At 40.3% G+C, this 142,683-nt stretch overlaps 9 protein-coding genes across 16 annotated transcripts in view; 4 read left to right on the top strand and 5 right to left on the bottom strand.

Moving 5' to 3' along the window:
* Positions 1-2,025: 2,025 nt before the first annotated feature.
* Positions 2,026-47,827, bottom strand: LOC122771517 (collagen alpha-1(XI) chain-like). 2 transcript variants are annotated; one of them, XM_044029137.1, is made up of 66 exons: positions 47,403-47,827; positions 30,635-30,802; positions 30,446-30,537; positions 30,133-30,254; positions 29,479-29,641; positions 28,170-28,292; positions 26,749-26,865; positions 26,471-26,599; positions 26,294-26,341; positions 25,708-25,749; positions 25,477-25,539; positions 25,312-25,386; positions 24,677-24,757; positions 23,873-23,929; positions 23,165-23,218; positions 22,992-23,045; positions 22,769-22,822; positions 21,570-21,623; positions 21,427-21,480; positions 21,304-21,348; positions 20,162-20,215; positions 19,289-19,333; positions 19,155-19,208; positions 19,007-19,051; positions 18,857-18,910; positions 18,678-18,722; positions 18,516-18,569; positions 17,807-17,851; positions 17,550-17,711; positions 17,401-17,454; positions 17,248-17,301; positions 17,111-17,155; positions 15,317-15,370; positions 15,157-15,201; positions 15,018-15,071; positions 14,218-14,271; positions 13,811-13,864; positions 13,617-13,724; positions 13,432-13,521; positions 13,289-13,342; positions 12,917-13,024; positions 12,554-12,661; positions 12,402-12,455; positions 12,239-12,292; positions 11,140-11,247; positions 10,996-11,049; positions 10,861-10,914; positions 10,719-10,772; positions 10,237-10,290; positions 10,016-10,123; positions 9,736-9,789; positions 8,517-8,570; positions 8,332-8,385; positions 8,127-8,180; positions 7,937-8,044; positions 7,802-7,855; positions 7,078-7,131; positions 6,724-6,831; positions 6,536-6,589; positions 6,340-6,375; positions 6,199-6,252; positions 4,570-4,900; positions 4,255-4,367; positions 3,899-3,967; positions 3,377-3,610; positions 2,026-3,284 (listed from the first exon to the last, which is right to left on the bottom strand). In XM_044029137.1, the coding sequence occupies exons 1-66, from the start codon at positions 47,479-47,481 to the stop codon at positions 3,138-3,140; spliced, it is 5,232 nt and encodes a 1,743-aa protein (XP_043885072.1). In that variant the 5' UTR covers positions 47,482-47,827; the 3' UTR covers positions 2,026-3,137. The 2 variants fall into 2 exon arrangements, with proteins under 2 accessions (XP_043885072.1, XP_043885073.1); XM_044029138.1 differs by lacking the exon at positions 47,403-47,827 and having other exon boundaries at positions 30,129-30,254.
* A 2,593-nt stretch (positions 47,828-50,420) lies between these two features.
* LOC122770594 (retinol dehydrogenase 8-like) lies at positions 50,421-56,425 on the top strand. The gene is made up of 6 exons (XM_044027539.1): positions 50,421-50,583; positions 53,845-54,006; positions 54,114-54,293; positions 54,491-54,584; positions 55,014-55,197; positions 55,297-56,425. The coding sequence occupies exons 1-6, from the start codon at positions 50,478-50,480 to the stop codon at positions 55,522-55,524; spliced, it is 954 nt and encodes a 317-aa protein (XP_043883474.1). The 5' UTR covers positions 50,421-50,477; the 3' UTR covers positions 55,525-56,425.
* A 717-nt stretch (positions 56,426-57,142) lies between these two features.
* On the top strand, positions 57,143-66,461 carry palb2 (partner and localizer of BRCA2). Of its 2 annotated transcripts, XM_044027345.1 has the most exons (13): positions 57,143-57,539; positions 57,823-57,883; positions 58,188-58,247; positions 58,332-58,467; positions 58,585-59,919; positions 60,258-61,672; positions 62,108-62,260; positions 62,474-62,556; positions 63,503-63,652; positions 63,788-63,904; positions 63,995-64,082; positions 64,786-64,991; positions 65,075-66,461. In XM_044027345.1, the coding sequence occupies exons 2-13, from the start codon at positions 57,824-57,826 to the stop codon at positions 65,286-65,288; spliced, it is 4,017 nt and encodes a 1,338-aa protein (XP_043883280.1). In that variant the 5' UTR covers positions 57,143-57,539; position 57,823; the 3' UTR covers positions 65,289-66,461. The 2 variants fall into 2 exon arrangements, with proteins under 2 accessions (XP_043883280.1, XP_043883279.1); XM_044027344.1 differs by having other exon boundaries at positions 57,143-57,883.
* Positions 66,462-67,674: 1,213 nt separating this feature from the next.
* On the bottom strand, positions 67,675-74,552 carry plk1 (polo-like kinase 1 (Drosophila)). Of its 2 annotated transcripts, none has more exons than XM_044029414.1 (11): positions 73,865-74,552; positions 73,195-73,363; positions 72,641-72,785; positions 72,469-72,562; positions 71,347-71,572; positions 70,962-71,001; positions 70,610-70,707; positions 70,397-70,474; positions 69,517-69,671; positions 69,184-69,366; positions 67,675-68,489 (listed from the first exon to the last, which is right to left on the bottom strand). In XM_044029414.1, exons 1-11 carry the CDS (start codon positions 74,225-74,227, stop codon positions 68,295-68,297), a joined length of 1,746 nt encoding a protein of 581 aa, XP_043885349.1. In that variant the 5' UTR covers positions 74,228-74,552; the 3' UTR covers positions 67,675-68,294. The 2 variants fall into 2 exon arrangements, with proteins under 2 accessions (XP_043885349.1, XP_043885348.1); XM_044029413.1 differs by having other exon boundaries at positions 70,962-71,004.
* A 1,406-nt stretch (positions 74,553-75,958) lies between these two features.
* On the bottom strand, positions 75,959-76,854 carry rasd3 (RASD family member 3). 2 transcript variants are annotated; one of them, XM_044029002.1, is made up of 2 exons: positions 76,725-76,854; positions 75,959-76,673 (listed from the first exon to the last, which is right to left on the bottom strand). In XM_044029002.1, the coding sequence occupies exons 1-2, from the start codon at positions 76,797-76,799 to the stop codon at positions 76,119-76,121; spliced, it is 630 nt and encodes a 209-aa protein (XP_043884937.1). In that variant the 5' UTR covers positions 76,800-76,854; the 3' UTR covers positions 75,959-76,118. The 2 variants fall into 2 exon arrangements, with proteins under 2 accessions (XP_043884937.1, XP_043884936.1); XM_044029001.1 differs by having other exon boundaries at positions 75,959-76,854.
* Positions 76,855-80,647: 3,793 nt separating this feature from the next.
* On the bottom strand, positions 80,648-87,941 carry LOC122770424 (fascin-like). The gene is made up of 5 exons (XM_044027262.1): positions 87,009-87,941; positions 82,639-82,795; positions 82,402-82,523; positions 82,159-82,329; positions 80,648-81,944 (listed from the first exon to the last, which is right to left on the bottom strand). The coding sequence occupies exons 1-5, from the start codon at positions 87,838-87,840 to the stop codon at positions 81,739-81,741; spliced, it is 1,488 nt and encodes a 495-aa protein (XP_043883197.1). The 5' UTR covers positions 87,841-87,941; the 3' UTR covers positions 80,648-81,738.
* Positions 87,942-95,146: 7,205 nt separating this feature from the next.
* Positions 95,147-105,742, top strand: iqce (IQ motif containing E). 2 transcript variants are annotated; one of them, XM_044029332.1, is made up of 21 exons: positions 95,147-95,582; positions 96,372-96,413; positions 96,528-96,573; positions 96,648-96,812; positions 98,336-98,437; positions 98,566-98,636; positions 99,264-99,377; positions 99,459-99,509; positions 99,607-99,677; positions 99,750-99,822; positions 100,334-100,374; positions 100,785-100,936; positions 101,322-101,377; positions 101,468-101,697; positions 101,837-101,944; positions 102,209-102,467; positions 102,592-102,678; positions 103,178-103,308; positions 103,404-103,489; positions 104,703-104,804; positions 105,260-105,742. In XM_044029332.1, exons 1-21 carry the CDS (start codon positions 95,511-95,513, stop codon positions 105,382-105,384), a joined length of 2,184 nt encoding a protein of 727 aa, XP_043885267.1. In that variant the 5' UTR covers positions 95,147-95,510; the 3' UTR covers positions 105,385-105,742. The 2 variants fall into 2 exon arrangements, with proteins under 2 accessions (XP_043885267.1, XP_043885268.1); XM_044029333.1 differs by having other exon boundaries at positions 95,148-95,582; positions 96,663-96,812.
* A 1,770-nt stretch (positions 105,743-107,512) lies between these two features.
* ttyh3b (tweety family member 3b) lies at positions 107,513-136,869 on the top strand. 3 transcript variants are annotated; one of them, XM_044028125.1, is made up of 15 exons: positions 107,513-107,706; positions 109,467-109,656; positions 119,802-119,998; positions 123,943-124,054; positions 124,155-124,375; positions 124,691-124,786; positions 126,041-126,113; positions 126,250-126,325; positions 127,543-127,598; positions 127,732-127,824; positions 127,972-128,064; positions 128,146-128,282; positions 129,967-130,140; positions 131,720-131,795; positions 133,962-136,869. In XM_044028125.1, the coding sequence occupies exons 2-15, from the start codon at positions 109,531-109,533 to the stop codon at positions 134,094-134,096; spliced, it is 1,665 nt and encodes a 554-aa protein (XP_043884060.1). In that variant the 5' UTR covers positions 107,513-107,706; positions 109,467-109,530; the 3' UTR covers positions 134,097-136,869. The 3 variants fall into 3 exon arrangements, with proteins under 3 accessions (XP_043884060.1, XP_043884062.1, XP_043884063.1); XM_044028127.1 differs by lacking the exon at positions 107,513-107,706 and adding an exon at positions 107,794-108,081; XM_044028128.1 differs by lacking the exon at positions 107,513-107,706 and adding an exon at positions 107,794-108,077.
* A 3,265-nt stretch (positions 136,870-140,134) lies between these two features.
* LOC122771443 (beta-1,3-N-acetylglucosaminyltransferase lunatic fringe-like) overlaps positions 140,135-142,683 on the bottom strand; it is an 11,382-nt gene continuing 8,833 nt past the window's right edge. The window contains exon 8 of the mRNA XM_044029018.1: positions 140,135-142,051. Coding sequence (XP_043884953.1) covers positions 141,985-142,051 — 67 coding nt within the window. The 3' untranslated portion in view covers positions 140,135-141,984. The remainder of the gene's footprint in view (positions 142,052-142,683) is intronic.

Here is a 142,683-nt window from a genome sequence, read left to right on the forward strand (position 1 = left end):
CTTACGTCTGTGAAAACTTTACATTAACTTATACGTGTATGAAAATAAAAAAGAAAGACTTCACAAGAATAAAACAATGCACCAGGTCCAGATCAATCAAAAAAAAATATTTTAGAGAGTCAAATTAGACAGGAATAACAATATGAACAGGGTAAAGGTATTGTTTTCAGTTTTCAAGACACTTCGCCAGGTGTCATATTGAGGTCAGATTATTATATAAAAACATGATGGGGCATTGTTTAGATTTACGTGGAAAACCACACACACACATACAAGTGTTCTGACGTGAATAAAACAACGTTAGCTCCATCCTCTTAGCATCAGAGGCTAACGTTAGCATTAGCTTTCCACTCCGCTGACTGTCGAATAATAAGCTAAATTCAGTCTGTACATTTTGTAACTCTGCATGTTAGCGTGTACATTTGAACGAGTGTTGACTAACCTTTTTAACTAACTGCAACACAGGTATTTTAATCTCATTGTTACTGAGATATTTCACCGGAACAGCCAAAGCAGATCCCTTACTTAGTGCAATGTGACAAAGATATGAAACTTTTATTTTTACCTGCTTTTTTCACGGCTTTGCTCGTTTGCTCACGAGTTACAATAGATTTGCTGAGCGCTTTTTAACACTTCATTTTGTGTGACATCATTTTGACTAGTAATTTCATTGTGACTAGTATGAATTGTAGTCGTTGATATATGTGACGTCATTCTTACTAGTCAAAACCACAAATCTTGTGGCTATCTAATTTCAGTTTTAGATATACAACGTTATTATGACTTCATAATTCAAGTTGGAGATAACATCGCTATAAAATCTTTTTAGATATTGTTTCAAACTGTCAGACTTAAGTTGTAGATATCGCAAACTTGAATTGTATTTCATGTTGTAGATACTTGAAACTGGAATTTGAGCTATCTACAAGAATTGTAGATGTCCATAATAACAAACCGTTAAACTGTTAAAATCTGAATTGCAGATATCTGTGACATCAGTATTACTTGTGAAAACTAGAGATATCTGCAATTTGCAATGGTTTGTCATTATGGACAACTACTACAATTCATACCAGTCAAAATGATGTCACGGATATCTGTAATGGTAATTCCACATAGTCAAAGTACATTTGTAGATGCCACAGTGACCAGACTACCCTCACACCACATCTGCCATTTTGAACCAGGAAAATACTTCATTGAATGTCACAGCTTTCATGGATTTAAAACACAATTTAACACTTTGGAGCCCAATTTATTCAGTCAATTGTCATTTAAATAGAGCGTAAAGGGGTTTGTCTCTATTTACTTATAAATGAGATATAATGGATATGCAACATTCTCATTGCAAAACATTTAACCTGATTTCATGCCCAGTCCAATATGGCAACAGTGTTGACAGAGGAACAGCAGTATCTGCACATTGTAGGGCTGTAAACTATTTTGATAATCTTTTGGCTAATGTGATTATTCTCTGGTTTCTTTGCTCCATATAACAAAGAAATCATTAAAACTGAAACATTTTGGTTTGAGAATGAACATTTTTAGGTTTGGTAAACACAGATCAACATTTTCTGACATTTTACAGACCAAACAAGCACTCGATTAAAAGAAAAAATTATCGATTATGAAAATAATCGTTAGTTGCAGCCCTAGCACATTGTTTTATCTTAAGTAAACAAACTTAAAATCAATGTTTAACTTATAACCTGAGGCAGTGTTTCACCTTGAGGATTATAAATATGCAGATCTCTAGGCATATATGATATGACTCTTTCCATGCAATGTCATGTCATATATACATTATTTAATCAGTGAAACATAGCAGTTAAACACTCATGTATAAGCTGTGTTTGTCTCTCATTAAAGTTTCAGGGAGTAAGAAGTTGTACTGCAGATGTCAGTGTATAGCACTGGCAGGCAGAGCTGAGGGTCAGCATAAAGAAGGAAGACTAGGACAGGCAGAGAGAAATATAAATGATACATGCTCAATCTGCAGCACATGAATACCAAAGACAACCAGACTGAACACAAAAAGCCATTTATATGATATTTGAAAAACCTGGTTTCATGTCTTGGCTCTTTCACATTGTTTGTGAAGGCAGAGGATCACAAAATACATCAGCAGCCATTTGTTGGACTGTGTATATACAATAGACTAGTAGTCCTAAATATTAGAGCAAAAACTCGGGGTTATCACAAAAGTCATTATCACTGGAGACAAACATTTGTGCCAAAATTTCATTTTGCTGTTGCTATACAGGAGTCTGAACCGAGGTTGTGGGTCAAAATAAAATGGAATATTATGCATTGTATGTCAATCTGGTCAAAAAATAAAACTACATCTCGTCATGTTAACTTAAATGTACATTATGTACTTTTATTAAAATATGTTAGTCACTCCTCCACACAATGATATGATGAATCAATAAAAGATCCTGAGGCAATCACATACCACAGTTTGTTTATGTTGAAAAAATATAAAACATGGCTTCACAATATATATATATGTATAAAAAAAACAATGCACTGACCCAGTTCCCTTTAACAAAGGCAAGTACTCTGCAGGGAGTGTCATAATAGCACCGCGGTGAATTACACTCTGACATACATCACATAACAGATAATTATAACAACAAAATCACAACAACAACACAAAACAAATTGAGGTTTGATGATGACAGAACATGGTGGGTGAATGTGGCTGAAGAGTGTTAATATGTTAATATTTGTGAGCACGATTCACTGATTATAGTGTTTGGAGACTTGTGTGTGAATGGGAATTGAGTGCATAGATAATTGTGTGAACAGATGTGGATGATTCGGAGAGCACCACTCCCTCCTCCAAAGAGGAACGAGAGAAACAAAAATCTGTGTCATAAAGGTTACTGAGAAGTTAGCATTCAAAAATGTAACAAACTGTATATGAGTCAGCTATGACAAGGCCAGTGAGCAATGTGTGAATTCATGTGCATCTGAATCGAACTTGAGAAGGAATACTGTTGTAGGTAAATCAACTTATAAATATATGACATCATGTATGTCTTGTAAGTAGTTTTCTCCCTGCATGTAAAAAGTGTCCACAGCTATTTTTTTTTACTATTAAATTATTCTTGCTGCAAACTCCCCCGGCTCAGTTAACCGTTGTAGCAGACCGGGCCAACTTGGAAACCGAATTTCTGATTCCCATTTCCAAAGTCGGACACTGCCACGTCGATGATGGGGAGCGTACTGGACAGTGGCGCGTCAAATTCCAACACAGTCCTCTCCTGCCCTGAGCGTGTCTGCAGGGAGAGAAAAACAGTAGCACTGTCAGAAAATACGTGAAGGTGTATGTGCTCATACTCTTTTTGTGATTCACGTCTGCGTCACTCACTTGACACCCGTCGTACAGTGCACTGATGTAATGTGTGTTCTCATGCGTCAACTCCTCCCCGCTGCTGCCTCTGAAGCGCAGTGCATGTTCGTGGCCATAGGTGGCGGTGTGCAGCCATGCGGCAGAGTTGAGACAGTGGTAGGTGAATGTCTGCTTTGCTGTGGCACTCAGCAGCTTCAGGAACGTCATCTGGACGGTGTGGATCGGAATGCCATCTGATCCAGAGTAGGAAAACTGCAAGAAAACACCAGAACACAACCTACGCATCAGTGTAATTCCACACAAAATAAAGCACACTAAATGTGGACACGATGTTTGCACCAATTGTTAATGACAAAATTTCACTACAGACAATAACTGTCCACAATAACCTCATGCCTGTGCAGGAGGAAAGGTCAAAAACGTATGAATTAATATGAATTATCCTGTGGGTATGATGAGATATTTCACATTCTATGTACCTTGTCTTGTAAAACAAACACTGTTAGCATATGGAGAGCATGCAGAATCATCACACTATACCTCTTTTCCTTTCCTGAATTTACTGTACCATGTGTCATGTTTTTCCCCTTTCCAGGCAGCCAACTTCACCTGATGGCAAACAAACAAACAAACAAATCGTTTTCAACAACTAGATTTTAACCCAACACTGTAATCATGGTTATCTCTCTGTTGTAACCAGTTCTGCACTGAAGACACCTCTGGAATGAGAGGTAATAGGTCTTCAGACTGAACTTAAAGTTTAGTTGCCTTTAGTTTAACTACTCCCCTAAATGAGTCACACTGGACCTTTAGGGTCATTCATCAAAATCAAAATCCTTTTGACCTCAAACTGTTAAAATGTGTAAATGTTTTTGTGTTTCTGCATGTAAACTTACCGACTGAAACTTCTTATCAGGGTACAGACATGTCTCTCCCTGTGCAGTGAAGTTACAAAACACTTTGAAGGAGTCTCGATGGCAGCCCTGGTTGGGATCTATCCAGTACTCACCTGGAGAGAGAGAGACAGAAGGAGAAGAGGAGGAGGAGGGTGGGCAGAGAGGACAAAAACTCAAATTCAGGACAAATTGGACAGGTTTCAAAAGAACAGAAAAACTACAGCCATAAAATGGGGAGAGAAAATGAGTTTTAACATGCAGACAGCTGTTGCAATCAAAACTCTAGAAATGCAAAAGCGATTGAGTGATGAGTACCGTTGGGGAGCTCTGGGTGGAGGAGCCACAGCTCCTTGCAAGTGCGTGCTGGGCTGTGGTAAGTTCCCTGTGGGTTACGTAGACCCTCCACGTCCACTTTCATAGATGACAGAGATGCAAACACCTCCTGCATGTCTTGGCCATCATTCTTTGCCCAACCGTCCTGCTCCGCCTGGTCACCCTGCATCCATTCCTCCTCTCCTCCATCTATTGCATCCTCCCCCTCCCCCTCCTCCTCCTCTTGTTCAAGTGCAGCACCATCAACCAAAGTGTGTGTCCTCCTTCTTCTTCCTCGCTCTGGCAGAGGGTCCATTCCAACTGCTGCCAGTCCCTGATGAGAGGAGAGGGCGAGAAAAAAGGGTATGAGTGTGGTCAAATGTAGATGAATGTGAATTAATGAGGTGTGTGAAGTTGCTGAATATACCCCTGACGATCAGCCAATGACAAAGAGCGACAACCGACCACAACAGTGCCTCAGTTGTTATGTGTTAGGGAAAAAAGTTGCACTCACACACACGGCATCGACTATAGCTAACAAGAAAATAGAAAATATGATTCACTGCATCTGCATAATAGGAAACTCTTCTTCTCAGTAGGTGTATAAAAATTGAAGTAGTCTAGTGTCACATCAGTTTATGAAATGAGTTATTTAAAGGCTTTACCCGCAACTAGGCACCTATTATTGCATCTAAGTGAGAAGCAAAGAAGTGATGGAAAACCACAGGCAATGGATTCCACTAGTGATGACTTCAAATCAGGAATATGAATATGAATATCTTGTTTATTTTACACACATTTCACACACTTGCGATGTGTAAGCCTTCACAAGGGAAAGTTTATCAGAAAGTTAGAGATGTCGGGTTACTGCAGGTCTAGAATAATATTATTCTGGCAGCATTATAAGTGTCCGTTATGTTCAGTTTGATTATTACTCAATCTCAGTGGGGTTAAAGTGCCCAGTGAGCTCTGATGGCTCCAAAATGACCACTGGCACCATTCATTTTTGCAGCTTTTCCTGCCAACATGGCAGTGTAATCAAACAGAGTCTTGTGGTGTCTGGAGCTCGATTGAAAAAGAGACTGAGACCATTAAATCCTCAGAAAGTTTTCTGACATTATAAATCAAGTTTGAAGCAGGCTCATTTTCTCGTAGACTTGCATTCAAGCATTCTGCTATTTCTATCCTACTTCCTGGGTTTCACAGTTCAAACCAAAAGACTACGACCATTTTTATATACAGTCTATGATGTGTCATTAAAAAGGGTAACTAGATGAATTGTTTGGCAGCAGGTGGCACATATTCAGCATTATGTTTGGTCATCACACAGATAGATGGACGTGTGATGGCACAGTCACTTAATGTCCTTGTATTTATTTACGTCCAAATTAAATTGGGGAACTTATTGAAGAGGGTCGATGTGTATGAGCTTGTTGTTGTGTGCCTTCTTGGCGTGGAGACATTTGCTTGCTTTGCCATTTCCCCTTTCAGATTGGCTGAGACTGAACAGCCAATCACAGTGATCTCTCTCATCTACCGATGCTGAATCAGCCATAAATCCATCTTTGCCTATAAGAGTCAACGGCTGTCAAACACACTGGCTGACCATCATAGATTTTAAACAGAACTCACTGGTGGACCTGGAGGCCCGGCAGGTCCAATGTCTCCTCTGGGACCAATAGGACCCTTAACACACAGATAGACACACAGTTAGGGTTTGGAGAGAGACTTAATGTTAAAGCATTCAATGATCAAAATGAGCATCACAATTACCTGGTTTCCTTTAGAGCCTTTTAGCCCAATGGTACCCTGAGAGACAGAGAGATACAGAGAGAGAGAGAGAGAGAGAGAAAGAGAGAGACAGGAGACAACAGAGACCGTAAGAAAGCAATCTCAGCACACTCCATGCTTCCAGGTGGTGCTGTATATTTGTAGATCATGTAGTGTCAACAGAATCCTGTGTGCTTACAGAGAGACCCGTGGGACCAGGGGGACCGAAGGGACCTGCTGGACCAACTGGACCCTGATATTAAATATACACACACACACACACACACAAAATCCGTCAGATAATGACAATCAAAGCTGAAGCAAAACTGCTTTCAAGTGACAGGTTTGCCTGATTATTGCTTCAGTGCGTGTGGATGTTTGTCACACCTCATCTCCTTTTGGACCCGGCAGTCCTTGAGTTCCTGGCAGTCCTCTGTCACCTTTCTCTCCAATGTCTCCTGGTGGCCCTATCAGACCAATGAGACCGCCATGACCCTGCAACAATGTCACAAATAGTCAATGGTAGCTTCTGCGGCAGGCCGCGCACGGCAGAGATTTATCATCACCAGGTGATCTCAATCTCTGGTGATCTCAATGACTTCCTGTTTATCCAAAATAGTTTCTGTGTGCGCTGCTGTTCATTGAAGAGTATATTGTGATTTGACATAAACTGCTCCTTAATAGAAAAAAATGCTGGTAATTCATGGGTAAACGTTTAAGTGTGAACAGAATTGTGTGTACCTTGTCTCCCTTTCTGCCGGGGTCTCCCTTCAATCCTGGTAACCCTGGCGGACCCTGAGAGGACGAAGTTATGATGAGGTTAAACAAAAATTGTGCACATAAAACCACTTAGAGACATGCACCTGATGATGTCTCGACTCAAAAAATCACAGACAAACCCCCGGATGTCTTTCATTGTTACATGTTTTTAATGGACTACAAATATAGTTGCATTTCTTGTTATTGCTATTATGTGCAATAATACATTAAAAACATAAATAGAGGGTATTCCTCTTTTATTCTTATGGCAAAAGAAACCCAACTTCTGTCATACCTTAAATAAACTCGCCCTTTGGCTCTTCTCTCAAAGAAATAGTCTGAAATGTTGGTAAATATATACATATATATATGCTTACTTGCTGAGAAAAAAGCAAGCATACAGTGTTTCCCCATGTCACCATAAACCTGTTGTATAGAGAACCTCTCCCCCGTCCACTCTGTACAACTGTGATTTTCTAAATTGTGTCTAAATTGGAAAAAAGCCGGGTTGTGTTTTCTGCACTTTTGTGGTTTAAACTTTGCACTTCCGTATTTATGAACTCACTTTATCCACTTTATTGTTGTTGCTGATTGTATATAAAAGAATTCTTATATAATAACAATACCAGTTGGAAAATGTTGCCATTTCTTCTCTGTGATGTCCTTGAAAAGACTTCAAAGACTGATATTTGATGTGTTATCTTACCATGGGACCTGGTGGTCCTGTCTGACCAGGTGGTCCGTTTAAACCCTGCTCGCCCTGAGAGAAAGACAAAATGACAGAGATTAACTTTTTTTGTACTTCTATGATTTGTAATGCAAATTCATTACAATAACTTACTGCAGGGCCAGGAATCCCTCTTAGACCCTGGGGACCAGGTTTCCCAAGATGCCCCTGTGCACCAACAGGTCCTGTTTTCCCGATGGGACCCTCCAAGCCAGGTGCACCCTGATTCAAAGAGAGAACAGGGTGACTGTCAGAAACTATTAGGATTCAAAAGTTATAATTTAAAAAGTTGTTACTTACTGACCTTTACTCCTCTTATGCCTGCTTTTCCTTCCTTTCCTGGTTTACCCAAATGTCCCTGAAGAACATTTTAAAACATTTTAAACATAATCTCTCAAACATACGCACACACACACACACACATATGCATGTAAAGACACAGTAAGAGAAAAACTTCCAAATATAATCGTACTTTACTTTTTTTTTTATTTTTATTTTAAATCACACACCCTTCGCCCAGGAGCTCCAGATGGTCCGGGTTCCCCTGTTGCTCCTGGTGGTCCCTAAGAAGATAGAACACGGTCAGTCATAACAAAATGCTGTTTATGCTGCAGCATATTTCATTCTTGTGAATTCAGAGGAATATCATGGATGCCCTAGTGTGTGGAATATAATGTAGAAGAGAGGATCGCACATGTTTTCCAGGATCTCCAGTGTCTCCTTTAGACCCAGGCAGACCATCCACACCCTGGTGAGAGAAACAAAAAAGTTGTCAGGACAAAGCTATGCAGATTTTGAACTGTATGTTAGATTAGACATCTTAAATATAAAATGAGAACTTCAAACCATTGTCTAACGCTTTATTCTACACATGAGGGTCGCGGGGCTGCTGGTGCCAAAACAGAAAGCGGGCAAAACACAGGGCAGGGCGAACATAGAGATAAACAACCATTTACTCTCACATTTGGTCAAATGGTCAATTTAGATTGTTCAGTTAACCTCTGCACGTATTTGGACTGTGGCAGGAGGCTGGAGAACTCTGGAGAATTCACTCACACAAGGGGAGACGATAACCACACAAGAAACTAAAAAAGAAACTTGAAGGGAGCAAGAGATTAAGTGACTGATCTACTTTAAGCATTTCCACTACATGTAGCTCAGTGTTTATGGGCTTACAAGACACCAGATAATGAGAACAACCTAGACATTAATGCAGAAATGCAATGTTCAACATGGCACTGTGTGTGTAGCCCCCAGGATTCATGCACACAGTAAATATTTTCATGTCCAAAACACAAAGACTTGTCTCAAAATGGTGTAAAATATCTCTGTGTATTAATATATAAGGCACTACAATATAGAAAATACATTACATTACATTTCATTACATTACATGTAGTACAATTTTCCAACCATTGTTTCCAATAAATGACTCTTTGGTCACCCTTTGCTCTGACCACTGGGAGAGACAGTTCTACAACTCTCCAAGGAATGAGAATGAAAATGAGAAGAATAATAAGATGAGAAAGATAAAAAAAAAGACAATGAAGATGACGTCAAACAATATGGCGGCACAAACAGCCTCTCCTTACAAATACAAAAATTATGCAAGTCACACTTGCATAATTTGCACTTCAAACACTTAAAGACAATGCACTTATGAATAACATTTTATAGACATGCACTTGGGAACATTTGACTACTTTTAAATAATCAACACTACTTTTAAATTATGACTTTTGTTTGCTTGCTATCTGATTTTAATTGGCCATATTATTTCATGTCTTTTAAGGAGGACAGACATTTGTTTTCTTATGTATTGATGTACACAATAGGAATATTACAATAAAGGAATCTTGATTATTGAAGGGGAGCAAGAAATGGAGGACACAGTAGAGGGACTAGTTACTCACATTGGGTCCAGCTTCTCCTTGCTGTCCAAGGTCTCCAGTGAGGCCAATAGGACCCTGAGGGTAGAGGGAGAGTTCAAGCTATTGATGCTGTTTCAGCCATAAATGTCTTTTGAATCATGTGCTGCCCTACAAATACAAATGTTGATTATTTGTTGAATGCAATATGAGTGCTTCCAGTGTTGTGGTTGTTCATCCTCTTTGTGTTGCATTGTATTATACAGCATAGTATAAGAGTAGTGTATTGAAGACTGTAATGAGTTTTTGTGGGCATGTTTCTCACAGCATTGCCCTTGGCTCCATCCTGCCCTGTAGGACCTCTGGCTCCTGGAGGACCAGGTGCTCCTGAAGCACCTGTATCTCCTTTCTCCCCCTGGTCTCCTTTTAATCCCTGATGTAAAACATTGACACAGAGGAGAGCAGTTAAAAAAAAGGATTGAAGTAAGATTGAGAAAGCTAAGTTGAAGATCATACATCAAAGAGAGGCATAAAAAACCGACTCACAACTCTTCCTGGGGTACCAACTGGTCCCGGGTCACCTGCCTCACCATCCTCCCCCTAACAAAGAAACACAATGAGTGCATTATTTTGGAATCAATATTGTTAAATGTATCTAAAATGTATTACTATATTATATAGAGTTTAGGGTTTGGCAATATGACCATGAACATCACAATAAAATGATTTAGTTAGTTGACATCAATGATTATCACAATAAATGCTTTGCTCTTGAAGATTTACAAGTTGAAGAAACTTGTAAATTGTGCTTTTAAAATTCTTCATCAGCAAAAAAACAATAAACTCTTGCCAAACTGAAAAATCTGAGGTTAAACATTCAAATTCATTATCTCAAAGTGTGTTTGTGCAGTGCATAAACATCATACTGATATTTATTTAACTTTGTCTACAGCCATTGCACAAAATTATAATGCAATATTTATAATGTTATAGACTTATTGCTCAGCCATAAGAGAGTTATTTTTTACCTTCTCTCCAACAACTCCTGGCTGTCCCACCATTCCAACGCGACCATTTGGACCCTACCCAGCACAAAAATCAATATGTATTCCAAAATCAAAACAGGCAATTGACTAAATAAGGAAGGTTAGATGTATCTGTGAGACCTACCTGTCCCCCAACAGGTCCTTGTGGGCCAGTGGGTCCTTGTTGCCCGGGTGGACCCTAAATCCAACAATCATTCATTAATTTGTGATAAATTAAGGAAAAATATGACTTGGATCTTTAACCAGTAAGTGAGCTCACCATTAGTCCTACATGTCCACTCTCACCCTTTTCTCCTGGAAGGCCTGGCATACCCTTGAAAGACACACATGATTAGAGGATTAACGTCTAGCTCCAAGGTCAAATTCATTGGTTTAAAAGCCTGACTTGTGAACAAAATCTCACCTGTAATCCTAATGGTCCTGTAGAGCCCTTGAATCCACGGAGTCCCTCGTCTCCTTTCGGACCATACATGCCCTGCTGACCCCGAGGACCTGGCTGTCCATCCAAACCCTATGAGACAGAGGAGAATGACATGGACTACAGAGCTAAAAAGGTCTTCTGTAACACTGAAAGCAGCACACAGCCAACAACACAAGGACACAAGGGAAAACAGATTTTAGCTATATAACAAAAGCCTCACCTGATAAAATCTATGACAGCTAAAATCTTTGATATCTTAAGAATAAGTTAGCCACCTTTCCCTGCTGTTAGGCAGCTTTTTTTCACGACGTAAACCGCTCACTCCCCTGCACCAAAGTCCAAAAGAGAAAACCATCAATTTTACATCAAGGCACACAGGAGTTGTTGTTCCACTCCTGCCTCCATGATTAAGTTCATATTTTGTGACTTCTGTGTTTGAAATTCTTTGTTCAGATTTACCAGTAGACCAGCAGCTCCTGTGTTACCATGACTTAAAAATGCAGATTTTCTCAATCGACTTTGGTGTGGGAGAGGGCACTCTCCACAGACTTCAATTTCCAGCCAGAAAAGGCTGCCTTTGGTGAGAATATTTGGCAGGCGTTCTAAAGATATCATAGACCTAAGCATTGTAGATTTTTTTTTTGGCAAGCTTTTTATTTTATGGCTAAAATCTGCATTGTTTATCTAGTAACAGTAACAGTTTCTACAGAACTGAGTGGACAAATGAGATTTCACTTATTGACTGACAGAAATTATGATTACAGGCACTCTGCAGGTCTTACATTGGGATGTAAAACAAAAAAATTATAATGTTACTCAGTAATTCTGTGTTTAATGAGTAATATCTTTTGAACTACACTACAGAAAGCAGACTGCAAGCTGTGGCCACACTGACACAGCTGTCGCCTATAAGTAGACCAGATGTGAGGCAAAAGCCCATCTGTGTCTCTATAAAATGGCTCTATTTTCACAGCGCTGATTTTTTAAGATACCCCGTAGGTGATGTCTGAGGGTTTGGGGGGTTGGGGGACTCATTTCCTTTCTTCTTCTATTCAAAATACCAAATGAAGAGCAAACTCACTGGGAGACCTGACTGACCGATGGGCCCTTGGGTACCAGTGGGGCCTGAGGGACCCTGTGAAGAGTGGGAGAGGAAGAGAAAAAGAAAGAGTTTAAGATCTGATGAAATCCATTGATTATGGAGTGCAATCCACATAGATGTACTTCTCCAGTGGTATACTCACTGCTTCTCCTTTGTCTCCTTTGCTGCCTTTCTGTCCTGGACCTCCCTGCTCTCCCTAAAGACAAACATCCACAGAGGACACATGCTTAATTACCGCATCACAAACACAATCTCTGACTTTGCCTCTCACACTCACAGAGAGACATAGATTACCTTATCCCCATCATCTCCTGGAGGACCAGCAGGACCAGTAGCTCCAAGCATCCCACCAGGTCCCTGCTCTCCATCCTCACCTGATGGTCCAATAGGACCCTTCTCTCCCTGAGACACAAATGTAAAAAAAATAAAAAATATTTAATAATTTTTTTTCTTTCAATCCATACTGAAATACACTCATCAAACACAAAGAAATCTTTATTAAACAACAGATGTAATTTAAAGTCTTTCAGCCCTTCGACGACAGTGAATAGCGACCTATGCACAGCTGATAAATTGGTTTAACTCTGCTAAAATCAAATTAAATTTAGTGAGAAGACGTAATTAAAAAGCATTTTAAAAAATGTCAGATGTATTTACAGGTTCCCCCTTCTCTCCCATTGGTCCAGCTGGTCCAATTGCACCGGCTCGGCCCGGCTGACCAATGGCACCAGCTGCTCCTGGAGGACCCCTCTCGCCTGTTGAACCCTGTGGACACAAAGTAAATGTCTATTCTTGTACTTCTAGGCAAATACAAGCACTGAGACATTTAAGGCAGTCAAGGAGTTTGGGTTTCAAAAAAGACACAGGTTTTAAATCATGCTTCAAAAGACCTGAGTTGATCATTGTCCAATTAAGCTTAATATGAAGGTAACAAAATTGACACTGAAAATACTAATATTTCCCATTGCAAATTAAAAACAGGTTAATGCATACTCAAAATATGTGTTTAAACACAGGAATGTAACATACTATGGCTCCTGACGTTCCTGTGGGTCCTGATCCTCCTTTCAGACCAGGAGGCCCCTGCAAAGATTATTTATATTATTTAGAATATGCAGAAAAATAATAATCTTCATTTCTTCATTGTGCACTTCATTGGTTTTGTGAGTTACCATAACTCCAGGTGCTCCTCGGCTCCCCCTGAACCCCTTTAGTCCTGTAGGTCCACTCTTCCCCGATATCCCGGGTAAACCTGGGTCACCCTGTGGAAAGGAAGAAGATACATTTAGAACTCCAGCCTCCATATTATATAATGCCACCAACCAGTCAAATTACAGGGAATATTTTCACAACCTACCTTTCCACCTTCCTTCCCAGCAGCCCCAGGCAAACCATGCTCTCCAGGTACTCCTGGTGCCCCTGGGTGACCTCGGTCCCCTGTTGGGCCAGATTCTCCTGATTTTCCCTAAAGGCAAACGACACAAATACAGACATTAACATAAGAAAAGAGATGTAATATAGTGCATGAGTGATTCTAATTGAGGACCTCACCTGTGGGCCCACAACACCTGAGGGTCCAGGAGGTCCCGTCTTCCCTTGGAATCCCTGTACTCACAGAAAATATGTGTATAAAGCATTTTCAGTGTGTGTGTATTTACTTGGATTTGTTAAAGAATCTTCACTGGCATAAACACTGACCTTGTCACTGACCAAAACCTGGTCCTACTGAGGCAGAACCTCATTTCTGAGGAACTGGTTATACGTTTAGGGCTAAGGTTTCGAATTGTGGTGAGGTTAAATTGAGCTTAAGCATTAACTGGTTAAGTTTAAGGTTAAGGATAACGCTTTGTTTAGGCTGTCCAAATGAATGAAATTGAATGCAGTGTCCTCGGAGGAAGAGTTGCCTGAAGAACCGTGTGTGTGTGTGTGTGTGTGAGACCTCTTATGGATTCACTCACCGGTTCTCCTCTTTGACCTGGGTGACCTGGTAGTCCATCCTTCCCACCTGGACCCTACAAACACAAAAGCACACACACATACACACACACATATTGATGAAACTGTACATTGAAACAAACAGGGGACACATCGCTCTCTATCCCAGGTGTGTCAGGGAACTACTTTGCATTCCAGAAATTTTTCATTTGTGTGATAAGCTTCAAAATGCAAAATGCCGGCTAAGGCTGGATTTATGTTGCTGGAGAAACATGACGGCGCAAGATGACGTTCTCTGTAAAGCCTTATGTACATCTAAGAAGCTTATTCCAAGGGTATTTTAAAACAATTTAAAGTAATACAAACATAGTTGGGGTTGTATGTTCAATTTCTACTAATAAACCCCACTAAAACTTACACAGTGGAAATTTAAGTTAAAGGTGATGGGGTTAAAACAGCTTCTGAACAATTAGAAGTTCACCCTTATTTTTATTTCCTGAGCTGTCAGCCATTAAAATATAAAAGCAAGAAATGTCACTGACGGTGATTTATAGCAATGTTTCTGAAAGACTGGATGGGGACATGCATATTAATATTTTTAATCTTGGATTCTTTTAATCTTGGCAGCTATTATATATATATACCTATTTTTAAATAAAACCTAATTTAAAATGAATTAATTTTACTACTTCAATTATACTTCCAATAATCAAAATCAAAAATAATATTACATGTTTGTTTTTTCTTTTATAAAATGACTGATCAGTGAAGTCAATAAATTTGTGGTGTGTAATTTTGTGAAGGTGAATGTTTTGTCACGCACCACTGATCCTTTAGGTCCTGGCTCTCCATTCCTTCCTTGAGGCCCTTGGGGTCCCTGAAATAATAAGTGCATTCATGTAACATCGATCAGACTAATCAATTCATCAATCCATATCATAAATCAACAGTGTTTAACTCACCCTCTCTCCAGGAGATCCTGGGGGTCCATCTTGTCCAGAGGAGCCCTACAAGAATGTAGGCAAGACAGAAAAGACGTAGAGAGTAAAAGTGTTAAGTGTAATCATCCATTGATAATGTATGACTGAGTGTTACTATTGGCTGCCAGGAGCATCAGCTGACCTTTTCTCCTGATTTGCCTGTCGGTCCTCTCGCCCCTCTGGCACCTCGTGCACCCTGACAAAGATGAAACATGACTGAGACCAAATCCTAGATGTCCAGGAACTTTTACTAACCCCAGAGAGAAGGTGTAGTTCAAACCAGTTCAATGAAATTTAGCATTTAGGTTATTGATTTAATTAACAAAATGAAATGAAGGGGAAAACTATGATCTGCCACAATTCCTGTCTAAAGTATGTCAATATCAACATCCAATGTCACCCATCCAATAATTCAGAAGTCATTTTACTCAAAAACAAAAATCATGCTTGCATGCATGTGTGTCTATAGTGTGAGCTGTTGTGGTCTCAGTTAGGCCTTGGCAATATGGCCAAAATGTTATTGCAAAAAGAAGGTTGAGTTACACCGATATCAATAATTATTACAATAAAATGATAGATAATTGAAGATTAGATTTTGATTCAAACTTTCGTTTCTTTATGGACAGAAAACAACAAACACTTGCAAAACTGAAATAACAGTTTTGGGTTGTGTCTGAACAGTGTTTAGACACATTGATTGGTATCATATTATATTGATACTGAATTATATTGCAATATAGAGTGTTATTGAATTATTGCCTACCAAGCCTTAATCTTGAAGCAGGGTATGGACAAAGGAACTCAAACCTTACAAAGAATGAGAATTTGAGTGTCTTGGTATAATCCGTTTGTCTAAGAGAATGGGGACTGAGCAGATTACTGCTAATTTGACAAGATACTGTAAAAAACATCAAAAGAAATGTCCAGTTGTTGAAATGACTAGTATAGCAAATGCCATCCAACTGGCCCTTTTTATGCATGGGCGTACTGCCAGGTTTGATGAGGGAGGAGTTGTTGACTTTGAGTCTTGCATGCTGTGGCAAGTACAACTACAAAGGGCTAAGATTGTGCATTTTCATACTTTGCAAGAACAAAAGCTATGACATCTAAATATGCTGGTGAGATTGTGAAAACTCCTTCAGGCATTTGAGGGGAGGTTTCGGGACTGAGAATATTTGTGAAAACCCTTTAATGTGGAAGCAGCTAATGTTTCCGACAACCTACAGCATGAAGTCATTGAGGTGGATGGCAACGAGCTCAAAGCTCAGTGCAACAAACTCCTGTATGAGTTTTCTTTTCTGAGGAGACATGCACTGAAGTGTGCGTCTGTTTGGGACAGCTTACAACTCTTCTGCTCTATTAATTACATGGGATATTCAGAATTTTGATAATTGATAATAATTGAATTGACTTTATTCCTCCCCCAGGGGGGAAACACACGTGACTGTGCCATCATGTTTCTCTTGTTTCTGTTCCAAAGTGTCCTGTGTCTGCTCTGTCTGTTAAAACACTTTGCAATCTGGTGTTAAATACTCTATATGAATAACATTTTCATATGATTACTGCTGTAAGCAGACTCTGTTCTAATCGAGACTGGTTTACCAAAACCTTTATCATCGCCACCATCTATGCTGAGACTTGTCACCAAAAAGATGTGATTCCAACATTGCATTGCAGAGGTTAGTGTAATGTGTCTTTAGTATGATCTCCAAATAAAGAAGAGAACACGCATCTCCAGTAAAGCAGAAGATTCCCAAATTTCAAAGCTTGTCCTCAGACTATGGGACGGACAAACAGAAAACATAATGACTTTTCAGTCCTCAATTCCATGTCAGTACTCTGACCTGCCATTAAAAGCGGAAATGGTGTCAGGAAATGAACCTGACTTGTATCAAGGCCTAGTGACCTGGGGAATGTTTTGAGACACAGCACTCACATTTGGACCTCTCTGGCCAACACCGCCTGGTTGTCCTGCAGGACCCTGGATAGTAGCATAACAGACAAGACACAAATTGAAAAAAAAAGTCTCACTTCCTGAAATAAGATCATCATGATTTCAAGTCCTCCACTCACCTTTTTTCCTTTCTCTCCTACACCTCCCAGTACACCAGGGAAACCATCTGAACCCTGGAGGAAGAGAAATCCACAAACATGAACGTTACCGCTGCATCTATCCCTCACCAAATGATCAATTCAATGAAGTACCACTGATCAGATTTATTTTACCTTTGGCCCCAGTCGCCCTGGATATCCTGGTAGCCCAGGAACTCCCAGTTTCCCCTTAAGAAAAAGACAATCTTACTTATATTGTGCAAAATGAGGGAGTTTTATTTTTTTCATAAATTAGCCTTTTACATGCTAGTATTGCTTTATACCTTCTCTCCAGAAGTACCAGAAGGGCCAGCTTCTCCTTGAGGACCCAACTGTCCTTTGGGTCCCTCAGGTCCATCTTCTCCTCGTCCACCTGTGGCTCCATTGTCTCCGGTGTCTCCCTTTGCTCCCATCTCCCCCTTGGCTCCTGGGAAACCGTCCTCACCCTGCAGAGACAGCAGGAAAGACAGTTAATACAGATATAACATATTAAGGTGAAAAAAAACTGATCCTGACTGTGGCACTTTTCTGACTTTCTCACCTTTTCGCCTTTGCTTCCCTTTAATCCTCTGACTCCATCAGCTCCCTGTCAAACAAGAGGAGACACACAACACTGGAATCAAAAACAAAACACATCATACAGCATTAGTGGTTAATTATAACAAGAGTATGAGGTTACTAACTACTAACTTACTAACTGACTCACTAACCAACCCTCCACGGTCATCTAATTGGAGGTCAAACACGTGGGTCAGACCTTATACAGACTCAGTTGATACATTTGCAGTCAGCAAATGAATGTTACAGCTAATAAAACATGATGATTTAAATGTGGGTACATTTGTTTGATAGATACCATCTGCTCCATTTTAAACAATGGCATGCTTTTTAGATTTCTAGAGTTCAAATATGTTTGGTGTTACTGAGCAATAACTCCCAGATAACCTTTAAGTGTAATGCCAATCCAGTAATGGAGATCAAGTTTTCTGCTCCTCTTTGGCTCTGTTTCAAGCCTTTGGGGAAATTTGGCCCATGACAGGAGATTTTGACCAATCACAGGTCACTTCAGGCAGAGTGTGCCCCGCGTCCCTTTAGGGGATAGGTCGGAGAGACAAATTGATGAAAAATGTATTACCTTTCATAGTGTGTCCTGTGAGATAGTCTGCAATATTTACAAGTAATGGGTAAAAAGCCTTAATCCCAAAATCCCTGATAAGCAGTGTTCCATGTCACAGATAAACATTTTTTACCTTAACTCCTCGTTGTCCAGGATATCCAACAGGCCCCTGGACTCCTGAAGGACCCTATAAATGAAAACAAGTACACATTGTGATGACTACTCAACTACTTAAACAAGAGCAGCAAACTGTTTACACTGCAGCAAACACAGACACAATGATACACTGACTTACCGGCAGTCCTTTTTCACCTGGGGTGCCTTCCCTTCCAGGATGACCCTGTTGACAAAAAGGAATTAAAGCAGTGAGGAATAAAGTTGTGATTTTAAGGGTAGAGATTAGGAGGCTACAGAGTGCACTAAGTCAACAGGGGTCGCTGCAAAAATGAGGAAATGCAAATAAAAAGTGCTTACAGAGGGCCCATCGTTTCCAGGTAAGCCCTGCACGCCTTTCTTCCCTTGAGGCCCCTGGCAGACAAAAACAAAACAAAACACAAAAAAACAGTCAATTATCACCGCTGCACCTCTTCCTGCTTGAGGAAATATAAACAAAAGGTGTCTTACCTTGTCTCCTGGCAGCCCCACTAAACCCTGGGGACCAGGAAAGCCCTGAGGGAAGAGTACAACATTAGTTTGACTCTGTATTCACTTATATAATGTAATATAATGTGCAGTTGGTTTATTTTTGTGAGTATCTGTGCTCTGCTCGAACCACAATTCCAGGGTTGCCTTGCTGCCCAGGTGCTCCGATGTCTCCGGCTGGTCCCTGTGGAAAAAATAGGAATTTACATCATGTTGTTTGATTTGTCATCAGGCTTAACTGTCTCCTTCCTTTATTATACTCACTATGTTTCCCTTTGAGCCTTGGACCCCATCAATTCCTCGAATCCCCTGTGAGGAGACAGAGGAAGGCAGTTAATGAAAGGGATTCATTTTCTTTCTTCTGCGTCCTTGAGTGCACTTATGTGGCCTCCATTTATGTGGCTTTTCAATGTGACCATTAAAAGGACACTGGTAAAACACAAAAGCATGTATTCTTTTCTCAATGTGGATTTTGTTTTCTGTCTGTTTTCCTTGTTGGACTAAAGAGAAAATACATTAGAAGGAGATTCGCTGCCTTCCATCTTTAACAGATATTTCCCCGAGGCTTGTTATAAGAGCCAGCTGGAACTATAAATGAGCGAAAACAAAAATGATCAGCCTCCACACTCATTTGGCTGTAATCCTTACTTTAGCTGTTTAATGAGTGATTAACCAGCAGCAAGCATAAATGTGTAATTTAAACAAATAAAAAAGCAACCCTTTTCCTCATTGTGTTAACAAGTGCAAACTTGCGTTGCTGCAAGTGCAAACGTAAATGATACAAACAAGAAGGAATCCGCTTGAGGTGTTTGTAGATGTTTGTGTGTATTTGGCATTTTGTCAGTGGAGATAAGAATTACTATGTTTGACAAAGGGTGAAATAAAATAAGATTTGTGATTAAGCGTTATCAGGTGGAGTTATCAAATCCTGACACCACATGTTGAGGTTGAGAAGAGCTTTGTTTTTGCTCCATGGATAAACACAAAGACAAGACAGATGGATAATTATCTGATGTCTTTCATTGCTGCTACTTGTTGAGATTTATGTTTGTGTGACTGTGAATGTTGTGTGTGTGTGTGTGTGTCCAAGTGTGTGCAGAGGTGGTATGTATACAGAAGTGTAAAGTTCACACTCACGGGCTGGCCTGGGGGACCGGGACGACCTCTGGGACCAGTCAGACCTCTGGAGCCCTAAAACACACATCATAGTTACTATACAATAACATATAATAAAACGTTAGTGTGTGTGTGTGCTCTCATACTCTTCTTTGTGTAAACCAATTTGAGTAACAGATCCTAGTAGTGTAACATTGTTGGAAATCAAAATAACTTAATCAGGCTTACTGGAAGATGGAGATTTGTTTTTGGGATTATGATTAAAAATTGGGTTAGTGGCCTGGTTCTGGTTTCCGGAACGGTTCAGTTTGGTACAATACGGTCCGTATTTTTGGATTAGTACCAAAATAACCAGCCCCTACCTTTCCATTTTATGGCACCCTTCCCTTGGGAAAGGTCAGATGATTGGGTGACAGAAAAAAGGTCACTCTCCTACGACCGATGTAAATATTGCATGTAAGTCAAGGTTATTTCAAATAGCACAAACTGAGCAGGAAAAAAAGAGCTGCTGATGTCCTCCATTGTTGTCTGTTGTGTTGCATTCGATGTTGCCGTCACACCGGTATGGCGTCACGCTACGTATCTCACTGACTCAGCCATCGGACACAGCCCACACCCCGCCCACCAATTAAAAATAATGTTCTCAGTCGAAACGCAAGTCATACCCAGGGTTTTACCATTCCAAACCATACCGTACTGTACCAAATTCGACCCAATCATGATGGAAACACAGCAAATGGTAGTTAGAGAGACCTTATAAGTATAGAGGCACTTGGTATATTGAAGGCAAAGGGAGCTATAAAATATGAACTGTTTTTTACAATAACACACTTGGCGCCTGGAGTTGATTAATCATGAAATTAAAGTGGTAGTTAATTTAATACTGCACTTCCACATAGTTGGGTGAGAGAAAGAAGCGAGTGCAGTGTTTTCCTGATGTGATGGATCGCACCTACAAAACATTTGACCTGACATTTCTTGTTATGCAACTTAAATGCCAACATCTCTCAAAAACCATGACCCAATTTCATAATCCAGACTGTTGTACCCTGACAGCAACATCAAGGTTGTTTTCTCAGACTTTAAAAAACTCCTCTATAACCAGACTTGTCACACATTTTCCACATGTGTCTGTGGGTGTGTCTGTGGGTGCAAACACTCACAGCATCACCTGGCTGTCCTCTTGGTCCAGATGGCCCCTCAGAACCCTTTAATTAAAAAAACACAAAACATTAGATACAGGATCATCATCCTGGATAAATAGGAATACTTAACACCATTGTGACCTTTTCTCCTGGTTCTCCCGAAGGACCTGAAGGACCTGGTTTTCCCCTGTCCCCCTAGAAAAGAAACACACACAAAATTTAGCACCTGGTTTCATCATCTTAACACCCCTCACCAATTTAAAAGGCTTACTTTCATTACTTACTTTATGTCCTTTGTCTCCGGGGAGACCAGGCAAGCCGTCAAAACCTCGATCCCCCTGATTATTTGGATAAATAGAAGGATGTGTTAACATTTAACACGATGGGAACACTTTACATGACAGTGCATTAACACAATGGTAATAGTATGGTAAATAAAATAATAAAACTCTAATGGTAATTGTGTAGTAATGAAGAGATAATATTACAGCAATAACGTGTTATTTCAAATGTCATATTCAGCCAATAACTTGGTGATGAGAATTATTATCAGTGCTATCAATGTAATACCTGCACATGAAAAATCAATAATTACCATATTATAAAGATAAAATTCATCCTCCATTATGTCCAACACACATTTTGCATTCTTACTACTAATTTTTACTTGATTACAATAAAAATTATACACTATTACCACTAATATAACACTATTACCATAACTGCCATACCAGCACCATGCTTATGACATATTGTTACTGTACTGCGATGTAAAGTGAGCCAGTAAGCAAACTGTGACAGTGTTTACTAATAAAATATTCCATCCATATTTCTGTTTTTCATTTACAGAGCAAAGTTCGATGACGACTCACGTCGACATCACATCCACTGCTGTGAAAAGTCCAATGGGATTTAACAATCACTGACAAGACCCATAGTGACCATAGAGCTATTCACCATTGTATGCTTTGAATGGAAGTGGTTATTGCTGGTTGTACAATATGTGATAATAAAGAAACCATGGACCATGACAACTCAGTCATTGTGTAACACTCAGGAGTGTTTATTGGCAGAAATGTAATAAACTACCAATTGGTTTGTTTATATTTGTACAAAATCATTTTAAAATAATAAATGATTTGTTTCTTCTCCCAAAAAGACAAACCAGAGTATGTGTTTTGCTTTTTGAAACAGAAGCTTACTGTGCAAACATAAGGATATGTGAAGGCCACCGTAGTTTCCTGATTATCCCGTGTGTGAGCAGAAGAGTCCTTTTGTTGTTTAAATCTACAGTCTTGGTATTATATCACTAATTCTTACACACCACACCTTTAATATCTACATAATGTGACTGAGATCGGAATATTTCTCCTGTCCTAATCTGATTAGTGCTCACGTAATGTCACTGTATTATTCTATTTATTTAATCAGGAACATATTTGTCAGTGTAAACATAGTCAGTGTGACATCAGTTTTTCTTCACCTTTGCTCCAGTTTCTCCTATTGCACCACGGCCCCCATCTGTACCTGCCCGGCCCTAATAAACACATACACACAAACGCATGGTTACACACAGTAGATTTCACACTTGCATAGTATTAATCTTGATGAGGAAACACTATATATCCATGGTCATTCTGTTTCATGAGAACAGATTGAAGATTAGAAGATGATTTTTATTTTGGAAAATTAAAAAAAAAGCTCACCCGTTTCCCAGGTCGCCCGTTCTGTCCTGGAATACCTGACAGTCCCGAAGGACCCTGTAGGAAGAAAAATGACCGTGAGGAAGCAGATGACAGTCCAGCTGGTTTAGTGAGTTCCAGCGTTATACAAGAAGGTGAAGTGCTCAGTGTGTTAACACTACAAGCAGCAAACTTACCGGTGGCCCCATTTCTCCACTGCTCCCCTTCAGCCCAGTAGGACCTGGTTCACCCTGAGAAAAATATTCACAACATTTACTTTTCCAAACATGTCAGAACAACTGTCTATACACGTGTGAATGAACAGCTTTTGTTTCCACAGCACTCCACCTGTTTTTAGGGTAATTTCTGAACCAAAAATATGAAACGGCACAGTATGTGTGTTGAACTAACCATTACAAACAGGTGTGTTGGAGCAGGTGACTCTTAACTGTACGTTGTTTTCATAGTGTTAGAGAGTTTAATTATATTATCCAGTAAGATTAGGGTTGCATGGGAATTCTATCACATCACATCATCACACTTTACTGAACCAACCCTTAGAAATGATTGATGACCCGGAACCTATCATGGCTTATTCTTTTACCGGTTTCCATGTGTCTTCGGTGGTATTTTGTTGTTTTTGTCTGTTATTTTAATTGTATCATCCAGATGGCTCTCAAAAACATTTGGCCACAGGATTCACTAGACATCAAAACATCGTTCCATAGCTGAAATTAGCCAGCTGACCAATGTTGGCATATTTACTAAAACACTGAGTACCATGTGTTGTCCGTATAAATAAATAAATCAAGACGATAAAATGAAATAAAAGCTTTTAGGAGAAAATCAGGCTGTAGGCGTGTACTGTACACACCAAAAGGACAAAATGATGTGATCCCACCCACCAGTGGTCCAGGTCTTCCTCTGAGGCCGAGAGGTCCTGGAGGTCCCTTCATGGCTAGCTGGAAGAGGGCAAAGAAAGACACAAAAAAGTGTTTTATCAAGTGTGTTAGAGTCTGTTTATGTTGTGTATCTGTGTCAGTTTGCTTGTGTTTTTGGCCTTTCTGATTTTATGTTCTATACTTGAATCTGTTTGAGATTAGAGTTTAGGCGGAGGGTGGACTGTTGCTGAGGACTGAAGGTAAAGCAGCTGATGATGATAATGTGTAATAACGTGTTAATAATGTGATGTAGCAACAGGGACTTAGTTGAGCCTCCATGCGGCTTATCTTACTTAGTTACATTATTTTATTACTAACAATACTCATTCCAATGAGATGATGTTTTCACATGTGATATGTAACGTTAGCTGACAATATCGTGGAGTCTCTGACTGCTTATTTGAATGTGTTACCAACAGGCGACAGTTTGGAGGACAGTTTACACATCAACATTTACTCTGCAATAACAAGTATGACAGAGATTTTCATTGCTGCTGTAAATGTATATAAGTCCCAAATATTAGTTATCGTCTCATTAACTACGGTTAATGATTATGGTTATTGGCCCTGAAAAAACAATATTGGTTGACACCTTAGTTCACATGTTTAAGTTATATTTTTGTGGAGCACTTTGTGAGATTCATCTGTGGTAAAGATATACTAAATAATTTATTATTATTAGTAGTAGTAGTATGACAATTATTATTATTATTATCATCATTATTGTTGTTGTTGTAATAATAATAACATTCTGCAGAAGGTGAATACCTTGGTCTGCTGCAGGATGGCCTGGGCCTGGGCCTCCTGAGCAGAAACCACAGTGCCCATCTTATCCCCACCTGACTGGAACTGTGAACACACACAGGCACACCCACACACACACACACACACACACACTGGTTAGAAGTCAAACTCAATACTCCACCCAGTGGCCAAAAAGTAGCACTGCTAATGAAATCGTGCATAAGACATTGAGGACGACTGAAATTTTATGAAAATGTAAACAGAAAAAACAAACAAAATAAATGACTAAAGAACCGTAGCATGTAGATTCATCAGCAATGATAAAGATACGTCAGTGACTGGCAGGAGAATCAAGTAAATCATAAGCTGTTGTCTTTGCGTTAAATCAACACCTAAGAAAAGGAATATCAGCAAACAAAAAGATTTTTCCAACTTGGTTTTAAAATGACACAGGATTTGAATGACAGCCATGGCTCCTGGGGGGGTTTAGCAAAGAGCAGGAGACATTTATGTAACAATCCTGAGCCATCACATTTTTCTGTTGCATCACTCATTTACCCTGAGGCTCCGTTAAAGGTTAACAGGACCAAATAACCACCACAGCAATATAACTACAGCCTGTACAGCCTCAGGCAATCACAGAAGTATCATCATGTTACCGGTAGGAGCATGACATTGCCCGGGGGACCTGGTATCCCATCAGCTCCGTTAAGGCCTGGCCGCCCTGGAGGGCCCTGAGAGGAGACAGAGGAGGAGAGTTACATAAAGACGCCAAAATGTGGTGGTCTCAGTCACTCACACATTCAACACAGGACAGTCCTCACCGGTTCCCCGGGGTCTCCTCGGGGTCCCACTGGTCCCGTGATTCCAGGAGGCCCTGTCTCTCCCTGTAAACACACAAACAAAAAGCACATACAGTCAGCTGTGATCAATAAAAAATACTTCAGTCATTAAAGCTCTATTTATTTCCACCACAATGCAAAAAAGCTCCTCTTTCATAAAGATTCAAGTCAAGTGTATATCAAGGTAGTTTTCATCCGACAAAACTCACTAACCTCAGGTCCTGGAGGTCCATGTGGTCCTGTGATCTGCGTCCCCTGCAGAAATTTCACAAAAATCTTTCAAAAAATGCTGATCCTCTGTGGTTTGAAGTTGGGTATTGTTAGGGCACTGTGGTACCAGTCTCAAATTAATATCAGACAAGGTCTATTTTACTTTAATATATTAAATAAGGGTCTTTTAAACAATGATTTTACCTTGTAATGTATTATTTTAAGAATTTGAACCAACATGTGCAGATAAGAATAAGTAACAAATGATCAATAAACTGTACTCACAGATAAACAGAATATGTTACTGCTTCTGTGTTTATCTCACACACTCTATGTTTCTAATGCAGTTTCTAATGCAGATTCAACTGACAAGTATCAGCAATACTCAACAACTGCATGTTCATTTATCAGTATTTATGGGGCAAAACCTGAACTCTGATGTCATTTTTGTTATGGATTACAAATCATTTAACCAGCGTTTCTCCTGTACTGATCAGAAAAGACGGTGATGGGGTGGATTTGTTGGTAGAGTTGTCTTTTTTGTCTACTGTGCAGTCGTGTGTTTTTAAACAAGTGCAGTTTTCCTCACCTCTCCCAAATAGCCTGGTTCTCCTTTCTGTCCTTTCTCTGGCATGTCCTAATGAGAGGAAACAGACAGACAGATACAGCTTTACACCATGTCTACAGCAGATTAATAGGACACACAGGCGACACACTCGTCCTCTCATTTAAGAGGGAAAACAATTTGTGATTGTTTGCGCTATACCTGTGTGTTAAGAGAATATTCCCGTTCTTTCTGAGCCGGTCCATAACGCTCATCGTACTCTTCCACATATTCATACTCGTTCACTTGCTCGTAATCGGTGGTGTTGTCATAGTCCTCGTACTCTACAATCTGAAAGACAAGCGGATGAAGAAAAAGACAAAAAACACACACACAGAGTTATTGTTGCTCTATTATATTGTCTATTTATAAGTAGTTGTAATTCTGTTCTATTCTTATTCTATTGTATTCTATTCTATTCTATTCTATCTGACTCTCACCTCATACTCTGTGACATTAGGGCCGACAGCCACTGTGGAGGTTGAGACGTCGTCATAGAGATCGCTGTAGTCAAACTCCTCAAACTCTTCCACCACATGTTTCTTAGGTGCCCTCTCCTGAAAACCACAAAAGTCAACACGTGTAATTATAACACAGTGCGATTGAAATTGCATAGCCTTTAGTGCATCATGGGTGGCAAAGGAAATATTGTTTTTGTTGAAGTTTCATTCCCCTATGGTTATATTGATGTTTAACTCGGCCTTCTAAAGTGACACCTATAAATGAAATGTTTTATTGTTGTTATTTGCTTTGTTTTCTTTATCAGAAACACTTCCTCTGCCCGACTGTGTGGCTGAGAGACAGAAATGGAGAAACATCCATGATAAGTGTGGCATAGTCCATCATGGCATTGCTACATCTATATCAACGTCTGGGCTGAAATATTGGAACAAAATACTCCTATGATGGATTGTTTTGAGCTGTAAGCCAGGCAATAAATCCAACAACAGCAGCAGGAGAAGATTTGAAACCTTTGCCAGGAGTGTTGAACACTGGCACACTGGAGCTGGCACAGGATACTGGACTATTAAACTAATAATACATGTGCTGTCTTTTAATACAAAATGTGGAAGTATTAAAATCAAGTGCTAATAAGCAGCTGCAGGCTTCTGGGTGATGCCGACACTGCAATTAGTGAAGATAATGATGTGTGTGTGCTTGTATCTATTTGAAGAAATAAATTATACTGATGAGGGAGACAATATTGATACTGTATGCAAAAATATCCGTGTCCTGAATTGTTGATATGATTATTGAAACGCTGACACCAAATATTGACATATTCATTTTAAAAAATATGGTACTAAACAGATTTCCTTGCCAGTTTGACTCACCAGCATCACCAGCATTTATGAATCCTCCGCCAAAATTGGCTTCAAAATGCATTAGTACATAATCAGCAAGATTCCCTAAAATGACTCATGACTCATATATTAGGATGAATAGCCTGCTACAACCTTGACTTTTATGCTGGTGCCTTCTACAGCTATTACTCTTTTTGTGCTTATTTATTTTTAGTTTATCTATAACTGCGGCGACATTACTATGCAAAATATGACATGATCATTTCACAATAGATAAGACTAAATGTCCATACATACCTGTTATAGTTCTCCCCTCACATCTGAAACCTTGGGGCTCCTTTACTTTCTGAATGACAGCCTAGATTTACAACTCCAAAACCCAAAATGCCTCCCAGTGTGTGTTATGTAAGGAGCAGTCCAGGCAGGCTGAATGACAGCATCACATGTGACTGATATGATTTCTGACTATATGCTGTTCACGTTTTTTTCAACTGACATGTGGTTCCCATCTGTCTCTGTCTATGCTGTCTCTTCTTCCCTGTAAAAGTGGAGCTTACCTCTTCAGCCTCTAGTAATACGCTGTCATAGGGCAAAGGTGCTTCGCAGTCTGGGATGTAGTCCTGACAGTACGTCTCTGCTGCTCTGTGGTCATCAACAATAAGCAGCTGCTGGATGTCTCCCTGTGACACAATACAACACACAAACAATCAAACTGAGTTTTGAGAGATTAGTGAAACCATATGAACATAAATAATGCCCATAAACATTATGGACGTCATTACTGGTCCTTGTTGAACAATATGTCATTAATTCTATAAATGGCATGTCGGATCCATATGCCCCTCATGTCATCTCCGTGTTCATATGGTCAGATCAAAGTGACATAATAGTTAAAATAATGTGATTTATAGTTGCTGTGCAGTTAACTGTCTCCAGAGCTTCAGACTGAAGTTCCACCGCCACATGAGGTCCACACACACACAGACACACAGACACATAGTCTTTGTGTGGACACTCATGGACATAATACATTCCCTAGCCCCTAAATTTAACCTAATCCAGAACTTAATCCTCAAAAAGCCTGTTAAAGTTGTGTGGACCAGCCAAAATGTCCTCACAAAGATAGGTATGTTTGACAATTGGTTCACACAGCCTATTTAAGACACACACACACACACACATTAAAGGAGGGACTCCAAGCCAAACACCGGCTGGGAGTTGTCCAGTTCAGCAGATGGACCACCTGACACTACAATGAAAACAAAGGTCAGGGTTCACACTTGCAACCCGCCAAAATGACCTCACACTGCTGAGGACACAGCAGAAATAGACCTCATAAAAATCTACAAAGATTTCAAACAGCTAAAGATTTTTTTCCAGAGCTTGTTTGGAGGATTTCTCAAATTAAAGCAATTCTGTGTTTTGTTTTGTTTTGAGGTTTTTTTTGCAAATAAATCTTATTATACTTTCAAGCATATCTGTAACAACTTTTCTGCAACAAAAGGTTTACTGGAGTAGTGAAATTGCAGTACAGGCACACAACCACTGGAGGGCAGTCAAGGGAGATCAATTTTAGATATGTCACAGATTGGTGGATAAATTAAAACAAGCAGCAACCAGAAGAGACATTTCCTTAACACACAAGGAACTTATTGTGGGCTCTTATCCTTTGTGTCTGCCAAGTTTTTTTTTTTTTTTCTCAAAGGCAAATTAGTTCACACTTAAGGCAAATGATAAGGAGGAGATGAGCTCAGCTTACAACCGTGCGAAGCATTAAACTCCACTGAGTTAAATCTCTGCCTGCTGTCATATTAAAACACGTACAGAAACACACAAAGAGAAAAATGCACACATCGATATTCCTACTTCAAACACAAATTCGTCTAGCAGGCGAGTTCCAAACACAGTAACTCCCTCTGTGCTGATGTGGGGCTCATGTGCTCTGAGCAGGTCCAGGGTCTCCAGCTTCTGACAGTCCAGATAGAGAGTCACAGACTGGCCCTCCACACTGTAGGCTACTCTGTGCCACCTGGCAGGAGAAAAAAGTAGCAGAAGAGACACATTTAATAATAATAATAATAATAATAATAATAATAATTATTATTATTATTATTAAATGTGACTGTTTTACAGATGATCTCCTAGCAAGAAGAATTTTCTTTATGGACTTTGGTGCAGGAGAATGACATATTAAACTTCAGTTTCCAGTCAGAAATATCCTCAAGATAGACTTGAGGAAGCATTGCTTTTATTAGCCTTATTTATGTGGCCACTATGTCTTTTTTTCTTGTGTCCCCACAGGCCGCCATGTTTTCAGTGAGAGTTACCGCCCGCTGGTTCTTGGCGATGGCGGCGTGCTTCGTTAAGTCAGTAGTAACAATGTGTCAGCACCTCATACAGACTCACTCCAGATAACTTGAATGGTCTCTTTTTGCCTTCATATAAACAACCTCAGTCATTTTTTCTTACAGAAGTCAAACTAAAGTATGTGTTTTTCTGTTTGCGTGTGTAGTTACCTACTTGCCATCAGCCAGGTTGACCTTTTTAAAGGTGGGGTAAAGTTCGGGAGTTGGCTGACCCTCATGGTCCTCGTACAGGAAGACGGGAGACCGGCCAATCTCTATACCCAGCTGCTGTGTGCCCTAAGAGTCACAGAGTATAGAAGAAAGAGGATGGCATAACGTGTTAGAGGCATGGTTAGAATGAATGGTGGATGCTATTTATACATTTAAAATATATGATTTAACAAAGAGGTGTTGGAGTCCAAAGAGAGATGCAGCTGTGAAATGAGCATTTAGCCTGATGTAGTATGTAAGCATGCGTGCGTGCGTACCTGTGGGTCATACACGGAAAGCAGAAAGACTTGGGAGCCTTTCGCAGCTCGAACTGTTGTCATCACTGTAAAATTCACAGGGAATGGCGAATCTGGTGGGAATATGCACAAATACGTATTAGGACAAAGGCCCTCAATGAACTTTGTTAATTTTAGTGTCAAATAAACTTAGACAACATTAAAACTTGCCTGGGAAGAGCTGCTTGGTGGGCGCACTCAGTTGAATTTTCTTGTCAATTTTAAAGGAGAGATCTGTCTCTTCCCTGCCTTTCCTGCTGGTGCACAGACCTGCCTCCAGCGAAACACCTTCCATGGCCTCTGAGAACTCCAGGAGCTTCAGCACATCAATGGAGTTGGCTACAAAAAACAAGACAAACAACGATGGGTGAGTTAGATGATTCAGCTTCACAGCACCTTCATTCATGACTCATTTAGATGTTGACTTTAAATAAGTTTCCACAGGCAACAGAACAGAGTAGTATGGTAAGCAGTATGTAAAAGCCCGAGGTGAACAGGCAATGGACTATTGCTTGTGGATGAGAGATCACATGGTTTTTACAGATCAGTCTCGGGGTCAGTTCGTCAGTTTAAAGCTACAGTTTGTTTTGTTGTAAACAAAGCCTGCATCTACAGATGTGTTCTTCTCGGTTCTTACTGAGGAAAAATAGGACGTGCAAGTATATTTAAAAGGCACTAGGGGTGACTTCAACTGTAGCAAAACGAATAGATTTAACCATTTTCCTGACTATAGTTGTAGGTCTCCCTCAATAGACCATGATGTCAATTTTGTAAATGATGTTTCCATTTAGAAGCAAAAACAGTGTGATTGACAGCTGGTATCGTCCAACAGGCGCCTGGAAGTGCCAGCCAAATCTGAATTCTGGAGGCATATGGATGATGTCACGTCCATTTGCGACTTGTGGAAACCTAATCTTAAGCTTACAGACAACAAACTTTGAGGCTCCTGAGCACCCAGCCAAATGACTACAGGTGATTTGGCTGGGTGTTGGCAGGCACGTCAGGAGAGTCACTGCAACCTTCATTTAAGGTTTAGGCAACGAAAGAGAGGAAGACCTTGGTTTGATCATGTTACGGGGGTAACCGAGCAGCTACTTCACAGTATGAAGAGACTTTTATTACTGCTGAACATAAACACTTTTCACACCTTGCATAGAAAATATACAAAGAGCAAAGATAATATTATATGTCATCTCTTTAGGTTAATCCTACAACATGATGATGTAAGGAACAAAAATGTTTTGATGACATCAACCGAGGATTAAAAGAAACATAAAAACAATTGTCTTGACACTAAAATTAATATAATGTTACAAAGTTTGCCAGTGTATGATTTTAAGTGTCCATCATTTAGATAAGACATGGTTGGAGTCTTTGTGAAGACAAGTGAATCTGAGGTGCACCTCTGCCCTGATGCTTTATTTTAACAGCACTGACCATTTAGTTTGCAATTCATCTGAAGACATTTGAACATGAGTTGCAACAGCCAAGACATGAATGGCACAAAGGCATGAGTAATATTGATTTGATTGGTTTTAAAAACTCTATAAAACTATTGTTTCAATTAACAATGAATCAAACACCGTAACAGATATTTGTTTCACTTTTTTTCCTAACTGAAAACTTCCTTGTGGCAACAGGTGCAGCAGACCGACACTATTAGTCCCCTGCACATTTCTTAACCAGAAAAACAAAGCTATCGAACATGATCGAAATGAACAAAATGAAACCCCTCTGTAAATGTACAAAACTGTTTGTTGTTTTATCACATAGCATCTGAGACGTGTGGGTGATGCTGCAGGGCCCTGTAATTAAACAACCTTTTAAACAAACAAATGAAATATACTATGTGGTCTGAGTCTCTCTCTCTTTCTCTTGCTGTGATTCTCATTGCAGAAGCTTGGTTTAATCACATGATAGTCCTCATCTGGGCACTGACACAGGCAACCGGCTGCATGACACAGTAAAAATCAATACCAGAGAGCAATAAAGGATGCATGTGTTCTGACAATGACTCAGGCCAGCACAACACAAAGGAAACAGCAAAAAGCAAAACAGACATTGGAATTCAACATATGCAACTACAGTTTGTATTTTAGACAGGAACATATGCACCGCACACATGGGATCTTCTGAGGACCGACACAATGGCCACAGCTCAGACAAGGCAGAAAAAAGGATGGGATGTAACACATTAAACTGTGGGAAGGGACAGGAGACAAAATGCACAACAAATTGATCTGAAAGTGAAAAGTAAGAGACAGGGGTAAGGAGGGAAAACAACCGGGATAACGGATTGTATGAGAGAGGAGAGGAGAGGAGAGGAGAGGAGAGGAGAGGAGGGCATATGGGCAAGTCTTGACTGGTGTGGCTCCTTTTCACACGTATTTCTGAGGCTTACGTCAACTCCTTAATCTGCCTCTCACCTTTCAACACACACATGCACACACATACACACACGTGTACACATGACGTGCGTGCATATGCACGGAGAGGCTGGCGTAATGTCGGAGCCTGTACAGCAGATGTATTCGTTACCAACTTTTTGTTTTTTTATCCATGTGTCTTGTGTGTTTGCCTGCCTACCGTTACTGTCAACATGTAATTCTGTCTTTCACGAGCTTGCCATTATATGAGTCCCTGATACAGCTATTACCATGTTATTAAAACCTCCAGTGTTATTCTGACCTGCTGTAAAAAGTTAACATTAAGTCGATTAGTTGCTCAAAATGGATTTGACAACTGATTTGTCACAGAACTTTTGAGACAAATGGAGATACCTGAACAAACAGTAAATAATAACCATAAAGTAAAGAGTAAAAGGATAATATGAGCTCACCAAATCATATACAGATACAGTGGTAATACACAATTAACATAACCAGCACAAAGGTATAGTATATGACATTTTGGGAACGTGCATATTTGCAGAGAAATATGTAAGAAGACTGATACCACTCCTGCATGTGTCACTTACAATATGAAGCTTAGACAAACACAAGCACAAAAAAAGAGCAAACAGTCAAATTAATTTTGTCCGAACTTCAAACGGATCAAAAATCCGATTACCAGCCTCTCTGACACTCAGCAACTAACATGTTTTATAGCTCGCGTTTCGTTTTTAGAGTTTGTACTGGTTGCCAAGGAAAAGTCTGGCATTCAACCCCCGTGAACACACAAATAGACCCCACACACACACACACACACACACACACATATGTTAATCTAACAACCTTCTTGTTGTAAATCCATGTTGCGCATATGGATATTGAAATGGTGGCAATCTACTTGCTCAGCCCATTCTTAATGAATGGAGTAATGTTTTTATATCTGCATCCAGTTTAGCAATGCACATGCAAAGATTTTCTACGGTACAGTTTTCAGCTCAGTGCCCCTCAGGGCCGAGCTCTGTATGGTGGTTAAATTTTTTTTTTATTGAGGGTTTGCATGAGAAGCTGCTAACATGCTTTTGCCACAAGTCGGCTCACACAGTAGAGTCAAGACGTGCATATGATTGGCAGCACTTACATCTGAATGCAGCAGAGGACAAGACAAGACATGGAAACTGTATATGCCTTTGAACACATAAGGCAACCTTTTGCTAAGCTGCTGCTGTGTGAGTGAGTGTGTGTGGGTATGTACAACACAACCGCAATACAAGATCCACATCATGTTGACATGAGCATGCACACACCAAATGTACACACAGTATACTAAGTCATACACACACAAGAGGGTGTGCTGCTCTCAATCGATTCCTGATGCTCTAAACTTGGATGTGAGGGGGAACGATCAACATGCACACACATGCAGAGTATGTTAGCCCTCGACACAGAGCAGAGTGTCTGCAGTTTGAACTGCAGGATCAACAAGAGTGAACTTCTCAACTGTACACAAATACAGAATATTGATTTATTCATAATTCACCTTTGAGGGAAACAGGTTGTGGAGATGAAGGAAAGGTGAAAAGTAAATTTATGACCCAAAATGTCAATTGGAAACATCCTTCACAGTTTACTTTGAGGCTTCCTGGTTCAGTATTCACTTTTATCACTTATATTTTTGGTTACAGTAACATTCTGCTTTTACCTTTAATCATAAAAACTGGCTATTGTTGTTGACATGCCTTAGTCTTTCTGTTTGACTGCTTCTGTTTCTCTTTTGTTGGTGCCAAATTTTGACATCTCTGCAATTACTTTGCTAATCCAGGGTTATTCTAACTGGAAAAAATAAAAAACTGTAACAATAAATGGGATAGAGGATAGAGAATTTTTTTTTTTTTAAACAAATGTCACAACAAATAGCTGCTCAGTGTTCCTAATCATATCCAGCAAGGCAAACAGAATTATAACCCAAAAAAGGAGTTTTGTGAGTGGACTGCATATTGTTTAAATTTGTCAACTGAATTTATCATGTCTTTCACCTTCAACAGAACCAGACTGACAACAAATCCCTTGAAACAACAAGGAAATGAGAACAGTTTCAGTGTAGACCCAAAACAGCACTATGAGGGAACATTCACATCAGCTAAGTGATACAGTTTAGTTCAGTATTATTATTATTGTTATTGTTATTATTAGTATTACCATTATCATTATTATTATTATTATTGTTATTATTATTATTATTATTATTATCAATAAAGGGTGCCAAAATACACAACCCCGTCTGTTGGGTTACCTACTATAGGATAAAGCCGGGCACACTGCAAAGTTGACGACTGAGTTGAATGGGAAAAAAACTAAATACACATTAAAAAAAAAAAAAGTATATTGATCATTATGACAAAGACCATTTGTATTAATGTTTCCATGACTGTCAGCGTTCAGCAGTGTTCACTGTGCCAATTTAAACACTCAGCTATTAACGTAGCTGATAAAGTTGACCTTCACACGATGAAACCCGAAGCTTACCTTTGCAAACTGGACAGTACTATGGCAAACAGAACTACACCGTACTCTACTGCTTTGTGAAAATGCAACTATGCAGTGGCCCCGTTCAGACCTGTTATTTACATCCGCCCTCAGTGATCTGATCACATGCGGACAGTTTTAAGTACCACTGTTCACACCTGACATTTACATGCGTCCTGGTGCACCTGTGACCACATATGAATGGATCTCCCTGTCCTTTATGTGTGTGTGCGTGTGTCTGTGTGAATATCAAAGCTCTACTCATGCTAGTTTAACATAAAATATGTTTTAAACATTAGAAAAAGGAAAAGATAAGGGTTAATATTGTGGCAGTGGCTGCAAATAAATGAATGTAAGAGTGCTGATTAGTGTAAGAAACCTGAAAAATGAGGATGCGGTCTCTAGTCTAATGTACTGAGGATGGACTGCATTCATGGAAGGCCAGGAATGTGGCCACACGCAGTCTAAAACCACCTAGGAATGTGATTTTTGTGATCAGATCTGAGGACACATTGACATTAGATCTTGCAAGTGGGTCCATTTCTAATTTTAGAATGGAAATAACTTTGTTGAAACAGAACCTATGCAACTATACTACCCTGTCATTTCCCAAATGTTTGTGTTCTCTCCTGGGTATTTCCATGCAAAGTGGCAATAGCGCTCATATTGACCCAGTGTATTATAGAGTGTTTATCATGCCTATTTCTCTCCTGACCCCACCCCTGAAGCACATCACTGTTACTCTCATTTCTAGTTATTTTATTTATGCAAATGCACAGCTTGAACTTAAAACTAGTTTTAAGTTCAAGCTACAAAAAAAATCAGAAGGAATAAATAGCATAGAAATGGTAATGGTAGGCGGAATGAATGAGTCTTTGGCTTTGCTTCAGAGACTGAAGTGGGGGCAGGTTCAGACAGAAACCATTGCCGGTGTGTTGAAGGATTGTCTGACAGTGATTCAGAGAGAGATTCAGCGATCCCCGCACCCCGACAGGACCTTCATGGTTCTGTATCTGTAACATTTTGTGTCCTGTTTATTTTACATTATATATTGCTGCAGTGGCGGTTGCTGATCTTTGAAACAGGGGAAGCTCATTTCAGGTCCAGTTATTTATACATAAATTCTTACATAAATTCTGCAAACGAACAACTGGAATTAGAAGAAACACTAAACTGAAATGCTATAATAGTGTTTTTATTTACAGTGTATATGTACAGGTGTAAAAGGGCTATATTGCCAAGAACGGCCAGCTATTTTTCTATAGACTTGCCTCAAAATCCACACAGGACTGAGGCAATAAAGACTCCGCTGTTGTGTATGTTTCTGCAACGCTGTCGATCAAAAACTGGTTCCGCCTTTCAGACAGTTCCTCCAATCATCATGCAGAAGCCCAGCACCACCCACCCCCCATCCACTATTGTGGAAGCCCAGCTTCCCTTGAAGTGACAAGTGTGCCGCATTTGTTCACCACAGGTGAAAAAAAAAAAGAACAGTTGAAGCTGAGCTTCGAGTGGTTTTATTGCGGAGGCTGCTACGGGAATATGAAATATGAAAACCACGTAAGACTATCCGTCAACAGTGATAAAAAGCCGATTCTGAACAAACAAGCAGTGACACGTTCTAGTGCACGTTTAATATTAAAATGTAGAGCTATGTCTTAGAGCGGTTACCACTGCATTGCAGATCTATTTCTTTTTAGATTTTACATAAATGATTGAAACTATATACAAATAATAACGGTCAGAATAATCGTTGTGATCTCTTATGGAGATACAGTGGTAACACACAATTCAATTCTCGGAACCCTTGTACATGATCAGATCACTCTGGACAGATGATAATACCACGTGTGAATGGGGTCAATATGCAACTCTAAGTCTGAATGGATGTCAATTCAATTCATGTCCGGAACTGAATACATCCATTAACAAATTGCCAGCTGGCAAAAATATGAAGCAGTGAAGTGGAAGTCCCTGTCTTTAATCAGAGATCCATCTCTCATTATGGTTTCACACATGACACACTGAGCACTGAATCTGATTCAGATGCAAACAACACATGGACACACAAATAGACAAAGTTAATGAATGCCATGTTGTTAACACTATAGATAAATGCACTCTGGAAACCAGATGTGTGTCTGTGTTTGTGTGTGTGGTTTTTTTTGTTATGTGTATGTCTAAAAACTGGTTAAGGGCATTTTCTGTGTGTTTGCGTGTGTTTGTGATTAGTCTGTCATTATCTCAGTAATGGCAAAGAATGCAATAACATGCCTTCTGCAGAAACAAGAACAAATGTTTAGGCGAGCCTCCCACAAAACTGCACCAAAATACACACAAAAAAAACAGACACCACACAGGGGTACAAATCCCCCAGGAGTCTGCCATTCCACTCATTTAGCTCTTTCACCCAGCTCACCCTTATTTTGCAGCATCCCTCTCTGTAACACATCTAAAATGGATCTCCTCAAAGAGTGAACCAGATGATCAATATAACGAGGTGATGAAAACCACAGAGATGAAGAGATGAGAAGGACAGAGAAGGAGGCAAGAATAGGATGGAGGGACCACATGTTTTCTTTCCTCTTACTTAGTTCAGCTGGCTCTCATCAAAGAGTCACACTGGATAATCTACCCTGCTGTCTGTCTGTGCGTACAGTGCACATGCATACACACATGCATTTACTTATATATCCAACTAAAGACAAAAGGGAATAAGAATCCTGCAGACAGACAGTCAGACATGTGCTTCTTATCTCGTTCAAGGAACCTGTGTGACTTGTGGCACTTCTCACCTTGAGATCCAAATGGACAACGAAGGGTTTCCCACACATTCACCCCCACAACCCTTTCCTCTTCAACACAGATCAAAGCCTGCATCAATATTTGTCAGTCACAGGAATCCAGCCCTTCTCAGACAGCTACACTTTGCTTTATGTGGCTCTGTGCTCTATTATTTTTGGATGTTGCATCATACAGAGACTTTGATTCTGGAGAACAAAGAGAGTGCCTAATTTGTGCATAAGAAAATTTATGGCCACAGACACTCTATGCCAAAGTGCAAAATAGGATTATATGTGATAAAAAAAGAAACAACAACTATCATCTAAGTTTTATTTATGTACTTTCTTTGAATATTTTGTGGTCTGCATGACATTTTTAAAACATAATTCGCAAACTGAAGCATGAATTTGAAAACTTCCATGGACTATCAGTTAACTGATCATCTTTGATTTATACATGCTTTTATACATATTCAAGTCTGTTATTTAAACCTGACTCTACTCATTCTAGGCTTAGTGGTGGGTCTTGGTTTAATTTCAAACAAATTAAGGTGGCTTTTGACTGGTACTGAAAAGGGATGAACAACACAGCAGAGTCAGCAGTATTTGCTGCAAACTAGGACAAATCTGACTTCAATTTTTAGGAAAGCATAATACAGAAAAAAATGCTTTGAAAATTGTGCTAACTGCTGTTTCGAATGTATCAAGTCTAACAGTCTTCACATCCATGATGGCAGCTCTGTGAGCATGAATGTCAACACAGCAGTATTGCACTGGGATGATATGTTAAGAAGATATATTGTTAAACATAATTACTTTGTACAGACTGTCAACATTTAGCTAATTCACACTAATTAGAAGCAGCTGAGGCTCACTGAAATATCATTAGTTTTGATAGTGTCTGGTTATTAAAGGGCATCTCAACTCCCTTTTCTGAAAATAACTCTGTCGATTGCCTGATTTTGTAAAATGCCAAGACGTTGGCTGAGTGAGGGAGAGCAGCGACAAAACAGCAGTTCCAGCATTTATAAAATGGGGGAAAGTGTGAGCCAACAAGCCTCATGCTAGTTGGACAAGAGGGTGATGAAATGGTCTGTATTTAAATAACACTTTTCTAGTCTCAATGACCACACAAAGCTGCTTTATACACTGCTTTAAAGTTTTGCCATTCACAAATTGTTTCTTGCCCCAGGAACGGAAGACAAACCTTCAAGTTAAATGACGACTTACTCACTACAACTGAGCTACAGTCGCTCCATACCAGCTTATACCAGTCAGTATGTTTACATGCACAGTTTAATCACACTAAGGCTCTGTATCTCTCTATAAGCTAGTTTCCTGTTGACCTATGTCGCAGAAAAACACAGAATGGCAAGATGGACAGTAAGATGGATCGTGCTGTGGTTCTGTACGTTTTGTACCTGCTGTACATGTTAATCACGATACAAATTAGATTGAACATGGCTCTTGCGGTTGCTGTGTTGTCCGAACTGCAGTTTATACGTCGTCTTCTACTTCTGGGCTGACGAGGGAATTTTGGTGCATGCGCAGAACACGACAAGTAAGTTGGACTAACGTGTTTACATGACATTAAGAAAACTTAATTATTGTCTTAGTCTGACTAAAATTGGAACAAGCGTAGACTAGGAAGCCCAAAGCCCATTGCGAAATTAAAATGAAATAGCTGGTGTTTGACCAAAAAGGCTGTAGGTGTAATCTGATTTTTATCACAATATGTATAATTTCAATAGGTTACACAAAACATCAGCATTAACAAAGAACATTGCAAAATACTCCTGATTTTCAACTGAAAACAAATGGGTTTAAGGGTTTAGTTGCACTTTAAGCAAAGTATTAAACAATTTTTCAATTGAAGAAACCGTTCAATAATTAAGTTGTAGCAACGAAGAATTAAAAACTACAAATTATGATTGTGGCGCCATTAGAGAAAGCATCAGAAGGTTCTTAAAGAACTGGAGCTGGAGCTACATTCTCATGGGAAGCAATGTCTGTACATAATCCCACGGTAAGGAAACAACTGCTGTTGAGATCTTCACTAGAAAAAACACATAATGGAGGGAGATACAGGTGAGGTGAGGCACTGTCAGAGCAATAAATGCCATTGCCAAATGTTGGCATTCAACCCAAAACCAAAAATGTGAACCTCATGGTGGAACGAGGAGAAAAGTCAGGGGATTACAGTACAGTTCAATCAATCAAATCATCCAAATGTCCCCACAGGGAACTCTGTCTTAGGCAAAAGTGCTACAACAGCTGCAGAAAATTACACAGCGAGACAGAGACAACAAACAGCCAACAAAACATAAATTCACAGTATATAAATAACAATAAAAAGATGAACATTGCACCTGCCCAAAAAACAAGTATAGCCTCTGCCCTGAAAACACATGAGGGTGTGGCTGCGGCAATCTCAGCTGACATAGGGCGATAGGCGGGGTAAACTCTGGGCAGTTCACCAGTCCATCACAGGGACACATAGAGACAAACAACCATTCACTCTTACAGAGTGTCCAATTTACCCAATCCCCATATTGCATTTTCTTGGACTGTCAGAGGAGGCCGGAGAACATGGCGAAAACTCACACACACAGGGGGAACAGAACATGCAAACTCCATGCAGAAAGGCCCTTGTTTCGACTGCGTCTTGAACCGGGGCCTTCTTGCTGCAAAGAGTGCTAACCACTACACCAACCGTCTGTCAGTCATCATCTAACCGCTTTATCCTCCACCAGAGGGTCGCGGGGGGTGCTGTGCCAATCTCAGCTACATCGGGCGATAGGCGGGGTACACCCTGGACAGTTCGCCAGTCCATCGCAGGGCCACACACAACTAGAGACAAACAAACATTCACTCTCACACTCACTCCTATGGTCAATTTAGAGTGTCCAATTCACCTAATCCCCACATTGCATGTTTTTGGACTGTGGGAGGAAGCCGGAGTACCCGGAGAGAACCCACGCACACACGGGGAGAACATGCAAACTCCATGCAGAAAGGCCCTTGTTCCAACCGGGGCTCGAACCCGGGTCTTCTCGCTGCAAGGCGAGAGTGCTAACCACTACACCAACCGTGTGGCCCTAAAATGACTTTATGTTTAAATAAAGAAAAAAACATGGCAGGTCATTTGACAAAGTTTATTATTGTTAGTTGCACTTGCAGCACTCTTATCGTATCTGAGCTCAAATATGCTGTTTGTGTTATTGGTTACAAACTGTTACTAAGGCCACACAAAGTCTTGTCCACCATTCATGTCACCACAATAACACAAATGTCATACTGCCCCAATGTAAACATGCTACTGGAACTCAAATGTCTAAATTTCAGTCGTGGTTTTGTCACTTGTGTTGCCTTCAGACATTCTACTCTAATCAGCATAAAAAACTTCTGCTCAAACTTTCAATTACCTATCATTTGACTCTACACACTGTTTAGGTAAGAGTATGGAACCATTATCCAAATTTGCTAAAGTGCAACCTACAAAAACTTCAATTTAAACAGCAGACTTTGTGTGGTCTTTCCAAAGCACACAAAACTGACACGACTGACTATCACAGTGCTTCTAGACTGGCAGGAATGCATTTATGAACAGACACAAACTGATCACTGTGAAAAAAATTATTCATTCATTCAACAGTCAACCTTGGACTTGGACTCTTGCTTAAAAGAATCACTGCTTCACATTCTTGCCTCATTGTGTCCTTGTAGCTGTTAACAGAATCCATTATCCAACATATCCTGGGGGGGATTTATCAGGAACTTGAGACAGCTGTGGCTTGGCTTCGTCTCTGGTAAATATGGCTTGTTGGAAAACAGTAAAAGAACCAACTCCTCCAAAACAAATGCACAATCAACACTCTCTCCTTGCAGATATGCTGTTTCTTTAACGTCTATCATCTTGCAAGAAACAGATGTACTTAAATCCAAGCACAGGTAGACATTATTATCACAGATTAAGTTTGTGATTGTCATTGGGGGGCCAAGCAAGAAAGAGAATGACAAACTTAAAAAATTATTTAAATTCATAAGACCCAGGTTCATTCAAACCTTTAGTGTGATTAGTTTGGCTACCTGAATAGAAACACCTAAACACAGACTTTAAGTTGAAGAACCACTGCACCACCATGCATCCATTCCTCAAATGTCTAGATACATGATTATTTATAGAAACAAACTCATCATCCACTGGATTGAATGACATGGATTCAAAGTTACTTGTGTAAACAATGCGATGAATGTTACTGAAAACTAAAGATGGACTAACTTATAAATGAAAACCAGGCTGAAATATCAGTGCTGTTTAAACAGCTTTCCATTCATCATGAACCTGGCAACAGTGCAGAGGCTGCAGCTCTGAAACATTGCAGTTTTGGGACATCCTGTTGTGTATTAGTGCGAACGTCACTTTGACCTATCTGGCTGTCACAGGAAATCCTCCTCCAGACCCTAGAGCACAACAACAACACTGAAAATAAAGTCAAACGTGAGTGAAAATAACTAAGCATTTGATTTGCACACGGGTCCACATGGTACACAGCTCCACCTGGGTTGAAAAATTCAACTATGTTGCACCTCTGGCCATATCCCAAAATGTGATGTCACGGCACGTTTTTTCAATCATGCCTCAAATCAAGAACACCTGCTGAAACATCAATGACTGGGGCGGAGCCAGAAGAGTGTGATTTCTCATCTGATGCAGACCTCTGCAGTCGTTTAAATCTTTCATGTTGTGCTACGGTTTAAATCAGGGGTGTCAAACATATGGCCCACAAGCCAGAAACGCCCCAACCAGTCATCCTGGTGGATCATTGTATGATTACAATATAATCATAATGTGAAAAACTATATTTTTCAATTCCAAATACCTGTGGCTAAATGTTTTGCACCTTTGTACATTCACTGTGATCTGAAAGTTGTAATGCACATGTATAAAATTTGGTAAACTTCGGCATAATATTGTTGAAATTGCATTGCTTTTTTAAAGAATTGTGAGGTTGTTCATGATATGTTTTATGAAAAGATACTTCATTAAATGTAAAACAAAGGGAAACCTTTACAGTCCTTATTTTAGGTTATTATGCTATCATTTTACTGCTCCAGCCGCTTGAGATCAAATGGCACTGTATGTGGTGTCAAACTAAAATGAGTTTGACACCCCTGGTTTTAACTTTACTGATAATAAATAATATAAGCAGTACACACTGGAAAGATGATGTAGTAACACAAATCAAAACATCAAAACAGTGACATTACTGTTTATTCTATTTAATTTAACATACAAAATCATATAACTAAGTAGAGCTGCAACTAACGATTCTTTTCATAATCGATTAATCTGTCGATTATTTTCTCGATTAAAAATTTGGTCTATAAAATATCAGAAAACCTTTAAAAATGTTGATTGGTGTTCATCACACCTGGAAATGATGATGTTCTCAAATGTCTTGTTTTGTCCACAAACCAAAATGATTAACTTTGAATGATTTCTTTGTTATCCAGAGCAAATAAATGAAGAAAATACTCACATTTAAGAAGCTTAAACAATCGGAAATCTCATTTTAATCATGAAAAAAAGCTTTGAACTGATTAATCGATTATCAAAATAGTTTCCGATTCATTTAGTAATCGATGAATAATCGATTCATCGATTAATAATCGCTCTATAACTAACCATCAAGCCATTTACTGAACTAGCATACTACACACAACACAAAGCGTATGTCGTCTTACTCAGGTGATCCTGGTGAATTCAAAATCTAATTTCGAGCACAAATACTTGCTATATGTAATGCTTAGGTCAGCTGAGTGCACAAGTTACATAAAAACACTGACTCTGAAACACCTAAGGCCAGACAATGGCAGGGAAGGCTTGACCGTAACTTGACCACATTGCTCGGATGACTCTGATCATAACTCACGATGAGCTACTGACAACTTGTTGACAGCCAGGTGTGTGACTACACTTGACAAGGAGCTAAAAACAGTTAGGCGTTACTCTTAACTGACAGACAATTTAGAGTGGAGTGAAAGTGTGTGTACAGGTGCTCAAGAGTAACAGGATACATGAGGAATTATGCATATGTGTATTGTTGCTGTTTGGGCTGGACGTGACAGGCCCAAATCCGGTAAAGTTTCATACTGTGCCTCAAGTATGAGCTGTTTTTAATGACTCGTCAAAAAACACAGTGCAGAAATCACTCAGGTTGTGTGCGGCACTGAGTACCATGACTCCTCCCCCTCATGGTTAGTGTGATTAGTCAGTCAGCTTTGTGTTTTGCTGGTATGATATGAGGTGACACTTCAGAGCTACAATCGCAATACTGTGATACCATGATTATTTGCTCAAGGCTATCACAGTCAGAATCCCAAAATTACAGTCATTACAACTGTAAGATATGTATATCGCAAAGACAAATTGAAGAGCAATAAACATAGATTGTGCTAGTTTTGTTTGGTTAAGAACATACCATTAAGCTAGATAATTGTTTTGCAAGGTTTGCTATATTGCAAGCTAGCAGATTTTTTTGTTTTTAAACCCCCTGTCATACTGCAATATCCTTCACAGCCCAACTACTTGGGAGCAGAGATAGGAGGAAATAATTGGTTAGACTATTGCAATGCTACTGAAATTTACTTAAAATTCAACTTTTAAGATCTTTATTTCAACAAACTATGTGGTAAGGGATGTTTTTTAAAGTTAATATTTTAAGGGGGCATCAAGATGTTCAGTTTTTACTATGTTGCAGGAAACGAAAAATAAAAAATATTATTTAGTTATTTATTTTCAGTGTTAGCAAGGGCTTCTTACTGTCTGGGTCTATGTTAGCAGTAAACCAAACCAAGTACTTATTATATGCATAATATGAATTTGTTGGCGTATCCCAATTGCAATATTCCAAGTTATAGTATATTGAATTTACGTTTTTGTCATATCCTGCAGCCCTAGTTGCTGCTTGTCTTTCTCTTTACCTGGAGGGTGATTTAGAAATAAATCTTATTTACAAGAATGTGTTCTCTGGCCACCAGGTGTGGGGATGCTACAGGGTTCATACACACTGACCTGGGTTGACCCGAGATGACATTACAGGTCTGGAAGTCACATTAGTCACTTCAGTAATGACCTTCACAGACAGTGAGGTTTGACCCAGATGTTTGTGTTAGTACTGTCCATATAGACAGGTACTAGTTAATATTGGGTACTTAAACAAGTGAAAGCAACATGGTGGAGTCACTGCCAAGTCACCTGCTCGCTGACTCAGTGAATTACTGGTGTAGTCCTGCCTAAAGCAAGTGGATGTAGACTTGTAAAATCAACAGACATCAAATGAGGAAAACAACAGATGTTTAGTTAAGTTAAGGTGAAGGATGTGTTGTCGGGCAATGTGATTCTTTAAAGACATTTTTTATTTGTTAGATTGGGTTTTTATCATATGTGACAAACAAAATAAACATTGTTCTGAACCTTTTAATATTCTGGATATGTCTATGATCTTAATGCTAAGTTAAAATAATTAGCACTTCTTTTGGCTAATGAGAAAAGAAAACGCAAATTTAAATAACTATGAGAACTGCTAAACTTCAGCTCTTAATGAAATTCTTGTTATAGACCATAGACACTTAATAAAAAAGTTGCAGTTCCATTTCTCCTGAGGACGTCAACAAAATATATTAAATAGCCACCAGGGGGACAGCGCGAGGGATTATTTATATCCCTCAATAGGAGCCTGGTTGCAAGTGAAATCTCTCAACTTCCTTTTGCAAAAACATCAACATGGCACTGATCAAATATAAATGAATGTCTGTTGTATTTGAGCCATTGCCAAATGAGTTCACACAATGCTGATGGATCCAATCAGCTCCAAGTGACTCTGTATTTATCAGTATAATGGTGTTTTGTTCTAGTGTTGCCTGGTGACAAAGAGGGAGGGATTTGTTGACAGAAGCAAAAATAAATGTTTTTTTTTAATATTGTTGTTAAAAACAAATGCATACCACCAAGTAAAAAAAAAAGTCTTACTCTGATCTGTCCATGTGGTTAAAGTCTGGGCCAACTGGAGAAGGCAGGCTTCATTACACTGACACTTTGAGCAATACTTCTTTAATCAGTCTTTAAAACCACAAAACAAGACATCACAGACCTTAAGCAAAGGATACTGATGCACACAAGCTCTTATCTTGATATACATCTGTGACACCATGCTCTAAAAGCCCATAAAGTCTCCACATATAATTGAAGTGTAGCTTTGTGGGATACTGTACCTACAGTATGTGAAACCAGTAGAGCTGAGCACAGCTCATTTTAATTTACCGCAGCCTGCTCTCCATTAGCCAACTGTTAGTGTTAAATATCCTGTACTCTGCTGTAACAGAGCAGAGAGATGCAGTAGGTATGGCAGAACAAGTCTAGACATATAGGCCTATGTCTTTCCACTATCTAGCAAATGTGCAGTGGGTTCAGGGAACCCAGAAGGAACGAGGCAGCTCAGTTCAACAAGCATGACCTGGCATGACAAATTCAGATGTCAAAAAAGAGACTTAAGCCTGTTTTTTTCTGGATGTTGTGTAGAAAATGGCAAGAGATGTTTGAAGGATGTGTGTGTATGTGTTTGTGTGTGTGTGTGTGGGGTGTCTTGGTGTATTGACCTGTGATTCATAACAGCAACAGAAAAAGATGCTCAAATGATCTACAGTGAGTGTGTTTGCTATCATGGATTGAAATGATATCATAGATGCAAAGCTGGCCCAAGGCATATGTGAACTAAGTGGCTGCCCCTTGCCCCAACAATTTTGCATGTTAAAGAAATCTAGATATATTTAGATATTTAAATAGTGTCTAATAAGTTAGTATCTTAACTTATTTGGTTTTATCTTGAAATTTAATTGAAATTGCTTTAGTACACTTGTTTAATTCTAGTGCTTCACTTTTTGTGATTTTACAAAAGTGACACTAGTTTGGTGTAAATAACTAAAATCAATGCAATGTATAGTGTTTGTACCAATAACAGTCAAGCACTGGCTAATCTGGGGGGACATGGAAGACTTTCAAACTTGGCTTTCATCAGCTGAGGAAAGCCTGGAGGGCAGGTGGTGATAACTGGTAGGAACCATGTTACAATAACTTTTAACTTAACTACTTTTACAGCGAACATAATAATACAAAAAAACATGAATATTTATGATTGAATCCAGGGAGTTATCTACAAACTAACAAAGAAAGCAGCCTACCTGCCCATGAGGTGTGAATCACCGCCACAAGCGCCAACAGCAGCCACGTCTCGCGCACTGGGCTCCATTGACCCATCATGTGGCATCTACAGTTGTCGATGCCGCGGTCAGTACTGCGCACACCTGCGGTCACAGGAGCGTCGGCTGTGCACGAGTCAGCGTTAACGACGTAGCAACAGTCTCGCGCCCTGGCGTCTTTGACGTGCACTCCCCCAGCTGCCAATTAGGAGCGCGCATATGCACATTTAATTGAATGATGGGCGATGATGATGTGCAGCAGACCTGGACTCCTCTCTGCGCTGCTTTTCTTCACGCTGGACGGATTAAGAAGGGAGACTAGCGGAGGGGAGAAAAAAAAACCTTAATCTTGGATGGTCTTCCCTTCTTCACCAGCAGAGAACTTTCCTCACTTTCTTTTTCTCCTCCCTCACTCCCTGCCTCCCCTCTCCTCCTCCTCCCCTGGATGACCCCTCCCTTCACAGAGGGAGCTGCACAGTAACATCATTACTGCGTGGGTAATTATTTACAACAATGTTGTTTGAGTGATTTAAGGAACTTAATTACTCTCTCTCTCTCTCTCTGTATGTATGTGCAAGGGCACGAATTTGCAGGCACACATACCTGTGCACGTGTGCATGGTGTTTGTTATAATGGATATAGGGATCAGTATCGGTCTGATACTGGTTAAAATCACCAGAAGGGGAATTTAAAGAAAGACAGAAACAAAAGGGGCGAAGCAGGTAAACCATGTATGACATGAAAACCTGTAATATAATTTAAATATAGGACTGCGACTTGTTTTCATAAAATGTCATAATTCAATGAATTTATTACTTCCATCCATCCATCTTCTACCGCTTTATTCTCCACGAGAGGGTCGTGGGGTCAATTACATGCTGGTCCATAAAATAAAACAAATAAAAAATTAAGGTTCAGTTTTCAGTGTCTCCCAAACCTTGAAATGATAATGTTCTCGAATGTCCACAAACCAAAATTATTTAGAAACCAGAAAATATTCACATTTAAGGAGCTGAAAAATCTTGTTTTACCCAATTAAGCAATTTTCAAAATAGCAATCTTTGCAGCCCTAAATGATTTGCCATCAGGCCAGCACCTGGATTATTGTTTATTTGGATCCCCATTAGCTTCCACAATGGTGGTTGCTAATCTTCCTGGGGTCCACATTAAATACAAATAAAATTAAATGTTTGTAGAATTCTTCAGCTTCATCAGCACGTTGATATCACAACAGCATCAGAAACAGCATCAACAAGCCTTTAGACAATAAGAAACTGAAGGAGTCGGTCATTACATCAACAAATAAATATAATTGCTCATGTGAGAGTGGCTCTTTAATGAATATAAATAAAATCTCAGCATGTTTGATATGAGTAAGCAACATTTTCCGTGTTCCAACTAATCTTATATATTCAATATGAACAATGAACGCTTGTGCTTCATTAATTTACTGCGTTCTCTCTCTCTCTCTCACATAAACACACAAAGCGTGCTAGGACAGGACAACGGTGCTGCCCAACTAATAAAAATATGCTGCTGCAGATTCCAAATTCCAGTGCCTGTCTGTCTTTGCCCACCACAGTCTCTCTTCAAACACACCACATTTGTCCTATAGGCTGTTTTTTTTTGTTTTTTTTGTGTGTTTTTTTAAGAAAAGAAAAGAAAAAAGAGTGTAATCTCTGCTTTTTTAACTTTATTCTCTCTGATCATTTGTTATCTCTAATGTGGAAAAGTCAGGATAGGCCAGCAGCTGGATGTGTCAGAGACGTTTCAAGCGAAGTTTATGGCTGAAAAAAGGCTGAGAGCCTGACCTCAGCACATGCACACACATGTATACATCCACACATGAATACCTAAATTCATGTGGAGCCTCAGGTCTCCCCTGTTCTGCTTCAGCTTCCATTTACATTACTCTGTACTGACACTTTGATCACTCAGGCTAAATTATGACCCATACTGGGAATAACATGAGCAGGAATGAAATCACTACATCTAGTCAATTCTTAATATATCTAGAGTATGCAACTAAATGCACAGAGGAAATCTGAGTGCAACAATACTTGGTCTATAAAAATATAACTACTACATTATACCCACAGCAAAAACTGTATTTAAAAACAACTTCTCAATATGAACTGTGTAGGCTACATTAAGAAAAGGGTTAGTGATGCTTAATAAAGGGGAAAAACTGGAAAACAAAATAATCACAGATGAGTTTTGGGTGAGCAGCAAAAGGGTTTCCATCTGCATCCAACAAACTATGCAGTTTTTAGATAAAAATATGAGAAATACATTGTAGTGTATAGTAATGAGTCTCACAGTCTTAAGACTGAATGAGGAAGCCAAAAGGAAAATAGATTCCAAACATATTTCCACTGTTCCTTCCTCCAGTGTCAGGTAGGTTGCCTTAAACATCATGACTGGCAGGTTTACTGGTACTTTCAAGTGTGTGTTTATGTGTGTGTGTGTGTGTGTGTGCGTGCATGAGAGAAAGTGTGTGTGTTTGTCAGTCCTTATTATTAGTCAGTCTCTCTGACTCTCTCTCTGACAAACGACAGGCAAAAAAACATCCTCAAGCACCATGCGTGATGTAGGCAGGTTTGTAATGAACTAACTTGAAGTAGTGCAATTCAGTGTTCTCATTTGTAGCAATAACAATGTTGACCACTGGGTGGCGCCAAACCTCTTTGCAGCGGATGACAGGTTGGTATGTAACTTCATTACATACCAACATACATACCTCATTGGTTCTTTACAGTTTATATTTCTCTGTTCATTAGAAAACAGAACTCATACAGAGTAACTGGATGATCAAAATTGTGTAGTTATAATTCTATGTGTTGGTTATTGACTGAAATATGAGTTGACTGTTGTAAGACCCAGTGGATAATCCCGTGTGTAGTCAGTGGACGTGTGCCCTGTGCATGTGACCCTATCCTCCTCTTTCTTATCCTCTTACAGTGGTCTAACCTCAAATCGCCTCTCATCCCACAGAGCTGAGCTTGTCTGCTGGTGCCTTAGTTTGCCAGCAGAGCAGTGGTGAGAGGAAGCAGAGCCATGGCGAGTCCCGGACAGAAAGTGGTGCTGATTACAGGCTGCTCCTCCGGTATTGGCCTAAGGATGGCTGTGATGCTGGCAAATGATGAACAGAAGCGTTATCACGGTAAGTGCACTCTGTGTGTGTGCATGAACATGAACATGGTTTGAATATGTATCTTGTCAAAGCATACAGGGCAGAGCAATAATTTAATTGCAGACAGCTTAAAATTAAAATTACTGTTTATTTTTATTTGCTTTATTAAGACTATCAATCCTACTCCTTTATCCGTAGAATCTATAGCCTACTGTTTACATAAAGACTGGAGAACAGCTTGCATAACAGTATTACAGTATATGACTTCATGCATTAAAGCAATACTATGTAACTTTTGCTAGTCCTGCTGTCACTGTAGCAATCATGCCACAAATGTCTTGTCATCTTGACCTGACCACAGCTTTTCATTACTCTATTACTCTATTATTCTGAATGACTCTTCTGGCAGTTTGATTTTATTTCATTATCATTTATGCCGGTGTCAGGCTACATAAAATGACACCGCTTTTCAAGCGATTTGGTCTTGACCAACACGTTTCCAGTATGGACTATAAATAATACATAATACATGGCGAAAAGGAAGAGGGGGATGCTGCTGCTGTTAGGTGGAATAGTGACCCCGGAAAACATTTCTTTGAGCTTTAGAACAGTACCCCGCCTCTCTTAAGTCTCCTCAAAGGACTGACACAAGAAAGTTCCATCCATCCAACTTCTACAACTTTATTCTCCATCATGAGGGTCGCAGGGGGCACTGGTGCTATTCCCAGTTGACATAGGGTGAAAGACAGGGTCCATCACAGGGCCACATAGAGACAAACAACCATCCACTCTCAGCTATGGTCAATATAGAGTGTCCAATTTGCCAAATCTGCATGCTTTTGGACTGTGGGAGGAAACTGGAGAACCCAAAGAAAACCCATGTAAAACTCCATGCAGAAAGGCCCTTGTTCCGACCAGGTCGGGGAGCAGCCACAAGAGTGCTAACCGCTACACATGTAAAGTGTTATGTAAAAAACACATTTCATAGTGTCCCTTAAAAGCCAGCGTTTCTGTAAACTGATGACTGAATTGCAGTAGCTAAAATCTTAAAATAAACATGGATCATCTAGGTTCAATACGAAGGAGGAAGGTCTGAGGTCACAGTTCACTTTAAAGAATCATCAGAAGGGTCTACATCAAACATTTTGCAGGGAACTCAGGCCACATGTGTGTTCAATAAAGAGGCTTCATGAATGATAACATTTACTATTTCTTTAATGTTGTTTAGTCTGAAATAGTTTCAAGACACCTGCCTTTTTAAAAACAAATCAGATTCTGTAACTGCAGCCATTACTCAGAACAATAAGGTGTGGATTTATCACATACAAATAAAAAATTTCTTGGACACTAATGGAGTTACAAAACTTTCAGTCTACTGCAGTCACTTACACTAATCAGATTGTGTCACTGGTTGAAGAATATCTGAGGTCTGGAAAACAGATTATGTAGAACCAGATGCTTTATGACAGAAATGTGGCAGGAAAACATGAAGCAGCTTTCATCACTCACAATTAGAGCTAATATTAGGGGGAAAACAGCTTGCTAAGTGTTACCATGGAAACTGCTTTCTCCCACAATGTATCTGTTATTAATAACAACTTTTTAAAGCAAACTAGAGGTGCACAGTGTATTTTTAATACAACACACATAGCACAACAGCACTTTTACATGCTTGTGTTTCCCAGTGTAAAGATAAAAATAAAAAGGTTAATTTACTTTTACTGCAATCTCTTAATTTGTCCTCCTTTCACATTATTTACTCAGTTCCTTCCATTGCTGGTGTTCCGCAGGAGTCTCATCTGTTTGCTAACTGACTCATCTGCAGTGTGGAAACTGATGTGAAACTATTGCTTCCCCGTCAGTCAGAGAAATTCATTAAAACCCTCATGTTACATAATGTAATCATGTCAATAGAATGTTGACCTTTGGAAAACGGTCAGTGGAAATGATTTATTTAAGGGGCTTTAGCTTGTAAAGATGCAGCTGGAGGATCCACAGGAGGAAGACATGGTTGTTATGCTCAAACCGCGGGGTGTTGTAGTATCACCGAGGTTTGAACTGACCTGTTAAGCTCCAACCTCACTATACACTATGTCCCTGATCCAAACTTAAAACCATAAGTCACTCTTAGGACACTAGACCACAGCTAAAGCCACAAAGTAGACCTGGTTAGGACTATTATAACCTGGCTTGTAGAGTTTTATTGTGGAGGACAAGCACGATGTTAATGCTCATGTGTAAACAGCTTTCAGGCTGTTTATAACCTAAGAGTCTATGTTTAGGCTACTTCAGGTTATCTTCAGTGCTGCCGTGTACTTAATTTACTCTCAGAACTTCAAGAACTAGAATTACCAAACAGTAGTTGTATGCCTCTGCTGACTAATTAAGTTTCAGTCTCATATTTTACAGATTTATATAACATTCTAGAGGTGGGAAAGAAAATATAAAAAAAATATATATATATTTTTCTCTTTTTTACTGAAAATTGTAAAAGGTTTTTACCACAAGCTTCATTAACAGATAAAGGTTAAAGTATCAGTTACCAATTTCCCTTAAAAAGTATTGCCTGTTCTTTGACCCTCACAATCTTATGAGTTCATCTTTTAGGCCAACTGCAAAATTTGCACCAAATTTGAAGAGATTCCCTCAAGGTATTCTTGATTTATCATGTTTAAAAGAATGGGACACCTTAGTGTGTGTGTGTGTGTGTGTGTGTGTGTGTGTTCACCCACCTTTCTTTGGCTCATTGACTTCACATTTGTCAATCCTCCCTCACTCTTCTCCATGACCTTTACACCTTTCACTTAAACGTTTGTTCCTATGACAAGATGACAAAATTTGACCAAAATAATACATGTACAACAATAAATAATTTACAGCACTGACATTGTGTTCTAGTGGGGAAGAGCTGAAACTTGCAATTGTGACCATTACACTACAAAAGTAGACTAATTTTCCTATAGACTTGCAACCAGCAGAGTCGCCCCCTGGTGGCGAACTGCACTTCCTAAGCTTTACCTTTCAGACCAGAAGGCTTTGTTAACATAACACATGTATATATGCGTATGTACATTTAGGGTTAGGGTTAAACACATTTAGCACCTTTAGCTCAACATTGATGTAAAAAAAGAACTTGTTCAATGAACAACATTAATTGAATGTTCATGTTCATGCAACGCTGCCTACCAAATCACAAAAATCACAATATACTGTATGTCAAGACAATTGTTTAAAATTGAAATGATCTCTTTTAAACACCTCAGTTGTTTCTCTTGTCATCCTACTGTGCAGTCATTGCCACGATGCGTGATCTGAAACGTAAAGATAAGCTGGTAGAGGCTGCAGGGGAAGCCTATGGCAAAACTCTCTCTCTGGCTGTACTCGATGTCTGCAGCGATGAGTCTGTCAAACAGTGTATTAATGGCATCAAAGACCGACACGTGGATGTCCTCAGTAAGTAAACGTGAATGAAACATGCTGTTCTTATGATTGCTGCTATAACTGAGAGTGAGCCTGATAACGGTCCATCTTCTTTGTTTCCCTCCTCTTCTCCTAACCAGTCAATAATGCAGGTATTGGCCTGGTGGGTCCTGTGGAGAGCATCCCCATTGAAGAGATGAAGAATGTGTTTGAGACCAATGTCTTTGGAGTGATCCGCATGATAAAGGAGGTGATGCCTGATATGAAGAAAAGAAGAGGAGGACACATCATTGTGGTCAGCAGCGTGATGGGACTGCAAGGTGAGCAGAGAGGGAGGTGTGATGAGAGGAATGAAGGGAGAGGAGGCAAGGAGGGGCAAGGACAAAATTACAGGGTTGTCTACTGCAGTTTGATGGATGAATTGGTGGGTGATGGACAGGGAGAAGGTGAGGGGGGCTAATGGGGTTCTCCTGCAGGTCTTTTTTCATGTTGCCTGATGATCATTCTGTCTGTGCAGGTGTGGTGTTTAATGACGTGTATGCAGCCTCCAAGTTTGCCATAGAGGGCTTCTGTGAGAGTATGGCTGTGCAGCTCTTGAAGTTTAATGTCACGTGAGTTCCACTTGTGTCATTTCCATCGTTGTCACCACAGCAATACCATGTCATAAAACTACGCTGACACTTAATCTCTTTTATCTGATTCAATAGTTGCAGAGCCAAAAATACCATCTGCAGCTTGTTTTGACTTAACGCTTCAATATGCAACTTGTTAACTCAAAAATAACAGCTTCAGAATAATTTTGGCATTGTTAGAATGGAGCCTCTGTCATTCCTGTCTGCAAGTAAACCTCTGTCCTTGCACTATTAGCAGGTTGTGACAAATGTGTAACTTAATGACAATTGGAGACACAAGTCAAAAATAATTAAATTAATTAAAAAAAAGGTTTCTATAAAGTGACGCCTGAATTACAGTGGTTCAAATCTTCAGACAAAAAATGTTTATGTGCTGCTGAGTTGAGCTCAATTGTCTCTTTCCTCAAGACTGTCGTTGATTGAGCCGGGTCCAGTTCACACAGAATTCGAGGCAAAAATGATTCAGGAGGTGAAACAGAGGGAGTGTCCTGGTGCTGATCCTGACACAGTGCATTACTTCAAGAATGTCTACCTTCCTTCTTCCATTGACATCTTTGAGGTTATGGGACAAACACCTGACGACATCGCCAGAGTAAGTTTCGAGCCGCAGACTCAGCCTCACTGTGTCTTATCTGATAATGTGAGTTTGAGTGCAATTTTTGCTTTCTTTTTTTCTGCCCATCCTCTGTAGTGCACCAAGAAAGTGATCGAAGCAAGCAGCCCACGTTTTCGTAATCTGACCAACCGTATGTACACACCCATCGTAGCACTGAAATATGCTGATGAAACTGGAGGTCTATCTGTCCATGCCTTCTACCACATGCTCTTCAATATGGGGACACTCATGCATATCAGCATGAATGCCATGAAGTACCTCACCTGTGGATGTCTGAGGAGCAGAACAGTTTCACCAAACTAAAACGCGCATGTTTCACACTGGCAGACTGGCAGTTTGTCGACCTGAATAAAGATCACATGCTACCTCACCTTAGGTGTTTTCTTTAGAGGATCACACAAAATGTAAGAGACTAACATACTGTACTTGCCCAGGCTCATATATTGAAATATAGTCACAAATGCACAAACCCATTCAACACTTTTTGTGACCTACCATATTTCATTCCACATATATATACAGTCTGTTTTATAATTAATGTCTCTTTTTCTTATGTATGCACAGCTACGAAAATACATATATCAAAGGTAAACATAGAAAACACTAGAATGATTTTAATATTCATTTTCAGCCCACAGAGTGCCAAATGTGTAATTATAAAATTATAATGTATCAAGATATCATTATTTTATCCACCTCAGTTTAAGATAACTTCACATTTTGAACTGTTACAGTAACACTTTTTTTTCCAAATGCTGTCAATGTAATGTCTGCCAACTGCTTCGGCATTCAAAGGATGGGGGGTCAAAGGATTCAATAATGGAACAGAAACCTGCTTAAATGTTTATCCAATAAAATTCCCCAAATGCCCCACCACCTTTTAACACTAAATGAATACTTGCCAATTGTCATCATCATAATCAAACATTGTACTTGCATGTTGCTGTTACTGTTACATGTTGATGTTACTTACTTGCTGCGAGCTTGATGAGTGAGTGGTGTTGATGAGTGGGCAGCAACAATGACCGTGACAACTGCACATACCTGTAAGAGGCCAAAAAACATATTAAATACTATTTTTGTTATGTTTATGGCAAAATGTGAGGACACCAAAAAGTTGTGGAGTTGTGGACACCAAAATGTTCAGGCTAAACAAGCTCTGTTTGTCTGGGTTGAAATAAGCTACGAGAATAAATGTTAAAAACACAAGTAGCTCTTGGCCATTTTCAATTTGTCAAAGTAGTTCTCAGACGAATAAAAGGTTGGAGACCCCTGTATTAGGAATTATTAATTAAACTGTCCAGGAGTAGTTCTTATTCTCATTTGATACATTAAAGCAGTGTGAGCATTAAAGCCGGATAATTAGAAAACAATGTTTAAAGTTTCAATAAGATAATTAAAAATAATTATTAAATGGAAAAATAAATAAATAGCATACAGTATTATTGAAGTGATGTGTATTATTTTGATATGAAGGGATTCAAATAAGGAAAAATATGCTTTTTTCAGGAAATTACAAATTGCTTATGTTGTATATACACTGCACACAGATTGTATTGATAAAAATTACAAAAGTGGGTTCTGATTTGTATAAAACTGTTTAAAGTGCTAAAGTTGTGTGACATTTGCTTTATGACATGGAGCACTATCATGGCAGAAGTAGGCCACCAGCTGAGAATATCTTCTTCTATGTTTTCTTGCTGACAAATTTTAGAAGAACCTGTGTGTCTGGCTCAGACAAAACTGTTTTTGACAAAGAGCAGATGGATTCCAACATAGCCCTCTGGGGTCTTCAGCTCATTATTTTCTGATAGAATAAAGTCAAGTACATCATATATTCAATATAGCTGAAGCAAAGCACTTTATTTACCCTTTATTTATTTACCCTTTTTTTCTTTTTTCTATAATTTCAACTCTGACCTAAGATGTTGTTTTGGTAAACGGTCAGTATTTTATGATGTCATATTGCCCAAGTTAATAAAGTTAATACAGCTAATGCTAGCTTGAATTCCTGCAACAGATTTTTAATTTAAAGTTACAATTAATCATATATTTTTTTATATTTTGTCCATTCAAACCACACAAATGTTTTTTTGAATTAGTATAGAAGTGATGTAAGATTATGTAATGATTACGAAATGACATTTAAGGAAAAAAAAAGTAGTTGTGACGACTTTACCTGCTTCCTCCTTCTGATCGAACTCTCTGATATCGATTGCCCAAGTCTGCTGTGTGAGTCGCGGGAAATTAGAACTAAATCGATGCCTGTGCCATCGATCATCAAAATAAACTCTCATGGACAAGCTAGCGGAGTGAGTGTAAGTCGCACTTAACAAATAACCTCATCATGACCAGTGTTATCATTACAACAGTGAGACACAATATGTGAACACCCTACTCAGCCTTGCCTGTTGTTAACGTGTCACGCTGTTTTACTTAACTTTCGTCAAACCGTAGCTCTCTGGTGACGGCAAGCCACGGTGTTTTACAAAGCGAATTACACAGTCAATCAAATTCAGTAACGTTTTCGTATAATTTAACTAATGTCAGGCTTAAACTCTAAATTAGTGCTATAGCTTTTACTGTTGTGTATATGAGCAGGATGGAGAGCAATGTGGAGGAGCAGCTGAAGACAACACTGCACTATGATGACAAGGAAAAGGTAGGTATTACACGTTTAGTATTAGTTTTGTTAAATAGCGATCCTTAACTGAAGAAAAATGACCATTAATACAGTTTCAGGGTGCACTGTTTTACGAGTAAATGTACTGAATTAGTACTGTAGCTGATTTGTTGTGGATTAGTTGTATGAAGTAGCAGAGAATAAATAGTGACTTAAGAAAAGTAGTTATTCATTTACGTTAATTACTATTTTCTTAGGTTTATCTACACACAGTAGCTACTTGAAGTGCTTCAATGGAATAGAATAGAATATCTCTTCTAAGACATTAGCATTTCCCTTTCAGCTCCGTAAGAAGTTGGAACTCTTACAAAGGGAATATCTCAAAACAGCCCAGAGACTCCAGGTGAGACATAATACACTTTCTCTCTGCTTTTATTAGTCACATGCAGAAAATCTCTGTCTCACACACATGTTGATATGTTCACAGCGAGCTGAGCGTTTGGATGCCGTGCGTCGGCATGTGAAGAGCAGGATCTCACAGCAGAACCACCAAGACCAGAGTGACCCAGAGGTCAAACCTCATATCAAACCGTCATCACTGACACTGAACTCAGCGTCACAAGGTATGCTTTTAAGAATGTTCATCCAAAAACAGTCATATGTTTGAGGTCAGACAATCGTTTCCAGGAAGAAGACAGAAGATCAAAATGAAAGTCACTGATTTGCCCATGTTTTGCCAGTTCCAGCAGATCCTGATAACTCGAGAAGTAGCCAGGAGATCAGGTTCCTATTCCCCTCTGATGCTGCTTGCCAGAACACCCCAGATCCCAGTCATGATGCAGATGGAGGGCACAGACCCAGTTCTGCCCTGCGCCTCAGGTCTTGGCGCAGCCGTCTACGTTGGGAAAGGAAGAGTGCAGAGGCCTCCATGCTCACAGACAACAGTGGGGATGGTAAAGGGCAGAGTGAAAAGATGGAGTATGCCAAAGAAGAGGGAGAAGAGGATAAAGTCAAGTCTGAAAGAGAAGAGGTTGTGAATGAAAGTGAAAAGTTATTTTCTGCTTCAGAGACACAGTCGTCCTCTCTGCTGCTTTCACACTGGAAAACACATGCACACACTGGAATAGGAGATATGCAAGGGAGTAATGAACTAGGGGAAATGGAGGTATCAGCTGATGAGAAAAAAGGATCAGAATTGGTCAAATTTTGGAATGCTGCTGAAGAAAGTATTAAAGGTTGCACACTGAATGGAAAAATAAAGGAGAGAGAAGGAGATGTGGACCAAAATACAGCGGATAAAGTAGGACATGAGAAAAGTGACAATAACATCATTGAAATAAAGGAAGAAAAGATTGGGAATGAAAAGGATGAGATGAGTGTTGGTCTCCTGGACTCCTGTACCCTCGTGGAAGGACTACTTTTCCCAGCAGAGTACTATGTTCGAACTACAAGACGTATGACATCGTCACAGAGTCAGCCTGACATACAGGCTGTCATTCTCTCCCAGCTGAGCGCAGGCCGACATCGCAGGAGCCGTGGCCGTGGCAGAGGAGTCAACAGACACACACATAGCAGTGAATGTTCGGATCAACACATACAGACTGAAATCTCCCCTCTGACAATTGCACCTGTACATACACCATCACAAGTGAGTACTGTTGATGCGTTGGCTGAGCTCACTGGTAACAGTCCTAACTTCAGCGAGATTTCAAATGAAATCCCTCATAGTGCTACTCCAAGAAGAGGCGGAAAGAGAAAAAGAGGCAGGGGAAGAGGAAGGACTCCGACCCCACGATCCTCTCTCATCCATCAAGCAGCTTATGTAAAGACCTCAGAGGATCTCCAACCCACCACCATCCCTGTCTCCTCTTCACAATCTCTCCATGCACCTGGTAAACCAAAGCCACGTCACCCTCTTGGAGAGCCTGTTCCTGTGGCAGATGATAGTCAACCTGCGTCCACTGCTGCAGTTAATGAAACTCAGAGCAGCCCGGCCTCTGGAGAGCTGCAGAAGCTCTTTCCCATCTTTCTGAAGAGCAGCAGCAGGACAAACACAACCGCACAGATAATTCAGAGTGAGTGGTGACAAGTATAAGTATATAAGTATATAATCGTAAAAATTGAAATCAGAATTTGAAAACTCATTTAGATCGATAGATGTCCAAGTCAGTCGATATCAAACGATGCGTTTCAGATGATTAAAGGCTGGTTTCTGCTAAGTTAATGAGACTGGTAAATAATGGTTTAAACTTTTTAATGGACAAAAAATAACAAACATTAGTTTAACACAGAGATATTTCACAATTGATTGTATGTGTGCACAGTCCTACTTTATATCCAACAGTTAAGTAAGTTTCTCCTGAAGTGTTTCCATTATCTCACATTATTTTTTTCCATCCTGTGACTCCTGTAGGTACACCGAGCTGTAGATCTCTGCTCTTGCCTTCCTCTCCTTCTGCCCACACTTCTCTTCTTCCTCTGTCATGGCTGACCTCTGGCTCGCTGCTCAGAAACATGAGGAATCTTGACATCCACCAAGATTTTCATCTCCCTGATGACCAGTTTGCCTCTCTGAAGCTGCACAAGCTCCGCAAAGTTGCCATGGAATTAGAACATTTCACACCTCCCTCTTATAACACTCGGAGTAGCAACCGCTACGCTCACCTCTGCCCCAGCCCCAGTGACCCTGTGATGTCACTTCCCCTCCCACTCAGCCTCACGCCCATGATTGCAAATTCACAAAAACAGGCTGCTACACAGTCTGGAGATGAACAAAACCTGTCAGTAGGATACTGTAAACTTGCAAATCCATCTTTAGCTAAAGAGCCATCCAACCAAGAAAATACAGAGACTCATAGAGAAGAAAAGACTGAAAACACCTCAACAGAATCTGTGATAGTGGTTCATGATTTTGCTGCTGGTTGTTTACATCAAACTTCAGAGCAAGACACTGAAATTCTGAATGTCTCAACCAGCAACACACAAACACCTAGTGACCGGAATGACAAACCTCAGCTTCATGTCAGTTTTGTAGACATGTGTGTAGATAATGTGAATGATTATGAAGTCACACTTTGTGCTGGGGATGTATCGTCTTTGGAGGATCAGAGTACTTCATATCACCAAGGAGAAGACAGAGCTGTCATCAAGACTCTTTACTTTGATTGCACGCATCAGGAAATGCCTGGGGAGCCTTTTAACAGCTGCACTGCTGCACAGACATGTAATGACAGTGAAGCTTCAGGAGAGTCTCCTGCGAAACATCCTTATGTGAAAACTCCTGACAAAGGCCTAAATGAGACAATTGAAGCCGCCACACATCCTCCTAGAGACAGTGCAGAGGAAAATCAGTGTTTACCACACCAAAGTGTCCACTCTCAGCTCCTGCTGAGCCCCACACTTGCCTCAGCACCTTACCCTTTCACAACCACATACCTGCCCCCCTCAGCTCTCATCTCCAGCCCTACACTTCCTTCTGTAGGACTCACCCCCCACCGTGTTTCCACTGGGCTCCCCCTGACCTCTTCTCCCTCTGCGCCAGCTCTCACTCTGCCTCCTCCCCACAGTCCGGCATCTTTAACCCCCTCCCCACCCACTCTCTCTCCCTGTCAGTCCATCACTTCCCTCCCACCTAGCCAGTCTCTCATCTGCAGTCACAACCAGGCTTCGTTAGAACCACCAGATACAGGCAATCAGTGTCAGGTGGTGGAACCGACTTCCTGTCCAACTGAATCCTGCATCCAGTCACAAGGTTCGAGTGGTCAGGCGGGTCAGAAAACCGAGGAGACTGCAGAACAACACGTGATGAGATGCATGGACACACTGAAGGTAGAACGTTTTTCTTTTCTTTTCTTCAGGATCCATTTTTGAATATATATATATATATATATATAATATGTGTGTATATGTGTGTGTGTATATATATATATATATATATATATATATATATATATATATATATAGACATCCTTAACTTGGATTAAGTTAAGGATATATATATATATGAATATATATATGTATAGACATTCTTAACTTGGATTAAGCTAAGGATTAAGGTGATGTATCTGTCGTGTATCTCTGATGTATCTCTGTTACACAGAGATGTGTTTGAATCATGATTTGAACCTAACACTTTTTTAATTATTCAATTTTGACAAGTGGTTACACATTTTCCTGTTGGCTGACAAATTGAGAAGAGATTTAGTTTATTGCTTTACATGTACTTTATGGTAAGAAAAGTGTGTCTGTGTGTGCTTTGTTCAGGCTCCAGCAGGTGGCTGTCTGGTGGACACGTGCTGTCTGCTTGGACCCTCAGGCGAGTTGTGTGTTGCAGCAGCAGGGAAGTGGGCAGTGTGTGTGTGGAGTCAGACCCCAGCTTCTGACTGGACCTTAATACACACCTGGACCTTCAATGATGTGAGTGTTTTCTCTAAAACCTTTTTTGTTGAGGATTTTATTGCATTTAATATGTTAATATTAATATAATTAATAATATTTAATATGTATTATATAAAAAAAAATTTATGAGAAATATTTCTAATGGAAATATAGATTCTGTAAAAAGAAAATACCAGGTAGCTTTAATGAATGTTTTAATGTTATGTTTTATTTGTTTATGTTTGTTTACAGCCTGTGATAAATGTGTCTCCCATCCCTGATGCTGCTGGACTGATGATTGTGACTTTGGGTCAACTGGAAATCAGAGAAGTGAGGTGAATACAGCACAGTCAATGAGGTCTCTTTTAACGTTGATTTGCTCTCATGACCATCATGATATTCAGGCTGCCTGGATTTATTTTGATGTTATGGCTGTAGAATTGTCCAAGAAAATTCAGTGTGAGTTCTTCTCCCCCTTTTTTCGTAATAACTCCACCTTTTAATATCTGGCAAACGTTTAGGAATTACAGTACTGACGTGGCGGTAACAGAAGGGTTAAAGCTGGGGTAGGCAATATATTTGTGGCATCATTGAACAATAATTGGTTCTAACTTTCAGCGTAATGTAAATAAACCTTATCTGACAGAGAACGAGACTTCTGCACCTTCTCCAGACTGTTTGCAGCCTTGGGCAAATCTGGCCAGTGACTGGAAACATTCACCAATTACAGGGCAGTTCACAGAGAGAGTGTGCTCCTATTAGCTGTTCTACTAAAGAGCCTCATGTATTTGTAGTGTAAATATTGCTGTTATAGCGATAGCAACAACTGCATACGCTGAACATTTATTGCATACAGGATGTAAACCTGTAAACAGTATGTAAACCTTTGTAAGACCTAGAGGTTCACAATTTCTTGTTCTTTTGAAGAAGACATGAAACATGCGAATGAGAACGTTACCTCCACAGGAAAATGTTAACTAATAAACAGTAAATGTTTACAGATGAAGAAATAGGCAATTCAAACTGAGATATTTTTGCAACCAGCCCCCTGGTGGCTAACTGCTGCTTGTTTCTTTTATTTTCTAGTCTTTGCTTTTCAAACCAGAAGTCAAATTATTATGTAATAATTGGTCCTTTTTTTTCTTGTTCAATAAAGGTTAAATTGTTATTATCTCATATCACAAATCACAATGTCAGTCAAAATAACCGCAATTAGATTAGATTAGATATTAATTCATCCCTACTATGCATGTGTGTGTGTGTGTCCGTCCCTGTGCACAGGTTGCTGTCGTGCTCCAGCCTCATGCAAGTGCTGCTGTGTGAGGGGGTTGTCCAGGCTGCTGTGGGTGTGTCCAAGTCCAGGGTGGTGACCTCCTCCCACTCAACAACCGGTTCAACCCTGCAGGTGTTTAGCATATCAGACCACGACAGGTAACGTAAAGCTGTTGTATTTATTCTTTATTTTCACATCTGCTGAGGTTATTCAATCACTAATTCCTCTCTCACTCTCTCTCTTTCTCTCTCTCTCTCTCTCTCTCTCTCTCTCTCTCTCTCTTTCTCTCCCAGCACACCAAGCTCTCAGCCTCTTGTGTCTCCTGGAGTTTGTATCGGGGCCCTCGCTCCAGTGGAGGGACTCTCTGATGCTGTGCTTGGCACAGACGAGGGGGGGCGTGTCTTTGTCTGGTAAGCATGATAAAATCAGGATGTGAATTGGATTACAACAAGTCACATTAACTGACTAAAGCGTTACGTTTCATATTTGGTTTGTTACAGGAATTTAGAGACGGGACAGCTGCTGCGTAAAATCGTCTTCGGTGACGGTTTATCACACACAGTCTGTCTGAGAGGATTCTCGTCCCGTGTAAGTCTGCTTTTTCATGCGCATGGTACCATTTCTACCTTGGGGTGTCCCAATCCTAAGTGTCAAGTGTAAGATTGGGGGACATCTGGGCATTTTTTAACTGATTGTTACTAAACTTACTAACAAGCTATGGCTCCTTTATTAAAAGTGAGATTCAAATTATATTGACAGTGACCATTTTTCTGTTACCGATGCAAATATTGGATGAGAGTATCAGATTGTCACTCACCAGGCAGATACTTAATACTAAAGATACATTCCCAGCTAGAGGTTGACAATTAATTGTTGATATTTGCCATTTATTTAATAATCGACATTGGCCAATTATCTATCATGAATTGTCCATTCATTATATGATGCATTTTTGTTCTCAGAAACTTGATAAATGTTGCTACATCACAAAAACTTCATTTTTTATCCAAATGTTTCTCTTTTGATGAACTGTTTTATGTTTTTTAATATATAGATTATACATAATTTATATTGAAATTATTGTTGACACTGCACTGCAGTGCAGACATAAAATGTACATTGGAGTGACAGATCATTACTGTTGTTCAATAACTGTTTACTTTTTTTGTATGAATTGGTATCATTATTGTGGATGATTGGCCATCAGCTGCCCTGATTTCTAAAAACTGGCACAGAAAAGAAAAGCCCATCTCGGTCACTGTCTTACGCCGATGTTTATGTTTGTGCTCAGGGAGTGTTATTCGTCCTGCTGCAGCATCAGTCGCTCAGCTCCCTGGATGAACAAGAAAAAGAGGCCAAAGGAAAAGATGGAATCTTTTCAGAGGAGGAAGAGGAAACTAAGAAAACCGCCTTGTTCTCCTTGCTCGCCGTTAACCCGCTGAACAGCAAATCTGTGGTGGCTACTCGACTGTATCCACCCAAAGCCTGGTCTGGCAGGTGAGATGATAACAGGTGAGGAGTGTGTGGACCTGTTCTCATACACTTGTGTACCTAACACTGTGTGTCTGTGTGTTCTGCAGACTGTGTGAGGCCGATGTCAGCAGCTCCAGAGTGGTCGGTCTGAGTCAGAGCGGCTGTGTGTGCGTGTGGGAGCTTGGGCGACAACAGGCCTCCAGGATGGTGTGGGCTCCTGAGGGCGAAGGGTGGCAGGTGGCTCGCTGGGGGGGACGAGACACGCTGGTGACCGGTCATCTCAACGGAGATGTCACTCTGCACTGCTACAGAAAACTATAATAGACTCTTAGGTTCCTTTCCTGCCACTGTATGAATGTTTCTATAGATTTTAACATGGGACCTTTAAAGTTTTAACCTGAATTTGTTGTAAAAAGGTTCTAGGTTGCTCAAGAATAGGAATTCCACTACTGTAAACTGAGTACGTTTGCGCCCCACTGTTAAAATTTTATTTTGAAAAGATTGAACGATGCTACAAACTTGCTTGTTTTCCTCCCACTGGTGTTGCCTTTAAACACTGGATGTCTCGAAACTGAACTATTTCTACTTGATGGTGAGATTTCACTTTTTTACATCCCTGAAGCCTCACCCTAAAAAAACAAGTTTGTGTTTTATTACTGTTGCTTATTTGATACTGTATGTTATCATATATTTAAAGAAAAAGAAGTGTTGCCAAAGGTTTGTTGTTTTTTTTACATTACATTAAACATAAATGTGAACTCAGTATTTTTATACGTGTCTGTTTTTTATCTGTATTTACACGACTGTGAATACTGATCAAAATTTACAGACTTTCTGAACTGGGTTATCACAGGTTTGACACAAGCCCACACTTATTTTGGAAGACTTCATTAAAAAATAGGGATGAGAATTGGTATAAGTCAGTCTCAGTATCTGCATGGGATATCGGCCAGATTGTACAAATATAACTAAATATCAGCAAAACCATTTTAGCTGAGTGGGAAAACAATATTTGTTACACATGGGGAGAATTATGTCTTTGAAATGACTGAGCACAAACGTGTTGTTAGCAGCTTCATAGTACATAAATGGTCTAAAATGACTGTATAGAATAATATCGGCATCAGGTTTTCGGTATCGGTATCAGACACAAAAATGTGGTATCGGGACAAATATGGATTTGTCTGAAGAGGACAATGATAAGTGAGTGTATATAAATATAGAGACAAAAGTAAAGCTGTTAATCTGTTTTATTCATTTATTTTTTTACATTTTTGCTGATTGTGTTTTTGTTGTCTTTGTTGTATGTTGAGTATAATTTTTGTATAAAAGATGGAAAATACAATAACGGTATTGTTGAAAAACAACAACCAGACAAATTAAAAACTACTAAAAGCAACACATTTTTATCAGTATTGATCTATGTTTTGCAGTAAAAGATGACATTGAGCAGACATCCACTGTGCCGGGTCAGCTCACCTGAATGGAATGCACCACGACATGTGTTCAGTTCCTGTTATGACAAGTCAAAATGTCTGCTGTAGTAAAGAAATGCCATTCACACTCACACTGTGCTACAAATCATCTTATTTTTTAAAACTGTTACATTTGAACTAACACATGTTAGTAAATGAAGCCACATTTATTGGTAAGGTTTACGCTTCATAATGCTGCCTTCACGTGCAATCCGAAAGATGCTACTTTCCATTTGTGAAATGCGAAATGTTACATTCAAGTGCTTTGGTTGTTGGGAATAAAACAAATGTCTGACACACGGTTCACCCTTACCTGCTCCTTAGGTAACAACCAAACAGTAACAGCATTTTCTTTGTATAACATGTTGAGTGTAAATAGATAAAATATTAACATTTCGTACACAATCAACAATGAATTATCTCCCAAATTTCCCGCTGGGAATCACGACGTTTATGTGCATTTTGTGTAATTATGTGTAATTTACCATAATTTTACCATAATTCCGATAGCACGTGAAGGCAGCACATAAACAAAATCCATAAATATCTACTTTATTATTTATTATTATTATTATTGTTATGATTAATTTATATTTTTTAGCAACCTTTTCTTTGACTTCACTACATTTCAGAGACATATTTGAAAGATTTATATTGATCTATTTAATTTATTTATATATACACATATACACACGTACACACACGTATATACACGTCTGTCTAATACATTGGTTTAGCATTGTATACAAACAAGTACCGAAGAAGTATTTCTTACATAAACCCAAATTGTATACACAAGACACATTTTGTAATATTTGCATCTGACAAATTAGTCTCACCACTCCTGAATACCATTTAAGATAAGACAAGTAACTGGACATATGACTATTTCTAGCAAAGACTACATTTTGGATGTTAAAATATCATGGTAATTGCTCTTAGTGTTCACTAGGAGGCGCCAACAGACTGACTTACCCTTCAGACTTAGCTGCCTTGGCAGGGAACAAGAAACCAATTAGGGAGAGACAAAATATTAAAAATTATAAAAGCATGTTGCAAGTGGAAAACAAATTAATAAAAATTAGTTAAAAGTATAAATGTGAATTTTAATATCAGAAACTCAGACATGTATAGGAGAGGTTATGATGCAAATTACAAAAACAGATATTGCGTTGGCATTTTAAAAAAACATGTTCAAAAAGAAATAAAATCAGGAAGACACTATTTTGGTCTTACTCAAAAGAATCTTTATTTAAATTTGGGAAAGAACATTTTTTAAAACCATCTTTACAACATGTATGCATATCCAGCAGTATGTACAGGTTTGTACAACTTGTTGAAAGAGACCTCTAAAATAGACAAAAACAAGAGTAAAACTACACAGGGAGAATGTACATGATGAAGACATGACAGGGTCCATTTCTCTTCATAAAACACAGATAAAAAAAAAAGACAGACAGACCAGAGAAGCTTTCTCTATCCACATATCATGAGCTGTGCTGCGAGTGATCCCGTGCGATCCTGCCATCTTAGATTACATCAGCAGCAGACCGCGTTTGTCAAGAGTAAGCTTCACCAGGAAAGTTAAGATGACAAGAGTGAGTGAGTTTCTATCAAGAGCAGAAGAGAAGGCTAACCACTGGCTGACAGACTGAAAGTCAACATGTATTTACAACACAGGAGGTTTAATGTCTTAGGACAGGTCAAAGCCTCAAACATGAATAAAAACCCTTTACATTGCAGCCATTAATAAAACACAGGAGTCAGCCCTGTTCGCCAAGAGGCAGGAGGAGGTGGCCAGTGATTTAAGACAGACACGTGATTGAAAGTTGGGGAGGGACAAACGCGTGTTCTAATGTGCGGCGGCAGTGGGTTTGCTGTCCAGCAGTTTCTCCACCATCAGCTTGGCGTAGCGAATGCGACTCGCCAGCTCCTTACTGCAGCCGAACTCCTCCAGCAGAGACAGCTTGTAGGTGCGGAACTCTCTTTTCTCGTCGATGTAGGTCACCGCGCCCATCAGCGGACACAGGATCAGCTTGGTGTGGTCCTGGCAGGGGAGGGTCAGTGAAAACGTTGTGCATTAGATGTCAATGTGTGCCCATTTTCTTGTGTTTGTGAGGATGTCTGTGACAGACATTCCTTGCATCTATTATCCACACAAGTCTAAATCAGCACGGTACACCAACCGTTAATCACAGATATGTGATTAAAACCTGCCCCACACCAGAGGATAACTGGCCCAATCTGACAACTGTGGCAATTTCAGGCTGATCTGAACAGATTATGCCATAGTGTGAGGGATTAACAGCCGCAATTTTAACGTCATTAGACGCATCAGTCTTCCCAATTTCAAATAATAACTATTAAACATGTTTGACATTTACGTCTGGAAAGCGATTGTGGCGTGAGCAGAACCTTGTAAAATAACCAATGAGAGCGAGTTCAACAGGATTTGAATGTGTACTTTTGTTTACAACAGTAACTTGTTGTTTCTGTCTTCTCAGCGAAGAAACGTAAAACTATTTAAAAAGAAATTATCTATCAGACGTATAAGGAGGAAGAATTTTTTGCAAATCTTTTGTAAAAAGGATGTATATTTTTAAAGAAAATAGGTATAGTACATTAAAAGATGAATGAATGAAGCTAAAATAGGGTTAAAAATGTAAATTCTGAGTTGTGGAAAGGGGGTGGGAATAAATAAGTTCATACTTTGAACATGTAAATTGTGGTGCGTGTCTCACCTGGAAAAAGTTGATCTGCACTGTGCCGTTTGTGAGATGCAGGACGATGGCGCTCTTTGTCCTGAACCACAGTGAGAGGTAGGGCAGCCTTGCCAGCTCATCTCCCTCCCGCCGAGCGATGTTGGCCCCGGCCTTCAACAGGTGCTCGCTCATGTAGTTGCGGAAATATTTCAGCAACGTTATCTACAAGAACGAGAACATGACAATCAGGGCCTTAGTCGTGACATGGTGAACATGCGAGACTGTAGCATTGGTGGCATTACACTCACAGAAATTAAAACACAGCATAAAAAAAAAATACTATCTTTTGAGACATAAGAGTCAACCGCTGACCTTCTTGTTAAGCGCAGTGGGGAAGGAGCGCACGCTCAGGTAGGACTCGGCCGCTGTCTTGTCGATGTACTGCAGACTGTCTCCGTCGGTGTACATGATCAAACGTGTGTAGTCATTGAACAGCACGCCCACGCTGTTGTCACAGAGCTGATAGCCTGAAACACAAGTGATGAGTGAGTACGTCCCTGAAGTAGGGGAAACCATTGGAGGACAGATAATTAAAATCTAACCAAATTGTTGCTTTTCTTTTTCCAAATGAATTTCTATAGTAGCACATGGTCATGTCTACATGGATGGAGCCTTCCAGTTTCCTTGGTTAACTCAATTAGGAAGTAAAAATACATAAAATAGCCACCAGGGGTTGACTGCCAGTTGAAAAATTTAACGGAAGTCCAAGGAAAACCTATCCTACTTCTCATATGATTAATAAGTAAACTTCTCCTTTTCCTGAGGAGCTATAGCATCAATCACCGGTTTCAGCTTTCCTTTAAAAGAACATGACAGCGGATATGAAGGGACTTTGTTACAAACAAACACGGTACCTGCCAAATCACAATTCTGGTGGCTTCAGAACTGGAGTTCTGGTTCTTATGGGTAACCACTTGATCTACTTGGGCACTTTGACCCGAACGGAGCATAAGCAGCCTGTGACACTTCCCTATTGGACCTGCTCTGTACACAGTTAAAACTAAAATCTGTGACTGCTGTTGGTGTAAAACTTCACTCAATTAATCCAGAACATATAAGCCTGATGCGATCAACTTGCATAAAACAAAATGTTGTATTTTAACTTGTTCACGATCACGTCGGTTTTTCTACACTACAGGACCAATTCTATTTTCCAAGTTATTGTTTACGGAATGTTGATGTGAACTCTTACCTAATCCATACTTGTCCGAGTAGTCGACCCATTTGCTGATCCAGAAGATGGGGATACATGCGGGGTCTTCTGCCTCTTCTGTAAACACATCAATAGTACAAAAGCTTTGTATGCAGCAATGACGTGGGTGAAAAAGATCAGGCAAACCACTAAAATGTGCAACAAGGAAACAAATAAAAAAAGAACATATCGTTAGAAGTGCCGTGCACTCACCTTGTCGCACGAGTGGCCTTTCAGAAGGTTTCGCAGCAATGATAGTGTTGAGCTGCTGCAGCATGTCTTTCAGGTGGCATTCTGAAGGCTCAGGCTCCCTGTACACACAAAACAAATACATCATTATCTACATGAGAAAGTTCTGTAGCGTATTGACTTTTTATCCACATGGAACTGGCATTTTTTTAAACAATGCCATGTGTAGAGAACAAAAAAGAAAAATTGTTTAGGGAGAGTTCTGTCAAAGTGTCTATTTAGTTAGTTTAAATAATTGGAAGACAACATTAACCAAAAAAAGCACAATTAACATTATCAGAAAGAAAATATCAAACATTGGACAAACATTTCTAACCTTTGCACAGCTTCATCCTTAGCTTCCACCTTCTCTGTCCCTGCTGGAAAGAGAACAAATGTCATTACATGCAGAGGCCTGAAACATAAAAATCCAGTTGCAACAGGAACCCCAACGTGGATTTCCAAGACGGCTCCTTTTACTGTCACTTACACTTCTGTAATATTGCATTATTTTCAAATAAACATGTACACATGTTAAATTTTTGCCCATGGAAATGTTGCTTCACCATTTGTATACAAAATCCCATGTAGAGCATTATGGTCAGCTGGTATCGCTAATAGCTAGTCTGAGATGCATTTGCATCCATGGTTGGACGTATTGTCACTCGCACTTCCATCCTTCATTGTAGATGGAACGACGCCATGAACAGTTGGGACATTACCTTTGTTGTTAATAGCGGTCAGGGGGCGTCTCTGGCTGAGCTCCATCGCTGTAGACGGGGCGATGGAAAATCGTGGGGGAACAGTGAGGCAAGTGGTGGGCAGGCGCAGGGGAATGTAGCCCGATGTGAAGAACTCGTCGGCCTGCACCTCAGCGACAGTTGGCCTCTGGGAAGGATCGGCGTGCAGCATCCGCTTGATGAGAGTAGACGCAACTGGGTTGATGTGCTGCAGGGTTAGAATTGGAAAGTGAGGTTTTACATATATTCACCTGCCATTTTATTAGATACACGGTACTCATTATAAAGTCATTGGTCTTCTGCTGCAGCAGCACATCTGTTTCAATGTGTTGTGCAAACCTTGGTTGTAATGAGTGCTAATTTAAGTGACTGTCATTGTGAACCAGTCTGGCCACGATATTTTCACCCAGAGAACTACTGCTCACTGGATATTTTGTCTTTTTCAGACCACTCTCTGTAAAAACTAGAGACAGTCGATCTGCAGTTTCTTAAATAGTCTGGCACCAGCAACCATGACACATTCAAAGTCACCTAAAATCATCTTTCTCCCCCATGCTGATGCTCTATTTGAATTTCAGCAGGTTGTCTTGACTGAAGCTGAATTAATTGACTGGAGAAAATGAAACCAATGAAAAAATAAATAAATTACACAATAATTAGTCATCTTATCAGTCACTCTGTCTTAATCCAAGTTCACTATACCAGTGTGTGAAGTATGTGAGAAAGAGGATGATGAGAAAAAATGATCTTACTGGGAATAAATCTGCCTCCTGTGAAAGGTCTGTAGCTGACTTTGCTCGATCTATTCACACCACAGTATTTTAACATAGGTGATGATAGCGTTACTTTGAGAGCTCAATATTTTTTCCACTGGTACAGGTATATTTTTGGTGGATTCAATAAAATTGGTATCTAAAGATTGATATCATAACATTTTTAATCAGTACCTAACCCTAGCTGCTACCATGTGATTGGATGATTGATTTTATGTTAAGAAGCAGTTGAAAAGGCTGCTTCTAATGACTAGCTGGTTAGCATATGTACTGTATGCATTACATTTTGATGAAATAATAGACTTTTAGTTGTACTTTCAGTCCAGCTTACCCATGGGATTGTGTAATTGTTTTTCTTGATGCGGTTGTAGGTCTCCTTCAGACAGGACGTCTCAAATGGAGGCTTCCCCACCAGCAAAGTGTACCTGAGAGAGTGCAAACATAAGCATGACTCGTGTGGGAACAGTGCGTCGTCAAAGTGTGCTTGAATTTGCACAACTTACAATATACATCCCAGTGACCAGACATCCACTTCATAGCTGTGGCCTTTCTTACAAAGCACTTCTGGTGCGATGTAGTTGGGCGTTCCACACAGGGTCTTCTTCCTCTCGCCGTCAAACTCGATCTTAGCGGCCAGGCCAAAGTCACCTGGAGAAGACAAACAAATGAGTCTTTACGGGACTCAACAGGGGTGCAACAATTATACTGATAATTAAAATTAAACTAGATTTCTAAGATATGTAATTATTGACTTGGATGCACAATCAATAAACTAACTGACAGATTACCCAAGAACAAAAATAAGCTTAAACTGAAGCCATTAACAACATTTCCTCTGATTAAAATCCTTTTTGTTTGTCAATGCACTAAAGCCTTTTCTCACGACTCATCCAGGACACTCGACAGGTGTCTTAGTGTGTAGGCTGGGGTGTGTCCTACCTATTATTACAAAACTCAGGAATGTTTGCGAGTGTCCGTGTCATTGTTACTGATCTTCACCATCGCCACCGTAACAATTTATAGAGAGTGGGTACAGAGTTACATTGGTGGAAATTACCAATCTTGGCCTCCATGTCATCATTGAGGAAGATGTTGCCCAGTTTCAAGTCTCTGTGGATCACCCTGTTGCTGTGCAGGTACTGGACGCCCTTCAGCACCTGTGTCATGTAGTAGCGAGCCTCTGGCTCCGTCACAGCCTTACGACGCTTGTGCAGCTCCAACAGGGACTGAAATGATAAAAGGAGACATTTGGATTAGCTGACTTGAGATAAGGAAATATGCCTTTGACACACCTACCAACACCACATATTTGAAAGTATACTTGTGATAAATCTTGCATAGTTCAAATAACGTGGAGCAATGTTGGAGGTGTTTAAGGATTCTGCACTTTCACTTGCTTTAAGTCTGAAAAGATCATGAGAGACATTAGTATGACTTTAAAAAAACAAAATGGTGGCCAGGGCTGGACTATAAAAGCAGATGTTCTGTGACAGGGGCAGCACAAATATTAAGAGATTATTCATGGTTTTTAATCAGTGTGAGGGGCTTTAATCGACTGTAACGCACATACTTTACAGAAATATATCGCCATACTCAACATTTGCTTTCGGTTTCCTATAATATAAGCTTCTTCCAGTGGGACAGAGGACAACGCTGTGCTAACCGTTGGTTCTGTGGAATGTGTTCACTGGAACAAAAAGCACACACTTTCCTCCATCAACACTCACCCTTCTCCTGCAGATTTCCAGGACAACAAAAACGAAGTCGTCGTCTTCGAAGAAACCGTGGAAGCCGACGACGTTCGAGTGGTCGAGGCTTTTGTGGATGGCAATTTCCGATGTCATCTTCTCCCTCTGGTGCTGCTTCAGGATCAGCGACTTTGGCACGATTTTTCCGGCGAAAACCTGCTTCGTCTCCATGTCTGTGATTTCATAGCACTTGGCGAAACCACCTTTTCCGAGGAATCGTCCCCTCGCGTATTTCCTCATGGTGCGTGTGTCCACCAGAATATCGGGGATTTCTTTGAGAGGAGCTGATTTTGGGTCGACATATGCCGACGGATTCGCCGGCTTCGGGTTTCCCGCACTCATTTTGGACTAACGTTTTCTTCGGCGTTTTTTAAATGATTGATTAAAACTGTTCAGCGGTCCAAGTGTCGATTCTTGCTCAACCGATGTTAGGTTTAGTCCTGGAAGCTAGCTTTCACCCAAACACGTACAAAACTAACCTTAACCCCTTTAAAAGCGAACGTTACTCAAACATTTGATTCAATAACAATCATTTAACACTTTAAATAATCTAAATACTTAAAAAAAGACCTGATGTGGAGCTGAATTGAATCGTCAAACGCGTCCCACGATTGCTGTAGCGTCAGCCCCGTCCTGCCTTTTGACAACAGTCTCCGCTACAAGTTTAAAATGCTGCCTCGGTCTTTATGGCGCTCTCTGATTGGTCCACCCGATTTGAATTCCAGGGCGGTGCAGCAAAGCATCGTGGGAAGACCAGTGCAAAAATAGCCAATCATAAGCCGAGAAATACAAATTCCGCGATGTGATTGGTCGAACGTCTGTCGCTTGTTCATTTGTTGCTTCCTAAAATACGGTGCTGTCGGGAAATGTAGTTCTAGTGGGATTTAATCGGTCGTTGAGTTCAAACAGAAATACAATTTTTTTGGATTCTGTGGACATTTAATGTGTCAGACGTGAAATGTTTTTAAATTATGTGACGAATTACGTTGCATATTTTAAAGATAGCTTTGACTGAAACAACCACATTAGACCTTTATGTCAAGAGAAAGTCAAAATGATTGAAAATGTGTGAGCAACTCCATGGGCTTCAAATGTCAATGTATTGACAATGTATTGTTTCTAATTGTTTTTCTATGATAGCAGATGCAATACGAGATCTCACAGACAATCACTTGTCCAGACACAGAGCATGTTGCAAGTCAATAAAAGTGGACGCCATGGGCGGAGCAGCTCTTACAAGTTGCCCTCCTATGCATCTTAAGCTGTGTCAGCAGTATTCCGTCCTTGAATTTGAGGGAATTGGTCCTGGAAAGTTCTTGCATTTAATGCCAACCAAGGTGTGGACTAACAGGCTGAGTTCCATTTATTCTTGATACATCAACAGAACAAAGCCAGTGATGACTTAATGTGATCACTTACACCTAAAAAATGCTTTGTTACAGAAGGAAAGCACAGGTGTATTATAGTATTCATGAGGGTTCCATTTAGCTGCTTCAGTTTCAGTGTATATGTGGCTCTGTTCGTGACTGCTTGAACCTATATATAAATAATATTAACTTTTCCTCCTGCACCATGTAAAAACAAATGCTGTGGGAAATTAATTTTCCCATTACAGCTAAATGTGGCAACTATTCATTAAAACCTTTATATACTTCATATGTATCTGGAGCGGGGCTTCTCCTCATATTGGACCACCATATTTTTAATCGACAAACTAAAAATTTATAATTCACAAATTCTCTCACTAGACAGAATGAACTATCACAATGAGCTTGTAGCTGCAGTGTGGAAATAACTTATTAAAGAAATCTAGATTACTTAATATATCTAAATAATGTTGAGATTAAGTTACTTGGTTTTATTTTAGAGTTGCACTCATTTGCTCATCTGTTCACACATTTTAAAAACCAAAGTCATGAAACTGGTTATGATAGGCCACTTTTGTGGTTTTACTGTCTTCTACAGTTAATAATAATAATAATACTACATCCAGCTTAGGGCCCCATAAAGGCTTGGGCCGGCCCTGAAAGTGATCATTGAAAATGCAGTGACATTAAAACGTGGATCAGCAGAAAAAGTCACAAAAGTTATTTTATTGATATTCATGTAAAAATGGAAATAAACACGTAGTAAAGTGCATCACATTAAAGCTTACATATAAAGTGACAGTGAAGTTTCATCCACCACCATCCTCCTCCTCCTCATCATCATCTTCATCACCAAACTGATGAAGCTATGACAGGATGCAGCTCTTGTTCTTCTTCAGTAGTGGCCTCCTCTTCACTGCGGCTCTGGGCACCGTGTCTCTGCGCCTGCACACGGTGGGACTCAGCCGCTGCGGCAGCTCCACCTGTTGCAGCAGCGCACGGAAAACTCCCACCGCGTTACCACCTGTGCGCGCGGACGCTTCAACGAAGTTGACGTCCCACTCTCCCTCCACAGTGGCCATGGTGTCACTTGCCAATAGGACGCGGCCCTCGGCCTCGGTGAGATCCGACTTGCTGCCCACCACGGTGATGTGCGCGCTCTTGCCGCACCTCAGTTCCAGGATCTCGTCGCGCAGCCGCCGCACCTCCGCGAAGGAGCCCGGCTCGTCCACAGCGTACACCAGAGCGAAGGCGTCGCTGTGTCGGATGCAGAGCTCCCGCATGGCCGGGAAGGAGTAGCTGCCGCTCGTGTCCAAAATCTCCAGACGCGTCTTCCCTGATCCACCTGCGGCGTCGTACTCCAGCACGTGAAGCTCCTCCACTGTGCGCGTGTACTTGGGATCAAAGCGGTCGTGGAGGAAGCGGCGGATGATAGCACTCTTCCCGACACCCGCCGCTCCCAGGAAGACCAACCGCACCGTGTTGGCACATCCGGACAGAGGCATGCTGGTGTGATCTGTGCGCACCGGAGAAACTGAAGGCGGCATAGTGGCACCTGATGCTGATGCTGCTGCTGTGGGACGTTCAACACCCGTGGGTTTTTATAGGCTGACTTACCACGCTCTCCACCAATGACATCCTTATCCCTCTTCTTCACTGGACCAGTGGCGGAATAAGCATCGGCCGGCCCCATGATTTCTTGGGGGGGGCTCCCTAGGAAAATTGTTCATTCTAAATTGACCATAGTGAATGAGTGGATGGTTGTTTGTCTATATGTGGTCCTGTGATGGACTGACAAACCTTCCAGGTTGTACTCCACCTATCAAATCTCATCATTTAAACACACAGAGTCTGGTGTGTTTAGTGACAGCACTGCTGAAAGTGGCAATCGCGAGAAGATGAGTAGGTGAGTGACTGTGATGATCCTGAACTTGTATTAAATAAGTAAACAAGTAATGACTTTGGTTTTTGACAGTCCAAAATCAAACCATATAACTTAACCTCAACATTATTTAGAAATCTAAATATATCTAGATTTTTTTTAATAAGTTTATTTTCTATTAGTGTGGAGCAGCCACTCACTTTGCTTATGCCTTGGGCCGACTCTGCACTGGGCTAAACAGGATTGAGGTCAGGTTGAGAGCAAACACCTCGGCAGCAAACAAATATGAATTCAATGCCCTTTTACTGATCTGTCAACAGTCATATAGTTTTATATTGGAGGAGTGAGTCACACCTAAGTCAGAGTCTAACATCAGCCACTGGGCTTCCTAGAAACCTGGAAATCATAAGCAAACATCATATTCTTTGTAGGTGTGATTCCATATTATACTTAAGACCAACATGTTTGCCAGCAATTATCTGACTATTTATTCTTTTATATAAAACCAACTTCTGATGGTGTAATTAGTTTAATTAATTAATAATTGGTGTCGTGCAGGTGTCGTGGCTCTCTCTGTGAACGACCCTGTGATTGGTCAAAGCCTCCTGAGAGGCTGCAGATTTATTTATGACATGCAGAAAAAAATCACTTGATTTACATAACGCCAAAAAAAACAAAACCTTGACACTATTCCATCCTACTGTACCTTTAAGATTTAGTGACATTATTGATCCCTGTGTGTTTGAAGATTCATCATCCTCCGGCTCCATTCTTGCCATTACCTGTTACCATGGCAACACGTCCTGCAGGAGCAGGAATGTCTGTTCCTGCCTGTGTTTCATAACGCATACGTTTTGTTCTTCTAAAGAAGAGACAGGTTGAGTTTTTGCTGCAGAAGGACAGACAGAGAAAGTCTTCCCTCACCGTCATGTAAAATCTCAGGAGGACACAGTTCATGCACTCTCATCCTCCTCCCACACGCACACACAAAAGCCTGAGCTGAAAAAGTGTTGTTTTATTTTGCATAATGGTGATAACCCTTATATCTTGACTCCCAGCAGAGATTCAGGGGACAAAGAGACTTATTTGCGCGCACACTATTCAGTGATGGTGAATTTGACCTCTGAATATTTGAAAGATTATTTGATTAATTGATTGTTCGATTAATCGATTGCTAAATTAATCGTCAACTATTTTCATAAGCAATTGTTTCGGTTTGAGTGTTTTTGTAATAATAAAAACAAGCTCTTGGATCTTTTCAGCTTCTTAAATGTGGATATGTTCTGGTTTCTTTGCTCCATATGACAAAGAAATCATTTAAACGGAATCATTTTGGTTTGTGGACAAAGCAAAGCAAGACATTTGAAAACATAATTTCCAGGTTTTGTGAACACTGATCAAACAAGTATTCGATTGATTGAGAAAATAATGGACCGATTAATTGATTATGAAAATAAAACATTGTGAACACACACAAACTGCACCCGGGGAGGAATGGTGATCAGCCCTTGACCTGTCCGGGGATTTGAACCGGCGACACTACAGCTACAAGCCGAATTCCCTTCCACTGGGCTTTGTCTCCAAAAATAATACAAGTAAATATTATACTTTAAAATGATGATTATATTCTTTGGAAAAGAAAGGCTTAGTATTGTAGGAGTGCAGATATTAAAAATATTGGAGCAATTAGGATTATGGTGCTCATTGAAAAGTTACAGGATCACCAAAGTTTGTACACTTTCACTGGATATAAATTGAATTATGTTGAATAAGTAAATTGACCATAGGTGTATGTGTGAGAGTGAATGGCTGTTTGTCTCTATGTGTGTCCCTGTGATGGACTGGTGACCTAAGATTGGCACAGCAGCCCCTGTGACCCTCATGTGGAGGATAAAGCGGTAGAAGATGGATGGATGCATAGTTTTGGCCCTGCGATGAACTGGTGACCTGTCCAGGGAGTAACCCGCCGCCTTTCACCCTGTGTCACCTGGGATTGGCTCCAGTGACCCGCGACTCTCATGAGGAGGATAAAGGGGCAGACAATTGATGGATGAATTTGATTTCAGATGATTTCTCCTTGATTTATCATGTTTCTGGAAAATATTAATTTCCAAAAAGAGTGGATCCTGTTTCATTAATATAATTCACAGAAAGATGTTAACTAGGGGTCTTCAATGTTTTTCAGGCAAAGGACCCCTGAACTGATAGAGGGATGGAGCAGGGACCCCCTACTATATATATTTATATATTGTATAAAATGTGTTTTATATTGGGAATAATACACAACTCCTTATATGGACATCCTTGGGGTGTGTGTTTACAGTATAGGTCACATATTCAGGCTTTAAAGAAATGAATTTTTTTCATCTTCTTATCTTCTTAAGTTATGATTCATTTTATATCACATTTTTTTTTAGTAGTGATATAAAGTGGCGATAATTGTGTCACAAAATAGACGGTTTCTATTTTATTTTTGTTCATCAAAACAAGACACGTGAACTTAGAAGAGTGATGTATTTCTAAATTTCACAAATTCAATCCAATTAAGAAAACAACTTTTTTCTCAGGTGTGTTTACATAGTTGGTGGAAATGATTATGTTTTTATCAGATTGTCTAGGTTGTGCTGAAAAAAAGGATATATAAAGTGACATATGTATGTATACAGTGACATATATATGTCATATATATACTGTGTGTTTGTGTATTAAGTGGTCAGCAATTTTTTTTATTATTTTATATCAAATTCAGGGCTCTTATTTTGAAAAAATAGAATTGACAGTTAACCTAAACTAAATGTTTGGTTTGAAATATAAAAATAAAAACACTGCTGTTGTCATGGAGACAGCTAGGTTTGGGGAGCAAGTATATGTTAGGTTCAAAGAATAACTGTAATTCTTGAATTTAAATGATGCACAATAAACAGTACGAGTATAGAGCGCACACACATTTGTCTTTGTAACAAGCTGGCAATTGTTAGTTTAAGGTTTTTTTTTTGTTTCTGACTGAAGACTATTAAAGGCACTTTTACCTGATTATGGATATTTTGGACCAATAAGCCCAAATGCTTACAAAAACATTTACTTGCTGATCCCTGCTGTATGTTCTGTGTTCTAAGGGTTAAACTGGATTTATTGCCATGTATAAACATACCTTGTTATTGTGCATACAATAATAAGCTATTCAAATAATACACAGGTTCATATATTCATGTTTTTATACAGAATAGGCCCTCAGCCAATCAAAGGGAACCTGACATAGCCAGCATGTTACATGCAGCTGATGGGGGCGGGTCCTCCTTGTGTACAGGAGGCTTGGAGGAACGGGTCTACGCAAGGTTCGTGCTGTGAGTGAAATGGTTATGGTAAAACAGCTAGAGTGAGTTCCTGAAAGTGTCTTCTGCTTCCATTTATGCATTCCCTACAATCTGTTGAATTTAACGTGTGTTTAAAGACATTTTAATTTGTGCCATCTTCTCGAGTGAAACACCACTTAGGTAAGAAAATGAGACGGTCCGCTGTCAAGAGGTGAAACTTTATTGGAGGTTTTACTCAGTTCACTTCAAATGTAAGAACATGAAAAAAGGATGGAGTGAAATGCTCAATGGAAGGCACACAAATCCACAATAAAGTCCAGAGAGACGACTGACTCTGTCCTTGTGTGGACACACCAGCAGCAGCAGCAGCAGCGACACTCAAACTAACCCAAACTAAGACAAACACTTCATCATAACATGATAACATGACACTATTGTGCAGATTCTTGGCTCAAAATCATGTGGAATTATCGTGTCGGTTACTTGTATTGTAATATATATATATATGTATGTCATGTGCATTTGTGTGTGCAGTTACCGCTCTTTCTTTTTTTCTTTTCTTTGTTTACTGAAACTAACTACAGGAGGGCTCCTTCAGAATCTTCTTTCACTCAGACTCATCTGAAGAACTAGAAAGCTGATGTAGGGGAAAACATGTTGTAAGCCACATCTCATTTCTGTCTTTACAGCATCATGACACGCCGATGATTTCATGTTTTTGTTGCGCTCAGTGCCACAGAAAGCCTTATTTACAGCAGTAACATGTCAGTCGGTTACATCCCTCTATCTGATGTGTGTTGTTCTTCATAGTTTTAAAAGGGAACGGGAGATTAAAAGCAGTGAAGCTTAGCCAGCAGGACAGTTAACAGTGGGAAAGTTAGATATTGTGAATCGTGAGTTATAGCATTCTGCACCAGCAGTTACAGAGAGGCACGGCTAATACACTGGCATTTATCAGGTACACCTTGTGTAACAATTAATGTACAACCACACAATGATTTATTTACCAAACATGTCAGAACAGCAAGTATTCAATCCAAATCTCCAGTAAAAAACCCAGTAATAAGAGATGATTAAGAAGAAGAAAAACCCCTCTGTGCTTTTGTCCCACAAATTCCAGTTTATCAGCTTCAGTTTCAGCCACACGTCCATTCAGACAAAGTCACAACTACACACACACACACACACGCGCACAGACCTTTGCACACGCATGCAAAAGAAAGCTACCTACAGTTTCTATCAATGGTTGTGAAGCGTTGCGTCTGATAGTGGAAGTCCAGCTGTGCTTTCTCAGTACTCCCAGAGAGTGGCGCTGTCCAGGGAGTCTGCACTTGCCTTTAGCCCACCAGCGTGGTCTCCTTTCAGGTACTTCCCCCCCAGCACACGGATGGCCATCTTGTTGACGTCACAGAACTCAAACAGGAACTGGACAGGTGTGGGGCTGCTGCACGCCACCGCGGTGTCGTCTCCAACGCACCAGTATTTCCCCTGGGAGTCTGGATGAACAGCAAACACATCGCTTCATGATACACAGCACCTACAGCATTTATACTGTTTGTTTATGTGCGTAGAATCTCTGTGTTTTTAGCTTCAAAGTGGCGCTGAGTCATACACTGGGATGCTAAAACACCTTTTATGCACACTGCAATCACGTGAACTCTTTGACTGGTCGTAAAACATGCAGTTGTGTACGTTAACATGACTGCCCACCTTTAAGGGAGTACGCTCCGTTGTGGAACTCGAGCTGGAAAACATCATAGGATGCTCGGTTAGAGTCCAAGGTCGCCAATCCCGCTTTACGAGCCCCGATGAATCCGTGCTCGCCGCGAAGGACGATGAGTGGACGGTTGATCAGCTTCATCAGGAACAGTTCGGTCGCACCTGAAGATTAGAGCTGTGTTAAACTGTGACATTATACAAATATCCGGACTTATCATCACCGTCGACACTGACCTGCGCTGTCCACAGCAGCAGCCAGCTGCCCGTTCTTCTTGGCGGTCACGTACTTGCCGTTAGCCGCGCGCAAGCACACGCGACCATCACGCCACTCCAGTTCAAAGTAGCTGTTGGCTGATCTGTGACACACACACACACACACACACACAGAGTAACAATCTCAGTGAACTGTGTGTGGAATGTTTGTGATGCACTGTGCAGCGTATGTGTGTGTGTGTGTGTGTGTGCGTTTACTTAGTGGACGCAGTGCACTGCAGTCCTCCAGTTGATGTCAGCGTCCAGTATTTTCCAGCAGCCGTTCTGAAGGCACACTTCCTGTCCTCACGGCTCATCTCCAGCTGGAAAACTTCCTGGTCCCCTTCCTCGTCCTGATTGGCTGACAGGTCCATACCTAGAAAAGTAGGACAATCAGATGCCAGCCTTCATTTGTCTCTGGAGTCCAAAACTCTGTGTTCTTCATGAAGTTCCTCTAATAGACCTGTGAAAGGGTGGGACACCTTGTTCTATAATGGCAACTAGAAGGTAGAGGTGGGTCAAAATGATTGATTTGGTGATATATCGTTATCCTTCCTCAGGCAATATGATAATCGATACGCAAGGGCTAATACTGATATTTTAATGAACAAATTAAATCAAAATTTCACTCGCCGGGCGTTGCTACTTGATGTCTCCTCTCCTCACATTGGCGCTGCTCAAATGAATGAGGGAAACTTGGGAGGAAGTCACATGGCTAAAGAAGAGGGAGTTTACAGTGGGATAATGGTGGAGAAAGCTACGTTAAGAGATGCTCAATCCATGTTCAATACATAGACTTTATGCATAATTATACTTTATTATGTTGTGAATAAATAGAGAAATCCTGCACTTTTATGAACACTTCAGACAACCCCTCGGTTACATTGGTGGAAGAACAGCGGAAGTCCGCCAACCATACAACTTTACGTCATTTCAGAGAGATGAGAGAACATCTGTTAAAATTGTGCACTGTTATGTGTTTGTCCTGGTCTGCTCAGAGGAGGAAACAACATGGTGATGGTTGAAGGATAAGCAAGAAGGAAGCTACGATGCAAAATATGAGAGATGAATTGATTAGTCAAGGGGGTAGAACAGAATGCTGCATTGCCTGCATTGGATTCTGGGCTGATAAGTATACAGTGAATAAATTCTGCTTCTTCTATGAGTTTTTATGATGAATTTTTAATGCTGTGCATGCGAGACTCAAGACTCATGCTTGGCAAGTCCTAGTGGGGTGTGTTCAAAATGTGGAGCATTCAAAATAAATTCCACACAGCGTTTCAAAGTCACACACTTAAAATTATTGATTTTTATGTCAAACAAATTGTTAATTAAATACATAAATTAATTCAGCTTTAACGTAACTTTAAAATGAAGATATTTAAGCAGGAGAAGAAAAGTTGATGTGCACTCTGGTGCTTTATAAATGACTGACACCAAAACCTACTTTCACCATCATCCTCAGGCTGAGTCAAATGCACACAGGGTCTTTAGGAGAAAAAAAATTTTTTTTAAAGGTTCATTGCTCTCTACAAACCATCAGTCTAACATTAGGATAATGACATCAACAGAAGTATGTGTTAAAAGTCAGTGCCTTCATTCAAATAAAGTTTCTTTTGTCGTCTGTTTCTGCACATGTTCAACCATGTTCTTGTCTCTCTGTGGTTGTGAGGACATGCGCAGAGATAATACATTGTCCAGCCTATTAACTCAACGCCTAACCTTTCCCCCTTAACCCTAAAACCAGGTCTTAATTGTCTCGGCTCGGCCATTACAATGATGGTACTGCACCAAAACTGGTCCTTGTAGCTATAGAGAAACAAGCTCACACACACACACACACACACGGTTTCTAGGCCAATGTATGCTGGCTGCATTAAAAGGCTACTGTTAATGATATAATCAGTCCTATGTGCATGACAGCACAGATCGAGAGTGAGTGGTGACAAGACAAAGAGGATCCACATTCAGCAGGACTGTCTGAGTCACACCTCCCTCACACGTAGCCTCTTTTCTCTGCTCCTGTCTCATCTCTGTCCTCCATTTCCATTTCCGTCGATTCTAAGTCTATTCTGAGATAAAGAGTGATGAACAACTGCAGACCGAAGCTGACCCCGAACCAGTGGCCACAAAGCAGGGATAGAATTACTGCAGAAAAATGTGGAGCCGAGGCAGAGACTGGCCAAAAAACAGGGAGGGAACAAGGGAGGGGGAGAGGGGAGAAAGTGAGCGCATGATAATGAAAAACACATGGTGTGAGGAGTTTGTGCAGCGTTCGTAGAGGACACTCATAGACGTAATGCATTCCCTAAACCCTTACCTCAACATTAACCTAAACCCAATTCTAAAACTAAGTCTTAATTCACAAAAAGTCAATTTAGGAGGGTATGGAATGTGAGGACCAGCCAAAATGTCCTCACTCCCAGTGGTTTATACGGTTTTTGGTATAAAGATACCCATACAAGAAAACACACACACTCACAGGCTTGTGTAGCTATTCTTGTTAGGACCAAACCAAACCAAAGTGTTTGGCTTTGGTTAGGCACTGGAAGTCAGTGTTCAATGCAGCATTCTGTTCTACTCCCTTGACTAATCAATTAATCTCTCATATTTTGCATAGTAGCTTCCTTCTTGCTTATCCTTCAACTTCACCATGTTGTTTCCTCCTCTGAGCAGACCAGGACAAACACATAACAGTACAGTAACAGATGTTCTCTCATCTCTCTGAAATGATGTAAAGTTGTTTGGTTGGTGGACTTCCGCTATTCTTCCACCCTAACCTTAACCATAACCAGGTTAATGCCTAAGCTAACCTAACCAAACCAAACCAAATCATAATCCACATCATAAGCCACTTTCTTCAATTCTAACTCAATTCTGATTTACTAGAGATCAGGTTTGACGGTTCACGTCTGACCTAAGGCCATATACTGAGAGATGTGACACACGTCTGATTTCAAAATCGGAAATTGACAATCAAAAATCAGTCACATGAACTTAATCAATGACTTTTATGTTTACATTTAGAATATTTAGTGCTAGTCTTTGGGAAAAAGAAATCTTAATTGTTGTACCCTAGTTCAAACAGAATGTTTGGATTACCGTTCTGTTCTGTTTCAATAAGACCAAACCACACACCACAAAGCCTGGCCCAAAAAAAAGCATAAGAGTTTGATGTAGACGAACTTGAGTGGAATCAGAGGAGTTAATTTTAGGGCTGCAACTAACAAATATGTCCATGTTGATTATTTTCTTGTCAAGTTAATGTTGTTGATTTTCTTTGCTGTACAGAGCAAAGAAAACAGACAATACTCACATTTAAGAAGCTGAAAGGAGAGTTTGTTTTAATTATTTATTAAAAAAAACCACTCATTAACACCAATTAATCCATTATCAAAATACTTGCCAATTAATTTAGGAATCGATGCATTTTTGAAGCCTTATGTAATTTTGTACTGGCACGCAGTCACCTCTGACTGCTGTACGTCAGTGGAAACAAACCAGATATGAGTCACTTTGGCTGGGTAATGTGAACATAATCTATGGGTCTTGACATGGTCCGTGGTTAGCTATTCAATGCACAACCAGAGCCTTGGAAGTGAGGTTCTGCCTCATTAGTCCTGACAAGGTTTGGTTTAATACCAGAAAAAGTCCTACAGAACAAAAATGGGTACGCACACACACTCATAGGACACTATGAGAACCTCATAGACGTAAAGTGTTCCTTGATCCCTTACCCTAACCTTAACCATCACAACTACATGTCTAACCATAACCCTTAATCTAACACTCATAGAGATAATGCATTCCCTATAGCCCCTTTCCTAGTCTTGTATAAAGTACCTCAAAGTGAAACTTGAGTAAAAGAACAAGTATGATAGCATAAAATGACTTTGGTAGAAGTTGAAGTCACAGAGACTTTAAGTATGACATTTACTGTACTTTAGTATCAAAATAAATTTTCTGATATAAAATGTACTTAAGTTTTCTTTGCTAGTCTGTATGTGTCCTAGATCAAGGCACTTAACCCATGTTGAAGTGAGTGAATGTCAAAACTATAGTGTAAAGCAGCTGATCAAGACTAGAAAAGCTCTATATAAATACAGACCATAATACCAACTCTTCTTCTGATTTTATTTGGTAGTAAGGAGTAACAAAGATAGTTAGAGAACATGTAGTGGAGTAAAAGTGAAAGTTGCTAGAAATATAAATAACAAAGTAAACTACAGATGTGTGAATTTGTACTTAAGTACAGTAACAAAGTATTATGGTATTACCTTACTGTAACCTTAACCATCACAACTAAATGCCTAACCCTAACCCTAATGCTAATTCTAATTCTAAAACCTAATCTTCAAAAAGCCAGTTGGTCCACTGTCCATACAAGGTCAACATGTCCATTTGTTTGACAATTGGTCCATACAGCTTATTTAAGGCACGTACACACACACACACATACTCATGCAACAGCTGCTGGTGGTGTGTGCCCAGTCATGCAGTGACTTAATCGGTGTGGTGAAATGTGATTTCCCCTCTTTAACCAACCCCCCCATACACACACACACACACACATTCTCTCTCACTCTCACCTTGTCTCGTGGAGACGTTCCTCTCGTTGCCCGCAGTCATCACCACCTGCGCGTGGCTGCGCTCCAGGCCAAACAGTTCATCCTTCCCAACACGGCCGCTCTTGCCGCTCTTCATGGTGCCGGTGGGGCCCCCGGGTGCCAGGTATCGAGCGTTGCAGTCGCGGAACGCCACTTTCCCGGAGCGGAACTCCAGCATGTAGCCGGTGTCCTTGTCCGTCTTGGTGGCCAGGCCGCCGTCGTTGCGCAGGAAGCGGTTATCGCAGGTCTCGAGGTGGTAGCGTTGGTCGCGGTAGACCAGTGTCACCAGAGAATCCACACCCCATGGGACATCCCGGTCTATAGACACCTCCTGCCGCTCCCCCTGCGCGCTCAGGTGGGCGAAGCGTTTGCGCGCAAAGCTGTACAGGTTGACCTGCGGGTGTACAGCCAGGTGCACGCTCCATCTCTCCGCCGGCGAGGCCGTTTGCGCAAAGCACGTGATCCGGTCTTCAGTGCCGCTGAGGAAGCGGCCGTGAGGCTCGGACTGCAGCGACCACCGCCCGTCCTCGTGCGCGGTGATAACGAAGCGGCAGTCGCGGCCGCGCGTCTCGCTGTCCGCGGTGACGTTGCCGTCTTTGTCCGTGGCGAGGTAGCGGCCCAGGTGGGAGAGCAGGAACACGACGCTGCCGTCCGCCCCGGTCTGCTCCAGCGTCCAGGTCTGCTTCTTCTTCAGGCTGCTGGCCGAGGCGTTGATTTTGAAGCCGAAGGTCTCCGCCGTCAGATACTTCCCGCCGCTGTTGATGAGCCCCAGCGGAATCCGCAGCAGGTCCCCGTCTGCGCCGTTTGCTGACATGACTGTCGTGCGTCAAGGAGAGGAGAGAAAACAAGATGCTGGGTTTCAGGAGGACAGAGAGAAGAACAGAGAGAGTGGGTGTGGGGGTGTCCGTGGGAGGGACAGAGAGAGGAGAGGGCTGTGCTGACTGATGATGGATGTCCACACACACACACACGCGCTGAAGATCCCCACACTGTGTGTGTCTGTGTGTGTGGAGCTGCAGGAGTTGCAGGAGTGGGACTTTTTTTTTTTTTCCTCTAACGTCAGAACACGCCCCACAGACAGAGGCAGATTATCTGGTATGGGACAAACCATCCCAACCACTGTCTTCAACCACACATTACACCCACACCACTAATAACAATATGTCATCAATAAAAAACAATGTTCTCCCTCTACTTTAGGTCCCCTTAATTACACATGGATAGAGCCATTCACCCTCTCACAGACCACTGTTCATCCTCAGGGCCTCTCTCTTTCTCTGTGTGTGTTCTTGTGTATTTGTTGTCTCTATAAAGAATAAACACTGGCGTTGTCAGGACCAGTCATGCAAATCTGTTCCTAATGAGGAACAGATTTGGAGTTCTTGTTGTTTATATGCTATTATTTGAATGGTCCGGCCCACTTCATATTCCACTGTACAGCATGTGGCCGCTGAACTAAAATGAAAAAAGGTTTTGACTGTCCGAATGAATGGAAGTGAAAGAGGGAATAAGTAGGAATAAAGAAAGCTGTTTTGTTCGCATGTGTGATTTTCTGGCAACAAAATATAAATGATCAGATGATGAGTGAAGAACCTTGAAGGCGCATCGATGTGTGGAGCCAAAGGCAGGCTGTTCAAATTTACCATGAGTTTGGAACTAATTGCAAAGTTTTGTGATTTGGACCGTTAAGGTTTTAGCAAAGGGACATCTTAATGCAGGACAATAACCTTGTATGATGTTTGGATTAAGGCCCTTTTCCGTTTCAGTATGTTGATATCACACATTAGTAAGTCTGGCCTACAAAAAAGACAACAATAGTTGGTTGTAGAATAACTTGACTGGAATCCTATTAACGACAACTATAAGTTAGTTGAGGTTTTTGGTGCTTCTTGTGCTGAGGACCAGCTTGAGACACAAATGCCCTTATTAGTATCACAGGGCTCAACTAATAAGCTGAAATCTGAAGAATTTCTTTACCATTTTATCTCACCGTTAGAAGAGTTTAATCTCCTCACTCTCGCACACCAGTGTCCACAGAGAAAATCAGTGTTTTTAGCTCATGAAGACACATAATCTACTGGTCTACTGCTGACTTGTCTGGTCAGGTTAGGTCACTTTGGTAAATCTGGACAAAAGATTTCAAACACCGAAGTCACAAAATAAAACATTTAAACTTTATGGTGAATGCAGCAGTGGATCAACATCTCCTGTGTGCCGTGAAATCATTGATTCTCTCCATGGACTTTGGTGCAAAGAGTTCCCTGTTTACAAAGCGACATAAAGGGTGTCTTACAGAGAGTGGCACAGTCAGTGCATCATGCAAACCCCTTAAGAAAACACTTAATGATACCTTTTAGTGCTTGCTGCCTCAGGCAGTGAGCCTCTTGTCTGTCCCCCCTGCTTCAGGTGACCTCTTGTCACGTGTCTTGGGTAAAAGGTCATGTCTGTTATAATGTTGTCGACCTGACCTCTTTAGCTTCTCTCCGTGTCACACACACACTGGTATACAAGCGTACGACACATGCGGCGCACTGACAAACAGAAAGTGCTCTATTGTAGAGCAGCAGTTCACAAATGGAGGTCAGTGTCAATCCCATTATGCTCGAGGGGGGAATCAGTGAAACGTTTCTAGATTCCTCCAACAATGTGTCATTGTACGTACTGTACATGCTGAAAAGAATAGGCCTATAATGTTTGAATGATAAATAAATTGTCATTTTGTAATCACAGATACAGCTGTTCACGTTTTAACTGATCAATTTATCTTCAAATTATTCTCAGGGAATATAATCTTCTTCTTTCAGCTTGTCCCTTGGGGGTCGTCACAGCAGATCATCTGCCCCCATCTTGTCCTCTCCCTTGTGTCCTCTTCTGTTGCGCCAACTGTCCTCATGTCCTCCTTCACAATAACTATGAAACTTCTCTATCTTCCTCTTTCCTTCCTGCCCGGCAGCTTCATCTTCAACAACCTTTGTCCACTATAATCGCTGCCCCTCCTTTTATATGAGACCCAACCATCTCAACCTCACCTCTCTTACTTTACCTCCAAACTGTTTAACCTGGAGCTGTCCCTTGAATATGCTCATTCCTAAACCTGTCCATCACTACAAGAAATCTGAGCATCTTTAGTTCCTCCACCTCCAGCTCCTCCGCTTTCAGACAATACATCATAAAATAAGTGTGTCAGGACCTCTGGCTTAGAGCTGTCGGCAGCAGTGGGTGCGATGACAAACCAAATGTGTTTTGGAATATTGAAGTGGAAATCAGAAATCAGATGCCCAGAGTGTGGATTTCTGTTTTCAGCTCCACTTGTTTCCTGCATGACCTCGTCCTCTTCCTCATGGTTCCACCCGTTTCCGGTCAGCCCTGTCTGCCTCTTCCGTCCTCCTCCCCTGGGCTCTGTCATGACTCCTGTCCGCACATCCACCTTTATTTATACTGGAGCGACTGTTCACGGGCGTGTGTGCTTATCTTTTCCTCACGCCTACTACAATAACAAGAGCAGGGCAATAAAAAGCGGATTTACTGGATACAGTTCAGCCACGACGTGGTTTTGTTTTGTCTAACAAGTATTTTTAAAGTTCAATATCTGTGCAATAACAAATCTCCACTCCCTTATTTTAAATTAATGTAGGACTTTGCACTACAAATTCCATTGTCTTGTACAATGACAATAAAGGCTTTCTATTCTATTCTATTCTATTCTATTATTGTTGTCCTTTAGTGTCCATCCTCCACACCCTCCTTAATGGAGATTTCTCACTGTGGTCAACATGTCTTTGTAAACCTGAAATAAGACAGTTAAACATGAGATAAGGAAACACTGTCTCTCTCCGTTTTCAGTTAGTGGAAAAGCGTTAAAGTTCATAGTTCACAGCTGCCTAATTTGCATAAACGTTATCTGGCATAAACACGGTCCTTGTCATGACCAGTCATCCTCATGGAGACCAAAACATGGGCCTAGTGAGGTAGAACATAATCTCTGAGGAACTATAGTCCTAAAATTTGAATTGTGGTTAGGTTAGCATTAACTTAAGCATTAACTGGTTATGGTTAATGCTAGGCTGCTCAAATGCATTGGAAGTCAATGCAGTGTCCTCAGAAGAATCGTTGTGTGAACCTGTGTGAGTCTAGTACTCACTCAAGGACAATTGTGATCATTAATAATCAGCATTTTTTAAATAAAGTAAATAAGTATTCACCAAAAATCAGTCAGCATTCCTTCTGCTGTATAAAGTCCATGTTCTGTATTCTTTTGTGCAAAAAAAAAGGTCATATACAAGCATATAAAGTGCATATACGTGTATACATACTTGCATGCACATATGTATGTATACATATACACATACATATGCATATTGCTAAGGAAATGGATAAAGAAGGGAAAAAAATATGTTAAAATACAATTAAATAAAACACACAGACCATTTGTTACATTGCATGAGCAGAATATGTGAGTATGTTTTACATATTTTGCTTTTCAAATCAATTTTATTTTAGTTTATTTTAAAATATAAGATATTTTCATAAATGTTTAATTTTTACTGATAAAATGGTCAATTAATCACATTCGGCAAATGCCTGACATGTTGAGTTCAGAGTCTCTTGCTTATCATTTATTATCATTAGCGACATTTATTTCTTGCTGCCTATGTGAAACATTGCAAATTTATTACCACAATATGTCACCCAGTGGTTCTGTAAGAAGCAGATAAATTTAAAGAATAAATAAATAATGTGAGCAGTGGATGATTTATTGCTTTGAAACCTGGCTGATCTTCTTCATGCTGGATACAACTCAGCTCAGACCTCATTGCCCCCATCTGGACATTCTGAGAACAACAGCAGAGGACACACATCCAGATGTTAAACAGACAGAGTCAGCTGAGTTCATTCATTCACATCAAGGTCACATCAGCCACTGGAGCCAAGCCCAGCTGATACAGGGCAGAAGGAAGGTGAGGTCCACCCAGGACAGGTCACCAGTCCCTCAGAGGGATTTGGTTAAGGTGTGAACTTAACCTCTGTACGTTTTGGACTGTGGGAGGAAACCCGAACTTGGGTCTTTTTGTCAGGCAACAGTGTTAGCCACTATTCCACCATGTGGCCTCAGCTGAGTTCAAGAACATAAATTGACTCTATGTGTGCAGCATATGTTACATTCATTTCAACATTCAGTTCCACAGACGTTATGTCATTGTCTAATCACACTATCAGTTCCATCTACCTTCTCTATGTGAACACAGAGCAACTTTTCTATTCAGTTTATCCAGTATTATGTTCAATTATTACATTGATTGGATTTTCTATAACATCAATTTGAAGAGTTTTGTATTCTGGGGAAACTGCCTCTGTTACATTTAAATCAAAGCAAACAAAACCAATGCAGAGAATGAAATAAAGAAAGACACATCAGTGTTTTTTATCTATAGGGATGCGATCAAGATGGATTTTGTCCTAAAAAGTAAGACGAGTAAGTAGATGCTGGTTAAGGTTCAGTGAGTTTATTTGCCTTGAAGTAAAATGTGCTGGTCTGTGGCTAGTCTGCAGGGGTCCAGCAGCTGTGTAAACAATGTGAATGAGAAGATGATTCAATAACAAGAGGTCAGTCTTTTGCACAGAAGAGGGAGAGGGTTTTCTGTTCATCTGTACATTTACATTTAAGCATTTAGCAGACGCTGGACCATCCGTAGTGGTTTCACAGCACAGGTCAGAAGGCAGGGCATTGCAGTAGTCAAGGTGGGAGATGACCAAAGCCTGTACTAGGAGCTGGGTAGCCTGTTGAGTTAAGGAAGGCTCTGATTTTTCTTTTACTGAATAGTGCAAAGCGACATGACTGGGCGACATGAAGGTCAACTGGTCATCGATCATGACACCCAAGGTTCTTGCTATCTTGGAAGGGGGAGAGATAGGGATTCGATAGTCTTACATAGTAAAAATAACCACATTTATTCAGCAATGCAGAGCTCATACATGCTGATATATCGCCCACAGGTTTAGGTGCATCTTAGGCTGTGGGTGTCAGCATGCATACAGTCTGTGAAATTTACATTTTTGTGTGTTGTGTGACTAATTGGAATGTCCAGCTTGAAGAAGAAGAGAAAGAATGTCTCTTTTGCTCCATATTTTTAAATGACTGAAAATGAAATAAAAAAGCATGTCTTTCTTCATCCTGTTAAAAATGCATTCCACCAATCAGCATTCTTCAACACACAGCCCCGCCCCTCCAAAGTCCGTAATCACAAGAAGGTACTTCTTTTAGGTCATTTTTCCCCAGGTAATATCAGTGGAAACACGCCATGGTTTTTCAATGAGAAACGTTCTAGTCTGCAGCGAACTTTGTTGCACAGCCCAGTTTTTCTTGCAGTATTTTACAAATCAGATGTTGCATTTCCTATTTATTTCACTTTTTGTAAAAAAATAAGACAAGAAATGGATCAGAAATATGTATTGAAACACTTCAGTTTAGAATAAAAAAAGGTTTTCCTTTCTAAATTGTCATGCCCCTTTCATGGTAACCCCATAACTACCCCCTGTGACCCCTGAACTTCCTGGGAAGAAATATTCTCTTTGTCATCACTTGGGCAATAATTCAGTAACTGTATATGTACATCACAATAGAGTTTTCCCCAATAAAGGTTCAATAATATGTATCAGTATAATGTTTATGCACTATGAAAACTCACATCATTGTCATTATGTGTTTTCCCTCAGACTTCTGCTAGTTTTCTACAATGAATTGGTTTCTTCAGCTTTCACTCAGGAGCAAAAATCCTGTAATCATCTGATTTTTTTTATCTTGATGATATTTTGGCCATATCACTCTGCCCTGCTCATTACAAATATAATCTTCAGTGGAGTCACATCACACTCCCCTCTGATCTTTGTTCATTTGCCTGTGCATGAACTTCATGCTGCTTATGACCAAGTCCAAAGACCAAGTGGTGCCTCAATTAGAACCACAGTATACACAGAATTAGCTATTTTTTTAATATCAAAACAGTTTAAATATGAAATATTTTATTACGGGTCTCCCATGTTGATTTGTTGTGGTCACTGAAGTGGGAACACTGGGTTAGTCTCAGATGTCTTTCTTTAACTCCTCTGCTTCTCGCCTCCTTCTCTCCTGCCATTGGAGGAAAGTAGTTGACTCCACGTCTCCACCAATGGCAAACCCGTGTTTTCCCCACCTGTGGTGACGGACAGGTGAAAAAAAAGGAAAAGGTATGAGCATGTAGCCATGGGCTGTGGTTCAGTTACAAACTCTGTCAAGGAAAACAAGGCTACAAAGTACAACCGGCTTAAACCTTCAAAATAAAAGTGTTATCTAAAAATGTGTTCAAATATTCTTTTGATATTGTGTAACATATTAAGAAAAATAAAATAAACAGGTGTGTATGGATAAAAACTGTTCTGTGCTTCCACAAAATCAACACCAAGATAACTCTTGCGATTCTGCCTTGTTTTCTTTTTTGATACCGGTGAGTCTTTGGTACTTTGTTTCTCCGATATGATATTTTGTTGTACAGATGTTGACAACAGGAATTGGCAGAGCCACTATCTGACTTCATGAGTCACACAGGTGACTTGTTGGGCGATGTATTTGGGTGATACCAAGTTCTGATTAACCAATAGAGTGCATGACCTAGGGTCGGTGAACTTCTAGTCTGGTCAGGAAGTGGCCGGTCAAGTGAAAAAAGTCCAGCAGTTCAGAAAAAATGAACTGTTTCCTGTGACTCTCATATGGAGGATATAGCTGTAGAAGATGGATGGAAGGATGGATGGACTTGGTTAGGATGGGATGATATTGCACACCATTTCAAGTGAAATTCTTTCGATACACATATTTATGGTGCAAAAATAATCTGTAAACAACAAAACAGACAGAAATAAAACAGAATCAAAAACATTAAATCAAAATAACATGTAGACAATTTGTAATTAAAAACACTATACAACCTTAATCAAATTGTGAATTTAATAATGCGATTAATATAACCATATGTGTTTTTGTTGTTGTCGATAATTTAGTAAAAAATAAGTAGTGTAAGTAGTTTTATTTTGAAAGACTACACATGGTGTTTCTGGTTCCGCTCTGACTTTTTCCAGCTAGCTTAACGTAGCTTGTTGAGAGCAGCTGCCTGGTTGCTAGACGACTCATATCTCCAACACTGATGTGAAAACAGCAACGCTGCGTGGAAACAGGACAACGTTTGTGCGGATTTCGGGACGTTACGACGTTTGTCACTGACACCAGCCGCGTAAAGAGGAAGAGTCGCAGTTTAGTGGACGAACATTTCGCGTTGTAGCATAGCCAGCGTCTCTTTTGTTGCCCCATGTTTTTACTACTGCTAGCAGCAGCAAGAGGGGGGGACATAAAGTGAGCTGCCTGTCCCTGATTTAGATTAAAAAATGAGAGGTTACACACGGAGAAAGTCAAGGACAAGTTTTCCGACTTAATGTGACGTTTGTTTTGCTGCAGTAATGTTGAGTGCAGCTGCTAAATTGTCTCTGGAGGCGAGTGATGTTCAAACGGATGAGGACTGTGAAGAGCTGGTGAGTCTCACTTTCTGCTCTGTTTTCAAACGAAGTATGATGATTTAACTTATTATAATGTATATTTTCAACGTGTGTTGATATTCATATGTTTTATTAAGAAGTTGAATAACTGTGAGACATTGATACGAAGTTTATAGACACTGAGTGTGCGTCACCTGTGACACGTATAACACACACATAAATACCAACAGGTCAACGAACAAACTGATGTAGTTATTAAAGCAAATAAGACAAAAAGAAATGAACACACACACTCAAAATAAGGCAAAATAAACCAATAACTGTAATAATATTAATAATTATTATCAATCACCATCATAAAACATGTAAATAAAATGTCAAAATAACACCTTCAATTAATAAAAAAAAGGCTACATTTTTCATACTTTGTTGGACCAAATAATTGATTACATTACTCTGGGCTGACCCAGGCCTTTATGGGGCCCTAAGCAAAATCTGATACGCCCCCCCACCTCATAGTCAACTGTACTTGACTATTGTTGATAGAAATGTAACCCTATATATTTTTCATTAATTATAATTGTGTAATTTACTCCAAACCAGGATCAAATTTGTTTTTATTTCTTACTTTTATTTCTAGAGGGCAGTAAAATCAGTAAAGTGGCCTGGTTTTAATTTTCTAGTTCAAAAGCGTGGTGATATTCAGATTTGCTGTAAACACATGAACCAGATTAATGGATTCTGTTTTTACAAGTTGGAATAGGGATTATAGGTTTAATTAAGTCTGGTAAATTTAACACATTTAATCTCTTCTGTCCTGTCTAGGTCGAGGACCGCTTTTCTTTCTCGGCTGATGTTTCAGAAAAGGTAACACAAGTCAAACATTCCTGTATAACAATGTCTCTAGATGTTTTGTTAGTGCTTTTATGTTCCTTCCCAGAGTGTTTCTCTTACCGCTGGTTTGTTTTTGCTGTCCAACAGAGAACACGGAGGAAAAGATCCTCTGTGAAGCCTCCACCTTCTCCAAGTAAGACCTGCTCAGCTGCTCTGTGGGGAGGTTTTGCTGACACTGTAACAAGTTCTGTGATTGTTAATGTACAGTTGGTGTACATTCAGGGTCTCCATACCTCTCCAGCCTGAATGTGAACCCCAGAAGAGCAGCAGTGGCTGCCTGGAGACTACCGAGGGCATCCCTGGGGGACAACGGAGGTGAAGCTACTGGGGAGGTTGGCTCAGCTCGTCTCTCATCCCTCAGCAACGGCCATGGTGGGTAACATAGAAACACAGCTTTAGCCCTTTGAGGAGTGGCTGATGAGCCTCACGTGGAAAGAGAAATTTTATGCTCATACTGTTTGTTCAGCTGATTGTTCACTTGTTTGCTGACATTTTAGGTGATCCTCTTGGATTTCAGTATGACAGTCAGTACGTTTACATTCATGGTTTAATCAAGCGAAGGCCACAGTCTGACTAAGACAAACAATCAAGACAACTTGCTGAGTTGGAGTATACATGCGAAGGAGTCTGTCTCGCTTCATAGGTGGCGCTGTATCTCTCTATAAGTTAGTGTGTGTTCAATCAGTTTCCTGTTGACCTTTACAAACAGCAAACGGCGAGATTGGACGGTGAGATGGATGGTGCCTGTAGTTCTGTATGTTTCGTACCTGCTGTACATGTTAATTGTGATACAAATTAGATGGAGATACATGCAGGAGTAATCAGACTATGTATTGCATTATCCAGGTATGTTAGTCCAATTAAGATTAGCTTGATTTTAGTCAGACTAACGTGTTTACGTGACATTAAGAAAAACAAATTATTGTCTTGGTCTGACTAAAATCTGACATTTAGTGACACCAACATGTCATCTCTTTATTTACTTATTAAACACACGGTATGTAATTTCTGCTGATATCAGGAAGCAGCTTGTGTTTTTGGGAGTTTATATTCTGTATTTTTGATTAGGTATTATTTGCTTTACTCCACATTACTAAAATAAATGTCTAATATTTAATCATTTCATGTCACATATACAACAGCAGGTACATGAGAATGACCTGCTTTTCTGTTGCAACGTCATGAAGTTGGCTCCACATAGCTGATGTCATGGCTGAAAACCACAGCCATGTTGGATCAACCACACAATCATCTTTTCTACTAGTTGAAACTTTGATGTCGCTGATCAAATTTCTCTTGAGTCAAACACAGCGTAAAGCCATGCTGCAGCTTTTCTTAACTGTAGGAAGCAAATGTTTGATTTCCCCCCTCTGGTGCGCAGATTGGAAGTGAACAGAAGCTGAAGGTTCCCCACTGCTACATTCACACATGTGTGATTGTTCTAAGATTTCTAAATGTACTAATATATTTCCTTTCCTGTCAGGCATTGGGTGGAGGACAGATTTAGTATGCGGGAAAACAAATGAAAAAGCTTAGTAAAGTTACATTATTCTTATTAGTCGTTTGATCAATTGTTATAAAGAAAGAACATAGATATTTAGCTTGCAGATACACTGTTAATCACACTGTGTTGGAGGGTATTTGTCCCATGACGGACGATTGTTTTCAGCAGCTCATCATCTGTGTCAAACATACACCTACAATAGAGAGGAATAACAAGCACAACACACCAGAAAAGTTCTAAACATGTGTGTGTATGTGGAAGTTATTGCTATTATTAAACATGTGTAATTGTCTGTTATTTTAAACGCTGTTTGAAAGGCACACATGCAGTAAAGAGATTGTACAGATGCACAAACAAGTATCTTGAGATCCTTCTGTTTCTCTGTTTTCAGATCTGTCGCAAACGCTGAGATCAGTGTGTGATGTCACCCCAGAGCTTCTCAAACAGACCATGAGTGTGAGGAAACACAAACATCTCAACTCTGCATCCAATGGTGAGAGAAAGTGTTGGTGTGACAGTGACAGTGGAGAATATAAAGGAACAGAGCAGTCTGTTGTTTCATTTACTGCAGTTTGACGTTGTTATTCAGGTACAGTAATGTGACCGTCTTGTGTGTTGCAGGCTTCACCTTGGCCACAGGCGACCACAGAGAGAAAGAGGACATGTATGATGAGATAATTCGCCTCAAGAAGGTAAAGTTGATGTTGCCTAATCAGAAAAATGTGACATTGATAGAAAAAATCAGGATGATTTTTCTACTGTCAAGAGAGTTGTGTTCCACCATAGCTCTGGTCTGCTGAGATGCCCTTGGTTCAGCTTACTTACTTTATTTACCTGCAGAATTGTTTATAATAACAATATAAGCTATAGTTTATATTTTTTAAGGATTATTTTATTGATTCAAATATTTGTCTGTATAGAAAAAAATATTCAACTTATTCTGGAAAGACTGTTTGATTATAGAATGTCTAAAGAAGGAACTTTACTGAGCTAACTGACCTGATCTGTTTGGTAAGATTATTCCAGAGTCTTGGGAACACATAGCAAACCTAATATTAATTAAGGAGACAGTCCAAGAAGAGATTTAAAATCAATTCAACAGGACACTTGAAGCCAGTGTTAAGAGGCAAAAACAGAAGCAATGTGATCATGTTGTCTCTCAGTTCTAGTGATTAGCCTGGCAGCTGTGTTTTATGGTCAGTTAGACAGATGACATTAAGATTTTTGTGAGTGTATTTCAATATTCCATATTCTTTACAATAAATATTGACTGTTTGCTTTCATATTGTGAGATTTATCTCTTGTCTTATTCTCAACAGAGTCTCCAGGCGCAGAAAACTGACAATCAGCAAATGAGGGTGAAACTGCGCCGTCTAGAGGAAGATAATGCAAAACGAGAGAAACAGATCGAGGAACTGTTGGATCCCACTAAAGTATGGTTTAATTAAATTCTTTCTAATTCTTATCGCAGAAACCTTAAAACTTCAGAAACTGAGAATGATATTTCTCTTTAGTGTTCCGAGTACACTCGTAGTTTGGTGGATAAGAAAAAGGAAGGGAGCGTGGTAAGTAACTCCAGTCTGTTTTTTTTTTAAAAATACCAGATTTTTTTTTAAAGGATACACACAAAACATGTAAATGAAACTGATTCTGTCTGTCCAGGTTCTCAATGGCCTGAAGCAGAGAATCCTGAAGTTGGAGCAGCAGTGTAGAGAGAAAGAAAATGCACTGAGGTAAACATTTCTATACATCATTCCCATTTGGTCCATTTATGAAGCATTTATGAATTTCCTCCTCTTCTCCAGCAAACTGCAAAGTGAGCTGAGGACCACCAGCCTGGAGGAGCTGAAGATCACAGTAGAGACCTACTTCGAGGAGGTAACATAAACACATATAGAACTAGAGAAAGTTTGCAGAGAGTGAGATCTCTGCCAAGGCCTCTCAGTTTCCCACAGTGTCAATAAAACAATTGCTGATTCCAGTTTTTTAGTCTGGATCACCTTCAAAAATCCAATCATTTGTTCTTTGGGTCAAGACCTACACCCCCACAAAATGCCATCAAAATCAAGCCTTAACTTTTTGAGATGCTGCTCACGGTGAGACAAAAAAAACAGAGAAAGTGAAAAACAAGGCCAGAAACCTCCTTTTTGGAAGAGTTTGCTTTTCATTATTTTCTCAACATGAATGTTACAGCTTACATATTTTCTTAAACAGAAAACAATGAACAACTGCTAAAGAATGACAGAAAGAAACTTAAGTATTTATTTGAAGGAAATGTTCCTTCACTGCTGTGGTTTTGTTTTCACAACCGCTCATTTACCTTGGTCTCGGTGTGTGAGCTTAGCTGTGGGAATAAAATAGTCTCACCTAATGTGCCTCCCTTTTTCAGATCCAGAGACTGAAGATGCTTCTAGAAGCTGCAGAGAAAAGGTATATGTGGTGAGCGAGGGCACTAAGATCATGCTGAAGTATCATTTGTGTGTTTGTGAGTGGACGATTACCGGCCCCCTTACGAAACCTTTATTTGTGTCGATCTGAAAGGGTAAAAGTGGGCCATTTGACATGGGTAAGATGATGAATTACTATATAGTCACTTGCAGATAATTACTATTAATGGCAAATAGGCGAAATAGGTTTTGACTTGTATACAAATATACTAAAAGCTCAGTGTCTTTAAATAAATGTACATTTATCATGTAAAATTTGACATTTTCCGAAATTTTTAGTCATTTTCTTTAACCCATATTAACATTTGATAAGGTAGCGTGGTGAGACAGATGTATTTCATTTAAAACATAAAATCGTAAAATGTCCCTCCCTCTGTCTCTTTCTGGCTGCAGTAGCCGAGCAGAGAGCAAATGCTCCCAGAGGCAGCAGAGAGCTTTAAACTCCACAGTTCATCGTCTGTCAGAGAACCTGAAGCAGCTTCAACAAGAGAACGCAGCACTCCGCGAGGAGCTCAACACAGACAGCCCAGCTGGAGGAATCAAAGGTCTGTTCTTACACATAAAACCTCCACAACCTCCCAACTGAAGAAGTCACTCTTTATCTTCTCTTTATCAGTTTCTAGTTTTAATTTTGCTCTTTTAAATGCAACAAACTTTTACTCAGTTCTCATCAGCTCTGGTGTTTTGTTTCCTTCCATTTTCTGCTGATGAAAATTGAATTAATTGTAAAGCTAAAGTAATTTGGCAAATCATTTATTGGGTGTTCGATACAACACAATTGTACCTTTGGCCTTTAGTATTTATAATAGTTGAAGTTATTCTTTTGCTGGTAAAAGTCTGATAAATAAATCTAACATGTGCCTAAAATATCAAAGTCAGTTTTGTAGACACAACAAGAAATCTGAGGATTTGTGTGATTGTTTTGCCTAGGTTACAGGGAGTGGAGTAAACAGAGACTATTGCGAAGGTTGTTGGAAGTAGAGAAGGTGAGATGAAACTGTAGTTATTCATGTAAACACTCGGCTTCAATGAGATTGCACACACTTCACTGACGGACTCTTCTCTCCTCCTATCAGAGACGGGAAGATGGCAGAAGACCCACCCAATCAGCAAGGAGTAGCAGCCTATTGGATCAGGAGGTCCAGGTTACACCCACTGATATTCTGGGGTTTGCCATAGCAACAGAGGCAGTGGTCTCCGTGGGAACAGTCACTGAAGAAGAGGAGGAGGTCTCAGAGTTGAGAGAATGTCTCAGCCATTTGGAGAAGGAGAGGGTGGAGCTGCGAGAAACACTGACGAGTAAAGAGTGAGTAAGCATCAGCCTGGTCTTAGCAAGCAGATAAATGTCAATGAATGGACAAAACATACCAGTGGTAGAAAAGTGTTTACCATCAGCAGCAGTGGCTAACAAATGAAAGCTACTGATTTGTGTTTGTATTTTTCAGTGATGAACTGAGACGATTAAGGACAGAAAGGGATGAACTGGAGAAAGAAACAGAAAGATGGAGGGAAGAGCAAACTAATGAACGGGACAAAGAGAGAGAGCAGCATAAGTATGTTTGACAGTCTAAATTTAACAAGCTCCTGTATGTGCTTATGGTCAAGGTCATTCTTATATTCATAATCTTTCAATGCTTTATGGCCCGATTTTATCAAATCCTTTTGACATGTTCCCAAAAATAATATCTGGACACCTACTTATTGCAAATGTTGGTTAATCATATAACATCAAGGCAATACAATTTAATGACTAAAAGAGGTGTAGTGGTTATATTGTCAATATAAAAGTCCTGTGTGTGTGTGTTTCTTTCTTTCAGGCAGGAGCTGGAGCAATTGTTGGAAAGGATCCGAACACTGGAGGATGACAAAATTAAACCTGCACAAGCTGAGCTTTCTTCTCTCTCTGCCACAATGACGGCGAACCACGAGGACATTCAGGGCAGGTCAGGTCTGAGGGAGGGAGACGAGTCAGACACTGCAGGTAGAGAGGAGGAAGGGGAAAGAAATGAAGACTTTAAAGAAAGAGAGAAAGCGGCAAGGATCATCCAGTCCAACTGGAGGGAGCACAGAAATAGGGTAGGTGGCACACTGGAGTTAGGAGGAAAAGGTTATTTGTTTATGTGAGAGATATTACATAAATATCCAGACACTGTGTCCCAGATTCCTCTTTTGTCTCCAACTCTTTGCTTTCTATCTGTAGGACACTGTGATGTTGCAGTCAGCAATAAGAGGCCATCTCCTCAGAGAGTCGCAGCTCATGGACTTGCTGAGAGACACTCAGAACAAGGTTTCTCACACCCACACACACACACACACGCACGCAGGCACTTCCACACAGTCACTGTGTCACAGCAGAGCAGAGAAATTCTGTTGAACACAGATATGTAGAGAAATTTACATATCTGTAAATGTTACATATGTTTACATTTAAACATATGTACCCAAATGTTTAAATGCACTTTTGTAAGTCGCTTTGGATAAAAGCTTCTGCTAAATGACATGTAATGTAATGTAATGTAAAGAAATTAAGAGATAGATGGACATGCTGTATAGGTCCCTGTATATCAGCTCATCACTGATATATTAGGACATACAGAGAATAGGGCATCACATATTGAATATGTACATAGTGTGAGGGGGCCTTGTACAGAAAATGTGCTAGAACAAGTCAGACGTGCATAGGTCAGTATCTCTTCTCTGAGCCGACTGTAAACTCTCATTTTCTCTTGTCTCTCACACACTGAACCTCCCTCCTCTCTAATGCCCATGCTCTGTCTCCTGCTCAGGCCGCAGCAGTGACAACAAACCAAGAGAGTGTCCCTTCACCTGTATGTGCAGAAGTTGATATGGCTGCCCTGACGATGATACAGTCTGCGTTCAGGGGACACCTGGCTCGCTGTAGTCTTGCAATAAAGAGGTGACTTGTTTTCACAGAACTACCCAAACATATTCATTTGTTCACTGTTGCAGAACATAATGCAGTATTGTGTGTGTGTGTTTTTCCTGCATCAGCTCTGGGTTCCCCATGCCTTCTCCAACGGGAACCATGTTGCCTGCACTGGTACCAAGAAAAGCTCATTCAATAGCCAACAAAACCAGTAAGGATCATACATACACACACAACACACATACTGTCTATAGGCGCTTTTCCACTACACAGTCCCGGCATGCCTTGCCTCGGCACCTTGGAACTTGGAACCTTGCTCGAGCAGGTGCTAAAAAAAAGTACCAGCTACAAGAAATATCGCTAATGGAAAAAAACAACGAAAAAACATGCTAAATCGCGCCATGCCCATATGAGCCTTGCCGGGACTGTGTAGTGGAAAAGCGCCATATGCCTCCATCCCACTCTCAGTAGCATCTCAAGAACACTATAAGAAAAATATTTATGTAAAAATACAGGGAATTAAAAACTGCCCAGATTAAAAAGATAGCAATAAATACGTGAAATAAGTTCAACAGATCAATAAATAGAGCCCATGGGTGTATCGCTCATAACCCTTGGCACTGCATTGAGTAACGTGGCAGCAGAATCGGTTCGTCTTCCTGAGAGGTTGCACATTAAGTTGTCCTGATGGCATTAGTGTAAATTCACTGCCAAGTATATAGTCATAAGTAATTGTACTTTTGGCCTTTTTGACGACACGTTGCTCCCAGATTGAATTCAAATAATGTATTTTAGTCCTGATGACTTTTACAATGTGATTTAGGCTGTTCCTGTCCTTTACTGTCAGACTGTTAAACCAGATAAATAGAATTGAACTAAAATAAATGGAAACCTAAGAATACACACACATAATGATATATAAACAAACATTAACAAAACATTGTACCTCACACTACCACTCAAATCAATCATCAGTGTTTTGTTTTATTATGTGCAATTTTTGTGTTGTAAATGTCACAAAAGTGATGAGGACGCTCAGCCGTTACCTCGCATGACCCCTAACAATCGAAAGTTTCCTGCTGAACAGTCCCGTCCGGAGCTTCACTCTGACTTCATTTACCCATCCAAAATTTATTGCACCCCCCGGACTCACTAGTTGAGCACATAGAGCATTGTCAGCTGTTTTTTTTTCTTCTCCTTGTGTTTATAGACTCTCATTTAATGTGCTATGGGATTCACAGAGAGATATTTTGGACCACACCATCTTCGCTTGTCCCCTGAATAAACTTTTTGTCCTCTTACTGTTATAGTTTTGTTCCATTTTGGTTAACCATGTATGTTTACAGGTTGTAAAGAAGCTGTGGTGTTGCCATGATGTATGGAGGTCCAGATTATCTGTATATCATTTATATTTTGCTGTCAAGATGCTGCAAGGTCCCTTTATAACGAAGAAACAAAGCAGGGTGACGAAGATGAGCCATGGCCTGTCTCTGGCACTCACACCTCCAGGGTGACACCCACAACTGGTAAGACATACTGTAGGACAAGCCACACGTCTTGTAATCGCTTTACATTTTTTCTTGTTTATTAAAAAGAAACAAACATCCAAGCGATCAGACGCCGTGTTAACTTTTTCATCAGGACTGTACATCAACAACAACAACACTGGATTTGTGTGAAAATTGCTTGGGAAAATAAAAGTCGCAATTTTGCATTCTGCGCATTCACATGTTATATGTGAAATATTTCAAACGTGCAAATAATTAGCATAAAACGCGCCTGGTGTGCAAAGGCCTTTACTGTTAAAAGCCCATAAAATCACTGGCTTATTGCCGAAGGGGAAATATGCTAAAAACGACACAAGTATTCATGTAGAAATGTGCATATTGTAAATTGCAAACGTAAACATTCTGTTGACTTTGCCCGCTGGACATAATTGAAAAGATGCTCCAGGTTAATTAAGCATGTGTGTGTCCTGCAGAGCAAACAGAGCTCCATCGCCCAGCTGAGTCCGGAGGAACCGCTGAAGTCGACTCTGATGATTCCGATGACATCATCGTGTCTCCATCACGGCCTCTGAGAAGCAGAGAAGTCTTGATCTTGTAGAGCTCCTGACTTTTGTGTGTGTCTGTGTGTGTGTGTGTGTGAGAGAGAGAGAGAGAGTTACGTGTAGAATTACTTCTCTCATGGCCATGTTTTTGTCCAGGTTTTTCCTGACCTGAATAATGATAGCTGGGATATTCTATTATTCAGGATAAATGCAGACTCTGTAAGAGCTTCTCAAAGTAATAAACTGAAATCTGGGAAGTCAGGCACATGCTCTTTTCATAATACAAATAACCGCACATCAACACCTCACTTTGATCATGCACTTATTTAGGAATCCACTTGTTGATGCGCCCAGGGCTGCAATGAATGATTATTTTTATAATCGATTCATCTGTCGATTTGTTTGGTTGTTTGATCTGTGTTTCCCAAACCTGGAAACGATGAATGTACTGTTTTGTCCACAAACGATTCCAAAATGATTCAGTTTTAGTGATTTATTTGTTAATGTAGCAAAAAAACACTCGAATAATAGTTGCTAGTCAAGAGTCACCGCTGCATGATCACATATGGCGTAAAAAGCACTCGTATGAACACAAGATGAAGATGATCCACATCTTCAGTGAGGTTTTGATTACTCACACAAAAACACTACTGCACTAACATGATACTGATAAAAGTTTGGTCGATCAAAATGATAAGGCTTCTTTTTGTTGCTTTGGCAGAGGTATGTGCTCTGCTGAATGCCATTCTAGATTTGATCCATTAATATTGTTTATCATTCGAGCCAAATATTCTCAGTGGCTGTACAATTCTGCCAAAGTGCCTACTGTATATGTACTGTATGTTCAAATCAAGATGAATTTTCTTTCAGCCTGACAGTCACAGTCACTCTCTCTCGACATGCTGGATCCGTACCATGTAAATGTCCTTACAATAATGATGTGTAATAAATTATGGCTGATTCCAATGTATGATTGAAAGATGATTGTCAACCAATGCACTCTTGAGCCAAACTGTGAATGAATTATAGATATGCTGCAATAGTAAGCATAGACACAGTCAGTACAGTGAGAGACACATGGTGTGTGGAACAGGAGGAGGCGCAGTTTCCACTTGATTTTATGTAACTTAATTTTCTGAGACACTCAATAAAAGGCTTTTTTTGTAATAAAATCTCTTGTGATGTGATGTTGCGAGTGATGTCCTTGAGCTTAACTTTTAAATGTTCTTAACATACAAATATATACGTTAAAGGTAGGGTTGGGGATCCTGGAAAAACTGTTTTCGAGCAAGCTACATTTTGTTTTCAAAAGTCCAAGCCCCTCTCTTCATACTTCCCTATGAAACCACGCCTCCAGAGCACAGGAACACGCAATGTTTATTCACAAAGGGCTTTGCATAGCATCGGTAACTTTATGGTGATGCTAACTTTTTTGGATACTTGTTCAAATGACAACATGATGCTGGAAAACAACAAATACTCTCAAAAAATGTTTTTCACTTTTGTATGTGTTTTTCTTTTTAAATGTGGCATTTTTGTTTGGTTTTGTTGGGTTTTCTCCATTTTACAAATGTGATTTGAGTTGTATGTCTTCAAAATGTCTTTCGGGTTGTATTTTTTGTGTAGTCTAAATTGCATTTTTGTTGTGTTTGGGCTGCATTTTTTTCATGTTTTATGTTTTAATTTTTGGTTTTTGTGTTGTAAAATTATTTTTTTGTGTTTTCTAACAGGTGTTATTGGCTGTTCTTTTTTATTCATGGGTTGTATTTTTGTGTAGCCAAAATGTTGCATCTTTGGTTTTTGTGTTGTCATAAAATGCTGTTTTGTGTGTTTTATTAAATGTTTTATGAGTTGTCACAGTTAATGTGTTTTAGATTGCATTTTTTTTATTTTATTTTCCCTAGAAATGTCATTTTAGTTGTGTGTCTTGTAAATGTTATACGGATTGTATTTTCTTTTGTGCGTGTTCTAATTTTTCTTTTATTTTTTCGTGTGTTTTCATGTTCTTTGCTTTGTCAACGCTTTATTGTGCTTTCTGTAATATCTGTCTTGTGAAAAGTTTCCCTGCTGTAACATGTAATACCACGATTTCAACGTGAGAGGGCGACCTCTGCGCGTGTGCGTCCAGTGGGTTATGGCGCTCTCTCTCTGACACGCACGAACACGCACAAACATGCAGCACGCACGCACGCAGCGCTGAAGCTGCCGCAAAGCCCCGTCCTCCAGCGCTGTTAACCACCGCGTTTGCTTCACTCCCCAACAATATCCTCCTATCGAAGAACCGCAGAGTGAACGGAACAGCGCAGAACCAACGACCACCGTGGGAACAGCGCAGATTAGAGCACCGCCGGCCATGGTGTAGGAAAAAGAAAACAACGGTATTGTCTCTCGTAAAAGGGGAAACATAGATTAAATACTGGGTTGCGGGTCAACGACTTTAACCCTTGATCCTCCGCAGTGTTGTTGCTGTCGGGGACCGTGTGAACGCGACGTTGTCTCGGTGTAATGTGAGCGGAGCGGCTTCACGGTGGACGATGTTCCGTTATTTTAAAAACAGTTCAAAGCGAAACAGCGGCACACTCGCTTGTTGCGGTTTACTCGGCACGACACGGCCGCGTTAACGTAGCGCACAGCGCTCGGCTGTCGTGTTCAAATCCGCCACCGGAGCAGGGAGGACAATAGGTGAGATAAACGCCGGCCTGCTGGAGTCCAAGACTGCGGTAAACCAGACTGAACCGGGCTTCACTTGGTAGGTATGTCCCGCTCGGACACGGAGACGGCACTGTTGCCTTGGCGACTCGTTGAGAAGAGGACTGCGGTAGTTCTGGGGGGACAAAGCGGACTGAAGAAACTAGCTAACCCGGGTTTGGGGACGTTTTATTGACTCGACGTTTGAAAGCGTGAATAGACGAGAAAACCGGCGAGCAAGTTGACCTACATGTGTCCGTGCCTTCAATTAATTTTAATAGACAGAGAACAGAGACAGTTTGTGTGTATGTATGTGTGCGTGTGTGTGTGCGCGCGCGGGGTGATTTAACAACCATTTAACCGCCCACTACACGTTTTTACATCACGAATCGTGTGTTTTGCAGCATTGGCGTAAATTGGTTGCAGGGTTGTTTTGTCTGTCGTGCTATTGTCATGTCATAATTCATGCACAGCATGTAGTCTTGCTTACAGTATCCATGGACTGCGATATAAAAGATGACATCATCCTTCTTCCATATACCTCGAACGGGATATTTAAAAAAAATATAAGGCAAAGATTTCATCTATGCTGCATTTAGTGTTTACTGTAGAATAGGTAAAACATATAAGCGGTTTATGATAGTATTATAGTTATCATGATACACTTGCAATACATAACAATGCACCACAGACTGCAAAGGGAATCTAAAATTTTTATTTTATTTTATTCTTTTAAATGTAGAAGATTAAGTAATATGTCATATTGCAGTGTTCTAGCCCTGTTAAGTGCAAGCACGCGCGTGCGCGCACACACACAGGTTTGCACAGCTATCCTTGTTAGGACACTGCATTGATTTCCATTAATTTGGTCTGCCTAACCAAAGCATTATTTCTGACTAATAACTGCCTACCTCTAACTTTAACGTAACCACATGTCACACCTTACCTTTTGCTGTAGTTTAACTTTTACGGTTCTGCCACATCAGGACCAGGTTTTGGTCCCTATGAGGACTAGTGGTCCTGACAAGGTCCTAAAGAGACTAAAAAAATAGTTACACACACCTACACCAACATAATAGATATGTCACCGATCAGTAAGGACATGCTGCTCATAAAAAGCTTCTGCTATGTGATATTTATTGGTTATTAATTAGTGATGTTTTATTAGCATATTTACAATGAATCAGAATTTATACACTTGTTCCACCCTATTTGGTCACTACTGTCTTATAACTCATCATGTAGTCCTTGTATTACTGTATGTCAGTCATCAGTAGTCTCTGCACTTTATGGATGCAGGACTTTTGAGGTTTTAGTGGTCAGCAGTGTAGGCTTGCACATATTGTAACCTCATCTTCATTATTTTATGTGGTAAATCAGTCATGACAGGAGGTGAGATTTGTGCAGGAAAGACCTGTCAAACTTACAGCGTTGGTGTATTTCATTGCAGTGTCTGCGTGAGGAATTGGGCTTTCAGAGCGAAGTGACAGCCGGCGTCAGGTAGCTGCGTCAGGATGGCAGCTGTAGTGAACTACTCCCCACCTTGGTGGGTGAATCTGCTTCACCGGTTGCCTCATTTCAACCTCGAATTCCAGCTGGTGAGCAGTGACTTCAGACCAGAGGATTCTGAGTACCAGAAGGTAAGACAAGTACAAAGAGAATCATTACCTCCCATTTAGAATACATCATCTCCTTCATCATGCAGCGTCACCTTATTCTCCTACCTCCTGCCACCTTCCCACATTGTAATTTCACAGCAGAGTAGCCAAGTAGTGACTGATGCTGCTTTGCCACCAAAGAGTTGTGGGTTCCCTCTGTGCATCAATCAATTCTGTGTGTGTGTGAGAGAGAGAGAGACATATCCTTGACTGAGGCACTGACCCCCACTAGTTTTATCATTGTTATTAATTGATTAGACAGGACCTTTAATGGTTGCAATATAAATCTAGGTTGTTTTGAGATTAATATCATGATAGGTTAGAAAAAGCCAAATCACACAATGCTGACGAAGCCTATCAGCCCTTAACGACTCTGTGATTCTCACTCGGTACGTTTACAGGCACACTTTCATCGACTAAGACAGGCAACTGTACAACTTGCAGAGTCCGAGTATACATGCAGAGGAGAAATTCGATTTATTGGCCGTGTTGGGCTCTGTCTTTATGTCACTGATCATTCTGCATTACAATTGCATGTTGTGCATGTGCTGCATGTGACACTGTGGTCTTTTTCGCTGTATCTCTTTATAAGCTAGTGCGTATTCAATCTGTTTATTGTTGACGTTTACGTCACAGAAAAACAAAGAGTGAACGGCGAGATTGACAGTGAGATGGATCAGGCTGTGGTTCTGTGTTCAAAAGTGGGTCTTCTCCGCAGCATTCGCTCTCGCCAACTCCATCGTGTTATTTGTTATTTTGTTATTACTGCAGATCATACATTGTTTCCTTCTACTTCTGGGTCAAAGACTGTGGTGGAAATTTGATGCATGCGCAGAACACCAAGTCCAACTCCAGTCTGACTCAGCGTATACATGCAGTGGAGTAATCAGACTATGAATCACAGTATCCTGGTATGTTAGTCTGACTATGACTAGCTAGATTTTAGTTGGACTACTGTAAGCATGATAACAAATAGTAAATAGACATAACTTGAAACTTCTGGGAAAGTCAGTTAATCAATGGCCCAAAAAAAAAGCTAAGAAAGCCTTTCCTGAATTTCTCTCAGGATGTTGTTGTGGATTGTGGATGTTGTTGGGCTTTGGAAACCTGTGATTGACATTTATCACATAAAAATAAAATGCTGAATTGAAAAAAATTATCCAGAAGCTCTAAAAAAATAATAGTCAGCACAAGTTAAATGTGTAAATCTAATTGCAGTCTTTCTTTGATAAAACACCCGGAGTCTGCCGCGCTGCCTTCAAGAGCAGCTCCATCCTTCAGGGGCTTTGACCCACTTTTGCTGCATTTCATTAGAAGTCTGAAACAAGGTATCTTCCAGGTCTCTGCAGCTGAAAACACAGTCTCTGTGACCCTCATGAAGCTGAGGTGTGTTGAGTCCCACATTGCATGCACTGCTGTAATCGGCCCACAGTATAGTTTGCAGACATGGGAAGGGAGGGCGTGCAAGTTCAAGATGCAAGCGTGGGAAGGAACCCACGGCTATGAACAAAGAGGGGAGAGGAGAACTAGTGAGAGAGAGACTGGGAGGGAGAGAGAAAGAGGAGGAGAAGTGAGGAAGATAAAAAGAGACTGATTCGAGGCAAGAAGGGGGAGAAAGGGTTCGATGAACCATGGGAGGTGCTTCTAAATTGCCAAATAACCACTTCCTGCAGGCTATTCAGTATTTAACTAAGGGTCTTTGTGTGTATGTGTGTTAGTGTGTGTCACCAGTGGAATTTTAAGGACCCCTTTTTAGACTGATTACATCCTGACATATTTTAGCAGACAGCTCTGTCTCTATGTCACGGATCATTCTGCGCTACGATCAAGTTGTTGTTTTTTTTGCATGTCATTTGTAAGCACAGTAGTTATGCATGTGCTGCATGTGCACACTATACGTCACTGTGGTCTTTTTCTGTGTCAGTGCATGTTGAGCACTTAGTGTTGTTTGTGGAGGTGAGGTCCCAGATATCCCTCAGGGGTTGTGTGTGTGTTTGTGTTTGTGAATATATGGGTTCTATTCAGGGGGAAATCATTAATTCAGGCACGATGGGGGGAGGTAGAGGTGGAGGGTGAGAAGAAGATGAAGAAGAAGGAGGTTGGTTGGATGGTGGGGAGGTGGGGGGGTGAGAAGGGAGAGAGAGTAGGAAGGGGAGGGCTGTAGTCGCTTGTGAAAGAATGGTCTCTTTCTTTCTTTCACTCTTTCACTGAAGCCCGTCTTTAGATTGGCCCAGTATATCTGTCTCAAAGGCTTTTATGCATCCACTCATCCAGCTGAGAAGTGCGCGCGCACACACACTCACACACGAAAACAAGGTCCTTACTCAGTGCAGTGAGATTGTCACCATACCACAACGTCACACACTCTCTCACAGACATATGTGCATGCACAAACACACTCACACAATAGAGAGAGATTCTTCTGTTTTCTGCTGTGATTTGGCTCAGGTTCATTTGTATTCAGCCCTTGAACTCTGAAGCTGTTTAAAACTTTCTTCTCACACCATGCCCCTCACTGATCACTCACTCTCTTAGTTTTCCATCTTATGCAGGAGTTTTTTTAAAAAAAACTAACAAATCTGTTATGTATTCACTCACCACCGCTTGTGGTCCCTGATGACTTTGACTTTATTTGGGATGCTGTGGCTTTTTAGAGCTGAAAGGCATTTAAATAGCATGTGTGTCGAACCATGTGTGTGTTTTTGTGTGTGTTCATCTGTTGGTACTACGGTAGAATCGCAGTGTCAGCTAGCAGCCACAGTTTAACAGCTGCAGAACATTACAGAGGAATCATGTGACCTGTAATGACACACACACACTCCCAGCTGTGGAAAAGTAAGCCAGTATATTGATGTTTTTGAATCTTATACTACAGTTTGCACAAAGAAGAAATCAGACGGTATCAAAGACAAAAGGTGCAAAAAATAGCCAGTCTAAACAAGTTAAATTGATATTTAGCTAAATGTCTCTTGCCACTGATGTGGCCTTGTTGTTACGACACCACCTACTGTTTCATGCACTGCATTGCTTGATGTAAGTAGACTAAGCCTACGCAGAACAAACAAGTCATAATTGCGGTTGACGTGAGTTTCCATGCATAAAAATGAGTGAGTAACTGTAAGCAAGAGAGAGCAAATGATGTGATGCTTGGGAAATGCAAATTCCAAGATCTGGCTTGACCAAGATCCCAAGGACAATCACTTGTCCAGATGCAGAGCGTGATGCAAATCAATAAATGCCGTGGGTGAAGCAGCTCTTACAAGTTGTCCTCCCATCTTAAGCTGTGTCAGCACATTTGGTCCTTGAATTTGAGGGAGTTTCAGAAGTCAATTTAACAGCTCAAAAAACCTGCTATTTCAGCAGTTTAATGGGATAAATGCTTGCCTCTGTGCTGCTGCTGTATACACAAACCCTCCCTCAGTCAGGTCGGATAGTTTTGCTTGACAGAGCCCATTTTCAGATGAAGGGACATGCAACAGAGGCAGAATAATAACATCAACAACAACAGAAATCACATAAAGTTACCAACTGCAGCTTTAAATCTGCTTTTATTTTCAGCCTGATTAAGCCTGTTTTGCAGTTAGTATTTAAGTTGCACCACTGGTGAGGTGAATATAAGCAGAATGAACTTGAGGTCAGTGACAGCCTGGGGAGAGAAGTCGAGAGGCCAGACTACAGAGGAGCACACAGGCACAGGGCAAGGACAACTCACTGAAGTGGAAGTGATTGAGCCTGTCAGCTCAATCACAGAGAGAGAGAGAGAGAGAGATAAACAAACACAGTTAAATGGACAGACTGAAAGTAGATCACTGTGCTTGGGTGTTTAATGTTTTTAGCCCCTCCTCCAGCCTGCAAGCTGATCTGTAGTAGCATCAACTCTCACACACAGACACACACACACACATGCACAGCCAAGCTCACCATGCTTATTAGTAGCTAATTGATCCACCCTTAATCTGCTGTGATGGCTTGTCAGACCGTCAGTTAATCTTACAGCCACCATGGGGGGGTGATTTAAGAGTGTGGGACATTTCTACAGTTTCTTTACCACTTAGTAGTACTGAGTTAAAAAGGTTTACATTGTAACATCCTATATCCATCAGTATTTACACTTACATACCATTTACATCAGAGGTCTCAAACCTGTGGCCCCTTTTTTAAATTGTGATTTGGACAAGTAACACTTACTCCAATAATGAAAACAACATTTTAAAAGATTAAAAACATTAAGGGCCTGCTACAGATTTGCTTCCAGATACTCTTCCAAAATTTTGGAAATGTAATTAAATGTAGTTTCTTTTATTGCTCAAGGTTACACACTGTATTTAGATTGTTTTAGCAAATCCCCACATTTGAGAGGCTGAATAAGCGAATTATATGCGAAATATGTACAACAGTGATCTTTAGTGTTTAAAACTGGGTTCCTGCAATCCAAGTTGAAAACATTGTAGGGGTGTGGGCGCCAGATTTTTTGAAAATGCAGAAATAAGATGCTGTATTTTGTGTTCATACATTTACATACATAATGGTCCCTCCCATTGGCTTTATTTTTGTAACCATTTGGTTGAATTTAGCATATCGGCAACAGGGATTGAAAGAGGAAGTGTGCTTGCTTGAGAGCAACAATGACAAAGTGAAAGCAGAAGATGGAGAGAGAGTGTGTTCAGTAACCTTGAAATTCCTCGTGTCGCTTCTCTGTCTGGGAGAAAAGTATTCACATCAAGCATTTCTGTTGCAGCCCATCATCAACTTCCTCTCAATTTTCGACTGTACATAGCGCAAATTCTACTGTTGACCATCAGAGGCTACAAGGCTTTTAAGGTCCGGTGTTGGGTAGTATTTCTGAAGCTTAGCAGCTAGCTGCTCTCTGCATGATTTGCTGGCGCCCCGTGTGTTGAAGCGCTCTTATGGTGCATTTCCACCAGCTCTACTCGCCTCGCCTCACCACGGCACGGTTTAAGTAGCGTTTCCACTAGCCTAGTACCTGGTACCAGGTACTATTTTTACCGGTTCCAAGCGTGCTTAAAAGCAGGTACTATGCAATGATTGGTCAGACTGCCGGCTGCTAGTCCCATCACAGGAAGAGATCTCCCACACAGAAATCAAGCCGAACAGCGCCCAACTGTAGATCACTTAAAACTACTTAACAATCCTAACAATGTGGGTTAATCTCCAACAACTACCAGGGAAACCTCTATCTTAATTGACTAATTTGTTAACCTCCTCAGTTCAATCCATAATATAATATTACACTTTGTTTCCTGGTGTTTCACTCATTTCTCTATAGCCCCCTTTTCAGCTGGCATTTGAATGATGATCAAATATCGTTTCCCGAAGTGGTTTTGCCGATTGGATAACAATCTGTCCTCGGGTAAGTTCCTGCACTTACAAGTGGTCAGGCGCTATCCGTTTCCATTCTGATCACTGAAAACACATTTTAATGCCACGTGTATCACAGTAGCTGTGTCATTGTCATTCCTGTAGCATGATTTAAAATGATGCCATGAAAACACCCAGCATTATTTACTGTCGCGTGAGCTTTTATTCTCAATCTGCTAAGCTTAATGTGTTTAATGGTATATGGTGAAAAGTCAAGGGCTCAACAATACATTAGAGGAGCACAGTCACTAGCAAAGCCTTGGAGATAATAACAGAGGATAATACCAGAGAGGAGGGATCTGCAGAGCTTATCTTGCTCTCCTCTCCCACCAGGATCTCCTCCTCCCTTCCTTCAATCATCTTCTTTAACCTGGAAAAAACAATCAAGTACTTTCCTCTGGCTCATCTCGGGCTTACCAAGTGCTCTCCCACAAGGAAGTAATCATGAGCAGTAATAAATATACACATAAATTCACTGAATTATCTCATAAGTGTGCAAGTTAAAACGTCAAAGCTGTTACAGTATAGTAGAGCCACAATTCATGTTAAATATACAAACTCATATTGTCACTGCCATCCAGTGATTATTTTAAGTGGAATATAAATCACTTATATTATACATATATATATATATCTCCTAGCCTTGGACCCAGAAGTAGATACTTCCAAAAACAGAGGTGTATGGATGCTTTTAGTACTGAGTACTGCTCTGTCACTTGTCAGATAAACATAAGGTCATATCCCACGATGTGCTGTGTCTTATCTGCTGTAATGGTCTTATTTACTGACCCACTGACTTCATTGGATTGTATGAAACCCCCCCTAGATTTGATACATTAGCCTTTGCTGGCCTAGTTATACATCTGACACAGTTCACATTAAATGCTGACCTTGTCATTATGCTGCATTGTTACCTCCTCCAAGGAGATTATGTTTTCTCCTGGGTCTGTTGGTTTGTTTGTTTATCAGCAGGAAAACATACTCAACAGACTTGCAACAAAAGTGGGGCGTGGAAAGAACCCGTCAAATTTCAAGTGTGGGTTTGATTAAAGAGAGTCACTTAGATGCAGAGATTCTTAAAAAAATGTTCCTCAACTTTGTGTGATATGGATTTTGTCCACGTCCTCACCAGTTTCTTATAAATCATGCAAATACTGGACATAGATAAGATGTGGAGAGCTGTGAGTTTGCAAAATCTGAGGCAGATGAACACAATATACTAGATCTGATGAAAGTAAAAGATTTTGTCTTGGCTGTGCTGAAAAGAGGTTAGTGTTATAGACAAGTTAACTTTTTTAGCAGTGATCAATTGGCACTGGTGTCAGTTGGTTGGTTTGGATGGTCTGTGTGATGTCACAGGGAGCAGCACGCGGTGGTGTTGTGGTTCTTTGTTTAAAACACAGTTTGATCAATGCCTTTCTGTGAGTTTTCCCCTTGTTATTTCACTGTGAGAATGAATCGTTGCTTGGCTCTGAGTCTACAAGAGGCTGCCAATGCCCATTGACAGCCAGAATCAGCTCCAGCTGTCCCTGTGATCATCAAAGTTCAAATGGTATGGATGATGGATGGATTGATGAATGTTAATCATGTCATTGTTAAGAATAGGAATTATCCTATCAGATGTAACCACACTTCACACTAACAGTCCTAAATCTAGATTGCAGTATTTTTAGAGAGCACCACTTGCTCCAGACTTTTGGTTCCTGAATTAGAATTTTCACCTTGGAAACTCAAAGTTAGGATTTTAAGATGACTGCCACTACACAAACATTATAGTACTTCTGTCGTATTTGTTTCACAGTAAATCTATCGTACACATAGCACTGTTTAATTTTATAATAGACATGTTGCAACACTGTTTATATGCACAAAATATCATGTTGAGTGTTGTAATCGACTGGTATTACTAACAATGGCTCACCAGTGACTTCAACTGAAATGCAGTGAACTCGGGGGTGACATTACTCCCAGTGCCGAGTTCTGATGTTAACAGCTCCATGTTGGGTTAGGGCAGGGGTCTTAAACTCAAATGACCTGTGGGCCACTGACGGTCTCGTCTGGTCAGTCGGGGGCCAGTCAAGTAAAAAAAAAAAGCCCAACTTTTTTGGGAAAAGCAATGTACTCTATTGCCTTGTGTGAGCTTTTCTGTCTTTTTCTTTATTCTGTTTACCATTATTCTGTACAGCACTTTGGTCCACTGTGTTCGTTTTAAAGTGCTTTACAAATAAAGTTGGATTGGATTGGATCATTTCAAAATATAAGTGGTTGTTTTAATATGCAACAATAAAATAAAACATATTTATGATGGAAAATTAATCTATTCATGGGTTAGGGTGTCTCACTTTGTGATCTTGCATAACTATAGGGTTTTAAACAACCTCAGCTGTATGTTGTCTTGACTGATAATAAGTAGTGAAGATGAGGATGTGTTTCCATTAAAAGAAATGGCAAATTTCTAAAATTCTAATTACACATTTATCTGTTTTTCCATCCACTGCTGTTAAGCAAGATCTAGAAATAACTCCCAATATTTAATATTGGAAGTTATTTCAAGATCTTGATTCAATATGTAAAGAACACCAATTGCTGTTTATATGTGGTGGCATTTCATTAGTACTTAAGTTCATTATTGATAACATTTGCTTCTCGCACTACTTGAAGGAATGTAGTGATTTGCTAATCAGTACATACGTATATCCAGTAACAGAAAATTAATAAAGAAGGTACTTATAAAAAAAGAGTTACACACTTAGTTGTGTATCCTGTGTAGCTATGAGTGTTATGTAATTGCCATTTCTTTTTTTGTCAACAAATTATTGTCAACATGAGTTTATTCACATTATCATAATACTGAGGTTTGGAAGACATGTAATTCAGCTGCAATTCTACAAAGCAATAAAACAGTGGTTTATTACATATAATATAATACAAAAATAAATAATGGAAAAAACTTAAACGTGAAAATCATTGTCCCTGCTTCTTCTGTGACTGTAAGTAGGAACAGCAATGTTTACAACAGCAAAGTCAAAATAAACTCAATATCTGGAAGAAGCTGAAGATTGGTGGCAAGATAAACAGCCGACACAGACAGCTGTCATATTAGATTATTCTTAACTCTCCTTAACAAGCAGTTATCTCAACCAGCGCACATGGGCACTTTACTGAAATATGACTCATATTTACGCACGTTGAACAAGTGGAAGGCGACTTGTTAGCCCCCACAAGAAAGTTATGTTATTGCATCTACAACTCACAGGTTCAAGTCGCTCCACTGTCACGTCTCATCTACGTGTGTGGTGTGGCTCTCTCTCTCTCTCTCTCTCTCTCTCTCTCTTTCTCTCTGCGGAGCCGCAGTGGACAGAGAAGTGGCTCAACACACAACACCGTTTTTTATAATGCCATTATAGACAGGAATATATTTATTCATTAAAAAACACACAAAAACGCTATTTTTAATACGAGGCAGAAAGGGCAGGGGCTCAGATGGCAGTTCAAGTTTATTCATTCACCATTCAGGTGATAAAATGTCCAAAATTTAAATGCAGATGAAAACAGGCTGATGGAACCGCAACCTACCTATTGTTGGCATGCTGACATTGGTATGTAGCTCATTGTCATCTATTGTGGCTATAGACCATAAAAGGAGTGCCCCAACTGTATAGCCTGTGATCCATCACAACAAATATATTATTAGATGTTTGATAGCTATGGTTGTTGGAGGTGTCGTATGTTTTTTGGATGAAGCTTTGGCACATCCATGTGCTCATACAGTATGTATGAGTGTGGAAATTGCTGGCTGGTAGTGAGGCAAGAATGAGGTCAGTAGAAAAGTCAGCCGTTTGGAACATCTAGGAAGCCAGGAAGTGTTGGTGGATCTGTGAGGTGGAGTCAGACTGTGTTATCATCCATTGAGGATTCCCCTGAATACATTGTTGCTGTTTCTGAACACGGGAGAACTGTGATGGATTCTTACATCTAAAGTGTTCCAGCAGATTCCAGCAGAGATTTTGTTGGAACAGAAAAGTACCTTGGTGTCTGCATGGCCGTGCACACAACAAATGACTTTTCCAGACAAAAAAAACCCTAACATTGCAGTGTGTGATAAAACAAGATTTCGTCAGTTCTTGGCAAACTGCTATAACAGCCCTCATCGATGTCTTTATCCATTTCTCCCTTTTTATTTTCACTTCAGTCATTTTCTTTCCAAATGTACTCTCCCAACTCTATCTGTCTACCCCCACCACCCCTTCCTTCTTTTGCACTTCAAAGCGTTTCGGGGGTTTGTGATCTGTGTGGTGGGTCTCCAACACACACAGCTTCCCAACAGAATTGCTTCCGCTCACTCTGTGGAGGTGTGCATGTGTGATGGTATGCAAATGTGGTTTTCATGGTATCCATCAAATATTCATCCATATCATATCATCATTTCACAGACACCAGTTTCTGTCCTCAAATAGCTGGAGAGAGGAACACACTTTGTTTATCTGTGTGTGTCTGTCTACACAGGAAAGTCTAAATCATGTGGTGTCTCTTAGTATTTGGTTTCTGCTCATATCAGCTTATTTGCTTCCTGTATGTTTAACTCACTTCCGAAATTGTCTGCCTCCCCGTGATACAGAAATGATCAAGAATTGTACTGAATGAATCAAACCCCAAATATGACAGAATAAAAATTGTAAGATGTTTTATGTAATTGTGAATTTCTTGTCACCTCTAACAATTTGTGTCTTGTTTCCTCTTGTCTTTAGTCTGTGTTGCTGCTTGGGTCTTTGGCATTGTTGTGTTTGGGCCTGGACCTCCTCTTTCTCCTCTTCTACTCGTTTTGGCTTTGCTGCCGACGACGCAAAAGAGATGAATCCTCGCACTCTCATACGCACTCTCATCAGCCTAGTCCTGATTGCTGCTGCACGGCCTGGTGCGTCATCATTGCCACACTCGTCTGCAGGTGAGAGATTGTTCCCATAGGGTAACACTCCTTATAAATGATGTGCATTTGAAGGTGAAACATTTAGTTTTATTCAGGAAAGAGATCATGTGATAAAAGGTGAGAAAAATCAGGGCGTGATGTGTTGAGAGTGATCAGACCCATTCAGGAATCTTATTTTCCCGATGAATCGATTGGTCATAAATATTGTGACATAAAATGTCACAATATGTTGAAAAATGTGTTTTTCAAACCTGAAAATGATGATGTTTTCAAATGTCTTTTTTATCTAAAAAAAACTAAATGACTTAATTGATTTAATTGTTATATGGAGCAAAGAAGTCAGAAAAATATTAAGAATATGAATAAAAAGATGAAAAATCAAAGAGCTGGATGGATGGAAAAAAGCACTAAAACCGATCAATCGATTATCAGACTAGTTAATAAAAATCACCTTAAGGACAAAAGTGCTCTCAAAAGTCCCATTTTCCAGGCTCTAAAGTCAGTTAAGAAATACCTGGTATTTATTAAGTGACTTGGAGCAGTCCACTTGAATAGGGCCAGACTTTTCTCTGTTGCTGCACATCTGTTAAAGTCACAAAAACTGGACATGACATAAAACTGAGTCACACAGCTTCCCAAAATAACACATTGTGCTGTGCACTTATGGTACTGTTAATGTCCTTGTATTAAAAGTTACGTTTTCTTTGTGAGGAAATGCCAGAAATTGAATAAAAAGTCAGTTTGAAAAAATAACTTTTACAGTTTGCTGAGGTTGAAAAGTTGGCGTGTTAAAAACAAATATAATGAGAAAAAGGCTTTGATGTCAGTGTCTCCTTCTGCTTTTGCCACTACATAGACTATAAAGCATTTCTTTTACTGTTATGTTCTTCCACTCCACCAGCAAGCCCATAAAATAGAGAGTGAAGCAGCAGGGAGGTCAGAGATTGAACATAAAACTTCATATGCCCCAACTTTATGTCAAGATGGGGACCACTGTCTCTTGTCACCTCCTCTCTATCATCACTGATCTTCAATGATAAAAAAGATTGATTGTTATGGAGATCCAATTTGTGAAAGTGTGCACCGATACATGGTGTTAGAAAGATTTAATAATTGTGTTAGTTTGACTAAACATGTTAACATGTTAGTATTGCACTAAATTGAATTTCTCAACACGCTCAGATTATTTGGTTGAATTGCTACTGCATGTAGTAATTTTACCTAGAATTTTGGTCTCTGATGTACGATGTAAGGGAAAATTACTAGAAATGGGTGGGATTGTGATTTGAGGAAGCCTTTGAAAAAAACACAAACCTTTAAAAAAACGTACTGTATTTCCATCAAACAGAAACTATAGAGGCAGCATGGTGGTCAGCACTGTTGCTTAGCTCACCCCACAGCAAGAAGGTTCCAATCCTGGTTCGAGTGGGCCCTTTCTTTGAAGATAGCATGTTTTTCTCTGTGTTTGCATGGGCTTCCTGTCACAGTCCAAATTCATGCAGATTGAGGTTTGGTTGACTAGAGTGTGAATGGATGTTTGTCTCTGTATTTTGTCTCTCTGACAGGCTGATGACCTGTCCACTTCTCCAATGTTAGCTGGGATTATCCATCTCCAGCTCCCCTTAAACCATTAAAGGATAAGTGGTTTATATAATGGATGGATGTATATAATAGGGCCACTTTTCTTCTTACAAAGCTGACATTTAAAGAGAGAGATAAGGGGTTTCACTCTCAACATCAGCCGTTGCATTATCACTGCTCAGGTCCATTCAGTCCATGTGGTGTAACATGGAGTTGCCAGGTGGTTAAACTCCTGTTTGTGTTTATCTGACTCTGAAGACTGTGTACATGAGGATACAGTCTATGACCCTATAGTGACTCAGTGGCAGAGCAGTGTGTATTTTGACCAGAGGCACATAGCTATGTGGACTCACAAAAATTATACATACCGAAAACAGCTCTTTCACTTACTCCGTCATCGGTGTTCACGTCCTATCCTGACGTTCCCCCCTTTTCTTAACCTCTCGTTTTTTTTACCTATATTATTTCTCTATGTTCAGCCTTCTGCCTGTCCTAGAAAGGTTGCCATGGAGACAGAAGCAGATTTGATGCAGAGACAAGAAATGAATTATACAGTCAGAGGGAGCTATCTCGCTCTGTCTCTCTCTCTCTCTCTCTCTGTCTGTGAATGTGTTCGCGTGACTCAGTGCTGAAGAGTGTTTTTGTTGGCTTGAATATTTTATGGTTAGCTATAATATTTCTTTTTGAATATTTGATTTGGATCTGAGTGTGTGTGTGTGTACGTGTGTGTACGTGCGTGCGTGTGCATGCGATTCTTTGTCCACAATTTAATATGACATCATATTTTATTTTTGGCCCAACAACAGCCACACATGGACTTCCACTGTTTGTGTGCAGGTGCAGTGTGTTAAGAAAGAAGCTGCATCTTGTATAAGGTTGTCTATTGTTATGTTATTGTGAGCTGCTGAAAGGATCAGTTAATTGCATGTTTCCTTCCTGGTTTTTGTTTTACACATTACATTTTTCTGTCTCATCGACTGTGCACCAGACGAGTGCATTTTAGTCTGGCCATTAAAGCGCAGCAAAGACTCATGATGTCAGTCCATTCCAGTTGAAAATGGAGACTAAAAACAGAGACTTGAGCGCTGCACTGTCTCTCTGAGTTAACATCACACAGCAACTGTTTCTCAAATTCAAAATGAGAAGTCAACTATTTGACTTCTGAACCTTGGCCCTGCTGTAACCCCCTTGTTTATGTCTCATATTTGAAGCTGCTGTTTAATAAAGTCAAGAAATCCCATGACAGAAGCTGCAGGTATTAAACCAGCGTGACAAAATGCATGGAGACGGAGAGGAGGACAAAGGTTGGGGGAAGAATAGGAGCAGGGAAAGAGTGTGAGAAGAAGGAGTAGAAAAGAATATTTTAGCAGGAGTGGAGGGAGATGATTTATTGTTAAGGTGACAATGAAGATGGTGGAGAATGTTGGGAGGCAGAGATGGGCGGGGAAATGGACAGATGAAAAAGATGGTATTTACATCAGTGTGCAAAATCCATTTAAGTGTCTTCATGGCTGTGTTGGTCGTTATTCTGCGTCTTTTGCCAAGCCTGTTTCCCTCTGTTGTTTATTGTTACATTAACGCTTATTGTCCATCATAAAACGCAAAAACACTCACCTACACAGTGTGTGTTTACACACACAGACACACACATCATTGTGTGTAACACGGGGCTACTCAAGGTCTAATGGCCTAGAATGAATTGCCTTAACAAGGGACATAAATTTCCAGCTACAAATCTGTCTACTGTTAGTCTGCAGACAGACGGCATTATTGCAAAAGAGTACAGTCAAACATGAGCACACTTACAGTACACAAAGGGAAGGGAGGGAGGGAGGGAGGGAGGGGCCAACTAGAAATTTACAGTGTGAGCGAGAAAATAAAAGCATAGTGAGGAAGGGATGAAGGGTCAGATGGAGCAAAAAGAAGAGAGAAAAAATATGTGTGCAGTGTTAGATGCGATGGTGTGTGTGTGTGTGTGTGTGTGTGTGGAGAGGGAGAGGGATCATGTTCAGCGGGAACCTGGTTAAGAAGCAATAAGAAACAGTAGGGTTCAGAAGACAGAGCGTTAGGGCCACGGACCTCAAGACATTGCGGCATGTATCACAATGGCCCATGTTATGTTCGGTCTGGTGACCCAATTATTGTGTGTGCATGTGTGTGTGAGAGTGTGTTGTGCTTGCCTGAGGCCCTAAGATGACACCATAACAAAGAACCACCAGCTCAGTGCTGCCTGTTGCTGGTAAATAGAAGAACTGCATGTAATCACTTACTTGATTTAATGTGCATTTGAGTGTGAGAGTAGACAATACATTATTTGACCATATTGATAATTTTAAAGCCACCCAATGGTTAACTTTCTGTTAACTCTTGCCGCCTCCCAGCGCTGGCATTGCTGTTGGATTCTACGGGAATGGAGAGTCGAGTGATGGAGCCAGTCGCTTGGCATACTCCCTCCGTCATGCAAACCACACTGTATCTGGAGTGGAGAAATTGGTATGTTTGTTTCAATTCAGCAATTCTCAAAATCACCAACTGAAAATAGTAAAAATGTGACTGATAGCATTTTTTTAATTGGATTTTTATCTGCGTCCAGGTGTCTGACAGTGCCTCAGCCCTAAACCAGACTGTGGAGAAGAACCTGGTCCAGTTGGAGACTACCTTCCAGGAGCAGGCAGATTACGTGTCCATCGTCCAAAAGCTGCAGGGACAGCTGGATGAACTCGTGAGGCTGATGGTGGATGTTCCTTTCTGGTCCAGTACTGACGTTTCTCTGGAAGATCTGGCCCGCAAGACAGAGGCTTTTGACTTTTACAGGTTAGTGCTAATAAGTTCAGTAGCTTTTGCCATATCAAACTCAAAAATCAGACAAAAACTGTACCTTCTCTCAGTTGATTATAATTGCTGGTTTAAAAAATGTCAACCATTGAATCCTCGTAAATTAAATGGCAAGTCCAAAACCTTCACCAGCAATTAACTAGTAATATTGTGATTGTGACCCTGGTGTGTGTAAATGTCCTCCATTTTAAGGGATTCATTAGCTCAGTCACTCAAGACGATCACCCTTTGATGCATTTGCCAGCATATCCTCTGTTTGTATGAGACCCTGTGTGGATGTCTGTGTATTTACAGGTGGTTGGGTTACCTGAGCCTGCTGCTCTTTGATGCACTCATCTGTCTTCTGGTGCTTTTTGGCCTGATACGCAACTCCAGAGGAACTCTCATTGGGTAGGTGTATTTCACATCATCATCATCCTCATCATCATATTGTACTGGAGTCAACCTCTTCTCAGACCATGTGATCCACTCACAAGTGGACAGATAAGCACACAGGTGACGGTACCTAAATACCCTCTTATCACTCAAACTGCAATCACGGGTAGTCTGGGATGCATTTGGCCACATTCCATTTCATGTGTAAACGTGAATGTGTCCCGTGGATGCATTAAAGGCCTCCCTCCCACTCGGCTGTTGTCCTCTGACCCACTGGTGTTTCACAATGAGTGGAAAGTAATTTTACATTCCACAGTGCCCATATTTACTGTGTAACAGCACATGATTTCCATTCTTGATGAAAAGCTTACTCCATTTGCCAGCAGCTCATTGATTCTCTCAGCTCCTCTCAACTGTGTGAATCAAACACAGACTGGTTGAAACAACATTATTTGGTAGGATTGTTGAAAATAATCGTTTCTAAGAGATGCACTGTGATGCAGAAATGCAGGACAAATCCGCATTGATGTAGTGACAGTGACATTGCTTGTTGATTTTCCAGTTGCTACAAGCTGCAGCTCAACTGCAGAAGCGTTAGTTTTCTTTTTGGAGATGGGATATTTTTTGTTACATTCGTAAAGAAATTATTAAATTCATATTATATATGATTATTTCAGTGTTTGAAGCCTGTCAATGTATAGAGATATATAAGGATAAGGTATAAGGATATCACTGGCATCATCGTCAAAGTTGGCACTTCACAGACAGACAGACAGATGATCCTTGCATTTGTAGATAGGTATGAGGGCTTATACTTATTGATAAAGAAGTGGCCATGTGTGTTAATTTAAAAAGATATCGGCTGCAGAATCGAATCTAACTGACAAGATAATCATAACCGGATCAAATTGTGAGACCAGTGAAGATCCCCATTCGTCATTTGGCTTTACTAAACATAAATGAGAGCCATGTCTTTTTACATACAGTAAAAAGTGGGGAAGTGTGATCTGATCTTGTGTGGTCACAGGAGACACATTCAGGTTGCATTTTAACACCCGGTATGAACTGTCATGCTTAGAGCTGTACAAAAAAGCGCTATAAAAATATGATGTATTATTATTATTATTACTATTACAATAATGGATAGGATCCCTTAGGAAGGTTTTGAATCACAGGTCTGAATGGACTCTCTGTCCATTAGAATCAATCTATACTATGTTGGTGAACCAAACTTCAAATTCAGAATTATGTTTTTGTTTTGTCTTTCAGAGTGTGTCTGTTGGGGGTTCTGACTCTGATCATCAGCTGGGGGTCTCTCGGCCTGGAACTGGCTGTGGCTGCAGTAAGTGTAACCATGGCAACATTGCTGAGCTCTGAGTCTCTGCAATGATGTAATCCCTACCCACTGCTTGAGCAAGTGTGCTCAAAGACGATGTTACTGTAGCCTAACATGTCATGTGTGCTTACCCTGTCCGCAGTCAGCCAGCGACTTCTGCGTCTCCCCGGATACCTACATCACCCGGGTAACCAAGGAAAATGTTGTCATCGACCAAGGTGCGCAGACAAAGTTGCCATGTTGAAGGTTTTTCTGTAAAGCAGAAGTTCAAACCCATTTAAATTATTTGGAACCTTTAAATATTTTTCAGGGGTCAAACATGTATGTGTATTTAAAATGCAATTTTTACTTTCTTATCTCTGACAGGTCAAAATGCAAACGCTCCATAAAGATCCAATAGAACCATTATTGTGTGACAGCGATTACCAACGAGTCTTAACATTTACCAGATGTTAGGCACACGTCAGGAGACCAAAAACCAAAATATTAGACTTAGTCTGTTTCTTTAGATTTGAGTGAGAATATAATCCAGGTTTTTGATTAAGGTTATTCAGTTGATTTTACTGATTATGCCCTCACTTAAATTATGATTAGTCATTTATTTTGTTTACTAATTGTTTTGTGATGAGTTTAGTAGCTAATATGACGACACAGGTTATCACTGTGAACGATCCATTATTACATATGAAATCATGCGATGTGTATTATTTACAGATTTATATTGATCCCTGCTAATGGTTAGTGTCTCCACTGCAAAACAAAAGTATTTGATAAATCATGAATAGCATTCTGAATACCTAAATTGTTAAATGATGCAGGAGCAACAGAACAAGCCTGGTCAATGGATTTCTAATATGCAACTGCTGATTAATAAGCAGATGTAAACACAGAATAGATTCTGGTTTTCACACTGTCAGCTTCCTCAGTCTCACCCTGACATGTTTGCTTCTATTTTAAGAAACAAGTATGTGTGTTTGTGTGTGTGCGTGTGTGTGTTAGTGAGTGTATCCAAGGGGATTGTGTTTGACTGACACTCTAGAATCTAAAAGCTCTCTCTGTCTGTGCTGACTGCAGTGCACCAGTAACTGAAAAAAACCCACAAAAAATGTTATGAGTACATTTTTGCCTTTTCACTTTGTCTCATTATCTGATTTGTTCTCCCTCTTTATCCTCTTATATCCCTCTTTACTTCTCAATTGCTCCCTCCCTCACTCCCCTTCCCTCTCTGCACTCACATAATGAGCTTTATTGTCTGTCAGTTTTTCTCTGTTGTAGAGCACAGATGTTGCCTCCATAACACACATAAAAACACACAGCTGTGCCCGAGCCGGACTGCAATTACACGTCTAAAGAAACCCACAGCCTGGCTTTCCTTTAACTGTATATTTACATGCCTGCATTGATATCCTGTTGATATATATTGGTTTATTCACAGATATCCTGCAGTATTATCTGAGATGCAGCCCTGGACAAATCAATCCCTTTCAGCAGGTAACGTCACCATCCACCTCCTCAACCTTATTGTTGTTTTTGACTAAAATGGCCATTTACTGGCCTCAGCCTTTGATGAGACACCAGGAAAAGATTCACGTGTTGGTTTTTGTTTGTGTCTTGTGTGTTGCAGAGGCTGTCAGGGAGTCACAAAGCTTTGGTGGAAATGCAGGATGATGTGGCAGAGCTACTGAGATCAGCAACGCGTGATTATGCCAACACCAAGGTACTGGGCACTTGAGTGGGAATGTGATGAGAGTGCATTTACAAAAGTGTCTGACACACGTGTCTATCTGGTGCACGTGGATGTACATGGAGGTGGATATTCATATTTGAGAACCTTATGTGTAACCATAGCTTTTTTTATGTTCAGGAGAGTCTCGAGCAAATCCAGTCAGTGCTGAATTCCACCGAGGTTGGACTTCACCAGCTGACTGCTCTGGTCGACTGTCGCAGCCTACACATGGTGAGTCACTTTGTTGTGTTAGGAGACAAGAGAGGTCCTTGCAGATCTTTCTTAACAGCTCTCCTCTCTCCTCTCCTGCAGGACTATGTTCAGGCATTAACAGGCCTGTGTTATGACGGAGTTGAGGGTCTCATCTACCTGATTCTCTTCTCCTTCGTCACTGCTCTGATGTTCTCCTCCATTGTGTGCAGTGTGCCACACACTTGGCCTGGCAAGAGGTGAAACACAAACACGCACGCACATGCACACTGAATGAACACACACACACTAACACCTGACATGATACCAGTTCTAACGTCTTCATTGTCTTACTCAATTCAGCTGATAAATGAGTCTCTGCTGCTCATGCATGTACTTTTGATGTATTTGCCTCCTGGGCTGTCGTGTCCTTCTGTGCGTCTTCCTGCCTGTCTTTGCATCCATCGAGTTTTCTGTTGCTTTATTTTATTGTTTGCTGTTATCTTGTTTGTTTTATTGTTTATACATCCGTCACGTTTTCTTTTCTCCACCTTGGACTCAGAGCACCAGTGTTTCGTTCGATTGTGTATCACAAGGTCCCCCCTTTTGTTCCTTCCCCTTCTTCTCTCTCCCAGTCCTGATTTGGAAATGTTTTGGGCTTTAGCAAATGACGATGGACACTGAGGAAAGTGACCGACCCTATGGTTCAACAGACCTTTCACATAACCAAAGTAATTATGTGGTATAAAAGCTCTAGTCTGAACATCAAACATCAGTATACGTGATGGTTTTCACTTAATTGAATTAGTTAAATTATGATTTATGTCACACAGCTGTGCCATTATGGTGGTGTTATAGTGTTTGATACCTATCTAATGTCCCAGCAGGTGTCGCACAATAATCTATAGTGTCTCTGCATTAAGATAGAATAACTGCCCACCTCATTGGTTGCTGTAGCTGACTGTGCTGCTGCTGTGTTTTTGTTAAGGGCTGTTAAACTCAATTTTGGTCGGATGAGCTCCATCTAGAGGACATTGAGGGTTGTAACATCTAGACCCTTTTGCCTCTGTTGTCTACTACTGCATTATTCTTCAAACAGCTCCCTCCATCTTTGAAACAATTCCAGCGGGTTGTGACTTTGTTGGTACATGAACAGTTTTCATAAACCTGCACACACACGTAGTCTGTGAGTAATCAAACACTGTCGAAGCCAGTACATTTCTCAGCCAGAGATCAAACTTCCAAATCAGCACATTCTAATTTAATGCCTCATTGTGTTATGTTGCTTTTTTTTTTCTTTTGTTTTCTTTTACGGTTTTTGACCATTTTAAATCTGAAAATGGTTTGCCCCAACCAGCCACATTATTCTCCTTTTTTTAATTTTCTTTAATTTCCATGGGCCACACGAATATTGCATGAATATATATTAAATAAAATGGATTCTTAAATAATTAAATTGTTTGGACAAATTGAAATGGAGAGTAAATGTCAGGAGTGAGTCCTTTAAATCAGTAGAGGATGACTGCATGAAAGAAATGGACAATGCATGTTTCTGCATTTGTAGAGAATATCAAAGTCCGCTGTCTTTTTATGGTTTAATATTATGTATCACACAAACCACCAGTAACAGTGGTCTCCTATGAGCTGTGTTGTAATATTAGAGACCCTAATGTAATTATTGTTGTGGACCTGTTTTGTAGATGAATTTCTGCCCATGTTCCTTGTCATCTTGTTCAGTTGCTTTGGGGCTGAAGGCATGGTCTTAACCAGTATTTTGCATCAGGAGACTTTTCATAGTACAAGAGCACCTTCCCCTCTCCTAACCTCCTCTACAACCACTTGTTTACACTCTGTTGTCTCTCTCGGATCTCCCTCCCCCTCTACCTTTCCCCCATCTACTCATCATGCCCTCTTGTGCCCTGCCTTTTCCCTGACCAAATGAAGGACGGATGAGGAAGATGGAGAGGACGAGTCGGGCGCCTCACGCGGCGGTGTGCACGATAACCTGTACCGCGTTCACATGCCCAGTCTCTACAGTTGTGGCTCCAGCTACGGTAGCGAAGCTAGCCTGCCCGCTACAGCCCACACTGTCAGCAATGCCCCCGTCACTGAGTACATGTGAGTTAGCACCCACTGCTAGCTAGAGGCTAGCAGGACCAATACACTGCCTGCCACTGCGGTAGCTAATGCTTGGCCCCACTGTGACCCAGACAAGCAGCAAAGCAGCGCCCACTGCCTGTAATATGATAAGTGAGAATAGCCAGTTTATTGCTATGTATGGTTTGCATGACCTTTGTACCTCAATGTCAGCAATGTGTTTCTCAGTGAGCTACAACACATTAGATTTCCCTTTGACGCTAATAGAAAATGAAATACTTGCTATTTCCACCAGCCGATCAGTTTCAGTCCACAAAGTTAGCAAATAAAAAACTAGAGTTAAAAAACTTAATTCAGATTTGCACTCGCTGGAGCAGAAGTTATTCATTTCACCCTGCTTGCTACGTGTTACAGTTTGCCACGGGACCGTGACTGCTTGCTTTGAATAAGCAAAAATACAGAAGAGAAATAAGCATAAATACCTTTAATGTGTCACTGCTTGCTTCTGTTTTGGCCGTGCAATAATTAAGCACATTAGAGTGTTAGCTACAAAACTAAGTAAATAATTACTTTCATTTAGATAGCTGTATTCTGGAGTGGGGTTTCTCAATCCTGGTCTTAGGAACCCACTACCCTGCATGCTTTAGAAGTTTCCTTGCTCTAACACACCTGATTCAAATAAATGGGTCGTTATCAGCACCTGCAGAGCTTTCTGATTAGCTGACTATTTGAATCAGGTGTGTTGGAACAAGGAAACATCTAAAGCATGCAGGGCAGTAGAACACTGTTCTAGAGGTAATGAAAGTAATGAGGATTTTTTTCTTTCCTGTTTTCTACCATCAAGAAACCCAGCATGTTTAAAATTACTGATGATTATATTCCAAATAATTTTTTTTTGTTGCTATCAGTTAGCCATAGTTGACCATTAGTTTACTCCTAGTCTAATGTGACATTTATGAACAATAATTGGGAAATTAGTGCAATAACTATACATCATTCCTCTTTTTAAAAAAAACGTTAGCAATAACCCCAGACATAAGTATATTGAAAGTATAGGTGACTTGCTGAACCTACTTATCAAAACAAAATCAGAGCTTTAAATAATGAACTATAGTGTGATCGTGTGTTTGCTTGTGTTTGTCTGTATTAAGCTAGTACGATAAGAACACCTTTGTCATTCGAAACCTCAATAATGTTGTCTTTCATCCAATTGATGAACCACATTTTTGGTCTTTTCAGATAGAAGTAGGTCTTTTACTTCTACTTAGGACATTTGAAGATGAATGAATTATTTTCCATTTATGTTATGCTTGTAGGTCCCCACACTGAGAAAAGTAGGGTTTCACTGCGAGTGCGTCCCAGCAAATGTTGTTCTTTTTGTGCATAGTCAAGAAAGAGTGTTAACTACTTTGGCCTGTGGCAGAGGTGTTTAACCCCTTGGTGTATGCTTTCAAGCTTAAGTCCCTGACTTGTAATTACTACCCATTTGTCAGAAAATCAATAAGTTGTATTCAAGATCAGATCAAGATGAAGAGTTCAAAGACTGAGCACCAGCGGCAGTGGGTGACTACATGCAGTAACCTCTTATTCTATAATGCAGGAGCCAGAACGCAAACTTTCAGAACCCTCGGTGTGAGAACACCCCCCTGATTGGCAGGGAGTCCCCTCCACCCTCTGTAAGTGCACACTTTCTAGAACACATTCTCCCTTCACTATCTTCCAATACCCACAGTGCTGCTGGGAAACCACTGCAACCACAGAGATGGCATTTAAAACTTTCAAAATGCACTCAAGAAAGTGATGATAAATGTACTCATATCTTATTGATAAGGTTTAGCACATGCATAGTGTGGATATTGGAAGGTAGTCCCTTCTCCCTACACCACTGCAAGTGTCCTCTGTGCTAGACAGGGATCATGGATCACGCCTTCATGAAGGTCATTTTGGCAGCCTGGGATCACCTGGATGTTTCAAAAGAAGCCCGTTGACTGTTGGATCTGCACTTACATCAAAAGAGACGCTTGACTCTTGATTAAGTGTAATTGTTGTGTCAGTCTAGTACACCATAGATACAAAGCTGTTCTCTATTTCTGATGTAAAAAGTCTGCTTGGTTTCACTCTGGCCGTCAGTGAAGTGTGAGAGGACTTACAGAACGCAAAGCACCTGAAACATTTTATTTACAAATATTTGAACATGCTAGTGCTGTTGTGTATCAAGCATTTTCTTCAGTAAAAGCAGACTGTGTCTGAACTACACCTAGTTTTTACTACAAACAGGATGACCTTTGGTTTTGAAAAGGTGCTGCTGGGCCTGTAGTGGTGGATTTTGTTCCATACACTAACAAACTGTTTTCAAGCAATGAAACTGTGGACTGACAAAATGTCGGCGATAAACACAACTCATAACTTCTGCACAGCTGTTTGGATTTAGTTTTTGGTCCTTGCAACGTGGTCACAACATGCAAGAAAGTTGATAATTTCTTGACTGAACTTTGAGCCCAAATCCCTAAAGTCCTTGCTCCTCCTCCCCCCTGTTCCCACACTGTGTCTATGTGTGCATTCTCTGGTCAAGGTGTGTGTGTGTCCTCTGTTTCTGTGCCCCCCTCCCACCCTTCACCATTCAAACAGCCACAGGAGCACACGATTTTCCCACCCTAAAATGATTCCTGCAGAGATTCCTCATGCTTTGGTAGGGCTATCGATTGGAGTGGGGGGCGTCGTTCGTGTGCAGCGGTGCTACTCCTCCTGTTGTCTGTAGTCACCTGGAAACCACAGACCTCCAACTGTAGATGCTCACAAGAGACAACTAACTCATACCAGGCTAACCCACTACATCAGAACTAGAGCACTAACTTGAAACTACTGACAAAAATAAAACTGCATCTGCTAATTGACAATAATAACTCCATTCAGATTTAATGATCTCTGATATAATGAATGACTGTTGTAATCAAACACCCCGGCTGTCCAAATGACTGGTCAAACTGTTTCTGCTATAACTGTTCCTGTGTACGTTTGTTTTTGCATTACATGTTGTCATCTATCTATCTATCTATCTATCACTTGAATCTCTTTATCTAATGTACATATTTGAATTATTTTATTCTTCGGTGTAAATAAGATCTAATTATCTTATTATCTTATGTTATGTTCATAAGTGAACATGTCTTTTCTATACAGTTCCAGCACAACTTGGCACGACACGGCTCGACTCTACTCGGTTTGGTATCGTTTTCCGCAGCTCCTCAACGTGGGTGGAGTTGTCATAGCACGGCTGCATTAAGCCGCTGTGACGTTGTTTTATACGCGACACAAACACACAAACTAGTGACTTGTAAAGCAGCCATTTTCGCTGTACTGACTCATTAGAATTAGTTCATTAAAAAGAAATCCGTCTGATGCGGTCACCGGACTGAAATACGGCGAAAGGGGTTGTGATGCGGCTCAAGATTGCCGTTGGAGATGTTGGAGATTAACTAATCTATGGAGGATTTTAAAGTCTTTTTAACTGATCTACAGTTCGACATTGTTTGTCAGACGTCTCGCTCAAGACTCTTCCAGTCTCCTTCAAACAATGGCCGGCAGTCAGACGATGTCATGTTTTAGTATCGGCTCAGCTCACTTGGAAACTCACCAGAGCAGGTACCAATAAAAGCACTAGGTGCCAGGTGCTATCTCCAATAGAAAAGCAAAAGAAAAACGAGCCGTCCCGAGCCGAGTCCTGCTGGAACGGTGCAGTGGAAAAGCGCCCTCTTGCTTTTCATTGTTTCCCACCCAATTTTTACCTCTTGTGTTCTTTCATAACCCTGTCTTTCCTTTTTTTCTTTCACGTCACTCTCCAGTACACCTCTAGTATGAGAGCTAAGTACCTGGCCACTAACCGACCAGACCAGAACCGACGTTCCGTTCCCAACGACCAACTGGACCCGGCCAGCCGGCCTCACCCCACTGCCCGACCACAGTCGTCAGTCCACTAGATACCAGAGCCGCATCACGTCACCCCACCACTGCCTCAGTCTAGTTCTCACAGCCAATAAGACCCAGCACGGCGCTCGTCCTAGCTCAACCAGAGCTGAGTGCTTCGAGCACCAACAGGTTCACTTACACAGATTCACCAGAAACAACAACAGCAAGCAAGAAAACATCAACCAAGCACCTCAGTAAAGGACTGCACTTTGAAGATGTGAAGATCGGTGTGAAGAAAGCTATGTCTGCTCATCTTCTTCTTCATGAATGCACATAAAGAGCTGCTCATTATCATCATCGAGCAGCACACCTACCCAGAATTCTCAGCAAGTATAGCCTGACTCCCTCTCTGCAGTTTCTTCCTGTACTCTCCAAATACCTCCTCATCTTCCTCCACTGGGATAGATCTCTTCACTGACCCCCAGTGGAGACAGCTACTGCTCAAACCCCCTGAGACTTGTACATTTAGACCACACACACAAACACACACGTGCGTACACACACACAAACACGCACACACACAGACAGGCACACACACACACACACACTGTACAGAGCTGTAAATAGCTTTATTCTGACTTGACATGAAAAGTAGACTGTTGAATCATGGTAATGTGGTGTGTTGTGTGTTTATCATGGAAATATTTGCTGTATCTCAGACACGCACACACACACGCACACACACACGATCAGACAGTCTAAATCTCATCTGTATAAATAACAAGTGCATCAGAAAGCCATGTTTAGATAGAAACTCTAGCACCACATCCACTTTCTCTCTTTCGCTTAACATTGTTGTCTAACTAAGACTTGAATCGTGAGCTTCAAAAGTGTATCCATGCCTCTCACTTGTACGTGTTTACGTGCACCGCAGTTCATGCATTGTTTTGAATGCGAGCCAGGAATCCTGTGGTGGAACAACTTCCTTGAAGCGTTTTGGGAAATGGAGGAAGAGACAAGAAGGACAAGAAGGCTCAACTGGTGCCAAAAAACTCTATAATGAATATGAGGAATGCCTGATTCTGTCCTCCTGCTGCCTCCAGATGTTTCCACGAAAGGGGAGAAAATCCTGAAAATGCTTTCTCTGCCACTGTTAATTAAAGGGAACAGAAAAGACACTTGAAAGGGGAAGCAATGGACAGATAACTGCGACTCCACACTTTGCCAGGTGCTAAGTTCGCTACTCAAGGCCATAGAGGACGATCAGCACAGAGAAGGGACGTAAAAGTTTTTATTAGAACGTGTTGTTTTCATTCAGGGATGTGATCAGGAACATTAAAAAAAAGCAGGAAGCAGCTTTCCATCGTTACTGAATGGAAGTTGTGCCCTAAAACCTGAAACAACACATCCCTGTTAAATTCTGTTACATTACAAGTGTTTCAAAATTAAGTAAAGTAGCTGTTTTTTTTCTTCTTCTTTGTTTTATCATCTGACATTCAGGATGTAATACTGTGACCAAGTGTACTCTTCAGTTTTTTTTTTCTGTCCCTATGCTTTTATTTTCTTAACTGGTGACTGCGGATGACCCTTTAGCCACCAGCAGTGAGATATTTTGTTCTCTTTGTTTAACCCACAAGCACAAATTCTCTTCAAGGTGACATTGTGTGATGGAGAAGCAAAACACTGCCGGGAACACTGCCAGTGGTTTTTTTCCCCCTCCGGCTCTAAAACTCTGTGTACAGTGTATAAAATCTGTAGTTGTGAACTAGTGTGTGACATCACTGCAGTGTGATTGGCTATTGCTCTATCTCAGCGTCACCGTGTGTAAGTGTGCACACGAGGGTCAGCCTATCTACTAGTCTTACACGCACACGACGCCGCTTCATAACTAAACATAAAATCCAGCGTTCCTTGCTTTTGTCCTCTATTACATTCACATCTTGTAGCTGCACTCCCTCCCACAGCTGTGACTTCACGCTGGTAACCATTTGCATTATGGGTAATGTAGTAGGTAGTAGCTGCAATTCAGAGAAATCTCTTCTAGTTAGCCGAGTGAGCAGATCCTCGACATTCAGTCACCTTTCAGCCGCCATTCCTGTACAGCCTTTAAATACTTTATTATTAATCAATGACCACTTCTCGTAATAGCGAGACAATCTTACATGTGTGATTTTACTAGAAAGGAAATGTCCATGTTATGGTAACAATGCTACCTATGGTCTAGTATTTTACAGTGTGTGTATGTTTTTTTGCACCATTGATGCAAACATTGTTAAGATCTGTGGGACTAGTCACTGATTAACGGCCTTTCATGTTTATAAACTCTTAAAACACTCTTCATATCCCAACATGGTTTTTTTTCCCTCTGTCTTGTAAAAATCAAATCTTTAAAGATAAAATAATAGCTAGCTGTTTTGTAGGAGAATAAATGCAAGAGCAGTGTTTTTCCTCTTATTAATGGTGAATGACTCTCTGTCTTGCAATGTTTTAATAAAACTACTCCAGTGTCGTCTGCATACCTGGCCTTAAGTTGTATTTGAATTCCTGTGCAATGCATTCTGGAATTAACCCGTCCTGGTTCTGAATGAATTGATTGAAAAAGTAAAAAAAAAAAGAAAGAGAAGAAGCTCTGCTTATGTTGGAAAAGTGTGTGTGTGTGTGTTCACAGGACTTCAAATACACCTCTGTCCAGATGTGACGGGCAAATAATGTTTTTTATGGCTGTTTTTATTTTCTGATGGTTAAACTAAGATATTAATGATGTACATGTCAAAACTGTGGTAATGATATCATTCAGCCTGGAATAAATGTTTTAAAAGAAGAAATTAAAGCAAATTTAACGTACCGATTATGGCTACTTTCTGTTTTATCGTGTAAACAGAGCAGACAGGGGGTTAATGCAATCAAGGGTCCAACATCCTGATCTGTTAACCCGTACAGAATTTTCTCCTCTTCCTTTTGTGCTCTTGTCATAACGCAGTTTATGACCTCATAGGCTCCGCTTGCATCATTCGTATTATTGATGTGCATCATCTCAAACTGTCATCTCGTGCCTAATGCACATCAATAAATGCATGATACATTATGTCAAGGGAAGAATAAAAGACAGTGATGATTGACTGGAATGAAACGAGTAAAAATGCATCCATCAGTCATGACTCACTGGAGGTTTGGTTGTTCCATTTGTTTCATGTGAAAAAGGAAACCATATGTTTTTATTTAACCTTAAAGCAAAACAAAATTTTACATTATTCTCGACCTGGAAACTGCAGTCACGGCATATTAAAAAATACAGTATTATCCGCCTGTTGAAGTCTCACAAAGATGCAGCATTAATATTTAATATTTCTTCATAAAATCCAAATAAACAGTACTATCTTTTGAATTAATTTCCCTGGCTCATGGAAAGTGACCTTGTAAATGAAAGCATGTACTTACTATTTTAAACTTTATCTAGTTCGATTGTCTAGTTCGAGGTCTTTTACTTCTCCTTTCATAAAGCTGTACAGACATAAAGCTTTGACGATGTGTCACAAACATGCAGACATGTGATGCAGGTTGAGATTCAAAAACAAATAGACAGGAATACAAGGCAAAACACACAAGACAAGGGGTTCTATTTTTGAACTGAAGTACCACCTGAGAAAATATTGATGTCACGAACGAGAGAGAAGGTGACTCTAATTATTATTACGATTCTGTTATCTGTTCATTTTCCACACACTCTGATTTTCCTCCAATTACCACCAGAGGAAGCTCGTGGACCATGGATGGTACCACAGTTTGAGAACCGCTGATATATCCAATACAAAATATAAAACGACCGTTAAACATATATACAGAGGGTGAAAATAACCAATTGAATTAAAACAACTGCAATTGTGATAGAAACCTTTGGGAAAAAGTGCAACTTCATTTTAAGTTTCCACTTGTTGCAGTAACACGTTCAGCCAGCAGATGTCAGTGTCCACCAAGCATGAGGAACCTCAGCATATTATTTCCCAACGTCACAACTGTGTGCGTGTGTAAGTGTTGCAGTGTTGATGTTTGATGCTGTCACACACACACACACACACACACACACAGGCTTGTTATATCTTGGTGAGGACGGGTCACAGACATTACCCTAACCTTTGACCCAGTGATGTCAAACTCGCGTCCCTTTGATTGATTTTATGTGGCCCACCACTTCAATGTTTGTTTTTGATATTTACAGATTCATTTTGCATCATGAATATGTCTCTTTGTTATTGTGAATCATGTTGTTGTGTATCAAAACAAACACCTTTATTTTGAAATGATGTCAAAATATCATCACAAATGTTGTTGCAAAGTCATGATGGAATATTGTGATTTCATTTTACGTTGACCCTGACTGAGTAGTAAAAAGATATAAGAAGTACTGGCCTAAACAAAGTGTTATCCCTAACCTGAACCTAACCACAGTGCAATTCTTAGGCTTAAACTTAACCAGTTCCTCAGAAATGAGGTCAGGCTGCCTCATAAGAACCAGGTTTTGGTCTCCATATGGACTACTAGTCCTGACAAGGTCAGTGTTCATTAAAAAAGGTCCTTAAAAGGGAACACACACACACACACACACACACAGTGGTATGCAGACTGCTAATATTTTGGTGGTGCCTTTATCTCTGCAGGGCCTGGTGTGTGGCTCAATCAGATAAGAAATGTGCTGTTGTTTCAGCGTGTCATGTGGGTGGGTGGGATAATGGATTCAGAGAAACGTTCTCCTGTCGGGAACCCAGCAGCTCATATAAAAGGTCACAGTCGAGACATTTAAAGGAATAATCCAGACACGCATTCTAGGTCGTTCTAATTTCAGATAATAACAAGTTCAATCACAATCACGTCAGTCGGATGATTTTTCGATCAATTTTGTGTTTTGCAATTTTTGACAGAAAGAGCTAAAATGGCAGTGCACAGGTCATTGGTGTTGTGTTGAGACAAATTATTTTTTAAATAATCTTTAAAACCAACATTTCACCTGTGTGGTAGTGAGGAGAGGGATCCTACTGACAAACCAAGGTGTTCATAACTTTGCAAGTGTACAGACAGATTCTTATTATTATTATCACCAGCAGTAGTATCATTGACACTATCATTAATGTTGATATGGTATAATTGATTTTATCAACAATCTCTGCTGCTGCTTGTTTAAATGACATTGTAGTTCTATGAACATAACTGACTCAGAGCTGTCTTTTCTAAACGTGTAACTTATAATTAACAATACAATTGTTCTATTTCTGCTCCTCGTCTCTCTCTTCTGTCTCTACCTCATGTCCCTCTTGTCCTTTCTGTCCCCCATTTTTCCTTTCACCCCAACCACTCGAGGCAGATGGCCGCACATCTTTGAGTCTGATTCTGTCAGAGATTTCTTCCTGTGAAAAGTTAAGTATTTTTCTCTCCACTGATTACATTACATGATGCCGAGTGCTTGCCCATTGTGTGAACTGTTGGCTTTCTCTGCTCTCTGTAGTGCTGTAAAGGTTTTTGCCCTCCTGAGTACAGTGCGTTGAGATAATGTTGAATTGGCGCTGTACAAACGAATTGAAATAAAACAAGCGATTGTGATAGCAACACAAAATATGAACTTGTTATCTGAAAATAGACCTAGTGTAAAGTCACGTATGTTAAGTTTAGTCACTCATGTCTTCATATGCACTTCCTGTTTTATTTTGTATTCCCCTTTCCCTCTCATTTCAGAAACTGACTTCCTCCTCTTGTGTGATTGTCTGCCCCGCCCCTGATTACGTTCACCTGTTAACACTTACTTCCTGCATAAATAGTCCTGGTCTTCCTGTCATGTTGCCAGTTTGTATTGTTTGGTCCATGAGTTACGTCCTCAAGCTCCTTCATAGCAAGTTATTCATGTTTCCTTGGTTTAGTTCACTCGTGTCGAGATTTGTTTGATCCTCCTGATGAGCATTTTTTTTATTTATATTCTTACGTTTGACTTTGAGTCGTGCATTTGAGACCTCCAGTCTCACACCTAGAATGTCTGTAACTGCGGACGTCTCCTTGAAGCTATGTCTCTTTATAATCCCATTTACAACCCGACTTCCAACAGCGCAAAGAAATAACAGCCAGATATTTGACCAAAAACTTTATTGACTTCAGCCATAACGTCCTCAGACGGTCCAGATACTGGAGAGAGCACATAAACGCTTCAGAAGCAAAAAAAAAAAAAATCATCATATACATTCATTTAACATGGGACTGAATATTTAACTCAATAACCTTCATTCAGTTACAACATCAGCTGCTTCCAATGCACAGAAAATACAGAAGACGACTCAACATGAGTCAGTTCTCAATAAAAGGGGGCAAATGTCCTTTTTACACAACTGTAACCTTCAAAAAACATCAGTCATCTAACCGTAAATGGATAAATACAGGTGATATCCATTGTTTTCTATGGAAGAACTTCCATAGAAAACTGGTCCACACAGAGCTGTTAAAGGAAGTTTTAGGAAATGTGCTTATTAGCTTAATCTAGCATGAATACTGTGCATCCAAATCTGATTAATGAACATTTATTTTAAGGTGACTATGGTAAGTCTGAATTTTTTTTACCAAACTGTGACGGCTTCAGTGGGTAGCATTCATTGACACACCCACTTTTATATGTGTAAATGTGAGTTATTTTGACCAGAGGAGGCAGCACTCAGACGTGAGCGGTGTTTATATTTTGTCTATAAAGAAGAAGAAGCAAAATAAGCACATTTCCTTCTTTTATCAAAACATGGTCTGCAATCAGCAGAAATGAAAGTGCTCAGTCATAGAGTTACGATATCATACTTCAGAGGGAGGATAATACTGAACACTGATGAGATCAAACTTCAGATACATCCGTGCTTCTGTGTTTGCGTCACAGCTGCAGCCACATGCACCGACTCAAACGCTGTCAACACCGGAGCGTGAGGAGGTGCAGCGGAGTGAAGAAGCAGAACAATATTCACTGACATTCAGAAGAGAGGGGAACAATGAACACGTGTGTGTGTGTGTGTGTGGGGGGAAGAGATAAACTTAAATCTATCTCCTTTCATTTCTTTTGCTGATTCTGACCTTTGGTCCAGAATTGACATATCCAGACTGGATCTGCTGGACCTAAAGTCCATTTACTTCAACTTGAATAATCCCTCTTCATTACAACCTTTGTCTCATTGGATTAGTTTCCGTGTGTTTTGTGTTTGGTGCCATTTGTCTTCCTCATTTGAAATCCTCAAATCTGATTTCCCTGACATTTTGTAGAGAGGCGAGGCATCACTCAGCATGAGGGTTGCTGGTGCCAATCCCAGCTGACAAAGGGCAAAAGGCGGGGCACACCCTGGACAGGTTGCCACTCAATCAAATGATGGAGCAGATTCAATTGAGAAGGTGGATACAGGATTATTTTCCCCTCACACTCTCATTAATATTAGCTTTTAAGTGTTCTTGGATGTTTGTGCTCTCAGAGCATGTTTTAGTTCTTATCGTAATAATAAATCAAACAGCTTATATTATCTCATTTTAAAAAATGAAACCTGTTCAAGGCATCAAAATCCTCTGCCTGCACATTTGAAATGGATCAACAAGGTAGATCTTAGTCGTTGCGATCATGCCGATTGCCCAGTCACATGTTTTGGTGCCGTGTTCCCGCCTCTCAGCAGCGAAGTTATTATACCTGATAAAACGATGGGCAAAAATAAAACACAGAATGCAGTTGAAGCTGACGGGACAAGGACAACTGAAGCTGAACAATGAGATCAGGCAGCTGTGACAGCCTTAGCTTTAAGTCACACGAAGGAACAATTCACCACAAGGTCAACCCAGGAGTTCAGGGTCAAAGTAATGCAACAGTACTTGAAGAGTCAGCGAAGGGCAGCAGTGGGACTTCATCTCTTTATCCTTCCTTTCAAACACTGACTCTGTCGCCCACCGTCTGTCTCTGGATGGCTGTTAATGTCGCCAGGGGCTGGGACACCAAGGAGTGTCTGGGTACAACAGACAATGGACAGACCTGAACCTGAGAAAAAGAGGGAAATGAGTGCCACAATGCCTGGAAGCCACCAACTGGGTATTTCAAAATAAAACTGTGAATGCAATTTGTCATGAGCACACATACACACACAATGAACAAAGCCAGGAAACGTGTCATGGTAGTAAAACACACACAGTCTGCAGTGCTTACATAAAGAATTGTTGTACACGCTGTAACACGACAGACTTTCTAGAAAAAGATGAAAACAATGAAAAGAAAAACAGCGTGTGTGTCTTTTATTTATTGTTTTTTTTAAATCAAACTAATCCACAAATAGGGTTTGTAAGTTAACACACACACACACTACGAACAGTGTTTACGTACAAAGTTCAATTATGGTCATTATCCAAATTCAATACACAATGATACAATTACTGACCAGAGGGAAAAATAAAGGGAAGAAAAGCCCCTTAATATCAGGAAGACCTGAGATAACATCACTTTGTGTTTTAGCCCCTGTATTGTTTTGTTTTCCTGCACACATTTAGTTTCAAACAGGATAAAACACAACACTACCAGAAATACATATATGATGCTAATTCAATAACATATGGTAGAATAAAACCAATCCTACCACACATAATACGTATATGTGTAAAATGTTTGATTAAGCCGTG

The sequence above is a fragment of the Solea senegalensis genome, linkage group LG6 (genome assembly GCF_019176455.1).
Source record: "Solea senegalensis isolate Sse05_10M linkage group LG6, IFAPA_SoseM_1, whole genome shotgun sequence".
Taxonomy (NCBI): domain Eukaryota; kingdom Metazoa; phylum Chordata; class Actinopteri; order Pleuronectiformes; family Soleidae; genus Solea; species Solea senegalensis.

Excerpts from the sequence above, each read along its gene's own strand:
- palb2 (XM_044027344.1), top strand. The coding sequence starts at position 57,815 with ATGAGCAGGATGGAGAGCAATGTGGAGGAGCAGCTGAAGACAACACTG. Across the intron at positions 61,673-62,107 it reads GATGCATGGACACACTGAAG|GCTCCAGCAGGTGGCTGTCT; the intron begins GTAGAACGTTTT and ends TGCTTTGTTCAG. Across the intron at positions 64,083-64,785 it reads TGAGAGGATTCTCGTCCCGT|GGAGTGTTATTCGTCCTGCT; the intron begins GTAAGTCTGCTT and ends GTTTGTGCTCAG.
- iqce (XM_044029332.1), top strand. The coding sequence starts at position 95,511 with ATGTTGAGTGCAGCTGCTAAATTGTCTCTGGAGGCGAGTGATGTTCAA. Across the intron at positions 98,438-98,565 it reads TCTCAACTCTGCATCCAATG|GCTTCACCTTGGCCACAGGC; the intron begins GTGAGAGAAAGT and ends TGTGTGTTGCAG. Across the intron at positions 99,378-99,458 it reads AACTGTTGGATCCCACTAAA|TGTTCCGAGTACACTCGTAG; the intron begins GTATGGTTTAAT and ends ATTTCTCTTTAG.
- rasd3 (XM_044029001.1), bottom strand. The coding sequence starts at position 76,799 with ATGCCGCCTTCAGTTTCTCCGGTGCGCACAGATCACACCAGCATGCCT.
- ttyh3b (XM_044028125.1), top strand. The coding sequence starts at position 109,531 with ATGGCAGCTGTAGTGAACTACTCCCCACCTTGGTGGGTGAATCTGCTT. Across the intron at positions 124,787-126,040 it reads TCCAGAGGAACTCTCATTGG|AGTGTGTCTGTTGGGGGTTC; the intron begins GTAGGTGTATTT and ends TTTGTCTTTCAG. Across the intron at positions 130,141-131,719 it reads GCCCCCGTCACTGAGTACAT|GAGCCAGAACGCAAACTTTC; the intron begins GTGAGTTAGCAC and ends TCTATAATGCAG.
- LOC122770424 (XM_044027262.1), bottom strand. The coding sequence starts at position 87,840 with ATGTCAGCAAACGGCGCAGACGGGGACCTGCTGCGGATTCCGCTGGGG. Across the intron at positions 82,796-87,008 it reads GAACGTCTCCACGAGACAAG|GTATGGACCTGTCAGCCAAT; the intron begins GTGAGAGTGAGA and ends CTACTTTTCTAG. Across the intron at positions 82,330-82,401 it reads TGCTGCTGTGGACAGCGCAG|GTGCGACCGAACTGTTCCTG; the intron begins GTCAGTGTCGAC and ends TCTAATCTTCAG.
- LOC122771517 (XM_044029137.1), bottom strand. The coding sequence starts at position 47,481 with ATGATGGGTCAATGGAGCCCAGTGCGCGAGACGTGGCTGCTGTTGGCG. Across the intron at positions 17,156-17,247 it reads TAGGAGAGAAAGGAAAAAAG|GGTCCTGCAGGACAACCAGG; the intron begins GTGAGTGGAGGA and ends GCTACTATCCAG. Across the intron at positions 14,272-15,017 it reads CAGGACCTAAAGGATCAGTG|GGTCCAGGTGGGAAGGATGG; the intron begins GTGCGTGACAAA and ends TTGTGTTTGTAG.
- LOC122770594 (XM_044027539.1), top strand. The coding sequence starts at position 50,478 with ATGGCGAGTCCCGGACAGAAAGTGGTGCTGATTACAGGCTGCTCCTCC. Across the intron at positions 54,585-55,013 it reads CTCTTGAAGTTTAATGTCAC|ACTGTCGTTGATTGAGCCGG; the intron begins GTGAGTTCCACT and ends TCTTTCCTCAAG. Across the intron at positions 55,198-55,296 it reads CACCTGACGACATCGCCAGA|TGCACCAAGAAAGTGATCGA; the intron begins GTAAGTTTCGAG and ends CATCCTCTGTAG.
- plk1 (XM_044029413.1), bottom strand. The coding sequence starts at position 74,227 with ATGAGTGCGGGAAACCCGAAGCCGGCGAATCCGTCGGCATATGTCGAC. Across the intron at positions 73,364-73,864 it reads TGGAAATCTGCAGGAGAAGG|TCCCTGTTGGAGCTGCACAA; the intron begins GTGAGTGTTGAT and ends TTATCATTTCAG. Across the intron at positions 71,573-72,468 it reads ACAATTACACAATCCCATGG|CACATCAACCCAGTTGCGTC; the intron begins GTAAGCTGGACT and ends CTAACCCTGCAG.